Raw genomic sequence first — 116,326 nt, 5'->3', positions numbered from 1 at the left:
CACATGGATGTATTTATAGAGGATGGATGCAGGTTGTTGTTTTTAAGAGTTGCATTTGTTTTATTCATCATATTAAAGCAGAAGTAAGCGATCCGGTCGTTTTGGCTAACTTCTTGTCAGCCGATGGAGTTAGCAGTCCCCACGTCACCACATTCACGCGCATCCCTTGGCTGCACACACACAGAGAGGACCGCCCCTTTATGCCGTTCTCTCTCCTCATTGGATAAAGGTTGTAGGATACAAGGAAAGTTTACAGCAGAGCAGAGTGACTGACAGACCCGTGTTTCAGACCAAACACTCTATATAAGTGATTGCTGTCGGAAGATAGAACTATTTAAGACTTATATTAACACAAATATTCTGCTTACTTCTGCTTTAATTATTTAAAGTTGTAACTCATTAGGAAATAGTATCAGTGAATTTCATTTTCACACAGCTGGTATTTCTCACTGTGACTCAGTGCGACTAAATGTGCGGTGTATGGTGTTGGTTAACAGTCTGACCTCTGACCCCCGGCAGGTACATCAGGACGCTGTATCTGGGCGTCATGTCCCGTCGGCAGAAGGAGCACCAGCGGCGTTGGTACTGGGCCATGATGTTCGAGTACGCGGACGTCAACATGCTGCGGCTGCTGGAGACCTTCCTGGAGTCGGCGCCTCAGCTGGTCCTGCAGCTCTGCATCATGATCCAGGAGAACCGGGCCGAGACGCTGCAGTGTAGGTGGAATTGCCACGTTTACAAACACAACGCCATTGTTTCCATGTATCCCACACAGCACATACGAATCAAACAGCTGCACAAACAGTAATTAGCAATTTGCACACACACATACACACACACACACACATGTCGTGCCTAGTAATTTTGCGGCTGCAGATGGCTCTGCTTTCTGCTAGCTCAGGTCGTCGGACAAAGACGGCACCGTCAGAAAGAAGTGTTGGGGGGATGTGCGAGCCATCAGCCTCCTCCTCTCCTAGTTCATCCAGGAAATGCATCATCTATCTCTGTGGCCACCCACTGGAGTTATTCATCCCCATCGCTCTGGAGTTGTGGGACACTCTCGTCTTCTTTTAATGCAAATATGTGACTAGGGCAGGGGGTGGATGCATTGCGCACACAGCAGCTGGCCCACTAAAAATGACTTTAAATTGTCGACTCACACCATTAGGAGTCATCAAGCTTCTTCTGCTGTGTCACACACGACCACTTATTTAAGGATGTGCTTGAGTTATCACACCCACACTGACTTTAAATACATTTGTACTTTTTGTTTCACGGACCTCGAAGCCTTGATTTGGTCTTTTTGTCCTGATCGACTGACTGACTCACTCCCCATCTGTCTCTCCGTAGGCATCTCCTCCTTGGCCTCGCTCCTGTCTCTCGCCTGGGTTCTGGCCTCCTACCACAAGCTGCTCCGGGACTCTCGTGACGACCAGCGCAGCATGAGCTACCGCGGGGCGCTCCTGCACCTCTTCTGGCGCCTCTTCACCATCTCGTCTCGCGTCCTCTCGCTCGCCCTCTTCGCCTCCCTCTTCCACATCTACTTCGGCATCTTCGTGGTGGTTCACTGGTGCGCCATGGCGTTCTGGGTGGTGCACGGAGGCACCGACTTCTGCATGTCCAAGTGGGAGGAGGTGCTCTTCAACATGGTGGTGGGCATCGTCTACATTTTCTGCTGGTTTAACGTGAAGGAGGGCCGGACGCGGTACAGGATGGTGACGTACTACATCGTGGTGTTGGCGGAGAACACCATCCTCACCGGGCTGTGGTGAGTCAAAGTGAATTCTTCTTGTTTTTTAAAGGGATAGTTCAACATTTTAGCAAATTCGCCAATTGCCAAAATCCCTATAGCTATAGCAGTAGGTTCATTACCTTTAACTATTGGTGCATTGGTGCATGAGCTGCTCAGTGAACACAATGGAGGTGAATGATACAGGTCCCCTGGCCCTCAAAACTCATCAAATACACAATCCAACATCTCCAAAACGCTCCGGTGGACAAGTTGTGACCTGCACATTCACCACGCTATGAGATTTTTCAAATCACTCCGCCCAGCAGCCGTGTCTGGAATGTAGTTCCGGCTGCGTTTGCCTCAGAAACAACTCATAATGTTACATGACTATTTCATGGCGTGGTGAATGTGCAGGTCACAACTTGTCCAGCAGAGCGTTTTGGAGTTGTGGGATTGTGTATTTGATGAGTTTTGAGGGCCAGGGGAGTCCCCGGTATCTCGTGTTCACACATTAAACTCCGCACAGGAACAAAACACTTGGCCTCAGTCCCCACCCTGTACCGTTCACCTCCACTGTGTTCACTGAGCAGCTCACGTCTCTGCTCCGCGGATCTCACAACAACATGCACCGATAATTAAAGGTAATGAACCTACTGCTATGACTATAAGGATTATGGCAAATTGTCGAACCATCCCTTTAAGCATGTGACCTTGTATTAATTAACCCTTTGTGTCACCATCATCCTGCAGGTACGCCTACAGAGACCCAGCGTTGACGGACTCGTACGCCGTCCCAGCGCTGTGCGGCGTCTACCTGACCTTCGCCGGCGGCGTCCTGGTCATGCTGCTGTACTACGGCTTCCTGCACCCGGCCACGGCCCACCTGCAGCCGAGCCCCGCCTCGTCCTGCTGCGCCCAGCTGCTCTGGGGTCTGCCCCTGCCCCCGTCGGCCCCGCCCACCGCCCCGCCCACTCCGGCGCACATGACCAAGTCACAGACGGAAGAGGATGTGGCCGAGACTTGTCTCCCCGTCTTCCAGGTGAGGTCGGCGCCCATCACCGCCGCCAAGCCCGAGGGCCCGCTCATAAAGATCGACATGCCCAGGAAGCGTTACCCGGCATGGGACGCCCACTACGTAGACAGGCGCCTGCGGAGGACTATAAATATCCTGCAGTATATAACGCCGGCCGCCGTGGGCATCCGCTACCGTGATGGACCGCTACTGTATGAACTGTTGCAGTACGAGTCCTCACTCTGACAAAAAAAAACACAACACAATCACTCACACAATCGCAAACATAAGCACATGTGCCACCATTATTTTAAAAAAATGGGTAACACTTTACTTGAATAGGTATTCATAAGATTGACATAAAACTGTCATAACGATGACATACAGCTGTCATAAACATCAATGAATACTTATGACAGCTGTTGTTAAGTGTCATTCGGTAAGTTATGTCACTTTTGATGCAAAGTTGACATTATTTGAGATGTCCTTGTTATGAGAACTTGACATAATTTTTAAAGTTTGGCAATTAAGTCTGCTATGATAGGTTATGTCGTCTTTATGTCAAGTTGTCAGACCAAAAACATCTCAAACAATGTCAACTTTGGATTAAAAGTGACATAACTTACCGAATGATACTTAACAACAGCTGTCATAAGTATTCAATGATGTTTATGACAGCTGTTATGTCATGGTTATGACAGTTTTATGTCAATCTTATGAATACCTATTCAAGTAAAGTGTTACCAAAAAATGTATGTATCCATGGATGTTAGAGAAGATTTAAAAAAAAAACACAAACGCACACACAATGTCACACTTGATATAAGCACACAGACACAAAAGCAATCTATTACACTCAAATGCACACACACACACTCACAAGCACACATGCAAATGCACGCACATTTCCTTGCAGGCACCTGCGACCTGCGAGTCCCATGGCCATGACTCACCAAGCTGCTTCAGCGCGAGTCCATCTCTCTCTCTCTCTCTCTCGTTATCCCTCCGTCTCTCTATCTCCAGCTCCTCTGATTGCTCTTCATCCGGTCTCACTTCTTTAATTTTACACACCCGTGCTCCGCTGTGAAGAAAAAAAAACAAACAAATCAACGTACAACAACAACAAAAAAAAAAGAAAAATTGAGCGCAGTTTGGCCACCGCATGCCGTTTACGTTGTGTCGCTCACACTTTCACGGGTTTCAGTAGAATAAAAAGATGTGACAAAGAAAGACCAAAAGTCACTTTTAATACAAGGAGTTTGTGAACATGTTGTCGTTAGTCTAGTCAAAAGGTAGTGTATATATTTTCTATGTATAGAGGGGATGTTTTTTATGTATCGTTACGTTGTTGCCGACTGTGGACGGGCATATAGTTTCTCGGGGAGGGGGGTTGGTTGACGAGGTTAGCGGGAAGTAGCAGAGCATGACGGGAAAGATGGAGACACAGATGGTTATTAGCATCTGATGCACACTCAAACAAATAAAAAACCTGAGAAGTATGCTTATTCCTTTTCGCCAGATTGTTAGATGAGCACAAATCTCATGTCTCTACACTACCTATGGAGCTAATTAGCTAATGTTAGCATTAAAAAAAAGCGGGAGAAGTGGGTTTATGGGCAGTTCCCTGCTGTGACTGTTTCTTGGCAGGCTACACTGACTTCCTCGAGTCTTTGCCAGCCAATAAATAGTTACAGTAAATAACAAACGGTGCTGGTAGGAGGATTTTTTACACTTTGGCCAGAGCCAGGTTAGCTGTTACCCCCTGCTTTCAGTCCTCACACTAATCTGGGCTAATTGTCTTCTAATTGTAGTTAATGCTAAGCTAATGCTTAGAGGATGCTCATTCTTAGCCATACGCTGTGTTAGGAGACCATGAACAACATTAGTGCTTACGTTATCAATAGCTAAAGATAAGTACTAGCTGCACTTACTTAGATTTCATGAATATAGGCCATATCCATAGAAAAAAGGTTACCCCACAAATGAACCCAAACCCGCAGGTTTTATATAAAGTTGGCCATTACACATAATTAACACCCTTAAAAGCAAATATGTGAAACCTAAAGTACTGTTGAAGTCTTAGTGCCTACAGGAAGAGACATAAAGCAGAAGATGCCTGTCACACTGTTGCAGTACAACAGTTGTTCTCCATCATTTCCTGTTATGCTTAAAGGAGTTGTGGGAGATGTATTTTTCTTTGCTTACTCCATCAACAATTGTTAATGCTAACAAAACCAACAGATTCCTGATTAGACGACAGAAAAAAAAGAAAAGAGAGAGCAATCGTGTCCAGATTTTGAACAGAAAGAGCAAATGCAGGACTAATTATTTCTGATCTCTGTCTACTACATTTTCCCCTGCGTGATGTCTTAATCGTGTCGGTCCCACGCTAACAGGGTGCTGCCAACGGAGCTGATATAAAACACTTTTGTACTTCAGTCATCACAACACTCCCGATGACTCGTCTTCTCCTGTTCCGTGTCCAGCATCAACTCCTCCAAAAGCCACCCACGGCTGAGCTGTGATGTATGGCTCATTATTTATTTTTTTTGTTTGTTTATCCCCGTGATCCAAGCTGTTAACATTGGCAGGCGACAACAAACGAGCCAAGATGATGTGAGTGATGGGCCCCATCGACGGGAACGGTGCTCCTGAAACCGCGCACTGTTAACAACAAGGTGGCGGGTGAAAACAAGGGGTTTGGAAAAGGTGGTGAAAGAGTTTCAACCGTCCACACCTTTAGAGCAGGTAAAACCCGGCTGTGAGCCATTTTCAAATGGTGCAATTATTAACGATGAACACAAACACACACACGCTTCTTATTGCTGCTGTCCAAGAGGAGCGAGCAGGTGAAGGAAAGATTTCAAGAGCAAATTAACAGTGTTAACAAGGGGTACTTTGACATATTTCTGGAGTCTCTTCTTTAACTTTTGTCCAGATGTCCCTGTTAACGAGGGGCCAAGTTGACAGCAGGCTTAAAGCTGCTTCCTCTGTCTTTGGTGTGGAAATAATAACAACTGACGGAAACTGAATCAGTAACAAGTGAAGCGGTTGAACCATGAATTAAATATTTCCAGCATCTTAAATATGACCACATGGTGACTTTAAATGATCCGCAACATTAAGAGGTTTGTTCATTGGGTTATAAAGGAGAAAATCTAGTAGTACCCCCTTTAAGTTTAAACAATGTGAACAAGGAGCAAGCTTGCATTTTTCTTTCCCGTGGTGCTAGTCAATAAAAAATAAAAAAAAAAGGGCAAATCACTTAATTTGCTGCAAACAGGCAAGGCAGATCCAGTAGATGCGAACGCGCAACAGAAGCAGCAGCAGCGTCGGTGTTCATATGGTGCAACACACTCAAGCTATGGAGTCAATTGGCTGCTAATCCCACTTCATATGGTGCAAAATATGAAACACACATGTACTTATGGTGCAATAAGGGCAGATTGTCTCTTTGAATTATGGTGCAACTTGTGTACTGCCTTCAGTTATCAGCCAAGGCTGTGCCAAAGGCTCCGTCCAAATGGACAACTGCTCTTCCTGCAGAAGCTATGCAAGTCTCCGACGCAGGGAGATGTGCTTAGTGTACATGCTCACAACACACACACACAAACACACACATACACAGGGTTTTTTCCTCTGCAGCAGGGAGATATGCTTAGTACAAACATGCAGGCACACAGTGAAAAGTAGAGTAACAACATGGGATGTGTCCCTACCTCACCGCTTGAACACACACATAAACACACTCACATTCACACACTAACGTCCAATAATCCCTTACCCCTTTATAATTTGGGAACAATATTCATATGGTGCTATTGAGTAAAGCTGGGTGGTTTTTGTATAGTTGTGGTTACAGTGTTATGAAGAATTTAGCCAAATATGTCTAGATATCACATTATTCAGATCGGTTGAATAGCGTCATTCAATCAATCTGACTCCTCATGTAGAGTGTACATAAAAACAGCAACACCTTCTCCCTCTGTCAAACTGAGTGACACGTAAAAGCTACAATGCCTTAACCGCTCGACAAATGCAGGTGGATTCTTCTTTATTATTTTTTGATTTGATTTGATTTTTCCAGATATTTGAGTCATGGATATGTGCAAAAAAAACCAAACACACACACACATACATGCACATTTGGAAGGTGGTGCTTCTTTTTTGCTACACTCTTATCTGGACGTGCACTGTACATTAAGCATGGGTTCAGTGTGTCAGAGCACAGAAGTAAAAGGCAAACAGCATACTTTGTTAGCACGTTGTCCTAAAAAAAAATGAATATGTGCCATTTAGAGAACACAGTCAAGCATTTTGTGTTAGTTTCACAGCCCGTGCTCGTGAATTTCTTGCATGAATGTTCTAGATTTGAGGGGCACATGTGCCCCCCCCAAAAAAAAAGGCAACGGCAGACGTGTAAAGTCTTGAAGAGTCACCTATGTGTTTCCTATGTGCTTCTGGGTTGTTAAAGGGAGATTTATGTTGAACTGTCCCACTAGCTTTTCCCCTCAGCACTGACCTCTGACCTTTTCAGCCAAACCCCACGGCCCCTTTGCACCCAGAGCTTCGGCCAATCAGAGATCAGGTTTAACACAGCTAAATCAGGTCTGACACAACCAAAAAAACAAAAACAAAAAAACACAGTTCTCTCTTTAAAGGCATTCATATGTGGCATACAGACACAACTACAGCACCACAATCAAAATGCAGGTTTATTTTTGAAATAATGTTACCTTTCTTATTATCCAGTCGTGAAAAATCCACAGATCCACACTGTTGAGTCTGCACGCCACAAATGAAGAGCTTCTTTCTTCACCCAAAAAACCAGAGCCTTAGCCAGGCCCACTCTGTAAGAAATTAAAATCCAGTCAGTGTTATTGTATGGCTACACATCCACAGCTATGCAAAGTTGCAGGCAGAATAGTTCTGGGCTTGGATAACCTTTACAAAAAAAAAGAAAAAAAAAAGATCATTATTGTACTCATGTATTGCTTGTTTTTATCATTAATTTTTGCCTTTTTTGTTTGTTTACAACGACGAGAGAAAGCAGAAAACATAAAGTGTCAATGTGCAACAATGCAAACGTGACGTACCATTTGTTTACATTTTTCAAAACTTTTTTTTTCATTTGTTTATGATGATTTGTATTATTTTTATGCACTTAATTTACAGTTTTCTCTATAACATTTGTCTGTTAAGTAGGTTAAAATGTATCTGGCATGGGGGAAAAAAACAGTGTAATGCACCTTTATCTTGGAAATAAGCGTGATGGATGCAACCTCCTAACTGAGGAGTGTTCATCTGATTGTGAAAATCAAAACCAGAAAGTTTTTCTGATACTTTAATTTCTTTGGAAAACACATAAATGTTCCACTATCAGGGTCTGCAAAGCATATGAGGCCTGTGGTTCGGCTGAGTGTGTATATGTATGTGTATGTGTGTGTGTGTGTGTGTGTGTGTGAGCATGTGTGTGTGAGTGTGCAAGCTACCGTGTATGTGTCAGTAATGCTTCATATGCTTTTCTTTAGCCAAAGTTTTACTTGCTTGGTCCAGAGCTGTGAAAGTATCATGACTCATTGTGGTTTTTGTAGAACTCCAGGCCAGACGCTAAGCTGTTTCTGATCTCAGACCAGTTTCTACCAGATTTGAGTTAAACTACAACTTAACTTTCCATTAAGAAGTGAGGAGGCTCAGTTGTCTCGGCACAAAATACACAAATTCTACCATAGAGAGTGATTTTGGAAGGATGTCAGTGGTTTGACTCAGGTCTGGATACTATAAGCACAGGGCAGGGTCAAACTAAACTTTATTGTGGATGTACCTATAAGATGTACCACAAACTTTTATTTTGTCAAGGTCATGCTTTTCTACTTTGTTCTTCAGCTTGGGAAAAAAAAAAAAGTAGCTCTAGAGAATTCGATGTGCAAACGTAGCTTTTATTTTCAGTGGTTGGCATTTTGATTGTAAATACCTTTTTCTGGTAATCCTCCTCAGTTGGATCTATGTTCGATGAGTTTGCTTAGATGGCTCTTTCAAATGTACTGATAGTAAATGTTCTTTATAAATATCCAGAATGTAAGATGACAGAAGAAAAATGACTTTGACTGGAAACTGTGTTTTCGTAGGAGTCTGTGCCATCGTGTTGTCTTGAGTATAAGCACACTGATATTAGATCTGTAGGCAGGGTGAGGTTTTGGGAGGTGATTTGCCAGACAGCCAGAAGGACAAATAAGCAATTGATTGATTGATTGATCCAGTAAACATGTCCCTCAGTCATTTTTAATAGCACTGCACAGAAAAGTGACACTACAAGCCACAACAATTGATATAAAAAAAATCAATCAATCAATCAATCAAAAGATTTGATAAATAAAAACACTTTGCCCTTTTACATTTTACGTTTGTGTACACAACAACAAGGAAAAAACAAGAAAATTTAGCTATTTAGCTATTTTCCATGGCAACCAGCTAAACTAATGCTGCGTTCGAGACAACTCGGAACTCGGAAACCCCAGTTGAAAGTTCGAGACGCACTCATGGCAGACCCGACCTGGACAAACTTTACATTCAAAGTGCTTCACGTAAGGCGTAAAAACATATCAAAGGGCACAAAAACTATATAAAAGGAACCCTTTTAATGTATTTTGGCATTTAAATGCATTATAATCGATATTTGATCGTTAACGGTATGGTTCTGCACAGGTGTAGAATCAAAGTTAGAACGTCTCTGGTAGAATGCAGATTTCGAGTGGTCTCGAACGCAGCGTAAGCTAACTGTTTCAAGCTAAGAAAAAAGTGTTTAAAAGTAAAAAAAAAAAAAGTTTAAACATGACGTTTAACCAAAATAAAAGGCAATTTAAGATTCATTTATTAATTTAAATAAGAATTATGGTCTCTAAATGTGCTTTAAGCAGCTTGATAAGATGGACATTTTTGCTGTGTGAAGCTAGATGCTAATTGGCGGTTTAGCATATTAGCACCTGTTTCAAACATGGCGGAAGGAAATGCTCAATAAAGCAATTTAAAAAATAAGGAAGGAAACGCTCAAAATGTACCTCTAGTCTTTGTCCCAACGAGATATCCGGCTGTCTGGCTTTCATCTCCCCGACTTCACTGTAGAAACGATGGCTGTTGTCATCAACTGTGTTCAAGCCGCTCCGGCATCAGCTCATATAAATATATATAAAAAGAACTAAACTAAACAGACAAAAAACAGCAACAAAAAAACACCATTCAGGAATCTTCCGGTCTTTGGAGGAATTCCCAGAATTCATAGAGAATGTTTCCACCAACAACAACAACAAACGCGAGAGAAACAACACAAGTTGTTTTCTCCAGTTTGTCTGTGTATTCTGTGTCTATGATAGTGTTAAAGCATTCTGGGGGAAGCGGTGAATGATATTTTCAATGGCTCTAGGTGGCCAGCGTTAGGAAATATGTTATTTTTGTTACAATACCTCCTGAAAAATAAAGTCTATTTATCTGTGAAGAGACAAAGATTTACAATAATACAGATAGAAATTATGACAGATTTTAAATGATGTAAAACATATAAATGAAAACATGTACAGTTCATTTTGTTTTGAACATGATACAGAAATGTATATGCATCAATATTGAGTTTGATTTTATATATTTACCATTTTATTACATTGTAATGTTGTGACTGCGATTGAGAAAACAAAACAAAAAAAATATAAAGGAATATAAATTAATTTTTCCAAATGTGTGTCGCTCTTCTTTTCCATCTGAGTGAGTTTTTTTCATTCCTTTGAATAACGATGGAAAAAACTCAGATTTTTAATTATATTTATTCTTTTTGAAAATCTCATGAAACCACAGAAATCTCTATACCGGCCAGACAGGAACTGCATTGTACAAAAAGTGTTTGTTTATGTTTTCAGACCTTGAAAGCAGTAAAGATGAGGATCAAACATGTGATAAATGTTATGATGAGACCATCCTGTGTATTTTCCATTGGATTTGTCACTTGTTTTTTACTTCATGGCACAGAATAGGAAGGAATAGGAATGGAGGGATTACAAAATAAAATCGCAGCTCTTACCTGAAACAACCATGTATAATGACAAACACCAACATATTGACCATGGCCTCATTAGTTTTTGGTTGATTACATAAAGGCAACACATGTAATTTCCCGAAGAGCAATGCCACATGCAGAACCAAGAACGTTGATCCTTTCTCATTTCAGCTGAATGATGCACACACACATGAACAATATGTACATATCCCTTGATATTTTAAAGTTATTTTTGAGGCATTTCATGCTTCATTGAAAAAAAAAAAAGTGACAAGAGACTGGGGGAATGACATGCAGTAAATCATCCCTGTCAGAAATCGAACCGGCAATCACTGCTACAGACTATGCTGACACGGGATGTGCTCTAACCACTTGACCACCAAGCACATAAATAACATATCATATACGATCGGAGAAGCCTGTGATAGTCTGCTGTATGAAAAGACCAAAACCAATGATGCATTAGTCCACCTTTGAACCGTGAGATCTCCGTAGCCTCTCAGACCCAAGTCTACTGGTTCCTACTGTAGTTATTAACAACACATAACTCCAAGTACTTGACCAAAAACAGCTGGGAGTTGTAGTCTTTAGCAAATGTCACAATCCATTTGTGTAGGATAGTGTTAAGTAGCTTTTTCTTAAGGGCACGGAGGCTCACACAGACACAACACTTGTTAGTTGGATCAATTCACTGTTGGTTTTGGTGTTTCATTGGGTTTATTTTTGAGAAAAATAAAGAATATAGCCAGACTTACGCTTCTATAAATAAGACAATCAGTAACTTTCACAAATCCCTGCAAACAGCCACGTGAACTGTTAAAGTTCCCTTGAGCAGGACATCAAATCTGCGGCAAATAAAATGAAAACTGACTTCAAAAGTATTTCAAGTTTTAACCCAGCTCAGTAATTTATAAATCTCAACCCCACCTGTTGCCAATAGTAACTTTTACATTGCTTAAATTTCATGAACCAAATCCCTTTGTTGGATTCCCTTTTACCAGATCGTGAGTGCCTCTTTCAAGCCTGTGTTGTCCATCTAAATGCATCTTTGGTATAATTCATTCATGTACATGGTGATTGACAGACAATTTGCATAGAAATCACCTTTCTAAAACAGCTCCTCACATCAGTCCTCTCCATCTATTATATTACAATTTAATAGTAAAAAAGTGTCAGGTTTCAGATTTCAGCTTCTAACCATGCAAATGTAGATACAAGGACGGTTTAAGCATGATAGAGATGAATTCAGACTCAGGTATCATAGCAACAAATAAACCAGAACAGTAACATTACAAAGAAAAACCTGAAAAATAAAGATAACCAAAAGAAAACCAATTAAATCTCTGTGAGGCTTTCCTCAATATACAGATAGAAGACAATATAAATGAGCTAAGGGCTCCATCTGCTGACCAAAACAGACATTACAAGTACAAAAAAAAACTACACAGCTCACACTTAACATGAAATAAATCTCTTAAATCAGTGGCTCAACAAAAATCTCTTAAAAACCTAAAATAAAATTCCATAATATTATTTTTTACCATAACCAGTTGCATTTCCTGACAAAACACAACTGGTTTCTCATCTCATGTGCAACAGGACTTTCTTTTTTACAGCAGTAACTTTATGAAGAGTTGACGTCACATATATTATTCACCATTTTCCTACAGCTGCACAGCAGGTGTCAGTAGATCTGAAGGCTTCATAGACAGCAGGGGTTTTTGTACTGCATGTGTGTTTTCAGACATGAACATACACATGCAGTACACGCGCTTGTGAGAGAGCGAGGACAGTGGCCTCGGTGGTTAAAGTGCAACATGTCGAGTACCTATTAAAGCACACCCAGGTAACACCGGTTCATTTGTGACGACCAGTTCGGGTTTACTCCAATAAGGGGTCGTCGTCGTCGTCGTCGACCTGCAGCCTCTGGAAAGGTCGAGGGCCTGAGGGCCGGCGGTGGCTCAGCATCCTGAAAAGAACTGAAGAGACGGCAAACAAGTTAGTCTGTGGATCACATGAGATGAGACACAGTCACACAAAATGCCTTATGGAAACAGTTAAATCGATTAAATGTCATGAATATCAATAAAAAGTTAATACGGTCGACCTCATCTGACGTTTTCTTGATCGATGCAAAGTTTACGACAAATGCTGATGTAAACAGTTATCTGCTGGATAAATGTGAGTTGCGATCATGTTTTATGTCAATCCCGCTACGTAGGGAGTAAACAAGGGAAGATATGAGGAATGTGAAGCGTCATGATCTCCCAGAACTGTTTGAAGCGCTGCCGTTCACAAACCACAGGTGACAGGTCTCCTACGGTGTCTGTCGTATTTAACACACGGTGCATCTGCATCAAAACGGTGTTTACACGCCACTCCCTGTCTTCTGATGACATGCATGTCACATCAGTGGTTTCCAGGCAACGACTCCAGCAGCTCATCACACTAATCAGTTAAAGATGAAGGATGGATGTCGTTATGAGACAGATAGTTTTCGAGGTAAATTCATGCAAAACTGCTCATGCATGTTCCCGTCGGGGGCAGTTTTTCAGCAAGCAGCCTCTGCATTTACTAACTCTGTCTCATAAGGTTCTGTTATTATTTCATAGCGTGGTGAATGTGCAGGTCACAACTTGTCCACCAGAGCGTTTTGGAGTTGTTGGATTGTGTATTTGATGAGTTTGATGAGAGAAACCAAGAAATCCCATGAGCCTCCGTAGCGTAGCTCTGAGCAGCTCGCGGCTCTGCTCCGCCGTTCTAAAAAAAGCTTGCACCGACAATTAAAGGTAACAAACCTACTGCTATGACTATAGGGATTATGGCAATGGGCCAATTTGCCAAAATGTTGAACTATCCCTGTAAATTGCAAGAAAACAACTCGATACACCAATATGATCTCAAAACAACACATGACGTCATTACGCACAGCTTTTTATTCGATTTAAAGGTCTTAGAAATGCACTTGAACCGGCATTATTCACATTCATATTTTCATCGATCTTCATATTATTCGATCGACAAGTGGATGGAAACATGGTCACTTACAAATCAATTTCATAAACCGATACAATAGGATAAAAGGCCACCACATTAAACTTACCAGTGATTGTAGAGAGGACCAGCAACACGCCGACCACCAGGCCGACCATCAGGGGGACGTCCCAGCAGGTCTCGGCAGCCAGCAGACAGCGGCCGTGGTTCAGGGTGCCGTTGTTGGGCCGCGCGGGGACGGACAGCAGGTGGCACATGAGCGGGTAGATGTCCACTGACTGCATGCTGCTGATGCGATAGCCCTGACGGAAGCTGGGCCCCGTCGCCGCCAGGAAGGGGTGCATGCTGGGTAGGGAGTTGTCATAGCCGTGATCGCCCACTGAGAGAGAAGGAGGGAAGGAGAGGAAGGTGGTGTTCAATGAGTATGACCAAAGACGGTTTATAAACCAAGACCCCCAATAGTATGACAGCTGTAGGGATGTCGCAATTATAGACTAGCGGCCTTGAGTGTATTGACTCCAAGAGAAATAATCACGTGAACACAGATTATGGTCGATTATTATGCATCAAGTAAATTTCACAACTCATTTTTCACAAGCCATAGTCTTGTGAACATTTATTGATGCATAATAATTTTCATTTCAGACAGACACATGTGTGAAATTAACTTTGTTACCGTAGTCTCTGTCTCAATTACATGACTAATCTCTTGATATAGGCAACGTCAAACAAACGGCTGCGAAGTGTTTGAAATATTTAAATAATTTTAGTCATGCTACACAAAATGTTAAGTTTATTTTAATATGTAATGTTAATTATCAAATGACATAACATTTAAATATCTCACTTTCATCTTCCTACGTTGTAAATGGACCATATCTGTGAATTTTCACAGAGGTGGGCTGATGGTTAGCCACGCCCATTTAGGAGACAGGAAGTGCATACAGTTTTTATCAAGAAAAGGCCGCTCATGGGGTATCTTGGTAAATAGAGTATCTTTGGTATGACAACATATTTATTTATTTAAAGAGAGACCTACATCTTGGCAGCTGGTCTGTTTTTCTGTGCACGATGGTCCAGCCCTCATCGGCGATCAGTATGATCGGCTGGATGCGTCCGTTGTTCTTGTAGTGCAGCCTGTCAGGGATGGCCTCCTTCATGTACGCCGTCATGTGTGGGTGGCACTTGTTCAGCAAGTCGAACACAGCCTGGGGGTCTACACACCGACAGACACAGCATTTTTTCAGTTTTTTCAGTTGCAAGGCTGTTTTACCACTTTTTAAAGGGATAGTTCACCCAAAATTGAAATTTCACTCATTATCTACTCACCCTCATGTCGACTAAGGGCTGGGAGAAGTTTCAGAGTCCTCCGTGGCTTCTCTGAGTTACAGGGGGTCTCGGCGTAGCATTGCATGTCTATATAACGGTTGCAAATGGATACCAACTGTCTTCGTAACAAAAAGACACACCAAAAGACATCCAAATACCTCCATGCTGCTCGTATGTAATGTCCGTCTTGTATTGTAGCTTCCGCTACAAAACAAGCTTGAAATATAGACTTATTTAATTTTTTTCGGGGCAATTTCGCATTTCGGGGCTTCAATACAAGACGGACATTACATACGAGCAGCATGGAGGTATTTGGATGTTTTTTGGTGTGTCTTTTTGTTACGAAGACAGTTGGTATCCATTTGCAACCGTTATATGGACATACACTGCTACGCCGAGACCCCCTGTAACTCAGAGAAGCCACGGAGGACTCTGAAACTTCTCCCAGCCCTTAGTCCACATGAGGGGGAGTAGATAATGAGTAAAGAAGATGAGAAATAATGATAAATTTCAATTTTGGGTGAACTATCCCTATAACAGCTGATGCTCTTCGTTACCTTTCTTCGGGATGAGCGCTGCGACGGGAGAGAGGTCCACCTGGGTGTAGTTGTCGGGGTGGAGGCAGTCGTCCAGCCGTATGAGGCGCTCGGCCGAGCACTGGGCCATGCCGTGGTCGCTGGTCACCAGGACGTTGATGTGACCCCAGAGGCCGGTCCGGGTCAGTTCTGACATCAGCAGACCGACGTTGTCATCCACCTGAACGCAGGAAAATACCCGTTGATGACTATTTGACAAAATAACAACTAAACTAAGACAATATAGTGATCACTCTGGAGGCCAACGGTAGCAAACATGTCTGGAGGTCATGGTGTGTTATTATCATTTTTACTAAAGTGCTGGTGGTTGAGTGGTTAGAGCACATTCCCGCATATGATCGCTGGTTTGAGTCTTGGCTGAGACAATCTTTAACTCATGTCTTTCTCCCTGCTTTCCTCTATCAAATAAATGCCCCAAAAACAACCAATCCATTCTGAGTGTAACTCATGATACAAATAGACTAAAGGTCAGTGTCTTACAAGGAAATGTCTGTGTGGCATCTAAAACATTTATGACATGACGAATGGAATATTATAGGTGGAAACCCACAGGTGTGACTAGTAGCCAGCCAGGATCACAGTATAATGAATGCTGGCTCACTGCCATGTGACTAAATGGATAATGGTGTAGTGTTACATCACAGCCGTAGGTATCTGCTATAGATAGATAGATAGATAGATAGATAGATAGATAGATAGATAGATAGATAGATAGATAGATAGATAGATAGATAGATAGATAGATAGATAGATAGATAGATAGATAGATAGATAGATAGATAGATAGATAGAACTTTTTCTTATAATAGATGGATAGATAGATATTCTTTAACTGGCTTTAATTATTAATTAGTAATTAATTATTACAAACCATACCATACCAAACCAACCATAGAGACAATCATTGTGTGACAGGCTTAAATTAATTAATCAAATTACTGCACCTCTTTTAACGCTTTGCTCATGGCAGTTTCATTGTCTGGGCCGAATATGTGGCCTGACCGGTCCGGCTCCTCCCAGTAGAGAGCTGCAAACATGGCTCCTTTCTCCTGATGGATGCAGACATAATGTGCACTCAAGTTTTACAACACTGGCAGAACATAGCAGAAATGGCAATTCAATAACAATTAACAACTTTCCTACCTTTTCATTTCCCAATAACCAGTCTGTCACATTTCCTAATCGTTGCTTGAACGTCACATTAGAGTTGTAGGGCAGGAAGTGTGTCGCCGTGCGGTTGTTAATGACAACGTCAGAGCCTGGCCACATCATGGCCGCCGTCTTGTAGCCCGACTCCTGCGCCGTGATCCAGAGGGGCTGTGCTTCGCTCCACCACATCGGGTCCGTGTCGTTGCCCGTGGTGAAGTGCTTGTGGCTGTCGGGGTCGTACATGCTACTGGCCAGGATGCCATGAGACTCAGCGTACAGGCCCGTCACCTGGAAAGGAAACAGTGACATTTATTTTTTTGTTTTCATGAGAGTTTTGATTCATTATAATGCTAATATACTGATATATTGTGTATTTGAGTTGATTCTATTAGACAAAGGCACAAACATAAATATATTTAAAAAGAGGTATAAAAAAATATTTCTAAATAGGTACAGTATATGGAAGATGAGGGATAAAAATAAATTACTAAACGTACGGGATATTATATGTTGATATGGATATTTATGTAGTATATATATATATGTGTGTTTTACATATTTCTATGGATGTAGTATATATGTATATTGATATGGATATTTATGTAGTATATACGTATATACATGTTTTACATATTTCTATGGATGTAGTATAAATGTATATTGATATGGATATTTATGTAGTATTGATATGAATAGAATAGAATAGAATAGCCTTTATTTCCATAGATATATAGATATATTGATATGGATATTTATGTAGTATATACACTTGTATATTTCTATGGATGTATATGTATATTGATAAGGATATTTATGTAGTATAGTAGTAGATAGATGTATATTGATATGGATATTTAAGTAGTAGATAGATATACTGTACATATTAACCATGATGAGTAGAAAAAAAGGGGTGGGAATTTTTTTTTAAAGTGCATACTTCTTCCGACTCCTTTTTTGAACATGTGCATATCATGATTTGATGATATTTATCTATTCATTTTAGACACATTTGTTTGAAATAAAATTCATTCATTCATTCATTTTAAACACAGTCACAAGCAGCATGATTACCAGGCTGTAGTGGTTGGGAAAAGTCTTTGTGATGAACACATTGCTGAGATGCTCCACCAGGACCCCCTGGCTGTACAGGAGCTTCAGGTTCGGCATGGGGAACCTCTTCAGGTAGTCTGCCCGGAAACCATCGAACGACACCAGCAGCAGCGGCACAACACCGGGCTGAGCTGTGCTGTTTCCTGTGGCTAAGGCTGAGGCGCCACACAGGAAGCTCAGTAGTAGTCTGAACAGCATCCTGAAGAAGAAGTTGTGACAAACAAGCCGATTTATACAATTTGCATGAAACGGCATATACGGTGCATTCAAAGAACGAGAATGTTCACTCATGTATGGAGAGGTAAAGCAATTGTATTTTCACTTTTCTTGTTAGGAAGTGAAACTTGTAGCAGTTACCAGTCACCGCAACCACGGGGGGAGAGAAAAGTCCCACTGATCTGTGAATAAAAATGTCTGAGCGTTGGTTTGTTTCACTTCCTGAGCAGTCATGTCTGCTTGTTGCACTGTCTGCTATGGGCTGGCATTTTAAAACTAAAGTAAACGTGAAAAACTGGCTGGGATGTATGCTCACTGACTTACCTCACATTGTAAGAGTGAGGGGTGGGGTGAAGTCAGTAAAAGCCTCAATGTTTACTTTATAACAGTCTTCAACAGTTTGTTGTTTGATTTCTGCATACAACAGCATCAACATCCTGCATCATTAACATACCAAGGATTCTGTTGTCGTCATTCATGGCTTAGCTCTTTATGTTATTCAGGCCCATTCAAGAGCTGTTGTAGCAGCACGCCTTACACCACTTCACACCCTTCACTTGAGATGCACAGAAAGATGTGGAAGCCTTGTAAAAGTCTTGCAAAAACAGTGCTGTTAAGTTTATTGCTTTAGCTCTTTGCACTGGTGACTTTTTTTATATATCTTGTCAGCCACAAGTACAGCCCATTTTTAGCTTGGTTTGACACAGACACAGTTTAATATATGTCCTCCTTCCTAACACCTGTGATGACAAATAGTGAAACTTGTGAGTCAAATCAGATGCTGTGCGTCTGCCAACGGCTCATCTGACAAGCACTTACCCACAGTTTGACCTGAAATTAAATTCCCCCTGACTCCCTCTTCCTGTTCAATTCACTTTTGTCAACTGTAATTTTCTTATTTGCTCTCTGAATTAAGGCTGTTAAAGAGATCACAAGGATCGCAAGCTGTTACCTCGGAGATGCATGAAATTGGAGCCAATCTAAAGAAATTAGATTGACTACAAGCAGCACACAGCACTGGATATGACAGGGATACAGAGAAGCACTGAAGCCCTCCACCTCTCTCACTCCTTCTATTGGATTACATTCATTAGTGTTCAAGATGACACACATCAAAATTGTGCAAACTGAGGAAAAAGGAAATTAAATAAGACACTAAAACTAAACAGTAATAATACATCTTTATTTTAAACGTGCTCAAGAGCTTCTCACACAAAATATACACAACAGAGTTGTGTTTTCATCTTTTCGGTGGACATTACTTGCAGCTACTATTATTAATTCACACTCATTTCCTGCCAATTGGACGTCAAACAGACTGTCAATCAAGGTATTTGGTGGTCGAGTGGTTGGCATACATCACACACACTCTCTCAGCTTTCACTTTGACAGTGCACACAGGTATAAAATGCCACAACAATTAATAACCTTTAAAAAATTGCAATCACTTGTCTGATCCTAAATCAAACCTTTAAGCAAGTCCTCAGCCCAAAATAAGGAAGACAGTTCTGCACAGTGTGACCATGTCAACACATTATGTCCCACAACACGAGCAGTGACGCAATTGAATTAAAATGAAATCATCTGCACGGATCGACAAGGGAAGTCCTTATCTTTTAAAATAAAACGCCACTAATTAAGAAAATATATAATAAAACTAATGACAATGCGAAGAATATGTGATAATGAGCACGAAGATTTGACTATTGTCACTACCGGTAGAGCAGCCGGTTAGCAGACGTCCCAACAGGTTAGCTTGCCAATGTCACAGCGTTCACACGCATTTATAATATGTGCTAATGCTAACAGTGCGTTTATCCACGTTACCTGTTCGCGGGCTGACGGAGAGTTGTCCAACAAACACAAACCAGGTGAAGAACTTTTCCACCGACTTTATTTTCGCCGCAACATCATCAACGCACTTCCTCAAAATACATAAATGCTAAGTGGATGCTGTCGAGCTAGCCAAGATTATTTTCACAGGGTTCCGGTGACGTCTTTCAAAATAAAACCCAACCCTCTTTGAAACACGTATTACCGTAAATATAGCTTCATAAACAGCTTTCCATTCATGTTTCAGTTTTATGCATAAATACAAAACTAAATTCAGATGTTCAAGTCGGAGCACAGAAGTGTAAAAATGCTCATTTGTGACTTTTGAAAATATATATGCTTTTATTTTGACGTAGAAACCGTGTACCTCTGCGCTTGTTTAGGAACGCTTGACGTAATAGTCCACGGACCGGAATTCACAGTTCAAATAACCAATCACAAGACAACAGGCAATTATGGGTCGTTTACTTGAAATGCATGAAGTGGTTGAATGAAAAATTAAGTCGTGTTAAATGTAATTTTCTTATTTGAACATGGCAATGTTGTGCCTTTATAAATCACTTGAAAATATTACATCTATGAGGGAAAAAAGGTAAAATTGAATCTAGATTAGAAGTGTGTGACCAACTCAGCATTACATTGCAGCATTGTGCTGCAGTTTGCAGGGCAGGCACATTTTCCCTTTTCACAATGTTCTGAATTTAACCAGACATCACATCTTATGACCATCCCCAGTCAGAAAGTTTGTAAATGAGTCATTCAACATAAATGCCTTCAGACAATGGTCATATTGCTCCAAAATGTATAAAAACAAATACCATTGTGCTTCGCACGGACAAGGGAACCACACATTGAGTAGATAACAGCTTATTGTACACGACAACAAAAAACACTCAAGCCAATGGCCAACTAAACAGGGTGAAGCCATGGAAGAGAGTCCAGGTGAAATGAACCACATCAGGCTCCTGTCTGCCTGGAGAGGGTCGTCACACCTCCACCCGTAGTGGTTCCACAGTAAACTAGAAAGAAAAAGAGAGGAGAAAGCCACTAGATCACATTTAAAAAAAATTGCATTAAACATGAAAAGAGGTTGTTTTGTCTTGTACCAAAAGTACACATACCACAAACCTCACCTCTAACCAGTCCAACCCTAAAGCATCTGCAACCTTGGTACTGGAGGATGCAATCCTAAAGAAGAGAGGCCTAAAGGAGAAATGCAACCAAGATTCAGTGAAGAGACAAAGTAACATGAATATCGCTCTCCCCCCAAAAGAAAAACACCAATGTGTGATGCTTCTCAGCTGAACTTTAACAAGTAGGCAGACACATTCTTGAGACTGTACCAAAGAACCAAATACCTGCAGCCTAACTAACCAACATGAACAAACCAGGTCATCTTACCACAAGGGCTAAACTTCATCTTACCAGGGGACAAAGAGAGACAGGACTGCTGCTGTCGGGTTTATATAGGCTAGTGCAGCGAGCCAGACCAGGTGAAATGAATCACTGACGACCAGTCTCCACCAATCAGGCTCCTGCAGAGAGAGAGAGAGAGGCCTGTCACTTCACAAATCATCCTTACTGTTCACAGTTTTAAAGAGCATGTTGATTTTACACAACCCTGATGATACCACCAGAGTTATCTGGAGTTCTGCAAGAAGATGTGACAGAAAATATGAAAATATGATGTGAACCACTAAATGTAAAGTTGAACCTATTTTGAATAACAAATGAGTTTTTTTTAGGACTGTTTCTTCTTATATTAGATTATATAATATGGAGTTACACCATAATCTGATGATCTGATAGTGTAACTTTGAGGCCACAGGAGCAAGTTCCAGATCTTAGTACGTTGATTTTTTACAGTAGATTTCAATAAATGAAAACTGTAATTCTTTGAGAGTAACAGGTTCAAAACATATTGTCCTCCTATAGTCATTGAATAATTAGTGGAAGTTAATTTCTGTTCACGCTACAGTTGTAAGTTGTATTCTCCTTTAAGAATCCCTGTTGTATTTTCTTGGCATTCCCTTTCTACCATCTCTGTCCAAAGTCCTGTGCTTCACAGTGATAAAGAACTGCTGCACTACAGTCATCCGGCTACACACCTTGACTCTCTCCACTGTCCCGGGACGACCTCTGTTTTACTTCTTCAGCCAGCATGGATCCCTGTGAGGAGAACGTGTACGAGACCCCGGCGGTCACCTATGAGAACCAGCAGTCTGGTGGTTTATACGACATGACCGTGTACGAGGAGCCCGCATACATGACACCGGGAGAGTACGAGAACACCACACAGGCCATGGGGACGATTCCAGATCCTCCTTCTCTCCCGCCGCCACGCCGTCCCAGCCACGACGAGGAGAGGCGAGGCAGTTCATCCTCCTCCTCATCATCCTCCTCATCCTCCTCATCTTCCTCACACGCTGAGGATAAGGAGAAAGATGGAATGGAAATCTCAGACAGAGAGGATGAGGTGAAAGACGAAGAAGAGGAGAAGGAGGAGGAGGTGAGGGTCGAGGTGGAGGAGAGTAGCAAAGATCTGGGCTGGGAGAGGGGGTCTCCGCTGGAAGAGGTGGGCGACAGGAACTCATCACGCAGGTCCTCATCGTCCTCATCATCATCTTCATCAGCCTCAGAGAAGGAGGAAGCTGCGGAGAACAAGGATGGCCCACAGGTCACACTTTTTACCAAGGTAGGAAAGAAAAGGAGGTGAATTTTATTGTATTAGTTATTTATACATTTATTCTCATGGAACAACTTGTTATAATAGTAAATGTAGGCTACACGCACGTGAGGTTTGCCCACTCATACTTACAAACTGTCTTTGATCCAACTTGTAGGCCTCATAAATCTCCTATCAGCAGCTAATGTACGAATGTGCAAGGTCAGTGTGTATCTGATGATGATGATGTGTGTGTGTGTGTGTGTGTGTGTGTGTGTGTGTGTACATGTGCTAAATTTAATTAGAGTTGGACTTTACTCCCCATTGTCCATTTACACATCTCACTGTTCTGTTCACAAACACACACACGTAGGAATGACTAGACACGATGGTCTATAAATAGGAGTGTGTGTGTGTGTGTGTGTGTGTGTGTATGAGAGCACCAGTGTGTCTAGGAGGGGGTTACTCTGGTTCTAAATATAAGTTAAGTTGAACTGACAGGAATGTTTTGACTCCTGTCGCAGGACTTGTGAGTGTGTGCGGATTACATTATCTTTCTATCTGTCTATCTGTCTATCTTTCGCACATATACACTGAAATTATTACATAATCACATTCTCTTACTAAAGTACAAGGATTGTAAATCTGACACTTTGAAACTATAGCCACATAAAAGACGGCAATATAACCACAAACTGATTGCAAAAGTAACTGAGGTTTAGCCAACAGGCCAATCCCATGCTCACAGTGATTAGGGCCTAACTTATTACAGCTGAAACGTGTTTCTAATGAGACACTTACTTGTGATTAATAGTTGATATCAGCATTGGTATCAGTGAACAATGTCTATTTAGAAATGGCAGAGGGACAGCCACCCTACTCACTGTACCTTGCACGTTTAAAATAAAAACAAGAATAGGCCTATATGAACATGTGTCTTATTTGAATAGCTTATTTGAATGCACAATAACAAGCTACGTTTGGGCCCAGTTTAATATAGCCTAATAATAATAATACACATTTTTTAATATAATAGGGGTCCCTGCTCCATCTCTCTGTCAGTTTGGGGTCCTTGACCTGAAAAACATTTAAGACCCCTGATTTAGGATGGCTCTATCAGCCAGTTACTATGGCAACAGGTTGCCATCTCGAGAGAAATAGTGTAAAAGGTAGTTTAGCCTATGTTCTCTCTCATTCAAGAAGACCGTATAAATACACTGAAATGGACGATAACAGTCAAGCGCAGATCATTTGGCAGAAGGTAGAAAAACGCAGCCGTGAGAACATGTGGTAGGCTAACCTTTTTGTTTTTACCTCAGAGAGTAGAAGTTGTAGCTAGAAAAAGGAGAACATGTGAGTGTCTCCATTCCGTTCATTCCCCGGCCTGCGTCGGGAGCGCACTGTGTGTGCAGACAGGGTTGCAGTCAGACCTCCATTCATCCAAGAGGTGTGAACACAGGACGCGTCTCTCTCCTCCATGATCTCACTGAATTTACAAAATAGCCTGAACAAGACATAACCTACAGCAAAACAAGTGGATATGGATAATAAAACTCAAAATAAATCATGTTTTCATTCGATTTGAACATTCTGTGTATTTGTCCCAAAAAAAAACAAAACAAACAAAAAACAGTCCGTACGTAGGAGATTACGTTAATACGTGGGTGGGTGCGCGCGCGTGCATGCATAGATAGTGCACGTGCGCCTGCAGGTCTCTTTTTAGAACTCGACGTGTGACGTCAATGTACTTTGGAGGCATAATTATTGTCATGTAGATATTAGGATGACGTGTTTGGGTCATTTCATGTGCGGTGACGTCATAATCGGGCCACGTCACTGGCATATGATTGGCTGATTTCTTTTTGCCTTTCATGTTAGTGACGTCAGATAGATTGTATTTTGAAGTCTGAGGGCTGAACTCTTCTTTTCACTCAACCTCAGTGAAAGAGACACACGCACTCCCTCTGCGCAGGACTTTGTTGAAGAACATTTGCAGAAATTTTCAAAAAAAAGCAAAAGCGTTTGCTGCAGCTTTTTGTGAAAAAAGAATGGATTGCCCAAGATCATCAATGGAGGACGCCGTTGAAGTCGCTCCGCAGGATCTTGTTCCAGTTGTGAGCAAATATCTCAAAAGATTCACCTCAGTGCAGTGGAATCTGTTGGCTGCAGGAATGGAAGATGCAGACACAACAGCTACCATCGCTAACTTATGCGCAGAAATTGTGCAGTTAGTGGTCACAATGGTTCTCAGAATTGTGAAACCATTAATTGAGAAAGGATTCCAACAACAAATGTCTCCAGATGATATAAAAGAATCGCTGGAGAGCATTAGCACAAATTTGGGAGACTCTCTTTCTGCCAGCTTCGCTCTGGCTCTCGATGTTCCACAGGACGAATGTGAGAGCGCTGCAGAGCTAAGTGAACTAATCGAAAGAGAAGTTTCTCATAAAATCAGCTCCATCGCATCAGAAGCCCTCAGCTGCCCTGACTGGCCTTTGCAGCCCGCTGTCTTTGTCAGTGGTTCAAACATGAAGTTTCTTCACCAAATGGTGTTTCAAGCTACCAAATGTCTGAGAAAGTCTTTGGATAAGCTGAAATTCCGGTGCTTAGGAGCATGTTGGCACCCAGCACTTTCAGATGAGGCTTCCCCATGCAAAAGCAAAAGCAAAAGCACAAGTAAAAGCCCTGAGAAATCACCAGAGATAATGGAAACATCTGTACCAGAAAGGGAGGAAACACCTTCGAGTGTAAAATCCAGGATCTCTGTGCACACGACCACCAGCGCTGTGACTGACATTCTTCTCAAATGGTCCAATGAGACAGCAGACAGTGCCGAGAAATGTGGCAAAATTTCTCCCTCATCTACTCACGCTTTGGAAGCAAAGATTGTAGCGTATGATATTGTCAGAGCTATCAGAGAAGACCTGCATTATGAGAACTTTGACAACATTGGATGCTGTGAGAAAAGCAAGTCACCACAACCTCATTTTGACATGAGGCCAATTGTGGACATGGTGAAAGACTTTTTTGCCAAACCTGCAAGTGCCACCGCCAATGTCAACCCACAAAATCAGAAATCAGGCTTTGTCACATTTGCCAAAAACCAATATAGAAAAATGATGACAGAGCTGAAGACCCAAGCAAAGAGACCACACTCACGGTATCTGGTAAGGCTTACACAGAAAGCAAGAAAGTCACCAGGGCTGGCGGCCGTTGAAGACGACCAGAAGCTCTACATAGGAGAGCTTCCAGAGTCCCCTAGTTCAACTCCCAGACCATTTAGCCGGACATCAGTATTTAGCACTGCAAAGACTGGAGTTCATTTTGAGGCCATCAAACCTCAAATTGAAGAATTGTTTGACAAGCTCAAGTCAGGGAATCTTTTCGCACGTGCCAGCAAATCACAGGAAAACATAATGTTGAATGACAACATCAAGGAACTTGTTAAGGAACTGATTGGGAAAATTTACGACAACCTCATGGAAGACGACTTCTATCAATTTCCTGTGGTTGCAGTGGATGGACATCTTACCAACCGTGTCATCCCTGGAGTCACCAAGAGGGAAGATGGCGCAACAAGGCTTTCTCCTGAAGTCCGCTATGCCATGGCAGAGGACATGGTGGGAAAGCTCCTGCAGAATTTGATACTCTGCGCCGACAAAGAGCGATCAGAAAAAACAGCCCAGCAACTGTCTGGCACACTGACCGACATCCGAGAATTAATCGACAATAAGATGAGCTCATCTGAAGAAGATGGAATGACTCCAACACCAGAGCCCCGTGAAACCTGTGATGTACCGACTACTGGGTCACCAACTATAAGATCAACTACACGATCACCGGCTAGACGATCATCAACTACAAGATCTCCGGCTACACGATCACCGGCTACACGATCACCAGCGACAGAATCACTGACTGCACCATCGCCAGTTCCACGATCACTGGCTACAGAATCACCAGCTCCACGATCACCGGCTACACGATCGCCGGCTACACGATCACCAGCTCCACGATCACCGGCTACACGATCGCCGGCTACACGATCACCAGCGACAGAATCACCGGCTACACGATTGCCGGCTACACGATCACCAGCGACAGAATCACCGACTACACGATCAATGGCTACACAATCACCGCCTACATGGTCATCAACTACACGATCACCGGCTGCACGATCGCCGACTACACGATCAACGGCTACACAATCACCGCCTACATGGTCATCAACTACACGATCACCGGCTACACAATCGCCAGCGAGAGAACCACCGACTGCAGCACTTCCTCCGGCTTTCCCTTTCGCACCTGGTTCTTCTATTGGGAAGGTTGCTGCTACCTCGAATGCGCGTAAAAGCCGTCTAAATTGTCCCAGTTGGCACTCAGAACCAGCTGTAAGAACAACACCAGTGTTTAAGCCCAGTCGTCAAGTCTTTCAGTCCGCTCCAGTGCGAATCTCTGAGTATGATAGAAGACAATCGCGGTTAGCTGACACGGACTCTCCTAGATCACAGGACATGACCAACCAAGACAGGACTGCACTCCCCACCACAGGGTCAAACTTTCTTCAACGACTATTACCTAACTGTTTCCGCTCAGAGGACATGACCACTGAAACCACTACTTTACTCTATTTGAGGCTCATCACACACATCCAGGCTACAACTGAAGATTCTTCTCAGATAGAAGACATCAACACCATCATTCAGCATCTGTCTGATATGCTCCGTGACTCCTCTTCCAAAAAAATCAAGAAAAACCTGAAAAGACTCAACAATGACGTGCTCAGAGACCTCTGTAGGGAGTTTGGCTCTGTAGACCAAGTACTTGAGGCTTTATTGACATTAGGTGACACATCATTTGATGATGCTCTTGTCAGGTTTCTAAAATTCCGCCTGGATATCCTCCTTAACGCACCAAAGAGGTCCAAACTCTCCAGGTTTTTCAGTGCTCTTGCTAGGGCTTTTTAGATCAAAGATATGTTAGTCCTGCCTTTAGATCAATTTGATTTGTAAGTGATTAATAATAATTAATCTTATGTAAGGTTTTCTCCGGGTGCTCCGGTTTTTCCGACCAATTTTCAATTAAAAAAAAAAAAAGACAGCTAAACATCCTCAGTGTCTCAGCCCACCGACTGACATCCGAATGAACTGGAATACTCTCCATTACCATCGTCAATTCACCATCTTATGTAAGGTTTTCTCCGGGTGCTCCGGTTTTTCCTACCAATTTTTAATTAAAAAAAAAAAAAAAGACCGCTAAACATCCTCAGTGTCTCAGCCCACCCGTAAAGGCTGGCCAATCAGAAATTGATCTAGGGCAGTGACTGACATCCGGATGAACTGTAATACTCTCCATTACCATCTACAATTAACCCTCTTGTTGTCCTTCTGGGTCAAATTGGCCCAATCTGTTCACTTCCTCCATCCTTCCTTCTTTCCACAATCCTTTTTCCCTTCCTTCTTTCCTTACTTCTTCTTCCTTCCTCTTTTGATCCAGTTGACCTGGTCTGTTCCCCTACCTCCATCTTTCTTTCCTTCCTTTTCCCTTCCTTCTTTCCTCCCATCGTTCCCTTTGTCCTTCCTTATTTCCTTCCTTCTTTCCCTTCGTCCTTCCTGCCTTCCTTCCTTCTTTCCTTCCTTCCTTCCTTCCTTTCACCCTTCCTTCCTTGACCCAGGAGGACAACAGGGGGGTTAACCATCTCATGTAAGGTTTTCTCCGGGCCCTCCGGTTTTTCCTACCAATTTTCAATAATAATAATAATAAAAAAAAGACCTCAGACAGATTTAGTGTTTTCTACTTCTTGTTTAACAGTCAAAGGGAAAATTTAATGTTACATAGACATGTTTTGACTGCAGGTAAACGTTTTTCAAAAAAAATAACAATTTCCAATCAATTAAAAAAAAAAAGAAAGAAAAAGATTTGAATTGTGTGTGTTTTGTTTTGTTTTGCTGTCAAGTTCACAAAAATTAACTTCAGGGTGGTTATTCATAAAATGTTACTGCATGAGTGCATTTTTACTTAATTATCCAAACAATAAAAAATCAAAGTAAAAATAATTTTGGTGACAATGTAATTCTTCATGAATGGGTTACAGTTACAAAGTTTCATTTCTAGAATAGCATTTGTTGGCAACTTTTTTTCTGTGGGCAAAGTATTGTGTGAGTCCCACTTGTGTTGTCAATCACAGCCTTAAGAAGTGAGAGGCACAGGGACAGTCCTAGGTGACACAGTCTGCCCTTTCACTTCTCACTGTGTTCGTGCTTGCATTCACCACCCCGACCCCGCCCCACCCAACGGGGTTATTTTTGCCCGACACTGTCCCGCCCCACAGCTGAGGCCATGGGTACAAACTGAACCCCTCTCTCTCTCACACACTATCTCTCTCTGTCACAAACACCCACACCAACACACACCAACACACACACACGCTGTCTCCCTGGCATTCGACCTCAGCTGACACTCACAGAGGTGCAATGGGACTGAGCGGACTTCACCGAATGGACTTGGAGTAGAATCTGAAACTGAGACCTCTCTCTCTCTCACACACACATACACACATTCAAACAGACACACAGGTAGATACATTTACACAAACAAACACAAGCAAAGCGTGTCTTTCTTGACCATGACGGATACTGCAGCTGAGGAGGACAAGGACCCTGATATTGAGCTTTTTGTCAAGGTGGGGGTTTTTAGTGTGTGTGTGTTACAGTGTGTGTACATCACAATTTGACACTATACAAGTTTCTCACTTCTAAATTGCATCTCTTTACAACCATACCCTCTATAATTTTTGTCTGTAATAAAATTTTAGCCACATATGTGCTGTTTTGTCGGGGTGGCTCCTTTAAGCGTGTGCATGCCATGTTGTTGTTGTTGCATGCTGATTTTCCGTGTGTTAACCTGACACCCACGTGCAGGGACAATCTCTCTCTTTCTCTCCCCCACTGAATAATTACTGGGGCCCTTTCAGTATTGAGAGCAGCAGCTTTGAATGGTCTGAAGTTATGATACACTATGTGTGTCAGTGCATGGGGTTGTTTTTATGATCAATTTACTTAACACATGCAAAGACTGTTACCACTCTCTTTTGAGCAGCAGACAGTTTGCATGGCTTATAGCACTGCTTAAACACTGGACACATGGTGAAACACCTTTTATCTGTCCAAACATAAAAAAAATTAATTAAAAAAAACTGCCTAGCAACACAGCTAAAACACCTGCTTATTATGCAAAGCTAACTAGCTGCTAGTGGTTTCCAACTCATCAAACTGTACCTTTAAATAGGCCTATCTCAAATGCGAGCCCACTTTTTTTTCTTCTTCTTTTTGTCTATGATTTCTGTAGCTGATACACAACTACAGTGTGTAGGAACGGGAAGTTCAGATAAGCAGTGAGGCGGCTAATGGAAGGAGTGTGGATTATTCATGTTGGACTCAGTGTCTTATTACAGTGTCCTGTTGCAGCTTTGCATAAATACACACACTCAGGCACGCATACTCACACTCACTTGATTTTAATGTATTTGATTATTTTCCAATTAAAAACATGTGTACACAAACAGAGACAGTAAAAGACGCCAATTCTTCATAATGTGAGAAATGAGTGAATGGTTGTCAAAAGTGTGTCACTTGCAGTTTCTATGGAGTCGGTCAGTGTCGTTGGATAAAGGTAGGAAGTCCCCACACAAGTTTGTAACTGGAAATTAGTTTATTTTACACAACTAAAGAGAAAACCAACCTAAAAGACGAATAAAATCAAAGACTGGAAGCCCGGGGTGAGACAGAGAAGCGGGTTGATTGCTGATCGCTGTGCATACTGCAGCCAGAGCAGGTAAAATCAATCACTGGTGACCAGACTCCTGTAGTGAGGCCGGCCTGGAGAGGGCGGATGTCACAGTGTATTTGTGAAATATGCGCGTCCATAGCAACGGACACTGCAGTGCTCATCTTTAAAGACCAGCCCTGTATGTGTATCTCACCATGTGTGTATATGTGTGTGTTTGCAGGCTGGTAGTGACGGAGAGAGCATTGGAAACTGCCCGTTCTCCCAGCGCCTCTTCATGATCCTCTGGCTGAAAGGAGTTGTCTTTAATGTCACCACTGTTGACCTCAAGAGGTAATAATAGAGCCAACAAACACGATGAAAGACTAGAGAATGGAGAATGTCATTTCTCATCCTGGTTGCAGTTTTATATACATGTTTCAAATTTGAGTTAGATTCAAAATTGATGGTGCTAATCTTAAAATGGTTATTGAAGCTGATCATATGCAATTGATCAAATATGACTAAATATATTCTGAAAAGTGTTGACTTTTAGATTCATAATGAATTATGATCTGATGACAGTTCAGTCAGGCAGCTCAAAAACATTGTAAACTGATAGGGAAATACGCAAACTTGTGGCAGGAGTGGATGATCAGGAAAGGGAAGGTAACAGCACCACCACCATCACCACCTGGAGCCACAAGGACACAGGCTCATGACCGATGAGGCAGAAACAGGTGGTGCAGGTCAAATTGTTTTATTAAAGAAACTCAAAAATGGTCAGGATTGGAGCAGCTGGGGACAAGAAATAATTGAAGACAGGGGATCAGGTGCATATGCAGCAAACATATTAGAGGCATCATTCCTGGGTTACATTCGAGAGAGCCACACTACTGGTGAGCTCCTCACTACATTGGCAACTACATAGTACATAGCTGGTGAATTCAAATCCAACTCAAATTCAAATTCAAAGAACGTTTTTTGCCCCTGAGGGCTAATTAAAAAGAGCAGGTAGAACAGCAGGCTTAGATTAAAAAAGGAAAATACAAAAAAGCATAAATATTTAAATAAATTAATAAATACATAGTGAACCATTTGCTGCAAAAGAGTCTAGTATGTTCCGTGGGTATTGGCATGGGATCAAAACAAAACCTTAAAACAGGCAACTATTTGGTAAGTACACTACAAAGTTTAAGCAATGACAGTATGTCAGTGTGGTTTTTACATCTTGTTTTTATTGCCTTAGTAAAAATAATTATTTGATTCAACTTTGAGGTACATTATAAAGTGTGAGTTTCCATTAGATGTTTAACATACATGCAGCAGAAGTAAAATTTGGAAAGAAATGCCAAATGTCCAATGCTATAGTTGTGTTTTCCAATGCTGTAGTTGTGTTTTCCAATGCTGTAGTTGTGTTTTCCAATGCTGTAGTTGTGTTTTTGGCCAACAGATAGGCCTATCTTTAAGGTGTGTGTTTAATTATGTTGGGCTGAGGTTGTAAAATGGTTCCACTCTTGATTAGGAAACCGGCCGACCTTCACAACCTGGCCCCGGGGACACACCCGCCGTTCCTCACCTTCCAGGGGGAAGTCCTCACTGATGTCAACAAAATAGAGGAGTACCTGGAGGCCATGCTGGCTCCACCAAAGTAGGTCCTGCATGTGCACAAAAACACAGACAAAGGGAACAGGAAGTGAGCAACATGCCAACTCTCACACTGCATTCTTGTCGTTCAGGTATCCCAAACTTGCAGCGAAGAACCGTGAATCCAACACGGCCGGAAATGACATATTTGCCAAGTTCTCAGCTTACGTCAAGAACACAAAACCAGATAAAAATCGAGGTATGGGCTCACTCAGCCTGCTGTATCCAAAGCTATTCCCTAAATGCAGTCTAGTAAACCCTGTTGACCTTCATGACCTTTTGGTCTGGAAATGTTGATTTGTCTGTTGCAGATTTAGAGAAGGCTCTAAACAAGGCCATAGCTAAGCTGGATAAGTATCTGGTGGAGGCGCTACCTGACGAGGTTGACATGGGACACCGTGGCAAGGATGAATCTAACCGCAAGTATCTGGATGGAGATGAACTGACACTGGCGGATTGCAACCTCCTGCCCAAACTTCATGTCGTCAAGGTAACCTACTTTGGATATCACATTGGTTTTGATCCCATTGACCTCATCATCAGTTGTGTTTTCTGACAGCCTCGCTCGCTTGTTTTTTGTCAGGTGGTTGCAAAGAAATACCGAAACTACGACATCCCGTCCGAGTTTAAAGGACTGTGGCGTTACCTTGGCAACGCCTACAGCCGAGATGAGTTCACCAACACTTGCGCGGCTGACGTTGAAATCGAACTGGCGTATAAGGATGTAGCCAAGAGGCTGGGAAAGTGAATGCATCACAACCTGCAGTCATGATTGTACCTTTTTCTCTTTTTTGGAAAATACTTAAAATCATGCATCTGATACACATTACACACTCTTTACACAACATGAGCATGTGTTAAAAAATGATTCATCAATGTCTAAAGGTTTTGCTAAGAATATAGATTATTATATTAGAATATAGGCTGATGGCTCTGAGCTTATTCTAAACAAAATGGAAGGGCTGAAAAAGGGTTGGTTTTGGTGATTATGCTGCTGCTACTTCTCCTAAAATAAATATATTTATTCAGGAGAAGTATCCGATTAAAAAATTACAAATCATTTTCGAGGGAAAAATGTGTTTGTCATTTTAAACTATGCTTGGCAACAGTAGGTGGTGGAGTTTAATTAATGGGGAATTTGAGATTAAGGCAATTCATTAAATAATGAAATTACTGCTGGTTATCACAGTCTCACACTTAATCAGTTTATTGACTTAATATATAATGATATCATAGCATGTTTCTCTTTGTTGTTGAAAAATACTGCTAAGAATGTGTTTCAGCCAAAATTGTTTGTCTTTTATCGGGGGAAAGTCAACTTTTGAACTTTGTGGGGATGTGGTGCCTCCTTCCTTTTCTCAATGAGAATGAATGGCTTTAACGCTTTAATTCCCTTTTCTATTAGAGTCTCACACCACAGTTTACAGATTATTCTGATAATGTATTTCAGATTAAAACTTCATTATGAAACAGTGAAATAAATAAAAAGACAAAAACACAGATAACCCAGTTTACCCCAGCTACAGTGTTGACAGCCTATTTAGTGCAAACTGATGGTAGTGAATGTAATTTTAGTCATCAGTGCCTTAGTGGGAATCAAGCTCTCTTCTGCCTTAAGCTCTATGTCTGTACAGTAAATTATATATATTTGAATATAATATGAATTTGAATTATTGATGTCATCAAAGGACCTCTGGTGCTCCGTGGAGCCGTATGATGATAGTATAAACTGAACATGTCTGTAAATGATTATAGCTGAACTACATTCATATTCTGTCTGATTATTAGAACCATAAACGCACTGTGTATATGTCACTTATTTGAATAATAAATCTATTTTCTCAGAGACTGAGCCTAAGAGTTGTGGTTTGTCACTTGTGAATTTCTGCAGAAGGAATGGATACTGTTTTATTGATACTGAAGTACAAAGGTTTTCTCATTCATTTGTTCAAATGGAAATGTATGCACAGTCAGTGTAATGAATAGCAGTCATGCACACTCACATGTGATCGTGCATGCATAGGCCTATAACAAAGTGAGAGGTACCTGCTGTCAGTCAGCGTGCAGAAAAAAAAAGCAAAGGAAAACTTTAGATGCAAGAATCTAAAAATGAACACAGCTGCTCCTCCACTTTTTGCTTTAAGTTTTTGTTTTCTCCACACAGCAGGTTGTCGCTCTTCTCATCTGCCTCTTCACCTCTGTAATAAACATGTCACAGAACAATTGAGCAATTCTTTACTTCCTGTGGTATTTTTTTATTTAATTAAACAAATGCAGAACATAATTGTTATAAGTGAACTGGATTCTCTTAGCATCTGAGAGCCAGCAGATGGCAGTAGATACAAAGCTTTCATTGCACTGTTATGGTAACATCTAGTTAGGGATCATCCTGTTTAACGTCTTTTCTGTTTAATTACTTTTACCTGGCAAATGGTAGTTGAACATTATAGTCACACTCACCATTCAAGCTTTGAAGCCATCAAATATTAAATCTATCTTAAATTAAGTTGGTAAAAGAATTTTTTTATGCCGATTATCCAGATAAATTGATGAGCTGTAAATGGGCACTTTAACTTTATTTTAAGTTTACTACTATATGGTTCATTCAAGTGCCCTATTTAATAAAAAAGAAAGAAAGAAGATATTTTAAGTATAATCCCAGTGTTTCAAATACTACTCAATTCAAATAAATTAAACCCACTCCAATTAAAGCACACAAAGTGGAGCCAACTGTATAGTATCAAACTTTGCCAATACATCTATGACAGTGAATCAGAAAATGATAACACTGTACCTTAATTTGCGAAGATAAGTTTTTTTCTTTTTCTTTTTTAAGTTATCAAGAGTGGAAGGTTAAAAAAATACTCAGGTAAAGTATAAGTAGCCTACCTAAACCCTAACCCTAAAAAAATAAGCTATTTTAAGTAAAATCCCAGTGTTTCAAATACTACTCAGTTAAAGTAAAAAAAATTAAATCAGTACTGTAGTATAACATTTTGTTAAAGCCTTTGGAAACCTGACTATATATGGTAAAAATGCTTATATTATATCAAAGTCAAGTGCCTCATTAAGCATCCACAAAAGTCTGAGTGACAATAACTATTCATAACTATTAGAAAACCTTGTTTAAAAACAGCTCATTTTGCTATTGAGGCACTATTGATGCCACTGGTCAGGACAGTGTGGGCGTGGCAGATAACGCTATGATTGACAGCTCCATTGTCATAGCAACACGTCAATGGCGACCGTTAAAAAAAAAAAAAGTCCTCACCGGAGGACGTGCATCGATTGATTGATGCTATTTAGCAGCTAACTAGACTACCAGCTTCGTTTTGGAGCGTCATAACCGTCTTTGGTCGTAGTCTCACAGAAAAAAAGAAGCTTTTAACCATCACTCATGTCTGTGTGAGCGCCAGGAGGGGCTGACAGACACACACACAGAGACAAGGCAGGTCGCGCTGGAAAGCTAATAAATGCTAAAAGCTAATCGCCAATTTACACACACCCTCCCTCCCTCCCTCCCCTCACCCCCCCAAAAAAACGGCTGTATCGGCTGTATGTAGAGAGGAGTTGTGAGGAGTTGTGGGCACACACACAGACAGACAGACAGACAGACAAGGTAGGTCGCGCTGGAAAGCTAATAAAGGCTAAATGCTGATCGCGGATTTACACCCCCCCCCACACACACACACACACATAAAAGAAACGGCTGTATCGGCTGCATGTAGAGGAGATGTGAGGAGTTGTGGGCACTGACAGACAGACAGGGCAGGTCGCGCTGGAAAGCTAATGAATGCTAAAAGCTAATCGCCACACACACACAACTCGGGTTGACATGGCTCTGGTTGTGAGGACTTGAGAGGAGTGGAGGAGCGACCGTTAGCAGAACGGTTTTGTTCGCCGCCACTGGGGGGCTGGGTGAGAGAACTGACGTGGCGATTTATGAGTGGGTAGGATTTATTGCGTGATAAATCCCAGAGATAACTCCGCCCAATTCAAACCTACTGTACAAAACCTTAAAAGACAAATATTTTCAATTTGGATGGAAACTTTTTTCTAATTATTTTTACATGTTTAATAATACGTACATAAGACCCTAAAATACATGGTTAGGAGGCTTTGGTGGATTTGGGTTTCCAGAGGCTTTAATAAATCTATGACAGTGAATCAGAAAATGATAACACTGTACCTTAATTTGCGAAGATACGTTTTTTTTTTTTTAAGTTATCAAATAAATATAGTGGAGTGGAAGGTTGAAAGTAGCCTACCTACTAAAAAAGCTATTTTAAATCAATACTGTACTGCTGTGATTAGGGATAGTTTTCTTTTCTTTTCTTTTTTTCGTTTTCTAGCAGGTGGTGAACACGCAGACGGTCCCTTGCGCTTCGTCTCGTTCCGCTAGTGGGCAGAGCAAACACAGTGCGCTGCGCTGCGCTGTGGCTGGAGAGTCTCATCTACACCCGGTCTGCCCCCAACACAACGACACACACAACCTCCCTGCGTGGATTTTTAACTCATATTACCACCTTAAAATACCACCGAGAGCTCCGGACGGGGAAAAGGTAAGCCTTGCTCACTGTGCGCTCCCCTTTTCGCTGCCTGCCGGTGGCCGGGAGCTTTGCTTTTCTGTGCCCCACTGTTGAGGAAACAACGGCGGCTGATTGAGAGAGAAGGGGAGAGAGAGAGAGGCGCAGTGTTTTGCTGTATGTGTGTGTGTGTTCTCGGGGAGTGGGCGACTTGTCATTGCGGCGGTGTGTGTTGTGAAATGAGTGGTGGTCGGCCTCCCCTTCCCCTCTGAAACAAAGCTAATGTAGCCGCCAGCAGCAGCAGCGGAGACGGTGATACTGTAGCTCGTTACGGCGGCGGCTGCTCGTGTTAAAACAGCAGCGGGTGATAATAATAGAGCTGAATAGCTAACGAGGCTAGCTGGATGGGGGCTTTTTTTGTGTGTGTGTGTTTTGGGAATCGAGACGGTGATCGCCGCAGCGAACAGGGGTGGAGGGGGGGTCCTATTGTTATTATTTCTGGGGCAGGTTTAGCTTAGCTTATGAGACAAAGTGGCAATAACGCGGTGTATCATGATGGAGGCAGTGGACGGTGTAGGTGAAGAATAGCATCCTTTTTACACCTCGTATAAGGTCTCGAGCAGCTCCGTTAATTGGCAGTTGATGACGTAGCTGTCAATCAATTACCAGCTGCTACCAGCCCCCTCTTAAATCCATTACTTACTACTAAAGTGGCATGCAAAAGTATGGGCACACCTGGTCTACATTTCTGTTAATGTGAACAGTTCAGCAAGTGGAAGATGCAATGATCTCCAAAAGGCATAATATAAATATATATATTAGTTTTTTAGATCCCGCTTTTGAAACTATTACAGTGTGTAAAAATAAATATCTTGTCTGATACCTTGGTCAAAGTTATCTGAGAGCTCAAGTCTCCTGGGTTTCCCATTCTTCTGCAGGCTGCTGCTTTGTTTCCCCTTTTTCACTCTAAAAATTTTAGAAAACTATAAAATAATTGTTAAAAATAATAATCTGATATTGCTTAAAAATATAGCAAAAAGAGTGTTTCATGTTTAACTTTGTGCCTTGACATGAACAGAAATGTTGATCAGGGCGGGTGTCTAAACTTTTGCATGAAACTGTATTCATCGCTTTGAGGAAGAGGAAGAGGAAGGAAGATGATTGCTGTAATCATGCTCTGCCTGCCTTCTACTGGAAATGCTGGAAATACTGGTTGTACCTTGAATTTGGTGAAAGGTGATACAAAAAACACACTTGATATTAGGGAAATCAGGTCAACAAGTTATTTATTGCTCAAGTACATGATTTAAAAAAAAAATTTAGTTACAAGCAAGCCAAATCTTAAAAAAGTGAAAACATTTATATAGAGGCTCATTGTTCATGCAGGGAAAAAAGAAACACTTAACTCTCCAGTACAGTCCAGTCCGTTTTCAGTCTGCAACATGAGGAGTCTCATGTAATGAAATTATGACCTGCTGATTTGATTAAACGAGGTGTAGCTTGTGTTGTCATCATGCAGCAGGCTGCACATGTGATTGTGAGTGCTATCTCTGGAGAGCTGGACAGAACGGCTTTGTCCTTTTAGAAAAGGTTGTTGTGATACGGTTTTGGGTAGGAGTTGTGGAGAAGTGTATCTGCTGGGGAAATTACAGTATATTTGATCTTATTAAGGAAAAAAAAATGGAAATGTGTGTTATAATCTTGAACTTTAGGAGCTAAAGCTGAGTGTAGTGACCATCTAGAGGTGAGCCACCGACTGGCCCTGGCTTTATAAAGAGCTCTTTCAGTCCTCTTTTTTTTCTGGAGCCTTTGGGATTATAAATCCTGAGGAAAAGGAGCTTTGCTTCGGTGGCATGCTTCACTGGCAAGAAATCGTTGGAGGGTGTGTGTGTGTGAGAGAGAGGGAAAGAGGGTGGGGGACAGGGGTTGTGTTGGTGGGCTCGGGGTGGAGAGCCAGCAGAGGCTGAGGGAAGGAGGGATTGAGGAGAAGCGGGCCGTGGTGATGGATGCCATGCGGGGAAAGAGAAAACACTTGGCCTTTCTGTGATTAAAGGGCTCCTGTTCTCTCTCTCTCTCTCTCTCTCTCTCTCACACACACACACACACACCTGTCCTCTCGTATTCGTGGGTTCAGTCTAGTTACTGATCACTAAGCCAATAAAACGTACGTATCTCTATGTCAGCGGTCCTTCAAGGTGGTTTGGTTTCTGGTGTTACTCCATGCCGGGGTCAGTGGAGGAGAGTGTCCTTAAGCTCACACTGAGTTATGAATCAGCTTTTTGGAAACCCTTCTCCTCCACACCGGCCCTCCACACTGAGGAGCCTCTTTCCCAGCGTGCACTGCACACGAGCTGCTCTACAGTCACTCCACTGTTTGCAGCTCTTGTAGCTGCAAAGCACTCAAATATTCCTGCTGCACATTTGAGCTGCAGAGAGCTGTTCTTCAGTAGGGCAGGTCACAAAAAGGACAGTAAACCCTGTTGCAAATTTAAAAAAAAAAGTTTTCACATCCAGGGCAATGGCAAAGAAACTGTGTATATATCAATTCCTGTATTAAAATTCAAAAGGAATTTGTAGTGTTGTTGTAACTACCAGGTAACGTGAGCAAGTGAAAATCTGGTCAAACCAGAATAAAACATTTTCATTGTCAGTAACAAAGCTTGGATCGTCTTTCAGCAGATCGTCTTGGGATGATTAGGCACATTTTCAGTTTCTGAATAAGCGAAAGTGTCGGGCTGGAGGTTGTGTTGTCAGATAGGAAGTGAACACACTTTGCAGCTTCTGACGCCCTCAAAGGCTTTAAAAAGGATTTGGACCTGCATTAAGAGTGAAGACCAGATTTAAGATTAGTTTTTATGCTGGGTAGAGAGTGTCTTCAGTAGTCGGGCATGGTGCTATCACACTGTGCATGTTTGCATCTATCTGGTTGCATAACAGTGCATGGACCCTGCACTCAGACCCATAGAAAGTCTTGTTAATTTTGCATCAAGAACATTTTCATATATGTGTGTGTGTCTGTGTGTGTGTGTGTGTGTGTAAATGAACGTCCATGTTTGAGGAGGATGTGGGCATGCATTGTGCGCCCTTCTTTACATGCTGCTGGATGTGGTTTCATTGTTTGTGTTGCGTGAGAAGAATTTGTGTTGTCATATCAACAACACTTGTGTACAGTCACCACAGCAGAAAACAAAAGTAACCCGTCTCATTCGTGGTCCACGCTCGTCACTGGGCCTGTTGTCGACACTCATGGTCATGTACAGGATGGTGGACGTGTCCTCTTGTCCTCTCTCTCTCTCTCTATCCTGTTGCGTGTTGCGGCAGGTCAAACCCTGTCGGTGCAGGTCTGAGCAGGACGGCCGTGTTTTGGGAGGTTTTTAAAGACAAGCATGTGCTCGTTTTGAACTTGAAGAGAAAACCGATAGATGTAGCTCTGTGTAAAGACACAATCAGCGTTGTAAATCAGATGTGAGCGGTTCCTGTTTAGTGGCGGCTGTAGTTCCTGGATGTTCAGTCAGTCAGCGTTGTGTGGTCATGGGTATTCTCAGCAGAAGAGCTAATTTCCCGTCAATGCTGTCACTTTGAATGGAGTGATCAGAAGTTATACAGAGTAAATCCCCCCCTTCTTGCTTGCTGCTTCTGTTTTTTTAGTTTTTTGTTTTCCTCCCGTCTCCAAAAGTGCTGAGGCGATTCCTTTTGTGGAGACGGCTCAGGGTTCACTGATGGTCAGTCACCACCGTCGTCCATAAGCCGTCCAGGGACTCTGCTCTATCAGAGCGACCTGTTCCTGAACGGTCCACTGCGGACACACTTGATTGGACTTAGGTTTCCCGAGTGGAGCTGGACATTGAGGTCAAGGTTTAAGCTCAGTGGTTTTACACTTGTGTTACTCCAGAGGTTGGGGGGGAAGGAAGTGTCATCAGGCCCCATCCTCACTTTCATAACAGCAGTTGCGTAATGTGATTCTGATGCAGGGTGAATTATCGTTTTCTCTTTATCTGATCGGACTTAATTTCATTAATTATCACAGAGGGTTCATACGATCCGATCTTCAGATTTGTGCCGATGAAATGAGGTTACAGCGCAAAACTCATTTATGCAACTTTTCACTGAGTCACTGTGGGATTAAAATCCGACATGAAAGCTTCAGTCTGGTGTGTTGCAGGAGCAGAGAGAGGTAGCAAACAGGAAGCCGGCCAGATGAATGCACGTGTGCAGCCTACGTACGTACAGTATGCCTCAGGTTATATAAGAAGATGTACAGCACCAAAGTGGGTACATTGAACACAGGCCAGTGGTGCAAGGTTTGTTTACCTATTCCCCTCACTGTAAATTGAAGCAGCTGCAAAGTTGTTTTCTTCTCATGCCAGTCAAACCAGGCTGTATTGTGTTATATGTTTTAATTATCTTTTCCAAAACATCAAAATAAGACCGGAGAAATAAGAATTAAACATTAGTCAGGCTATTAAATATCTGTTTAGATATGTACTCGTGCCACAGCTGCCACAGTTGTCATAATAATGCACTGCATGTGTTTGGCAGTTTCAGGGGCGCAGAGATCAGCGGCGGTGACTGTCAGAGCGTCAACGAGTGGCGGCGGCACAGAGCTCAAAGAAACGCGGCTACGTCTCAGCACTCAGCCTCAGCCCCAGACGACTAAAATAGGTAAAATTAGACTGTGTGGTGAAAGGTACACGGCTTCCAGCTTTTCTTTTTTCATGGAGAGGGGAAAGCTAGCTGTCATGCACCCCTGAACGCCTCGTCTGCAGTGAAAACAGTGTCAAATGTGTGAAAAGGAAGCAGAATACCTCAGTCATCAAAGATATTCAATACTTCAAATACCAGAGGTAACTGTAATACAGAATCAGAGAGGGTTTTTTTGTTTTGTCCTCGAAAGAATGAAAACTATGCAGAGTAAAAAATATATTACATTTTTATCAACTGCAGATTTACATGCATGTACCTTCCCCTTTTTTAAGATTCAAGAATAGACCCATATCATATCATATATTGATTAGAGCTGCAGCAGTTGACAGAAAATTACTGGCAGCTGTTTACTAGTAGTTCTGACATTACAGTAATGCTGCTTTTCTCTGTTTTACATCACATTAAACCTGGTTGGAACGATTAAATGAAAAGATTTACACTGCAAATTGTAAGATTTATTTTCTCTTACAAAGATGATGACATGATGCTTAAGTTTGTACCAAGCAAACATGTTTTCATACATCTGGAGAATATGGTTTAGAGACCTGGGCTATGTTTTATCACACATTTAGATATTTATTTGTGGCCACTTTGCGATTTTGATTGAATTTATATGATGAGCTGTATATTAAACTGGACATCTTTGGCATCTGGATTCTTGGTTGGACAGAAGGACTCTCAAGTTTTGATGGCTGTTCCATAGACTTAATGATTGTTTTTTTTTAATTAAGAAAATAATTAGCAGATCAATAGAAAATGAAAGAAATGGTAATTGCAGTTGTAGCATTGATACTCAGTTTAAGTTATCTGAACTCATGAAGGAGGGCTGTACTTTATTAAAACTGGAGGCACCTTTGCCTCCAGTTTTAATAAAGTGTGTGTTCATCGAGTTGAATATTGCCAGGTGCTGAAATGTCGCAGTTTCTGTCTGGGAAAAGAAACAGATGCTTGTCTGCACATTAACATTTATTTTTTTTTAGACTGATTAGAGTTCAGGGAGGAGAGGGAGAACGGGTGCACCTCCTGAACGAAAGCCTAAATGCCACGTTTTTCATATGGACGTTCACATTTGCCACGGTAATCCTCAGTGGAGCCCTGACCAGACACACTGAGGTGAGCACTGAGCCACTAGAAAAAAAAAAAGAGAACGAGGTTAGAGAAGAGGAGATGTGACAACTTTTGAGGTTTTGTCAGATGAGCATGAGCAACAGGGTGCATTTTTTGAAATTCCATTGTTTTTCCCCCTGATCTTATCTTATGACTGACAGGAAAATAACCAATTCATGCAACTTTTTTTTTTCCCACCCTCACCACAAACCGTCTGTGGGAGTAGGCGTCTTATTTGTTTGTTTAACTTATTTATTGAAAGTCTCTTTTGTCTGTTGCTCTTTGCAAAAAAAAAAAAAAAATCCATGTGGCTCTGTAAACCTCAGCCTTGAAGGTGGTCCCCTTGAAGAGCTGTTTGAGCCATTAGTCACTCAATAAAGAACACATTAACATTGATCTGGGTGCCAGTCACAGTTTAGACTCAAACCTGTTGAAGTGATCTGCAGGAGGAGTCTGCGTAGTGCACGTCAGCCGGATTCACACATCAGTACGGTTTCTCTGTCGGGGGGCCCTAATGAATAATTAAGAGGCGGGGCTTGTGCGAAAAAAAGCCCATTAAGATGCAGAGTCACACCGGTCTCCATGGCAGCAGGGCCATATCATCAGGATCACGTCGTCTTCTTTAGCCAGGCAACAGGCAAACTAGCCCATGCAGTCCTGGTCCGGAGGGAGAGGATTGACTGGAATGAGGAATTTCACTTTTCAAAATAATCCCTGAACTTGATCCTCTTAGCTCCTGCGCTAAATGGAGGGTTGTCACAGCAACAGTAAGAGCAATAAATGGGCATGTGGCCATCTTGAATTTTCACATTTTTATTTTGAAACCAGCCCAGAACAGTTCATGGTCTGAAGGTGAGCTTGAATACTTGTATATCGGCCCTATAAGAGAGTGATAATGATTCAGAGGCAGAGAGTGTCTTTTATCTGTGATTTTCTATGTGTGTTTATTTACAGTGGACGGCAGAGATAGTAAGCACAGGAGTCACATAAAAAAATGAATTTTTAAGGCTGCTGGCTGCCTCCTCCAGAGAGCTCTTGCGTTACCTTGGTGTGAGAAGTCAAGCTCCATGAAAAGCCTATTTATATTCAGCAGAAAAATGGATACTTTTTCAAAGGTGATCCATAATTGATGGCGAGGCTACGTCTAAAGCATATTTCTCTACTTTCTGCGGTTATACAACAAGCTCTTAGTGTATATTTTTCCAGCGTCGTAGAAGGCGCGCTCTGTCTCTTTTTGACCTGGAGTAATGCACTGGAATTAATGTCGACCTCCGCGGGCCTGCATCACCTTTATGGAGTATCCCTTAAACTACTCTTTGAGTTATTTTCAGCCCAGCGCAGATGCAGAGGAAATGGACAGAGTCTTTACCTCGCTGTGCCATCTGGCCCCCCGTCTTAGCAATTCAGCATATGACGACAGAACAAGGGCAACAAAGGCTGTGTGATTAGGACGAGGCTGGAGAGAGATATTAAAGCCTGAGATGATTATTTTGACAATGATGCAATATCATTGTTTAGTCTAAATCCCTGCGACATTGTCATAAAACCAGTTACATCCGCAAAGGGAGAAAAATAATAAACCCAGGATCCATGATTGGTGAACGATCTCCAACGGCAAATGCAGTGGTGCAGGTGTTTGATAATGTGAACAGGTGTGTGTGTAAAGCTGGAAACTGATGGACAAAGCTCTACTTTGTTCTGTTAATGCACAGCCTTGGGTAGAAGCACACTCACCTTTCTAAAAATGTGTTTCATTTGTAGTCGATTGTAGAATATACCATTGACCTTACAGACTCAGTTAGTTATTGACACCTTATATCAAGTTCCTGTTGGGGCTTTTCTCCTACTATATTCATATATTTCTTCTGAATTCATAATGCAGATGATGACCCACCATCTGTCGGAGGGTTAGGATACATATGTATTTAACACAACATTTCTTGTCACACCTTGATTGTAAACAGATGGCCTCCATTGGACTTTTAATGCGCCTATTAAAAAGCGATCCACCGAACCAGATTTCCATATTTGTACGTAATTAGATTGGTTTTCACATGCATGAAAGAGCCTTCACCCAGAGCTTCTCACTGCTGCGCTTGAATAGCAAAGGCCACCACCAGTGCAGTGATTAAAGCATTCAATTGGTGAAAGCTGTGACACAAACTAAAAACTCTGTCATTTCGGAGCATCTCCTCATTGTTTTGCGCTGTTGTTTTTTCAGATGTGCTTTTTTTAAATTCTTCTTGTCAGATAGAATCAGCACCATTACAGTTATCACAACCATGTTATTTCCTGGTTGGGGTGCAGTAGGTTTGTTTCTCTTCCTATGTCGCTGCCACAGTGTGGTGGATCCGATAAGCTGCTGTGCTCTCCCCGGCAGAAAGAAGTCCTTTGTAGCGGATCCGGGACGACAGTGATTCCTCCCAGGACGGTGGGAAAGACGATTCAATTGCCTCTGTCTTCACCGCCTCCCTGGACCCTGCTGGTTGTTTTATCTGCCACCTCTTCCAACAATGAAAAAACAAACCATTCAGCAGGTTGTTACGTTATCATCTCAAGTTGCGAAGGATCGTATATTCTGCAACCTTAGCTGGCTGTCAACACACACAGCTTCACAGGGCTGCTGCTGCTGCTGCTCAGAGCCAGAGGGCTTCCTGCCAGACAAATTACAGCCCTGAATTAGAAACCAGAAGGTAACTGAGAGATGTATGTACTGGTGTGTGTGTGTGTGTGTGTGTGTGTGTGTGTGTGTGGGGGATCATAGGACACAAGCCTGTTAATCGAAAGCCTCCTAACAAAGGGGAATGATCAGTTTCTGCCTTAAAAAAAGATTGATAGACACAAGAAATCAGGCCAGACGAGAGAGAGCCAGCTCCGATGGGGCGTGTGTGTGTCTGTGTGTGTGTATTCAGAAACGGTTCAGTCAATGTAGTGTGTGGGTTTTGGCTCGCGCTTCTCCCAGTGATGTACCACGGGGTAGTCTGAGCCGCGTTCCTCTCTGATAAACAGCCCCCAAAGCCTCCCGTCCTCGTCTGCGCCCAAACCAGAGAGCGCTGCCAGCCTCTTCCTGCCCTCCTCCTCTTCTTCTTCTTCCTCCTCCTCCTCCTCCTCCTCTTCCTCCTCCTCCAACAACGACGGAGTCTCGAGCTACGAGAGAGACATCCGATTTTTATCAGCACTGCAGATTGCACAGCGCCACAGCCAGGGGCTCGTCTCAAACGTTCACAGTGCGGTGCGGAGATTTTGTTTCCCAGAAAGGCTTGTTTTGCACGCACCACGAAGCAAATTTAAGAATGAAATGTCGTTTTAAAAATAAGACTGGCATTTGCGTTTTCCCAGTTTTCAGACAATACAGTAGATTTCCCATATAGAAAACAGACACCAGCCTTCGTCTTAAATGACTGAACAATTATGTTGTGTCATAACCTGCTGTGAGATTTCAGCCCTGCTGGAAGCTGCTTGCAGCTGTGTCTGACCTATTTATGAAGCCGATGGATAGATGGAAGGTGAAAAGAGGCTTTTGTGTAACGGCCTTTTGTGTTCCTTGAGGAGGGTGCTGATGTATTTTGTGCCAGCAGTTCAGCCGTGCTCGTATAACCGTCTTTGTTCTGCTTTAGCACAATCATTCATATATGGACAAGTGAGAGGATTTTAAAAGATGTGTAATTAGTTTTGTCAAGTGTTTCATCCATTTCTGTAGACAGGCCCCATGTCTAGAGATGTGATGTTCGTTTAACAAGCAGATAGAGATATCTGGATGTAATTTATCAACTGGCATCACCGATCAAAATCTGGTCTTCTCATTACTGTACTTGGCTTTGCTCTACCGTGAAGACTCCTGATGCACAATCCAGTGAAAACCTGGAAATGCATCAAGGCCTTTTTGAGAGAAAGAAACGAGTGGAGAGCTTTTGCTTTTGTGATTTTTGAAGCACTGACTGTCGTGCCACTGTGGCCGTTACGTGTTGTATATCAGCAGGAAATTCAGTTGCTATTTGAGGGAATTTGATTTTCATTTACATTTAACCCCAGGAGCCTTTGAAGACCCGTGTGCAGATTACAGAGCAACCTCCAGGAGATCTGTCAATATCCGCATCCTGACTGGCTTCCTCTGGTTCAATAGCCAAGTATAACTAACAGAAGTGCTTCCTCTGGCCATAGTGAGGTCAGGCCACCATCATGTTTTCATAGTGTGTGGCCTCCAATTGTAGTATGCAAAGAAATGAGTTCACAGTTCCTCATCTGTGTTGCACCTTTGTGGATCTACTGTATGTGGGCCAGATCACAAATGTTTGGTGTTTGGTAACTCTCCAAAACGTCAGAGAAAGAATAAGTTCAAGTCTTCAGCTTCTCACTTCTGACACCACAACAGTTCGGCTGACAACTAAAACAAACACACGGATGAATCGCATCTCTCAGCCAGGAGGGAGACAGACGTTTCATTATCTTCTCATTGATCAGGGATCAAATAATAAAGTTAGTGCACCTTGTGGATGATTTGTAGGTGTTAATATTAACTTGCATTATGACTCACTCTGCAGCAGCTACCTCTACACACTGACACAGATGGAGTAAGGCTTTTAGTCTTTCGACAGCTGTTGGATTTCAGCCCTAGTCATGAATTTCTCATGCGTTTATTCCCGGGTGTATAATCCACCCAAGATGCATAAAGTGAATGTTTAAATATGGTCGAAGAGAAGCCGCCAAAATCGAGTATGTTGGTGGTCGGTTCCAACCCATGCATCATACGACTGTGTATGTGTCTGTTTGGCTTTGTGTCTTTTTGTGAGTGGACATTTACAACCTTCATTAAATGGCTGTTATGAGAGGAAACGAGTGGATAGAGGGATGGGGAATAATGTGCAACAGTGATGTTGGTGTTCACAGTCAGTGCTGTCTGAAGTGTTGATGATGAACTTGAATCACATTGTAGCTCGATAAGTATAGAATATCTTTACATTTTTGCTCTTTATTGGGCAAACCTTTTCCCTTTTCTGACACCATGCAGACAAACTAATTGACAGCTAACCGGCTAATTAAAGTAATTGCTGTTGTAACTTTGTTTCTGTTTGATACAAAAGCTCCTGCTGTGAGCAGGTAATTGAAATCTTGTGCCTGACCTTTAGCCTCCCACAGATGTTTTTCCTTTTGTCAGACTACATGAATAAACCTGTGACCTTTATATCTCCTGTCGTACAGAATGTGCTAATGCTGAACCACACACAGTCCGAGAGGGGGAGATCCTCTTCATTTATGCAGCAGAAAGGCCTGTTGGGAGTTAGATTTTAAAAAGGAAAGAAAATGCAGAGACAGAAAGTGGCAGTGTGTGTTCAAAGTGTCTGTGCGCTTGCTTGTCAGTGAGGAAGATGGATTGCAGCCAGGTGATGTGAATGTTTATGATTGCATAAATACACACAGCCCCATCAATCATAAACATCTCGTGAAGCTCCTCTTTCAAGAATTATCTTTTATTTTTGCCTAAAGCCTGTATCACTATCTCGTCATATAATCAATACCACTCTCCCCGGTGCAACTTAATCCTTATTTTTGAAGGAGATTTAAGTTGGACAAGGCACCTCTCCAGCAGCGTTTGTGTTATTTTTCCTCTTTAAAAGAATAAAAGCTTCATAAATCCAGACGCATGAAGAGGCGAGACGTTTTCCCCTGCATGCTCAGCCTGTCACAGTCCACAGTGAGCCTCCTCTCCCATCCAGTCAAATGGTTGTCACCAGTCTGTGCGCATACCGTAGGAGCCTCCACACACAATGACCTCCAGTTGGGATACAGTGTGCCTCTGTGCTGTGTGGTGTGCTGCGGTTATAAACCACCCGCCGCGCTGAAAGTGAGGCCTGAGCTCTGTTCTGTGCTCATTCCCAAACACCTCCTGTCGGGGCATGAAGTCGTTTCTTTGACCCTTTGAAAATCCATCCGTGCCCCTCAGAATAACATTATTTCATACAGCAGGGCACAGGACTCTGCCTCTGACAGATAACTGTAACTGTTCGCTGGTTTATTTATCGATTAGTTGAATATTTTTGGGACTCTGTGTGTCAGACAAATCAAATGACATGGCAGTGTTATTTTTAGCTCTCAAAACCTTTCACTGTTTTCACCGTATTGGCGCTGACACTGCTGACTCGCTCCTCTTATCAGGGTTGAAACTGTGCTGTGTACATGTGGGTCTAAGTTGGGAGTGGGAACTCCCTTGTTATCTTTGTTTATCGGACAAACCAAATGACTACTCGTTTATCTCTCTTTCTCCCCTCTGTTTGTCTTGTGTTGTGTGCAGCAGGATGCAGCAGGTCAGACTCGGCCCCGTGAGATGCCGCTGAGCGATGAGGATGGGTCAGAGAAGGAAGTTGCGCTGGTGAGGCAAAGCAACCGCCGCAGATACGCCGACTGACACAGCCATGCCCCGCCTGCCTTCCTGATTCTCCTTCCCGACCTTTTTGCACCTTCCCTTGATTCAACCGGAGTCACAGCAGCCCCGACAGCTCCTCCGTCCAGTCAGCATGGCCACGCCCTTCCTGTGGAAGCTGTCCTCCCAGAAGCTGGGCTTCTTCCTGGTCAGCTTCGGCTTCATCTGGGGAATGATGCTGCTGCATTTCACCATCCAGCAGCGAGCCAGCCACGAGAACAGCGCTGTGCTGCGGCAGCAGATCCTGGACCTCAGCAAGCGTTACATCAAAGCACTGGCCGAGGAGAACCAGAGTGTTATGGATGGGCCCTACGTGGGCACCATGACTGCTTATGGTGAGTAGCTGCCTCATGCAACCACACAGCATTACCAGAGAAAGGAAGCGCTGCTTTTGTCCTCTTGTGGCCGTTTGCCTTTCAGCAAGACCAAGCTGCATTATGCACTTATGCACACTGAAAAGCTACCCAGCAGAACCAATCTCCTCCTTCAAATGGAGAAAATTTAGTGTTGATTGCTGAGTGACTGAAATAGCTGAGAGCAAAGTATTTTCATCCCGTATCTTCAGATGGTTTTTTCCAGCCTGACCTGGATCTGTGATGTGTTTCTCCAGAGACGTCTTTTTGTTCCTGTGACACACTGAGGCTGAAAGAGTCACACACAATGTGGACTGTGCGAGTTTCTATCCCAGAATGAGCAGATTTGATGTTTTAACTGATGTTGCATGAGCCATAATTTCTTTCTACCACACAGGAATACAGCCAAAGAGGCACATAATTATGACGCAGGGCCATTTTACGTTTTTTAAATTGGATGTAGTGGTTCCACCTGTGTACTTCTTGAGAGGGCACAACATTGCCTATACCGGAGAAGTCTGATCCAGCTGCATTGGAGCATTAAAGTGTAATAGCACTGGTCCAGAAGAGCCTTCAATAAGTTTAATTCATGCCATTAATGGACCTGTATGGCTCGAAAGGAGGCTTCATTAGAAACCTGAGATTGGAATTGATTGTTCTCTAATGCCCAGAGAAACAACAGGATACAGTAAAGCTCCTGGAGATTAAATCAGCTCCCAGATGATGTAAAGAAGCAGCAGGAGTCTGCGACAAAAGCCGTGCAGAACTTTTCACAGAGTTTCACAGAGATGAAGTTTGCAGGTCAGAGCGGTGAACTGCTCAGGTTTTATGTACATGCATGCAAACATGTGGAAAATATCAACCCCACTATGTAAAGCAGCTCCATATCCAAACAAACAGTAGGTTGCACTTTTTCCATTTACTGTCACAGTAATTGTCAGAGCTGTTTATGGAAAAGCAAACCTCAACATCTTTGGGGGTTTTGCAATTGCTACATAGCCAGCGTTAGCATCAACAGCTGTTTACTCCTCAGTGTTCAGTGTAAAAACTTCATACTTTCTCTTAAAGGGATAGTTCAACATTTTGGCAAATTGCCCATTGCCATAATCCCTATAGTTTTAGGAGTCGGTTCGTTACCGTTATTCATCTAGAATCTTAGAAAAGAAAAAAACTCAGTCAAGTCATTGCCTGCCCCGAACAAGCAACATATTACAGCCTCTTTTATTGCTAACACAGCTGCTAATGCTAATGTTGGCTGTTCAGCAATAGTGAAACTGGACAAATAGCCGATTAAATCATGTAATTAATAACAGCAACGGTTAAAGGAATAATAATGTTAGTGTAAGGATTTGTTTGGGTAAATGTGATCCAAGCCAAGAGACTTTCATGTAGCATCAGCCAGAGATTTGTGGGGAAACAATGTCCTGTCCACCTTGGTTTGTTTCCCTCATATGATGGATTGATTTTCACGGTGCTGCTGGAGCTGCAGCCGTCTGCCGACCGCCGTCCAATATCACATCAGAATCCATTTCATGTCCTTGATTAGATAGGGAGGCAGCAAGATACCGTTTGCTTCCTGTGTTGACTCATCGGTGGATGATTTTCCTTGATGTGATTTGTAATGAGGAAGGAGAAGGAGGGGGCTCCTCCACTGCTGCTCATAAATGACCTATAAAATCTTAATGCAGGAGAATTTAATGTTTGGTGCACCAAGCTTATGCGCGGACTGACTGTGAGAAAGACACCTGTTGAATAGGATGAAACCAGCAGAGCAGCTGCTGCTCTGCCTGTTTATGCACAGCCGGGATTGGAAACCTTTTGGTTGTTTTGAGGATTTCAGTGGTGCACATTTGACTAAATGCAGGTCTTTATGTTTTACATTATGTAGAGCAGTGACTTGAACATCTGGAGCCCGTCAAATGTGTGAAACTAGTCCGTAGATGTGTTTACAGATGGTATTCCTCTTTAGCTTGAGCCTGATCTCTTCTTTAAATATGAAACTTCTCAGAAGTATTTGATTTCCCACATCTCTACACACGTCCTCCGAACTAAACGTTCATCCTATTGATGAATATTTTAAATCAGACTCTCAGCTCTGTTACACTCAACCTCCACCTACATCGTCGTCGTGTTTGCTGTCTGAGCTGAAACAGGAATGGGGAGCTTGACGCCGCCGCTATAACAATATCGTTCTGCAGCTAATGCTAGCTCAAAGCCTGAGTGTAGACCAGAGATGCATTGACATATTGATCGACAGCTGTGAGCCCTACCCCAGACTTGAGCCTTCTCTGATTGGTTAGGAGGGTGAAGCTCACTCAAAGGCTTTAGAGGAATATCTCTGTGCCACTGCTCGGCAGCTGAATGAGTCTGGCTCACAGAGGCTCTTGACAGCACCTCTCCGCATTAAGATGTTTTGAAGCTGAAAAACATTGTGTAGTACATGTCGTACAAGTGCCTCAACTTGTCCTGCAACTTCACTCATTCTTTTTGTCTTGTTCAGAGATTAGTACATGCTGACACTGTGTTTTTTTCTTGTCATTCAGTAATTTGATTCATACTGGTTGGGCCAGTTGGGCTAGATATGAATATAGCGCTCTGCAGGATCCAGTTAGTAGATTCCACATCTGTCCACCTGAAACCTGCTCTGAGGAGCTGTCGTCATCCGTTTCTCCCTACACAGCGGAGCGAGACGTGATCCTTTCCGTCCTACACGTCCGGGCGGGAACTGATCCGTGCAGCCAGGTGTAACAATCCACCTGAGACTGTATCCTCTTACAGCTCAGCAGCCATTGTGGATTTCCTCCTCCACGTATCACACTTGTACGCTCTGCTGCGAGCGACTCTGCAGGGCCGGTATCATCCACACCACAGTCAGGAGGATCCCCCTGCCTGCAGACAGGACTGGGTGTGGTCCCGGCTTCTATTGCTGCTCTAATCCTCTCCGTCCTCGCCGGCGTTGGAAGGTCATTGTGTGCTCCTTCTGCTTCTGTCTTCTCTCTGTGATATTACAGTGGACAGACATGGAGAGCGCTGCCAGGCTAGGTTTAGACTGGCTTTATGGATGGTAGTAAACAATGGGGCTCAGTGATAAACGCCTCAGGCTTTTGTTCCAGGGTTATCACTTCTTTTTAAAACGCACATCGGCTTAATGAAAAATCACAGGTCGCCGTGCACCCGGATAATTACCTTTTTATATGACACTGTTCTTAAAAGCAAAGTGAAGTTCAAAGTGTTTACTGCTGCAGGATTTGTTTTGCATCTGCATCACCTTGTTAAGAAATATTGGGACAGGCAGAAATGTGTCCCTGGGTGTACTGTGACTCATCTGGTTACCCGGCAGCAGTGTTGGTGTACGGGAGGACGAGTATTATTCACAGCAGCATTTTTTTTTTAACACACTGGCTAATAAAGGTCTCACACTATTAAACTTTCCTTTCAGACTCACACTTTGGTTGAATGTGTAAATGCAAACTTCCTTCTCGATTTCCTAATTTGCACTTTCGCCAACTGTGTTCCTGCTGATATCACACTCTGAACCAACTGGCCCTTTTTTTTTTTTAAGGGCAAAACATAGATAGATAGATATCTTCGCTCGTGTGGATTTACAATAAGATGAGATTTAATTGTCCTCAAACTGCCTCTGTGGATCTTTGAGGCTCTTTATGTACATAGACATCACCTTGCCTCAAACCAAATAGAGGCAGCACAACTTTACAGTGAACTGTCCAATAAAAACACGTTGCCTAACTTTATGTCAGCAATAAATGATACATTTTAACTTAGAGGCGGAAGCTTATCTTTTAAAAGGAGCTTTGTCTTGGCAATTTCCAAACTGTTGCAGGATAAAATAACCTCAGCTTACCACGAACAGTCTTTCCTCAAGGGCAAAAAGCCTTGACTGTAAGATACCGTCAGTAAATACAACTAATATCTTCACCCTCATGTTGATTTTCAGTCATTGTTGAAAGACAAACCAGATGGGCAGCAAAAAAATAGCTTTAAAAACCAGATTAGAAACATTGGCAAATCAGAGCCACGGGTAAAATGACTCATATTCAAACATAACTTTGATAAATTGACCCAATATCTAAACAAAATATGACTTCTCTTGCCTTTCTTGCTGCTGCCTGGTTGAAGTGAAAGTGCATGCTGGGAATATCCTGAGGCTCTCTGTTCACACCTGGCTTTAAAAGGCCACATGCATCTCAATTGACCACTTGCAATCAGATCCCACTCCCTGGCTTTATATGCAAATAAACAGGTATGTGTTGTTGTTTGTAGCCACTCTGACAGATGGGTCCGTTGTCAGAGTGCTTTCATGTGCGCGAGTGGGAGATCTGGAGAGAGAGGAGGAGGAGAAAAAAAACAGAGCAAGCTGAACACGGGCAAGGGAGGGGTTGAGGAAAACAATGCTCTGCTCACAGCTCTACGTTGAAACACAATTACATCCATTTGAAATGAGAAGATGCTTTGAACATGAGTCAAGATTTCAGATCGATGAGAGTCTGTTCTCTTATTGTCTGTAGGAAAGACGCTGTTCTTAAAGATTATGCTAAATCTCATCATCATAAAGCAAGGCAGATCATCTTTTTCAAACAAGACTGGTAGATTTAGCCCGAAAATATGCCGTTTTGCAGATTGATCGGCATTTTTTCTAATGCACATGTAAGAAATGGGAGCTCCGATACCCAACAGGCCTCCTGAATCTCTGAAGTGGAGTCACAGGGCCCTGGCTTGTGTTCCTGAGGTGAACAGAGGGGAGCATTAGGCCTGGACTCACCCCTTCTCTCCCAATTATGTTCATCTCGATAGCTTGGCAGGGCCGCGGCTCCAGAGCTTTCTGTTTGGCTTCCTCCTGGCCCCGACTCCGCTGCTTTCTGTGCATCGGGGCTCCTCCCAGTCCAAATCAGACAAATGCCCTGGCATTTCTCTCTCCCCCCGCACAGATCAGGCTGGTGCTGCTCTGGCAGGCCTGCTCGTTGCAGCCTTGCCAATCTCTCTGACGTGATGAAAACTGGCGTGTCAAATGCATCGTGCCGAGGGTAAATGTGGCGCTTGTATGTGATAGACAAGCTGCAATTATCGCCATCTGAGCAAAAGCGAGCGTGATGCTCTGCAGAATCAGGGTTCTGCACATTTCACATCCATAAATAATATTGTATGGATTTGAAGAGTCCCGTGTTGTAGACAAAAAGCATGTGCTGAAAACGTAAAAAAACACGTTGTCGTGTTGTAAATACAAGGCGCAGCAGCTTGGAACAACTTCACATTTCCCTATAAATGTCATTGCAGTAGCTGCCGGATACTGTATCAGACAAACACGACAATAAACAAGGCCAAGAAATGCCAGGCATTAACCCATCCCTCCTGCCTATTCTACCACTAGCTGTGTCCTATGCAGATGAGTGCTCATGCAATGCCCATGGAAATGCAAAGGCACAAATTAAACAGCAAGGTCATTTCCAAAGACGCAGTGGCTCCGGTTTTACATTTAAATAAGCTTCAAGCGAGCCGCCCGAAGTCCGGTGACTTGCCCTCGAGGGAGATAGAGCCTCCCTGGTCGTACATTTTAAACATAGTTGAGTAAGGTTCCCCAGACTAGCAGCAGCAGCTTAATTTCCATGCATGTATTCACTGGAAGGAGAAGTGATAATGACACACAGGACTGAACGTCTTCTCCTGCCAACGATAAGCAATCAAATCTGAATGGAAATCAATCAGGGCAAAACGTACTGCATGTGTCTCTGCCGCCTCACAAGTAACTTTGGTAGCTAGGATACAACCTGACTTACATTCGCCTTTGTGAATTTGAGTGAACTTGAATGAGTTTTACTCTTTAAGTATTGGCCAGTTGGATTTTCTGAACAGTGAACACTTGAAATCGAGTGTTTTAAAGTTGCACCTCTTGGAGAATTCAAAACGTATAATTTCTTTTCTTTTCTTTTTTTCAAAATAAAACTTTGGGCAATGTCAAGAAATAGTCAAGAAATAGCCGAGAATAACAAGTAATTGCATCATAATGTCAAGAAAAAGCGTAGAAACAACGGTCAGTTTCATAGTAATTATGTCATGTTTTTCATAAAGGTAAAAGATTACACATGCTTTTCATGCTTTGAATTTTTTGGGAAAGGCAATTGACCGATATTTCTACGCAATCAATCATTATTTCTTGGCTATTTCTTGACATTATGACGTCATTAGCGGCCTGTAAATTAAAGGGTCACCCAAAGATTTCAGTGCTCTAAATACAATTGTTATTAGCTGCAATATTAGCACTGAATGTGTGAGAGCATTATCTGGCGCCTTATTGATCTGTCCACATTCTGATTGACAGACTTGAAGAAGACTCTGGCGGTGCTGCTGGACAACATCATGCTGAGGCTGGGCAAGCTGGAGTCCAAGGTGGAGAACATCTACAACGGTACGGGGGGCAACCTCACCAACGGCACCAGCACGGCCACGCCCAGCGCCACCAACGCAGAGAAGGTGAACGTGGCAGGTAGGTGTCAACGTTTTGTTTTCTGTGGTGGGTTTGAATGCACGGAGACAGAAATCTTGAGTAGCCGGGGGAAGAAAAAAATTGCTGTCTGTCTTCGAAGACATTAAGTGGACAAGAGAGAGTCTTTCTTAGGAACTGTGACTCATGTATGGGCAGATTTTCTACATTTTCCTTTTCCACTGTTACACCGCTCAGAGTATGAAAGTCTGCTGTTTACATATAAGCCTACTAGTTGAGACCAGTTAAAGAAATGTGGATACGCAGATTGAGGCTTTTTTTTTTTTTTTTCAAAATTCCCACAGTGAGAAAACATTCCCAAGGCATACAACAAATTAAACTCTCCCAGCATTGCACAGTGCACACCAGGCACTTTATGGGACCAGACCGCATCCTTGGACATCATTCAAATAAGGCCCCTGTTCACGCTGCATGACCCTTTTATTAGTTTTCATTGATTTTCCTGCCAGCTTTCAGATGATGAATTCAGCCCAGTTGAGAGAGCGAGGTGTTGGTTTTTCCGGGACCCTGGTGGGACGTGCTCTCGGTCTGTTTGCGCAGCATTAAACAGTCGGTATGTGGAGCCTGTGCTCGGAAGCAATATATGCAGAAATGGATTAAGCTGATCGAGTCGTGCAAAGTCACATTTGAATGGATCTAATCCTAATGTCAGCTGCTGTAGTGCCATATTGAAGCAAATGCTGTCACTGCCTTTGTAGCGTTTTCTCTTTTAAAGCCTTGGCTTGAATGACAATAAGATAGCTACGAATATTTTCTTGTTTTCCAATCAATATCAATATCTTTGGGTTTTGGACTGCTTATAGAGATTCATAGTTAGTTGAGCTGTTATTGTCTGCATTTAAAATACTAGATATTGTCGATTAAGGCTTCACCAGAATGAAACAACATTAGAAAAATGAAATAAAACAGACCGGCAGCCTAGTTTCTGCAGGTACAAGAGCTGGCTCTCACACAGTAAATGTCCTCTCTCGGTACCCAGACCCACGACGTGTCAATAAACCTGCAGCTCCCTGTTCGCTTTAAACATCCTGCTGCACCTTGAGAGGCCACATTTGGATGCTGAATGCAGGTCAAGCTGACAAAGCGGCACCCACATCTCTCTCTTGGCAATGAACTAAAGGCCCCGGCACTCCAGAGTCTCCATCGGAGCATGTCTCCTGTCGTGGAGTGGGTGGCAGGCAGCGCCGTCGCCAGCTCTGCTAGTGCTCCTCCTTGACTGGAAGGCAATTACAGAGATAAGAATCTGGACAGTGAGGGGAACACGCCTGCCTTTCAGAGGGGCTGCTATCAAGATGGAGCTGAGCAGCAGCCCTGGGACTGCAGTTGTTTCCACCTCGATTGTATAAATTTTCTAAGCCAAGGACTCTCGCATGGCAGAGACCAAGTCTGGGTCTTGTTAGTATTCAGAGTTTATTCCCGGATTTCAGTCTGTCTGTCTTTGGAGTCGAGGATGGCTGCATCATCAAGAGTTTTTTTATCCAGAATTGGCACAAAATTTCAGGACGCCAGCAAAAGAAATGTTTCATACACTTCTGTTTCGCAAATATCAGCAATAAACCTCTCGATCTTGTCTTTCAACTGAGCCCTTCAAATCTACTTTGAACCTGTGTTGAAGAGGCTGTTCTGCTCCCAAACCTATATTTATATAATCATGCACACATTATTTAAGTTAAGGGTATTTTGAATGAAGAATGCACTAAACATGCATAAGCGTTACGTTGATGTGTGATCAATGTAGCAGCTACAATAACATCAGCTTCTCTTCTGTTGTGAACCAACAGCTGCACACAGACTGTGGATCCCAGCTCTTCTTACTCGAGACTGGTCATCTCACAAAAATGTGGCCCGCTCTCATTGCTTCAGTTTCTAACAGTCACGCTCCGTCGTGCGCGCTGCGAGAGCTCTGTTAGTGTTTTGAAGGAATGACAAACGTGTCAACACGACACCCTTTTTTTTTTTTTGCACTGATGTCGCTTTTGCACTGTCAACAAAACAAGTCAATCTTGTTCCTCCTTAGCTGGAGGCAGAGGAGACTATCAGTCTGCAGCAACCCCCTTGTCTTTGCCATTTCTCACTGATGTGGCTAATCAACCTCCGCAGCGGCGTTTCATCTGTGTGCACACAAATGTAATCTCCTCCCGCACACACCACCACCACCCAGACGGACAGACACATCTAATGAATGGTCAGGGGGTTACTCAGCCATCTAACCAGCTCTCACCTCCTCCTCTTTCTCCCATCTTGTTTCCTTTATCAGATACTTGCCGCTGTATAAAGCTTTAATCTCAGCGGCGCTGACCGATTAGTAGCTTCCTGCCTCTGTGGCACTTCTTGCTTTTTTTCTTTTTTCCCAGTGAGCAGAGACATGTGCGTCTTCACCTTTTGTCTCTTTCAGGTATCGATCCAGTCACGTCTCTTGTTTGTTATTCACAGTGAAAGATGATATCCAAGGCCTCGGTGTCGACAGAGAACGAGGACGAGTGTAGGGTTTCCACCGGGGGGATTGCAGGCGCCCCGCTGACCTCGTGACTCCACTGCTCCCTGCGCCTTTTCATCTTTAGACGTTTAGCCTGCGCTCGTATTTGTGCACAGCAACAGAGACGAGGTGAATTTCATTCCCTGCAGAATTTTAAAACATCTAATCTGCGTACACAGTCACCGTTTGGATAATGAGAAAAAGCTCAGGGGCCTCTCTTGGATTTAGAGCCGAGCCTGTGGTCTTCATTACGCTCTGGAAGGGCTGTTTACTTCCCCCAGAGTACAGATCAATACTAATAAAGTAGTAACAGACACACAAACTTGCTCCATGCTAATATGTTGCTGAGAGATGCTGTTTGCCTGCGCACACGTTCAAACACGAGCATGAATCCCGACCCCCCTCCTCCTCTTCCCCCTGCAGTCTAATGTAAATTACACAGCAGTATAATTGAAAGCAGAATTACAATTATAACTTTTGTCGTCAAACTGATTTACTTTATACAATGTAGTATTAGTTTCACCTTGTTCACCTTGTTGTTTCCACAAACTAGTGGAAAGAATAACAATCTGTTTTTATTTTTCTGGCAGACCACAGAAATGTAATGAGTTTCCTGTGGCTGCTTCACAATAAAAGCCACGGCCAGCTCATTTGAACATTTTTAATTTGAAGCAGCAGCGCTGAAAGTTTGGTTAATATCTTCAATAGAGTTAATAACAGCAGCACTGAGGTTGTTTTTTAATGAGAGAAAACTCAAGCAGGACAACACACATTCATTGTTTCCTGTGAAAACCACAGCGACTGACGGCTGATGTATGAAATGGCTACTGCAGAAAAACCACTTGTCTCAAAAATGGAGGACGTCAGGTGGGCCAACAGTTCAGACACCGCATAACATCCTGCGTGTCAAACAGCTTTCTATGTCTCACAGTCTCACCCCACATTTCCTGTCGCTCCAACCTCAACAGCCAAAACAGCTCCTTTTTTATGATTCTGACTCGGACTTAAAATCTACAATGATACAACAACAACAACGGCAAAAAAAAAAAAAAAAAATCCAGCATCTTGTTTGACGCACACTGAAATGTGAGCCTGTTATTAGGCCAAGCAGACCTGGGTTTCGATGCCTTTGATGTGGAGCTCTGCAGAGGAAGCGTTTCTCGCCTCCACATCTTTGTCCTCTTGTGTCTGCAGGGCGGGAGAGCTTCGATTCCCGTCCAGGACTTTCCCTCCCTGCGCGGTGACAGACAACAGGCACAGACAGGCCCCCCTTTCTACTCTTGCATACTTTCACTTCCACGCGTATAAGAATCCTTTGCGGCAAGGCAAGAAGAACACAAGCGTGAATTTGTTCCCGTGCCGCTGCATGTCCCTAGAGATCCCTTACATATGGAGCGCATCAGATCTTCTTATAGCGGTGTTATAAACAAACAGAGAGACAGTTTTGCTTCTCTGCCTCCGTGCACAGAGCCTGCGGCTGCTTCCTGAGGTGTTGGGATCATCACACTGCCAGATTGAACCATATGATCCACATTACAAGAGAAAAGGGTAGAAATAGACTTACATAATGGGGTAGTTTAGGTTATTTGATGCACCGACACAGAAGCTGAGTGATATCCTGCTGTGGATGGAAAATAAACCAAACTATCCCTTTAAACCAGCCGCTCCAGTGCAGCCAGTGTGGACTGGAAATCCACTGTTAGGAACCTCAGGGTGCCATTGCTCCTGTGGTTGGAGCCATTTCAGTGCTCTCAGAAGACCTGTTGGATGTTTAATCATATTTACTGTAGCTAAATAGCCGAAACATCCTCTGACCCATTGTTGCAGGGCACCAAAAAACTCACAAAAGCGACACATTACCACAGAACGGAGAGTAGGAAGCAGCGTTTTTCCAGTGTGCAGTCGTTGTTATAGATAACTCCGGTCATGGCTGGAGGTAATGTGAAACTGCCTGTGAAGGAAATTGTGTTTTACTGTAAATGAAATTTGCACAAACTTCATTTTAAAACCCATGATAATGGTTTATCTTTAGGTACTGACTGTGTTTAAACATTTTAAAACCCCCCCTTTTCCAGGCAGCTCGTATTACTATGAAGCTGAAGTTTTATTTTTAAACGTAAGCGCTGACGTATGTATGCAAACTAGAGGTGTGATAATTACGTAGTTGGTTGGTTAGGAACAGTTTAAAGATCATTTAAATCATTCAAGCTTCTTAAATGTGAGTTTTCTTTTCCATCTGATAATAAACAGAATATTTTTGGGTTTTGGACAAGACCAAACATATCCAGATGTCACCTTTGACACTGAAATTGTTCAAGGTCCTTTTCACAATTTTACAGACAAAACCTTTTAAACCAAAATGAGAAGAATTATCAGTTTAATATGAGAGTATTTAACAGATAATAGTTTTGGTGTTTTTAGTTTAATTCTTCAAATTTAATGTGTGTATTTGTGAAGTGGAGTGGATAAAGCTTGCAGCTGCCTGCTCATTAAGTCACCCATCACTGCCCTGGATATTTAAAATAATATATCAAAATGCGTGTTGGCAGGAAAGTCGTTCTTCTAACTACAGCTGTGCCTCCCACAATGTGAAGTGTCAACTTGTCAGACTTTGAGAAATCATCTGTAAACAGCTGTAATGCATGAAGACGTCTCGGAGAGGGATGGTTAAATACAGACTCTCGTTACCCACTGTTATTTTAAAGGCAGTCATTTTGCAAGGTGTCTGTTTTGTCAGTCATCGGACCGAACTTGGTGTCTGAAATATAGATCATCGTCTCTTCTGCTGCTGCTGTTGCTGCTGCAGCGTTTCTTCACCGAAACTGCAACAGAACTGTAATTAACTGTAAATCAATTTGAATCAATCACATCACAAAGTGCGACGAGGCCATTCCAGGGAAATTACAAACACAAAGCGTGATATCCCCCTGCATGCATCCAACACGCCAGGGCCCCCACATCTTCACAAACACACACACACACTCTCTGTCTTCCTCTCTTTCCTCGCCTCTCTGGCTCGTCCCTCTTGAGGTTGAGGCTGATTGAGGGGCAGCGGTGGGATGGAAGGAACATATGGGGCTTAACACACCATCGGCTGGGACACGTGCACCCCATTTATTCACCGTCTCTTTGTCTTTTCCCTTCGCTCCTTATTCAATCCTCTGCCAGGGGGCCCCTTCATTATGAAATTTCAGAAACACTGTGCTATTTTCGGACGTGGACTGACGACTGTGAAGCTTTTACACGAGTGTTATGGTCGGAGACGTCAGAGCTGGAATGTGGAGTGATGCTAAAAGCGAAGCAAATAAAATATACACCATTCTCTCACCACTTCTCATTGTCTCCTTGCTCTCTGCATACTGTATGACTCTGCTTCTCTTTGTATGCTGCACTTTCTCTCTCTCTCTCTCTCTCTCTCTGCATCCTCTTTCCCTCCATTGTCTCCTCTTTTTGCTGTGCCTGTATTGTTCTCATGCTGGTTAAAGCCACAGCCCTGGCCCTGCAGGAATACAATCTGCACTGCCTCCTTCTTCCAAATATCAGCCATTTCCTTGGGCACATTTCCTCCATAACAATCCACAGTCATGCAGATCATTTTATTTCTTTTTCTCCAGGCAAGAGTGTCAGGATCCAAATCAGTGGCTGGAAGCAGCAGATGCAGGAGCTCTTGATGCAGAGAAATGCAACGTGTATAATCTCACACAGTTGTTCGTCGGCTCACAGGCAGCTACAAACCGATTAAACTGATTTTTTATTTCAGTTGTGCATTATGCAGCCGTGTGGCTCTGAAGCTGCTTCTCTAACGACAACATAGAATATTTTCTGCTCCACTGCAGCGCCTGCGAGTTAAACCGAAGCAGGCCGAGCGTGGCCTCCCTGCGCTGTTTACAGGAAATGCACATGTGTAGCAGGTGACCGAGAACGCGTCCAAGCGTGAAGAGTTTCCGATGAGAGGGAAACATTCGGATGAAACCTGTGTGGCCGTGTTTAGCTTCAGAGACGCTTTCAGTTCACTTTCCCCCCGCATCACAACAACAAGAGTCTTTTTCAAGACTCTCCCAAGTCCGGCTGGGTCCCCCGGCTCCAACCCACAGCTTTCCACCATTTGTTCAAATCAGCAGTGGAACATTAGTCATAGCTCTGCAATGATGGGAGCTAATCAAGGTTTTGCTGGCTGGCCTTGTGTCCTTGCGCTGCTCTTGGTGCAAAAATCCAAATCTTCCCCCCTCGGATATTTTTGGGAGAGAACAGTGGGCCGATCAGATTGCCCGAGCACAAAAGAGGGATTGATTACAGCCAGACGCTGTGCTGCTCTCTGCAGCGGGGAGAGGCAGAGAGAGAGGCGACTTGAAGTGATCTGTAGAGCTGGATTACATGGAGGAAATTTGGATTTGCTTTTTTTTGTGTGTGTTTTTTTTTTTGTAGCCTCCAGGCCTTTGATGTGAAACACTTGTGGGGACCGGAGGCAGCACACGAGGCATGTGTTTTGACCAGCTCCAAACACGTGCCCGACACACTGAGAAGCCCCTTTCACTGTATGTGTGTGTATGTGTCGCCACCACCACTGCAAAGTGCAAACCTTCCAGGTGCTGAAAGGTTTGGGTGCAGTTTCATCTGATGTGGACTGGACAGTAAATCCTCACACACAATTTGACCAATGTGGCGTTATCTCCTCAGATGCGGTGTCATACAATTCCCTCCTTGTTATATGAGCTGTTCTCCCCTATCGATACTGCTCTCAGATGAGCAGATAAAAGTATCAAGGAAGTGACTCATGATTTGAGAGAGGAAGCGAAACCAAAACACACACAGCGGACCTCGTCTCCAGAGAGCTGCAGCAAGACAGCGGCCATCTATAAGTTAAATCGAGGTTTCTGAGGTTTGATCCCCAGTGGATGAGCAGCAGATGGCTCATATTCCTTAAAATGTTGACTCAAGTTGTCCACAGAGAGGCTCAGCTCTTTCAGAGAAGAGCAGCTTGCTCGCATGTGATGGGCTTTATTTCAGCTGAGACTGATCCATTTCATCGTTTGCCTGGAATCGATTTGGGACTTTCCTAATTACCACACCTATTTATATCATTAGCTCTTTGAACATTTTGGATTGTAATCTGATCACACAGTTTCTCATCTTGTTTTTTTTGTGCTGTGATTATTGTGTTTTTTGTTGCTCTGTCTGCTGGCGTTGATTTGAAACGTCTCCTGAAACATCCAGGTTATCCCAAAGAGAGCCGGACTGAGTTGAACCTGCTTTGAGACAAACACCTGCACAGCTGTTGATCCTGTGTGTGTGTTTGTGTGGCGGTTCACCTTGTGTCTAATTGATGAGCAGCAGCCGTGATGGACACAAAGCTTTCCCCAAACCCACACACTGATACCTCCTGCTTCTTCTTCTTCGCAAAGTGCATCTAAAATTAGCATTTCTAAGCTGGAGGATCAGAGGACACGGAGAAGAGGAAAGCTGCACTTTCACCCCCATTTAAAAAAAATGTTTTTTTCTCTCCCTTCAACTGAATCTCCATGGTGACACTTCATTTACACGTCATTTATTTCAAATCACATCCATCCACGGCTGCTGCAGTGTCTTCTTTGTGTTTGTTGAGAGCCGGTAGCCTAATGGCCGCAAAACACTTACAGATCTCCGTTTTTGTCTGCCAATAGATGTAGTCAGTGTCACACTTGTTTTGGTTTCCACTGACCATATTGTGCCACTAACTCGCAGTTTTCCCCCCGTTATTTTATGGGAAGGCTCTCTCTCTGTGTCGTGGTGGTGTGCCTGAAAATGAAATGAATTAAAGTGAGAGAGAATGGGAGGAAAAAGAGTGAGAGACAGAGAAAAGTACACTAAGAGAGAGAATAACACAAACCAGCTGCCCTCAATCCAATTCTGGAGTTGTCAAATGTCAGATTACCTCATGGACTTGGACAAACAGAGAGAGAGAGGGGGGGGGAAGTAACCCTGTGTGTAATAGCACTTGTTGTTCAGAGATGATGCCACTTAAGGCCCATCAGATGGCCGGCGCAGGCCTTGCTGCCGCTGACCTCAGAGCTGCGAGAGGCCGTTGGACGTCTTACGCAAGTTTCAATGATCTCATCTGTTTTCTGCTGCGCGAGTTCTCTGTCGGTTCCTGAGTGCGTCTTTCAGCTCATTAGTGGTACCGTTCATGCTCGATTTATATTATCATACCTTGAGGTGGTGTGATGGTTTTTTTTTTAAACTTTTTTTTATTAATCTGTTGCACATGAGCCTCTTTGTTGTGTGTTTCTGCTGGGATGTCAAAGTCTGGCTCTGTGAACTATTGTGAGAGAGTACAATTTGTTATTCTCTCTTATTGTTGTGCAACGTTCGCCGTTCTCTGTCTTGGTTTGTGTTGTTTCCTGGCTCGGCGCTCGGTGTATCACCTCACATCGCTTCAGCGCATCAGTCACACTTCACATCACCCCGTTCAGTGTCACACTGGGTTTGATGCTGCTGCTGCTGCTGCTGTGTTTGCATGGGAGTTTTTTCTGTTATAGTCAAGGCTTCACTAATAATCCTTGACAACCTGCCAGAGAGTGTTGTTTTAACCATGTGTGGGTCATCCTAGACACATAGCAGCGAGCAGTCGGTGCGTTGGAGGTGAACGGTAAGGGCCCAGCTCTGCTTGAAGCAGCACCACCTCTCCTGTGTTTGATTATGAAGGCAGCTATATTTAGTTTCTCCTTGGCAGCGGCTTCTTCTGCTTGATTAACACCGGGAGAAGTTTTGCCTGGTGGCTTTGTTGCCGGCTGAGTGACTGACGGAGTGAATGACGGGCTGTCCATCGGGCTGTTTGCTTGTTGGTCGGTTGTTTGGTGGACTGACTGCACGAGTGGGTGTCTGAAGGACGAGGAGACAGCAACCGGCTCTTGAACGCTGTACAAGAAGACAGCCACTCAACCAAAGGACAAATCACAAGTGAGGTTTTTTTTGGCAACACTTTCAATAAATCTGCAGAAAGAAACAAAGGACACAAAGAACTTGAGGAGGAGTACAAACACAAACCACAAACTTCAAGAAAAAGAAAATATGTTTTGGCAAAAAAGCTTCAAACTCTCCCAAATCCCAGAGCACACATAGATCTACAGCCTTGAGCCAAGCACTTCATGATTTTTGTGCAGATTTGATTTAATTTTTTAAACAACACAGACCAGAGATAATGACGATGTCTGATTTCATGTCACACTGATAAAATAAAGTGTGCTCCTCCTTGTGTGATAAGAGCTGAGAGGAATTTTGGCACAAATTGCAGCAATCAGAGCTAAGAGTTGTCGAGAGTTTTAATTACCTCCATGAATCGTGTATCTCAGCCACCGCTGCAGCTCCAGCCGCTCACGGTGTTGATAAGTGGGACAAATAAAGAAGACAAAAACAACAACACCTCTCCGTTTTTTTTTTCTACAACGCCATTGTGCACCTACGTCTTTCCAGCGCCTCCTCGTCTGGGGAGTCACGCTTCGTAGTTTTAAAACCTCTGCCTCAGCCCGTATGCAGGGATAATAAATGCCTGAAATGACTCTGTTTGTACAAGAGCGTGGTGCAGCATGCGGCCTGTTTACATCTCAGAGGTGCAGTAGGTCTGGGCTCAATGCCTCTTCAGACTAAATCCTCCCAGTTGCCGCTCGCTCGGCTGCTACAGCACGGAAACAACAAGAAGCTTGTTTTTGTGAATCGTGTGAATCTTGTGACCGGCTGACTCCATCAGAAACAACTCAACAGCCTCCCACCTCTCTGCTCTTTTTATTTATTTATTTATTTATTTTTTTACAGCACATCATTAATAATCACGTCCCAGGAGGCTGTGTTTTATACAAATAGAGAAGTAGCACCTCCATCGTTCTGCTTGACGGTCTTACTTGGCTTATTGCAGCTGTGGAGAGACTTAATTTCCCACTGTAGCTCTTCAGCTAATGTTCAGGTCCACCCAGGGATGACTTCAATTCATTTCCGTTCATTGTGGTTGATGGAGACTGTGTTTGATACTGGGCATCTGTTTGTTTGATCAGAATCAAAGCAGTGGAAGTATGTCATGTCTTTTTTTTCCTTTATTGCACTGAATACAGCAACAGTGGGTGTTTAAATATTAACAGACAGCTGGTTTTACATCATGCACCTATTGTTATACACATACAGAAAGGTGAGGGATAACTGCTACTTAGCAAAAACATCTATAGAAGATCACATGCACATGCAGCTAAAGCTATTTGTTTACTGCATATTGACAGGAAGGCAGCATGTGATATGTAAATAATATGCATGTTTTCATTTTGTTTTTCAATATCAGAATATGGTAAAGCGGCTGTTTGCAGCTTCCTTTCCAAGAGTGATACTTTTAAGAGACAGTTTTCTCACAAAATAACGTCAATTAACCACAGGAGATAACGTTTTTCATCACTTCTCTTTCTATCTCTCAGTCCGTCTTGATACACACCTCCGAGCTAGAAATATGTTTTTCACAGAGAGAGTTTACCACTAGAATACTATTCTGTGTAAATAAACTGAATCAGTGTGGAACATGATGGAGGACGAGTCTCTTGCTCCACCCTCCACCCACACACCCCAACCCGGCTGATACAGTGCAGTAGCCACTGATTAGTTCCATACACACAAACACACACACACACACCCCTCCATAAATGCACACCCTGCTCCTAAAACACCACCCACAAGCTCATTACATCAGCGTGGTGTTTGCCTCTGAGCTTTTATCTATTCGCTGCACAGCCCACTGTTATGCATTATTTATATTCTGGATTTAAAGGTCAGTGGTGATGACGTTAACATCTCTGAGTGGGGTATCGAGAAGGTGATTATATGGAGGGGGAAAGCCTGCGTGCAAGCTACAAATGTTAATCCCGCACTGATATTGGTTTCCTGTCGTATTGAAAGCAATGCAGAAATGAAATCAGAGTAACTCCCTCCTCCACTGCAGATACGTGATTTATTTTATTTCATTTTTTACTGTATATACTTCCTAAAAAATGTCTCAAACACTCCCTGATCTGTGTTTACATAACTCTGGGCTCTGTCCATTGTAATGGAGTCCAGCCAAAGGTGAAGCTTTTGGCTGACACTCTCCCCTGACCACAGAGTAATGGGCAGTCTCCAGCTGTCAATTCAAAAGCTTACAACGATGATGCATGACCCACAGTGCTCAGATCGTACCACTGACTAGAGAACAGTTTACATAGCATCAGTCAACACTGGAGCTATGTGAAGCTGTGGTTTGAGTTCAGTGCTAGCATCAGCATGCTAAGGTGTAGGGGTGTGCCAAAAAATTGATTCACATAAGAATCGCAATTCTCATTTAATACGATTCAGAATCGATATAAAATGTCCCAAAATCGATTTTAAAAAATAAAAAAATGAAACAAATCTGCTGGCTGTCGGCATCCATTTCCTTAGAATTTAAAAGGCAGCTTGTTTAACTTTTTTTTAAATAAAGAAGCACTTTCAATTTTGTTACTTAAGCAATATGTGATATTGCTTTTATGCAACAGTTTCAGCAATTCCATCTAAGCATGGATAAATGTTTAAAACTCAATAAATGTGAAAAAGACACTTTAGTCATTCTGTCTTGCAAAGCAGACTGGAGTAGATCATGAGGATCCTTTGCACACCGACAGACTGAAGCAGAAATTATTATGAATCAAATAGTTTTGAATCGAAAATCGATTTTGAATCGAATCGTAGCCCCAAAAATCTGAATCGAATCTAATCGTGAGATAGTAAAGGATTCCCACCCCTACTAAGGTGGCCACAATGATACATGCAACATGGTGATAGCTGTTGTAGCAGAGTTTATGGTTTTGAGCGTCTTCGTTCAGCATGTGAACATTTGCTTATTGGCGAAGCAGCAAGTGCTGAAGGTTGGTTTGTTAATGTCAGACTAAAGGTCAGGCAGTGTGTTGACATCATCTCAGGCTTGAATGAAAAACACATGAGATAATTCCCCCTCTGTGAGCCATCAAGGAAGTACCATCTTTGCTTTACAAACATGTCATGTGATCTATTTGCCTACTGTCTGTGTCTGCCTACTGTCTGTCTGTCTGTCTGTGTATATACAGTTGACAAGGATGTACAGAGTGTGCTGTTTTACTTGGGAACAGTTGGAACTCGACCATTTTGACTCATTTTAGGTCAGAAAGTAACATTTCCACACTATTATGAGCTTTTATAAGCTTATTAAAAAGCTTTTCCAGAGTGACATTAACTCATAAATGCCAACGCAGAGAGGTACAGAGTGGTCAAACAATAACTTTCTGCTCTGTGCCGTGAGGATCTAATGCCGTCCAGGTGAAGCTACAGACGGTGAAAGACTTTCTGGCGCTGATTATCCTGACCTTATTGATTTTCTCTCCCTCTCTGTCTCCTTCTCCAGACCTTCTAAACGGAGCCCAGGAGAAGTGCGAGCTGCCGCCTTTGGACGGTTTCCCTCACTGCGAGGGCAAGGTCAAGGTGACTCATACACACAGACACACATGCAGCTTCTCCGTCTCACTTTCTGTGTTTGTCATTCACAGTTTTGCATCACTGTGAATAGGTTGTTTGAAATAAAGAAAAGAGAAGCATGGCACTGGCAGGTAGCGTGAGCATGGACGATAGCTCTGCCCACAGAAATTGGGAAACAAAACCAGACAAAGACGACACGACACCCACACGGCCACATTATTTTATTGACGAATAATCAAAAAAAACAACACCATTGTGCTCATTATCACCACAGTGTTTGAGCAGCACTCTGCAGTTATGCAAACATATCGGTGCGGATGTGACTTGCAAGAGTTTAAAAGGCGGCGGCGGTGGTGTGGGCTGATGGTTTGTAAAGATACATGAGTTTTATCAGGAGTCAGGATGCACCTGTTAAACTGAAACTGCAAGAAAATTCAGGTGATAGGAATACGTTTAACCAAATGACTCTCGTCCTGCAGCGTTTCAGTTCACAGTGGAGCCATTAGCCGATGGACGAGTGCACAGAACGAGACAGGAAAACTATGAGAAGAGGAGAGAGAGGTAGTTTAAGATGCGAAAAAAATCCCATCAATTATTAAGGCGAAACTGTGCAACCTTTGAAAGATGAACTACAACGTTCCTCTTCCTACAAATTAAAAGTTGAATTCATAGGCAATAAAACATGCTCTTGCTCACATCAGTGCACCCCGGGGCTTTTTCTGATGTGGCTCGGCTTGGTTTGGTCTGGTAGATATTAAAGAAACACAGACGGCGATTAGTCAGTTGGTTCAACTCAACTTCTCTTTTGCCGCTGCAACATTATTGATTTTGGCTCTGATGGACAAAGTGGCACCTGTCCAACATAAGTGATAAGGCTTTATTTATAGAGGAACTATGCACGTCCAGTCACTTTTCCTCTGTTTTGCTAACCCTCTTCTCGGCCACTTGCATTTGTTTACAATGAAAGTAATTTAGTTTATTATTATTATTAGTTTAAGTAATTTATTAAACCATCACAATTACTCCAACGCTGTTTAATTAAGGTAAAAAAATCTTGCATAGTTCCTCTTTAAATGTATCAACAGCAAAAATGTTTAGGATTCTGTTTTGCTTTTGCTTTTATTTTTCAATATCTAATAGAAAAATACATAATTAATCATCAGAATATGTGGCAGAGTGTCTGATTGGGATAATTTGTTGTGGCTTATTTGTTGGCAAACATTTACCTATTCACACATGTAACGTATGACAGCAGTTCAGGTTTAGTTTTACTTTTCAGGAACAATGGGGATTGCACACTGACACAGGTGCATGCTCACAAAGACCATAAACACACAGATATACCCACAATTGCAGTCCAATTTCTCAGTTTGCCTGTGTGTGTTTGTGTGTGTTTGTGTGTGTGTGTGTCTCCCTGGAGATGATACAGTCCTATCATACACACCATCTGCTCGGCCAGTCCCAGTCCTCCACCAAATACTGTCAGCTTTTCCAACTGGGTGCCAGGATGCCAAAGCCTGATCCGTACACACACACACACACACACACACACACACACACACAACCACACAACCACACACAGAGAGTATGAGAGCCTGTTTTTCCTTGCACCATTCAAAAAGCATCCCGATTCACTAAAGTGGTATTGCACAGCAGTTTCACCAGCAGCAAGCATCTGACAAATTCATTTTCTCAGGTTATAGACTTCTTATTTTGTCATTTAAACATAAATACCACAATCTCTACATGCCTCCACTATCCAGGGGAGCGTCATCCAGGCCCATCTGCCACGGCTTTAATCGTCATCTCTTTTATGTTTCCCTGTGTGTTACCCATGTAGGTTACTGTCAGTCAGCACGCACGTTGCACTGGAGCGCTGTGAACAAAAGCAGGATAGCTGTCAGTCCACATCCCGGCTCGGAAGCCCTTTCACTCTGCGTGTCACTCACAACGCAGAAAATTAAATCAAAAGAGACAGAATAACACTCCCTCCTTCAAGGTCCAAAAATTTATTGAGGATACATATTCTTCCATCCTAGTCAAGAGCGCCATTTTTTTTTATATCGGCACGTACACACGAGAGCTGCAGCACAACAGCCTCGCTCTCTCCATCCTGTTGGCAGTGGAGAATGATTTTCACATGGATTTGATGAAAGGAAAAAAAAAAACTGTCTCTACTTTATTTTCAAACCTCAGATTTTCCGTTTGATTGAAGCCAGTTATTTTTTTTCTGTTCTTTAAGTCACTATCTTGCACCTCTAATTTGTCACCCTGGACTTTTTCCCATGTGGATGGTGAAAAGTAGCTGGTGCCAGGGATTTTTGCAAATGTGCATTGTGTATTCTCTCAGCACCACAACCTGCCCACACAGCTCGGCGGATGGTACATTGCATCATCAACCTGACTTCTCCTCTATCCAACAAGGAGAAAAAAAAAGTCTGGAGTGTGAGCCTACTGCTAATAAAACACAATGGGCTCACATATTTTCCTAATGTTAAATTTTTCAGTATGTGGGCGCCTGTTTTTAATCTCACCTTCTCTTCCTCTTCCTCAGTGGATGAAGGAGATGTGGCGCTCAGACTCCTGCTATTCCAACTATGGTGTGGATGGATCCACCTGCTCCTTCTTCATCTACCTCAGTGAGGTGAGTCCTGAGTGTTTATGATGACCAAATGGAAGCTTTCACTTTTCTTTTGCTGATATTAGTATCAAATTTTGCAAGAGAGGAAAAAGGTGTAAGAAAAAATGAAGTCACCAGTCAAGTTTCCATTCAAATGCAGTGTAAGATTGAACAGATTTGTGGAGCCTCTGTGACATTTAACTTCACCACACGTCATCATTCAGTTGTCACAGCTTTTCCAGCGCTGGCACTGGAACAGGTTAAGGAACTGCACTTAGTGTAGAATAGTTAAATCCTGTTTTGCAGGCGACAGGAAGTCTCCACAGTTTACAGATCATCAGGTGAACAAATGCAAAGTTCAGATCACAGTGACGCATTGTTCAGCACGGGGGAAGGTTTTCCCAACCAATGGAAATTAAGCAAACGGCATCTGGTTCACAGTGTAGCAAATGTAAAATTGTTCAGAGCTGCTGCTTCTATAAATGAAGGTTTTAAATAAAATTTGTAGGGAAACATGGAAAAGTCGATACTGAACATGAAAGATGGACGATCTAAAATTGTGTCCTTATCTTATCAAGTCAGTGTATTTGTGAGTCTTTCAATACGTTCTCACTTCTCATAATGGTTTGCTAGTTTATAAAAAGCTGAATGGTCTCCTAAAACAGCTTTTAGCAAACATAACTCAAACAGGATCTAAACGTGTGTTTAATGAGGACTATTTTCTGGTTAGGAATAACCAACATTATTAGTATTTACCGAATATAAACCACTGTAATGTTAATTGAAATGTAATGGGAACATTTTGCATTCAGCATTTTACTCATTTTACTCATTTAGCTCCCATTATTCAAGCTCACACTGAAGAGATGATATTAAGATGCAGTTGCAGCAACAACAGCGGCAGATCCAACCTTGAAAAATGGATGTTTCACAGGCACGGTGCCCCTTGACGAAATTTCTGTAACTTGAGAATGATCACATAAGAATGAAGCGCTAAAAATAAGAGCAAAGGAGAGAAGTAGAGGGAGTTTCATTTTTTATGAGAGCAAATTAGAGCTGGTTGAAGGGGATGGTGTGGGAGTAGGGGGGAGGGGATTCAGATGAGGTTGGTGTGAGGTTCTTCCTGAAGAGATGACTTTTAAGCCTACAAGGCAAGACTTGGAATGACTTTCTGCTACCCTGCCTCAGTCTCTACATATCCTCCGCCAGGTCATACATTATTGACGAGCACGAACATATAGAGGCCCGTGTTTCTTCAAGGGACGCTTTGAGACTCTCAATTTTGCATGATTTGTCTTTGCCAGATATTAATTTCTTGGCATAAATTCTAATTAAAGGGATAGTCCACCCAAAATTCAAATTTCACTCATTATCTACTAGGGATGGGAATCGAAAACCGGTTCCTCTTCGGAACCGGTTCCAACTTGGATCAATTCTTGGAATCGTGTGCGTGTCTGCTTTAACGATTCCCTTATCGATTCCGTTTGGTTCAGAAACTCGCGCATTAATTGATTAATGACGTTACGTAACGTTCCGTTAAAATCAATCTTCATTATAAATGAGGGTGCTTAGTGTTTATATCCACATATCACCGTTTGTTCTCACAAAATAAAGTTAGTGGCGTGTCTGTGTGGAGCGGAGCTGCTGACAGATGCAGCTGACAGTGACGTTTCCTCATCACTAACCTGTGAGCCAGAGCCACCCTCCGGTCCTCCCTCCCTCACGTCGTGAGGACAGGACAACGTCTCCTGAACAGGCTACATGTCTATTCTTTCTGTTTTTCTCTCTTCATTCTAATCACTTCCTTTCAGGTTTTGCTCGTAGCCACGTGAAACGGTAGCTGCGCCCTGTGTCTTTTCTCTGGCGCGCTCTCTCTCTTTCGCTCGCTCACTCGCTCCGCATAAAAACGAACGTTATGAAAACAATAACCTACAGATGCATAAAAACTATGTAATGGAAACATTGTTAAATTCCTCCTGTGAGCACAGCTGGCCCACAGCCACAGTGGTCTAGTGTTAACCTGTCCAGGCAGGTCGGTCCTGTCAACTTTTTTAATGTCAGAGCCATTAATGCAGTGTTTTCAACCTTGGGTTGGGGTCGCCTGGAATTCAAATGGGATCGCCTTAAATGTCTAGTAATTGATTAAAAATAAATAAATAAACTAATTATTTTTCACAATCTTAAACAACTATATTCTTGATATATTCACTTTCTTGAATAAATCAAGATAAAATAAAATGCAGCATATACAAATATCTGAGCTTGCTCATCTTGAATGAGGGTCACCAGAAATTTGTGATGTCAAAAGGGGTCATGAGCCAAAAAAGGTTGGGAACCACTGCATTAATGCAAACAAACCCATTTCTCTTTTATTCTCTCACCCAATGAGAATCGATAAGAGAATCGATAAGGAATCGAATCGATAAGCAATATCGTTAATGGAATCGGAATCGCTAAATTCTTATCAATACCCATCCCTATTATCTACTCACCCTCATGTCGACTAAGGGCTGCGAGAAGTTTCAGAGTCCTCCGTGGCTTCTCTGAGTTACAGCGGGGCTCCGTGCAGCACTGCATGTCCATATGACGGTTGTGAATGGAGCTCACTTTTCTTTGTCCAAAAAGACACACCAAAAAACATCCAATCCGCTTGTATTGAAGCCCCAACATGGGAAATTGTTCCGAAAAAAATTAAACAAGTATATGTTTTCAGCTTGTTTGTAGCGGAAGCTCCCAGTGTTGCTCTGCCGGAATCTAGCGCAATTTGCGGAGCCGTGAACTGGGTGTCAATGCAAATCGTGCAATATTTGGACGGACCAGGAAGAGCAGTGCTGGGAGCTTCTGCTACAAACAATCTTAAAACATATACTTATTAAATTTTTTTCGGAACAATTTCTCATGTTGGGGCTTCAATACAAGAGGGACATTACAGACGAGCCGTGTGGAGGTTTTTGGATGTTTTTTGGTGTGTCTTTTTTGGACAAAGAAAAGTGAGGCCCGTTCGCTACCGTCATATAGACATGCAGTGCTGCACAGACGCGCCCCCCCCCCCCCGTAACTCAGGGAAGGCACGGAGGACTCTGAAACTTCTCCTAACCCTTAGTCGACATGAGGGTGAGTAGATAATGAGTGAAATTTGAATTTTGGGTGAACTATCCCTTTAAAATCTGATCAAGTTTGTGGGTTTTTTATATTTGCCTTTCAGATTCTCTGTGAAATTCAGTCCCATAATGGGTCTTGCTCTTGCACATTTCCCCTCGCCATCTGAATACAGATGAAGTGCTGACGACGAGTTGCTGCTTTCAGATCAGGTTTACACACTTTAAAACACTCGTCGTCGTCTCGGGTCCAGACAACACATCTGCTTCCCATAAGATGCAGCTGTGTAGATGCGTAGATCATAGCAATGATTACTGTTCTGTTTGATTGAGATTAAACAGTGTGTATCTCGTTCTCCCTCCCATCTGCTGCAATATCCTTTTCTTGATTTATTATTTTTTTTGTCGAGAGCTCTTCCATGTCTTTTAAAAATGTTAGCTAATGGCCGAACTTCTTTATTTTCAGAAAAGTAATATCTCAGCTTTGGAAAGGTCAGTAGCCTGTCATGAATATTGTATATGGGCTGAAAGCATTGTAGTCAACTAAGAAGGAGCACAAAAAGCCCGGCCAGCTGTGTATGGAAATAGAAGAGAGATGGGCAGCAGCAAAATCCATTAGAAGGAAAAAAAAAACAAAAAACGTCTTCTTTCTTTTCTCTCTGTTCATGGAAACAAACAGAATTATGTTGCTATAAAGAACAGTTGAACGTCCTTCGTGCTCCTCCATGTTCCTCTGGTTTTAAACTATTTATAAATCTTCTACTGTGATATTTTGTAGAACATGATTTCCCCACTTGAAAGGTTAATAAAAAGCAAAACAAATGAAGCATTTCCTGGAATTATTAGTCTCAGGAACTTTTTTTTTTTTTTTCATGAAATAAAACGGTTCCTGTGGTTCGTTGTTGCTGATCAAATCTAAACTTACATCCCCACAGACGGGTGGAAGAATACAGGTTGACTTGAGGCGAATCTACTCTTAATTACTCATTAAGAAAATCTGAATCAGGCTTAATGAGGTGGAAACATTGGACCTAAACTATTGTGACCAAAATCTGTTGTGCTAATGCAAACTGTACTGTTTTGACAAAGTGAGTCGTTTATTTTTCATAATAAGGTTCAACACTTGATTTTCATCTGAGGGCGTCTTTCACATTCAAATCACTCTGTGTCTCAATCCCCGTTAATACAACGGCCTCTCTGGGCTCCTCTCTTGCGAGATCTTGCGGTTGCCCTGGCAACGTGCATGTATTTCCATGTCGAAACAGCTGTGATGGGTCTCTCTCAATCCATCGTGGCTCGCTCATCTGATGATGATGATAAGAGCGCAGACACTGGAGGCTCAAGCGAACACGCTTCTCCATGTATAATTCATACTCGCGGACCAGCGCGTTAACCTTGCAGAGGAGGGCAAACCGGAGAGGGCAGCATGTCATGATGGATGTCAGCAGCATAAGGTCAAGGCTCAACTAGCGTGGTGTGTGTGTCTGTGTGTGTCTGTGTGTGTGTTACTGTTTGAGAAGGAGAATAAACAAACCTACCTTGTCTCTAGAGGCTTTTTCTTTCTTTCCCCACAAACCTGTTTTTAGTTTCTTGTTGCCGAGATATGCAAAACACACACACACACACACACACACACACACACACACATACATTACACCCACACATATACATTACACCCACACCCACACAGACACGAAACCGTTTCTGTGGTCAAACGCCAATCATGCAGGAAATGCTGTGAAAGCAATGTAGAAGGTGAGAGAGCTTGGCACACTGCATTTACATCAAATATAATTCAAGTGAGATTAGTGAGCCGCAGCAGAGTCAAACATGTGTCTGTTTTACACCAAACAAATGACCCACCTACTAAATATATACCTTGTGTATAAGTGTTTTTTTATTTATAATGGCCCAGTTTTTGCCTCTCAGGTGTACGGTGGTGAAATAAAGCTGGCAGGCAGTGAAAACACTTGTGTCTGTCGCATTGTAAAAATACTGCAGGAAGTGAAAAGTTTGCACACAGAGAAGCAACACCCAATTAAATATGAAAAGTAAAACCCAGAATACTGATATTAATTTGCAGCAGTGATGGTCGTTGATTTTTCAGAAACCGCTCAATCACATGATTGATCTTCTTGCTAAACGTCAGGCTATACAGCTCCGTACATGCTCACAATATCACTACACCCTGACATTCGTTTTTGACTCCCATCCTGCTCGCTGAAGCACCAAACATGTCTCATTCTACGGAAGAAAATAGTCCCCGACAAATACTATTTGTCCTTCTTTTTATGTAGTGTGATCTAAATAAATAGACAAAAGTACAGTGCCTTTTATTTTGACAAAATACAGACTAATGCTGGCCTTGTCCCTGCAACAGCATTCCTTCTTTTCCACTAAAGTGATTTCTATACATATGCAATGCACATCAAAACAGCTCAGTGTCGTCTTATTTAGATGCTTTTAAGTAAATCAGACGAGCTGCAGCTGCTCATTTACATACTGTATGACAAAAATGAAAAAGTTTAGATGAAACTTTTCAGCCTTTGCAGTGAGTAAACGTCCAGCCAGCACTTTTTCTGGCGTTTACTGTAACAGCCCTTTAACTTTTGACCTCAAAGCACAACAGCAGACTAATATGTGTTTGTGTATCATTTGCCTTTGTGTTTCCAAGTGCGTGCCTCTCTGACGTGTTGTGTCATGGTGGTTAAGAGTTTGTTTTTGATTTGCTAAACAGGTGGAGAACTGGTGTCCTCGTCTGCCCTGGAGGACGAAGACCTTGACCGAAGAGATCGACAGGCGGGGACAGGTGAGAAACAGCCGCAGCAATCGAGGAGTCGACAAAAACACACTCTGTTATTAAGTAACTGCCGCTCTAAAAATATATATATATCTGAGTCCCATTAGTTTAAACCTAACAAGCACCATTACCAGAAAACCTGGTATTTGGTTGACAGATTACATTAGAAGTGTCACGGCTACTGTCCAAGTTGCTTGAATATTTTCATGTCAATGAGGCGTGTATGTGTGGGTGACAACTCCAGACTTTGTAACAGGGATTTTTTTTCCATTAGCATAAATGTTTAAAACCGAGTCCCCCTCGACAGTAAGTCCCACTCCATCATCATAATGTGGAGACAGCACCGAAGAAAATGACACTATGAAAACCATTTAATGGAATATTTAATTTTTTTTTTTACAAGTATATTTTTTAAGTGTTTGAGAAGGACTAGATGTTCAGAAACAGCAGGGAGGCTTGTGTGTGTGCGTGATTGTACTTGAAAAGGAAGAAGCAAATGAACAAGCAGGCCGAGGCCGATCAGCAGTGTCAACAGTGTAACAGAGTCGAGCCGATCCCGGCGGTGTAGTAGACCAAAAGCCGGAGTGACGGGACCTCGAGACAAATCTGGAATAATGATCTTCTATCCCTGCCAAATGCGTCAGCTCGCTCAGATCCCACTTAGAGCGCCTCTCCCCGCCACTGTATCAGAGCTCCTCGTTCGAAAAGCACACGCCCCCTTCCCTCTGCTACGGAGATGAATCAATATTAAGCACTTTTCACACACACACACACACATACACACACACACACACACCCTTCTCTCTCTGGATGCATCAACAGCACGTAGCCCTCCGTGGTGGTGGGGCGATGCCATTTGACAGGCTTTTTGGAGATTTTAATTTGGGCCCAGATTTTAATAGGTTGAGGCTGCAGCAGTGATTTCCTGTCGTGATGAGGGATGCTAATGCCGTGCAACAGACTTATTTCGCCCACCTTAGCAGCTGGTAATGGCTCTGTGGCTTCTCCTGTGCTCACTCCGTCTTTCTCTCACTTGCTTCTCTTCAGACTGTCTTATCTATGCATTCTCAGAGATGGGCTCTAATGTAAAGTATTAGTATTTCCACTCATATTCTTTCTTATATTCTCGAGGTTTTCTGCGAGTGCGGTCGACCGTAGCTTCGGTTTCATTTTCATATATTCTGTATCATATTCCAGTTAGTCATCGATGTTGGGATGCAGGAAGGAAACAGAACAATATGTTCTTAGGCGCTTCACAACATGATTTGGTTTCCATTACATCTCATTGATTGAAAATTCTGATGAAATGTACTGTAATCTCCTCCTCTCCTCTCCTCTCCTCTCCTCTCCTCTCCTCTCCTCTCCTCTCCTCTCCTGTAAACCCTTCAAATAAACAACCTCTTCAAGGTGTGACTCATGTATTCACTCTTTTCAGACGGTACAGTCAGAGCACACACTTACTTGTAACATGAAGGGCCTGACGAGCTGAATGCCTCTGTATTTGTTGTTCCTCTCGGCATGAATAACAGCACTGTGCCTCTCTGAATGTGCCGTGTTTTTACTCTCCAGCTCTATACTACGTTGCCTTCAATATGAAAGATCCCAAGTGTACAATAAAACCCATTTCTGTGTGTGCTCAATGTATAATAATTTCCACTATAGATAGTTTGTATAGTAGTAGTCATCTGAATAGAGCCATTTGAAAACCAGCAACAATGACTGTAGAGATGTTTCTTGGACAAATAGGTCACACAGATGGTGATAAACACAGAGCAACATGTATTATACATTCAACAATCATTTATTCTTTCGTTCATCTGTAACCCGTTCCTGCTTTCCTTCCTCTATGCTTCTCTGAGCTGGTGAATGATCAGGTTTTTGCAGAGTGGATAAAGGTTTTTATCCTGAAACGCACTGTGTTTCGTTTGGGTCTTTGTGTGTGTCTTCCCTCCAAGTAAACAGCCCTTAAATTACGATTACTACAGTAAATAAATATTTCAAAGATCGCCCAAGGATTACGTCATTGCAGCAGCTCGATATGAAACACCAGTGTTGAAGATAATAGAGGAACAAACTGAATGAACCTTTGACTGTAACACTGATTTCCGATGTGTGTGTGTGTGTGTGCAGGCCGAGGCGCGGACCAGTTTTGAGGAGCTTTACCGAGTGATGTCACAACGGGAGGAGTTCCGCTGGATGATGCTGAGGATCAAGCGCATGGCTGAGCCGTGGGTCGGCGCCGTCCGCTCGCTGGTGGCCAAGCAGAACCTGGCCAAGCGGCGGAGGAAGAAGGTGGGTGAAGCAGCACCGGCTCCAGACTGGATTCATTTGGGGGGTTTTTCTGCAAAATTACTGTTCATGTCCATGCACATTAAACCAGTGCATTTATAGTTATTGTTTTTTTTTCTCCAAATAATTAATAACATGTAGTTGTATGAAAGTGTTTTATGTTTCTGTCATTTACCACTAAACCAAAGTTTAAAGTTTTATTCGTCACATGCCAAGGAGCAGAGTATAGTCAGCAAAGCAGCAAAGCGTATTGTTGTTGGACTTGGCAGCAACTGATAAAAATGATCAGACTTTGGCTCGATGGTGACAGAATAACAATATGTATAATGTGAAATGTCCAGATTGATTCTTTAAGCAGCTACACACTCCCTAGAGAAACTATTCAAGGGAAGCGTTCCTTCCCTCGAATATATATTTTTATCTTCCTCACAGTGAGTGCAGTTGTAACCCTTGGACACACACCTCTCAGGTGTGTTGCGCTGACTCACACTCACACACACTAAGGTTCACTCGTAGATAATACCACTTATGCTCAGTGGAAGAAATAGTGGTGGGTGAGGCCTGACATGGATATTCCATTGTGTCCCAAGCTGGTGGCAGCTCCCAGCGCTGAATAATGTACTCGCTTGCCACTGGCCCTGTTAATAATTCACACATCACATTCCCATGATACTTTGGTGCTGATGCAAAGCAGCATCCCCTTTAGCAAGGCAGACAGTGCAAGAAACGAGCACCCTCATCCATCTATACATCTATGGTATATTAATTCCTTTCTCCTCTGTTCCTCAGTTGAATGTTTTTCTCCTGGTACTTCCAAAGCAAATTCTTTATTTCAGCTGCTAATCTCCTCTGGATGTTAATCCTCACGTATTAATCTTTGACTTTTGTGCGCTGTGGGACTGGGGTTGGCTGTCAACAATGAAAAAAGGATTGGTCACTTCAAACAAAGCCTGCCATCAACTTCCTGCTCTGCTGTGGAACGCTATGTTCCCTCACACAACCCGAAAAACCGTCCACCATCCGGCGTTTGCATGTTTTTTTTGTTTTGATGCTCATATTCTAGCTTCGTCGTGTGTAGAAAGAAAGAGGAACTGCTTTCTGACAACCACCCCCCACCAGGATAAATGTGTTTTAATGCTCCTTTTTTTCTTTTTTGCTGGTGCTGATGAAATACAAAACCAGTGGGGTTTTTCTTAATGTTTGTTTTGTCTATTTTCTTTTTCTACAAAGTAAAGCTGTCAAGATCATCAGCACTGTCTTTTAGCGCCTTACTCCCTACATATTAGATTACACATTTACCAGTGTTTGCAAGATGTATTTTCCGACAGAGAGAGAGAGTATCAGTCAGTCAGTTGTAATTTACATACTTTTTTCCCTCTCTATCAGATCCTGGTTCACTTGGGCCTGCTCACCAAGGAGTCGGGCTTCAAGATAGCAGAAAACGCCTTTAGCGGGGGCCCACTGGGTGAGCTGGTCCAGTGGAGCGACCTCATCACCACGCTGTACCTGCTGGGCCACGACGTTCGCATCTCAGCCTCCCTGGCTGAGCTTAAAGAGTGAGTACCACCACACACCCTGAGGATTAGGATATACTTTAGCTCGCAACAGGTTATCACTGCCTTTTTATTCAGCCCCGAGTACAGTCTACAGGTATTGCCAGTATTCAGCACTCATATCTTTTACCAGTAAGAAAGGGAAGCCCGCATTGTGCCTGGAAGGCAAGATTCAGGGCAAACGATGGTGAATTAAGCTGCACCACAGGGCTTGTGAGTGGCAGTAAGAGAAGAGTGTCCAGAGACTTTCTGAAGGATGGGAATAGGTGGAAACAGCCAGTAAAATAAAAGATTAACTTATCTTTTTAGTGTCTTTGTTTTTTTTTTATAATCCAAACACAGCCCGAGCCAATCTCAATAATGATTGTTGTGTATCCAGATGTTCTTTTGCCGAAGGTCAGATACAGCACAGTGCTTGATTCCAGGCTGCTGTTTTACATCATTCCTTGCAGCACTGTTTTTGTACCATTCAAATGTGAAAAGGGCCGGCAGTCAAAACACCTTCTGTTTATCACCTTTTCTTTTATCGTGGAAAAGCAACAACATTTCGGCATTTGTTTAAGGTGATTTGACTGAGCAAACAACTGTAGCTGCTGCTGCTGTGGTGTTTGTTAGATTTTTGTTGATGGTTCTTCTAGGTACAGAAATAGCTCTCCATGTGCAACATCAGGACTTTTGCTATCTATTAAGGCATAAAAATGAAGTAAAGCAGGCAGAAGATACATGTTAACCTCCAAATATTAATTACTGAGCCTCGTCAAGTCCGTGTGTGTGTGTGAATATTTGCGAATTTTAAATCCAAAACTTTCTCCTCAGGATCATGCGCAAGGTGATGGGGAACAAGTCCAGCTGCCCAACTCAGGGTGATAAGGTGGTTGAACTCATCTACATCGACATCGTGGGCCTCACCCAGTTCAAGAAGACGCTGGGGCCTTCCTGGGTCCACTACCAGTAAGTACATCACCTTCACAGTCAATAATCTGCTTGAGAAACTTTCAATCTGACTTTTAAACTTGAGAAATAAACTATTAAGGTTTTTCTCAGCTTAGTTTGACCCCTAAAAGTTTCAGTTAGTAAAACCTGTCAAGGATATGATTTATTTCGGGACAAAACCTCCTGCTCTGTCTGACTTTGTGTTGTGTACTTTCACTTCCTTCTTATCATCACATCAGCCGCTCAGTGAATTCAATCACTTACTTGCATAGTTTTTTTTTTTTAACCCTGTGCTACAGCTGGCAGCTGTGGTTTAACGGTTTCCCTCACGTAGGCACTGAGTTGCGGCTTGTTTGGCACTCGGTGGGACAATGAGTCTATTTTCTTCTCGTACATAAACCACAATTCCCCAGAAGGCTGGAGCAGCGTCTGTTGTTTGTGATGTCTTCACCAGCCGAGTCTATTCACTCTCCGATTGCCCCTCTGAGGACTGTGGATGAGGCCTTCCCGGTTTGTTTTCAAAAAGCTCTCATCGGCTCCGTCTGACAGGAAAGGAGGAGGAACAATAAGTCTGGGGCACTAATGGCTCTGCCGGTTCCTCCTGCTTGTCACCAGGTTTTGTTTGTGAGCGGCCCAACACCTTAAACTGCATCCGCTCTTTTTATACCCTGAGGAAATTGATTCAGCCGCTGGCATAATGTAAAGTCTTGCTGCTTTCCTGAATTATTACTGGCACTATTATTGAACACTTATGTCAGAGCACTTGATGTCACCGCGCCGATTTTCAGGAGCTTTGTGAAAGAGGTCGGAGCTGTTTTTCCTCTTCTTACTCTTTCACTAACTCACATAACCTAGAGTGTCTTTTACTTTACCGTCTCCTATTAGGAGTGAATTACATTTCCTGCCTTTGTAGCCTGAGAATCCCTCTGCGTGTAGCCTTCTCAATCTCCTCCTGACTTTATTTGTCATTCAGGAAGGTGGGTAATACCCTGTGGATGCAAACTGCCACATTTGTTTGTGTATCACACCCCAAATTCTTGCAAACAATAAGCGATGTCATTATTGTTTCATTTACTCGGGTTGATATTTCGTGTTTGGGGAGAAACAAACCAAGTCTGTCAGGCCTTTGTGATTAATGTGTTTGTTTATTGCCACAGTCTTCAGGCTATCTGTCTTGCTTTACTGTATCGCTGTGTCTAATGCCACAGTGGAAGAATGGCAATACTCTGAGCTGCCGTTGTCTGCATGCATGGAAAGTAGCGCCACTGTTGCCTTGTTGTTCTGTTTCATTTAATCCTTTCATCCAGTAACTTAATCAGACGTTGCACTTTCATCTGCATCAGCAGGGCTGCAGAAAATGTGTCAGTGTGTACTGGTTCAGCCCTTTGGCGCTGGGGATAATAACAGAGAAATGAAACTGGAGGTTAGTCATCGGCTACACGATGACCCACCCACAAAGTTGGATTTCATCACTTTGCCTCTTCGTCCAGATTAGCTGTCAGCTCTTCCATTTCTTCAGTTTAGGCTGACACTCACTGTCTGCGTGTTCAGTGTGTTTGTGTGTGTGTGTGTGTGTGTGTGTATGGGTGTGAACTTTAGTTTATTCACAGTGTCAGTGTTATTGCAGTGTCTGTGGTGCTGCCAAGACAACAACAACAATGTCCTTTGGCAGTTGTGTGAGTTGTGTGAATCATGTAAAAAGCTGTATTTTTAGTTTAGTTTGTCAGGATTGTGGTACCCAACCATCCTCCCCCTCCTCCTCTTTACTTATTGTCACTAAACCTCTCATCTTTCTTTTATACAATGGCACAGAACGGAGTTTACCATTAAGAAAAAAGAGGATGGAGTAGATGCAAGCAGCAAGCCTGGAGCTAGCATGAGCAGAGCTGGTTTAAAGTTGTGCTTAAACTATCCTATTCTGTTGCAGGAGAGCAGCGTAATGTTCCCTACAATAAATAGTCAAATGAATCAGAAGAAGCGTGATATGAGCTTATCAGATGTTGGGGGTTTATGCCTTGAATGGTCAACATAATTCAGGTTACTATCTACAAAAAACGTTGTGGCTTCCAGAGAATATTCACGGTTCACGAGAAGCTGATCTAATCGAAAGGTATACGAAAGTGAGGCGTCATTAGCCAGACGACCGCTCCGGGATGATAATAATAACGTGACTTTTTTTTCCCAGTTTCAGTGTTTTATAACCAAATCTTAATGTTGGACAGTAATTCAGCCTAATGCTGTTATAGGACAGGTCGTTAACTCATATGGCCGTTATCATCCAGGTGCTGTGTTGGAGCCTCGGGGCTGTGCAGACATGTAATAGACCCTCACATAGATTCATACCAGGCAAAATATCTCCATCTGTTTTCTAATGACTCTCAGGGGACTACTTTATTTATCGCCGATCTCATGTGGGACATAATTGGGCCAGGAGAGAAACCTGTCGTTTGCAATAGCCATTGTTCTACATTATCCATTTAGGATCACTTCAGATGGATTACATTACGCTGTTACTCTGAGAGCAGCATCCCCACTCAGCACAACTCCATTGCATTACTGCAGCAAGTGTTACTAAGTGCGTACTTGTTGAGCTGAACAACCTCGACTCCTGCTGCCACGTTATCACGCCCACTGTCGACTCAGCGGTCTCACTGCAGCCATCCTTACATCATGTTACCACTCCAGCTACCCCCCACCCATCTGTTGAGGTTGTACTGCGTCTACCTGGGGACGGACGACAGGGTTGTTTTTCCCAGGAGCGTGTGGAGAGATGGCATGTGGGTTGTTGTTGTTGTTGTTGTTCTGGTTTCAGTGTAAAGTTTCCTCATGGAGAGTGTGCTTCCTAGCTCTCCACTCTCCCAGGGCCTTTCACAGTTCACGCAGCCAGCTGCACAGCATCTGCCTGGGCGGAGAGCCTTTCTCTGAGAGGGAGAGGAGGGTTTTTTTTTAGGTGCAGATGTACTACGTGTGTGTGTGTATCTGAGGCGCTCGTGTCTGTTTGCACCTTGTATCTTCTTATCACTGTGTTTAACTCTTTCACTGCCAAAGACGAGTTATCTCGTCTTAGCGAATCCAAGCGTAGTCTGCCAAAGACGAGATAACTCGTCTTAGCGTTTTTTTAATGGCAACGCCATGCTGAATGTCTTGCCCTACTCCTCTGTGAAGATCAGACTTGTATCATCAAAATAAAGTGCAGAAAAACACATTTGGATTGAGAGATGTAAACATATAGCGTATCCCCCCCCCCCCTCACGGAGCGGTGCGGGTGTCTGACTGCAGCGGCGCCGCTCCGTGACACTCTGGCCGCCGGTGAGAGCTTAGGGGGCGGCGGCGGGGCTCATGGCGGCTCGGCAGCTCGTTGAAGCTCCGTGCAGCTCCGTGATACAAAGCACAAACGTTAGTAACAACAACCCCGTCGATCGCTCGTCGTTAGTCGTCAAGAGCGTTTGGAAAGTCGCCAGATTTTGCGAGAAATCACTCAGATAGCAGCTTGAAAACCCCGCGATCTACAGTAGTGTGGATGAGGAACGGACGGCGCCGGCGAACGTGACGAGAGGTAAACGTGGTGGGAGTGTCTGTACTCTGTTGTGAGCGCACATGTCTGTGGCTGTGAGTTCAGGGGGCGTCAGCCAGAGCTGTAGGCTGTGTGTGTGTGTAGATGTGTGTGAGACAGAGAGAGTGAGTGAGACCGCTGCCTGCTGACCAGAGGAAGCTGGATCTGATCTAAAGCGCCGTGTTTCGGCTACAAAAACCTGTCGAACTGATCCGCGCGCGCGCGCACACACACACACACACACACAGACACGCACGCACGCACACACACACACACACACACACACACACACACACACACACACACACACACACACACACACACACACACACACACACACACGTATGCACACGCACACGTCACGTACGCACACACACTAAAAAAAAGAAAATAAAAAGTTGTAACTCAAAGAAAAGAAGGAAAAAAGGCTGCAGTAGTGTGTGTCAGTAGCTAAATATTTTGTCTTTTGTCATCAAAAGTCATTTGTCAGTGTTGATTTAGTTGTTGTTTACAAGAGAACAACTGTACAGATGTTGAGGCATCACTAAAGCAAAATATAAAGGAGCCAATTACTGGTTCACCTGAAAATGACAGCCGACACAAAAACCTCTTTTTCTCAAGATTTTGGTGCCAAAATGGCATTTTGGGCTAAACTAACCTATATTCAACCGCCAATTTCACAAGACTGGAACAAGATAGAAACAAACAGGTTTTTTTTGCTGGAAACTAGAGACCCTCTTCTTTCCTTTGATGGGTTGAATGTGTATGTAGTAACAGTACATAATATTATGGTGGGTCTACGGAAATCACTCAAAAAGCTGGAAAATGCCTGGCAAGCTGGAGGAAGCTGCTGTGAGAATGGCTGGCAGTCAAAGAGTTAATGCTGATTATTCTGCCTTTATCTAAAACACTTTACTTTTATTTACCCACAAGAAAATTCAGTTCTTCTGCAAAATACTAGGGGTGGGAATCTTTTACTATCTCATGATTCGATTCGTTTCTGATTTTTGGGGCTACGATTCGATTCAAAATCGATTTTCGATTCAAAACGATTTGATTCATAATGATTTCTGCTTCAGTCTGTCGGTGTGCAAAGGATCCTCATGATCTACTCCAGTCTGCTTTGCAAGACAGAATGACTAAAGTGTCTTTTTCACATTTATTGAGTTTAAACATTTATCCATGCTTAGATGGAAACTGTTGCACAAAAGCAATATCACATTGCTTAAGTAACAAAATTAAAAGTGCCTCTTTATTTAAAATATAGTGCAGTTAAACATGCTGCCTTTTAAATTCTAAGGAAATGGATTTTCCTTAGAATTTGCTTCATTGTTTTATTCTTTAAAATCGATTTTGGGACATTTCATATCGATTCTGAATTGTATTAAATGAGAATTACGATTCTTATGTGAATCAAATTTTTTTGGCACACCCCTACAAAATACCCAACAAAACAGGCTGAGGCTCCATCTTTCAGGGTTTTGTTGTCGAAGAGACGTAATAAAAGAATAAGCCTGATAGATTTAGCAGTTTGTGGTATCAGATAGATATTAGGTTTCTTTTTACTGGCCTTTTGTTTTCCTAATCAAAAAATGAAGATAGCCAAGGACAGAGCAGGGCAGACATAATCAAAGCAGCAGCTGGGAAACAGAAGAGCGCAACAATGAGTGACTCGGTGATTGCAGCACGGGGAATTAAAGGTCAGTTCGTTCGTGGTGTGTGTGTGGTTCTCAGAATATACACCCACCGTCCCCTCTCCAGGTTGTGGTTTAATTAATCCAGTGCTGTGACCTTTGAATCAGACACGATCGTCATTCACAGTCTCACACCTCCACAGGGCAGCTTTTCTCTACCGCTCTGTCTGACGGTCGAGTCTCCAGGCATTATTAAAAACATTAGTGTAATTTACTGAATCCCAAATCTGAGGTCTTATATGTTAATATTACAAAATGAATACATCAGAATGAATTATTCGCATGTATTATTTGATAAACAGTCAAATTCTGGCTTCCAGTGTGTTCATCATCGTCTTCTCCCTGTGTATCCTCATCGGACCAATCATTTTACAGCATCTCAAGCTAGAGAAGATAAAACTAAAGCTCTGAAATTTTATGTAATTTGGCTGCCGTGCTTAGGATATGTGGAAAAAAGGAAGAAGGGGATGAGATGAGACCCCATAATATTTATGATTCTGAGCGGTTAGATGCCGTTCAGTATTTTTAAACTGACTCATTGATATTACCAAACATCGTAACAATTCTATAGCTTTAGGTTGTAACTAATAGTTTTTATAAGTTCAGCTATTTTTTTTCTGCAATTTTGGCTGCATGTCGGACGGGTCTAAACGCTGGGATATCCTTGGGCCTCGTCAGTCAGAGGCAAGATCAAACCAGCAGCACATTCAAAATGCTTTGCCGTTAAAGCATGGAACAAAAACATGGCGCCAGTTTATCCATAACTTACTCAGCAGTGCAAGAAACAGAATTTCCAGCTTCTGTGTTTCTGGCCAAAAACGCACCATGGGAGTCATAGTTAATGTCAGTCTGAGCATAGAGAGGCTTGTGCCCTCTTGTTGTTATCAGACAGCCAGATATTTTCTCACACAGTTGATAATGTTTTATCCTGGCCGATCTAACCGGGGGAGTTTCATGCTGATCGAAGTCGCAGGAGCGCTCCAGCTGTGAGTCACGTAACTCTGACTGTGGGAAAAAAATGAATTTGAGTTTTATTTCCACAACCAGGGGCATTTGATGTAGCAGCTCCCACCTAGAAACCTTATACCACATATGAGAAAAACAAACTTTGGCCATTTGCCACTCATATTACAAAGGAAAACAAACAGTTGCTGTATGTGAGCTGTGCCGTAGATGGTTCCTCAATCAACCTTTTTTTTTTTTTTTTTTTACACAGTAAGAAAAGAAGCAGGGAATAACAGCCGCCTATTATTCTCTTTCCAGATCCCCAGATTTCCAGATGTGGTGGAAAATGACCAAACCTCACTTGGACAAATAAATAAAAATAACACATTTTCTGCTTCATTAAAGGACCTGTGAATATCACGTTCGGCTGCAAGATCCAAAAACTCAAATAAAATATTTATTTGTTGCCTATTAATTCTTTGAAGTCTTATTTCAACAGTGCTGTGGCTTTAAATGTAATCATCATGTGTGTGAACTGTTCCCCTGAAACATATCCCTTTGATCCATCTCTGGTCGGCAGAAATGTTTAAAACTCGTCTCTTTTGTGTCGCTGTAGGTGCATGCTGCGGGTCCTGGACTCGTTTGGGACGGAGCCAGAGTTCAATCACGCCCACTACGCCCAGTCCAAGGGCCACAAGACGCCGTGGGGGAAGTGGAACCTCAACCCGCAGCAGTTCAACACCATGTTCCGTAAGTGACAAGGACGTCAACACACACACACACACACACGTGCCTCAAGACATCTATCGCTAATAAAGGACGAGCTAAGGATTGAGTTTTGCACGGTTTAGAAAACAGTTGGCCACCGTTTTCTTATTTTTTTTTTGTAGCAAAAACATCTTTTATCCTCTGTCTAAGTTTTTCAAGAAGTTTGAGCTGTGCTGTTTTTGCTTTCCTCACCTCTCTACATCCTCACCTCTCTCTCTGTGGTTTACTTAAGTTCAAGTTGCCAGACAGACACAGCTACTCGCAGTATCCGTCTCTGGTTTATTTGTTATCTACGCCTGCCGTGCCAGTCAGATTCTCTCCCTTGAATGGAGATGTTTTGGTTGGAGAGAGAGAGAGCGAGAGCATAAAAGACTGTAAAAAAACCCAGCGCGGTGCAAGCTAATGGAATATCATCAAGGAGATTAAAGGAGAAGTAAGAGGTCAGATGCTCGGCTCTCCGTTCTGCTGCGATTGTGAATGTGAATGTAGGACGTCGGGGGGTTTTATCGCTCTCTGTGTGTGCACGACTCCTACTGTGTGAGATCACTCTGTAACTGGAGTCAAGCACGTTGGCAGCGGTGGATGAGTGGCGGCGGTGCAGCAGAAGGGAGAAAGAGAGGGAGAGAGAGAGAAGGGGGAGCCAGCCATCCCCCCCAGGGGTATTGACCTTTTCCCCATGGCTAAGAGAAAGTGAAATGTTACTCCTATGGTCCCAGTTTGAGAGGTGAGGCCGGGAGCTCTGCAGAATACCGCCGCACCTGAATAGGCTCTTTGTGCGGTGAATAGGGTACGTCTTTCTCATAACACACAGGGGCTTTCGCACAAAATCTAGTTAAGAGTCGCTAGGTTAGATGATATCGCTGCTGAAACAAGCGCACAGAGGTCTGGCCGAGTGTTAAAACCATACAATGGCATCACTCCAGGCACGAGAGACCAGACAGTCTTGAGTTTTCTCCCCTCCCCTCCCCTCCCCTCCCTCTCTCTCTCTGCATTGTGCTGCTGCCCAACAGCTTCTCCCGAGGCTAAAGAATTAGTGCACGGTGCAACGCAAACACTACAGTACATTAATAAAATCCCAGCGTGTTGACTGTTGTAGCTATCTGAGCTTTCCTTTCTCTCAGTGCTTAAAATAATATTTGTTATAGCTGAAGTGTGGAAGTGTGTGTATCTCTGAGCAGGTGTTACTGTCGGCTCGGGTGGAGATTAGTGTTTGAGAACGTTTCAGTGATGGTGTCAGGATGTTAACGCCTGCATTTAGAGAGAACCATGTTCCTGTCACTGCTCATCTGGTTCTGCAAGCATGAGCTGAAGAATCAAAATGTAGTGTCTTTATATTATTGGAAAATACAGTGTATGATCATTTTCTAGTTCCTAGTAGTAAAAAAAACCGATTGAGACTTCATCTTGACTCGTGCAAAGTGTATATAAAGTGTCATATTTGTATTCTGGAGTCTAAAACTCGTATTTAAACTCACCTATTGGATGTAGACATAACAGACACATCAGGTGCCAGTAGGTGATATTTTTGTTCCGAATTTGTTTTTGGTCCATTTGTTCCGATTAGGCCGTGCTCCATAAATCACTGGTTGGGGGAATTGGGAGTTTATGGCCTCTGGCCAATAAGACAAGACAAGGCCAAATTGACCTCATTAATCTATTTCAGAGTCGAGATTGCAACGAGTGTTTTTCTGGTGAACAATTTGTGTTTGAAAGCACACGTCCTTTATACTCAGGAAAGCCTGGAAATATAATGTCGTTAACCTTTCCTGTAGGTCAGAGCGACATGCAGAGACTCGAGTCCTCCAAGTCAAATTTATTTTGTGTACACTTCATTACGACAAAGCGAAGGACTTTTTTCTAAACCTGAAGTGAGCTACACTGACTACAGATACAACCAAATTTATCTCATCATTTTGGAAACACCAAACTTTCTTTCTTATCTACTTTCTAACTAACTCTACAGGGGGTTAAGAAGTCAGAAGGTTGATTTGTAAAAATTAAAGTCTGCAGCCTGTTTAGAAAAAGTTGCTTCTTTTCCCAGCCTGTCAGGGTCATCAGTTAAAACACAGTAGCAGTCGCTTCCATATGTAAATTTCTTTTTTTCTTTTTCTTTGGCGTGTCCCCTGCGGCTGGATGTTAATCCCCCATGGAAGTGATGATTAATACTGATCAGAGGTCGCACATAGCAGTAGATAATATTTATCTTTGAAGCCCTGCCAACAGTGTAATTGACTCTGAGATCTGCTCTGCTGATAGCGCCTGGAAAGCTTTGATTGATAATGTTGCTGCTAGTGCACCCAAACACTTAAGGCTTTTAGTTTTTCATCTGTGTGGGATCGATGGACTTCCATTGTGATCTTTGACTTTGTTTCTCCAGCACGACTTGGGCGCACGCAGTCCAAACACCCAGTTAATAAACACTGTTTATACCTTGATGTCCATATCAAGGCAAATTATATGAAAAACATTTGTTCCCAGAGATGCTGCAAACATTAGCTTGAATTCAAGATTTCTACAATAGTACAATAAATACAAAGCTATAGCAGGCAAGGTTTACGTAGATGAAATATCATAGTTGACCTTTGACCTTGCTATTTCCCTGCAACCAGTCTTAATGAGTAAAAACAAACACTCAGCAGGACTGAAGGTCGCACTGTTACAATCCACACACCTCATCAATCATCAGTCCTGCAGCAGATGGTAGCAGTCATAGTCCAATAACTAAAGAGATAAAAATAGCGATTGATTAGAGTGAATTACTCAGATTAAATGCACTTATTTTTCTTCATTTTGGCGTTGGCGGGCGTCCAGCGTTCACATTTCACTTCTCCCGATGCGCAGATCTGAAATGCCCATCAGTGGAAATCTGGAAAGTTTTCTTGTGTGGAAGTGTTTCAGGTGTATCTGGTGTATTTTCACCCTTCAGGCTCATTCAGACAAGTCGTACGAGTCTTTGATGTGGAGTTTTCAAAGCACTGGAGATTTTGCCGCTGACGTTGCATCTTTGCAGAAGTTAGTTTCTTGTAAAATGAATCTGCTTTCTCAAGTGTTGGCCCAGCTTTGATCACATCGTCCTTTAGTTTTGGACTTCAGATTACATTTGTTGGGTGCATTTTCTTGTGCACGTACCAGAGGGTGATGATGTAGTTGCAGTGTGTTTCTACCGCTGACTCGGTGAGACCTAACTGCTGCTTTAAAGAGAAGAAGACGACGACGACTAAGCCTCTTCTCACCCTGTCACAGGAGTTTGTCCTGCCTTTAGGAGAAGTGCAGACTCTTCCTCAGCAAACAGAAGTGAGCCCAGGCTTCCTGTTCCTCACAGAGCAAATTTGCCCACGCACTCATAATTTTGGGAAGAGCAACAAAGCATCTGCCTCTGCAGCGTCATCGTCGTCCTCCCCGGCTGTTTGTCAGCTAATAGTGAATGAAGCTGTGGCAAGTTGAGTGACATTTTGAGTGGCTGCTCTAGTGGGAAGGGAGGCATCTGTTGCCAAATACATGAGGGCCGAACACTAATTAACAGCTTGTCCTGTTTACACAGTTAGTTTGGTAGATGAGTGTCAGCGCCTCCTCCTCCTCCTCCTCCTCCCCCCAGCGCCCCGGGCCATCTTTGACTCTTTGCCGTCAGACACACACATCTCAATTATTTGTAATCATCAGACGTCTTGTTTTGACATGTTTGTATTAAAGAGTAATAGCTTTCTCTAATTTGATTGGACCACATCGTGTTTGAATTGGCCGCTTTGTAACAGTATCAGTGCCGCGCCGTGCCGCGTCAAAGAGGAGTGTGTGTCGGTCTGAGGATGTAATGAATAGTATCAAATAATGCAAAACATACAACAGTTCATTACACATGTTTTTGACATTATTCCCTCAGTTTTTTTTTTTATTGAACATTTTCAAAATTATAACAGTCCAGTACAGTGCATACAGATTATAGATACAGTATGTAGCAAATCCAGAGTATATTCACAGCAATGATCTCAAAGGTCCTAGTTAGGTCTTACATTTCAGGCAGTTGCATTCTGAGTTCCCAGGTACTTTAACACTTTGTCAAACTTTGCTGTAAAAAGGTCATTCTGACCGTTGATACGAAATCTTAGTCTTTCCAGAGAAATATAGTCTGATATCAAAGACTTCCACAGATGTATTGAAGGAGGTTCATCTCCTACCCATTTGGTCATAACAGCCTTTCGGCCCAACATAAGCAAAAAGTGTACTCAGTTTTTTTTTTTAAACATTAGTGAATTTTTCTAATGTGTGTTCAAAGCAGTGTTATTGTGCTATTTATATACTGCTCTTATTAATGTTATTGTTTAATCACCCAGGATTACATAGACTCTCCAGGTATTTTGGCAACGGCCCACACTGACACCTCAGCCTCATAACATCCACTCTCACACTCCTGTGCTCTCCTACACACACACACAGGACAAAATGAGATAACACACAGCAGCTACTGAAAGGGCCCTGTGTGAGCTGTAAAGCTGGGAAATGTGAAGCTGGAGCAGGATTTGAATACAGTAGGTTGTGAAATGCACACATTTTACAACGTTGAGCGATGTCGTCATGTGCATTGTGACGATAATGTAATGCTCTCATGCTCTGCACAATAAAGAATAATCGGAGTGCAGTGTCTGTCCAAAAACATTATATTAGTCCATTGGAAGTTATATAACACATAAATCATTGAACAGATGTATTATAATTATGAAATGAATAACAATCATTGCAGAGGTTTATAGAAAACTTCTCTCCGTGCCCTTTTCTGTTGTTTGGAGAAAAATGCGACAGCTCGTTTTTGTTCAATAATTGCTCCGTCTGGTGCCGGGCTCGTTCAGTCTGCACAACGCATTCGTTGCTCTTGGTTTCTTTTCTCTTTTATTTGTGTGCATATATGTGAATGCAAACAATATGCGAGTTGCCTGGAGGGAGGGGAGGGAGTGAGCAAACTTCATCTCTTTGTCAAGTGGGGGAAAATGTCGCATTTCAGCCAACTCCCAGACAAACACACTTCAACTTTGTTTGTGAAAGGATTGCGACACAGTGTGTGCCATACATACCGGTACCTGTCATCGTGTATTAACTTAAATGTCACAGTGCTGCTTCCTGCCTTGTTCCCTGTGAGGATATTTGCAATAGCTAATGCTGGTTTTGTTTAAAATGTGCACGCAGACACCTGAGTTTGCAGCCGTCGTGGCGAAATCCTGCTCTGAAACCATCTCAGTCAAATTTATATTTAATCTACCGGAGCGGATCTCATCTCCTCCGACTGACTGACCTTAATTTGCTTCTGTAGTATGAGCGTCGTGGTAAAAAAAAGGAGGTCTGACCACAGCGGCTCCCGCGGGGGCACGAGCACAGACCACAACTGTGCACTGAACCCCCTCCCTCCCTCTCCGTCTGTGCCGGTCACACCGAGGTCTGCTTCTTCTCCAACTCCTCATTTTGAATTATATTATTAAGCCTTATTAATTTTTGATTGCGTCTTCTCAGTCCTCTCCGTATCCTTGTTCGCACATTTGTTTTACAAGGCAGATGGCGGCGAGGGAAAGCACTGCCAGCTTTGGGCACAGCACTTGACCTGCTCATCTCGCGGTTCCCATAGTAACTAGTCATCGCTGGGCAGTGAGGAACCGAGGGGAAACAAAAACCCAGAGTGCTTGTCGAGTTGTGTTGTGCAACTGTGATGAATCTGTGCTACGCTGTGGTTTAAACTAGGCTTTATTGAACCTTGTCCTTGCACTTTGCCTCATTCAACACATTCAGTACTTAGTATTTACCTCAAGGTCTCCCTCTGCACCGAAGCTTTAGCGTTGTCCCTCGTTTGTCAGTCGCTTCGGATAAAAGCGACTTACAAGTGAGTGAATGTAACGTAATGTAAGATTTATTTCAGACCTTTTTGTTTCCGCCTCGGTGACTAAGTGGTTGCTAACTACCCCTGAACTCATTTGTCGTTTTAGTCCCTGAGAAAAGATCACCTACTTTTTTCTTTCTCCTCGTCTCTTTCGGCCTTGTCCTGCTGTAAACTACATTAAAATGCATCATATTAAGGCCCTTGAGATGCACACGGATACATAAAGCATGTGTGTGTGTATATATATTTATTTCTGTACACTTTGATGTGTGTGTTAACAGCTCACACCCCGGACAACAGCTTCCTGGGCTTCGTGGTGGAGCAGCACCTCAACGCCAGCGACATCCGGCACATAGACGACATCAAGAGACAGAACCAGTCGCTCGTCTACGGCAAGGTCGACAACTTCTGGAAGGTACAGTGATCCTGAACGCACTCACACACCGTACAGCTTTTTTCTAGTCATAAACAGCGGTATCCATCCAGTCAGACTGAAACCCTTCTAGAGCACATAGATACAGACATGAAGATGAAAGTGACAGACTCCACGAGGCATGCCAGAGAAGGATAACCCATTTTTAGACCTCTGAGAGCACTGCACTGAAACTCTTTGAACAACCTTGGGTGAAAACTTTCACACAAAACTTAATAATAGTCTGGTTTAGTAGCTCAAATTCAGCTTATCGCTTTCTCCGCTGAGTTTCTAATATATTCAAATGCATGCTCGCACTGCGGCACGGAGACCAGGGGATTACTGTATCCGAGACAAAAACGACTTAGAGACTTGGAGAGATTTGCACATTGTTTGGCACGCCGTGGATGGTTGGATTACTGCCCGCGCCTTGATGAGCTTTCAGCCGACACCATGTATGTTTCATAGCGGGCTGCTCCAGATCCAGCTGCCTCTCTCTTTTAGATGTCTGACGGAGTAACTGAGCGCAGTGATAATATAAAGGCTGCATATGGGAATTGTTTTCATGTCACATGCCTGTAGAGTGAGCGCTTTCTAACACGAGCATGTGGAGGATTGGCTCGCGATCTAATTACTGTAACGTCCCATCATCAGCCAATCATGGTTTGTTTTTCTGCTGTTCTGTTTTATCTCAACCAACTCATTGGCTTTATGTCCAGAGATAACAGCTTGATGAGATTATTTGATAGATTATGTGGTTACCTTCTAAAGCATGTTATTCAACAGTATTGATTATGTAAACCTTTAATTATCTACTACTTAAAATGGAAGAAGCTGCTTTATCCTTTAACTTTTAGAAGACTCTTTCAACCACTCATGCATTACTTTTTAGTTTAGACTCCCTGCTAACTTACTAACTAGCACCAACATGCACTTTTTAACAATTTTTTTAGAATAATCCAGAGTGTGCAACGTGTGATAGGATTGATGTATGGTTGCAGAGCAGAGGGAGGCTGCTATGGTTACCTGTGTGAATCTAGCTCCTGCGGGAAAGAAAACAGGCTTGTGCATGAACAAATAAACATTCATCCAAACATAGTGTTGAAGTGCCCTTCATCCAGACACTTCACTCCCATCTTGCACCAGCAGAACTGCCCACTGAGCTTGTAGCTGGCAGCTCTGAGCGTGAACTCAGCGACACAGGGCGAGCCAGAACCAGGAAGTAGTGCAGTGTTGGAATAAATGCTCATTGAAACTCAAGCTGGAAAACATTGACAGAGAGCATATCTAATCTAAAACCCTATTCATTAAACACGTTTTCAGTTTGAATTTGAAAGCTGCGTTGTGCGGCTGTGAATCGTGTCTCGGCCTGGATGTGGCTGCTGTGATGCAGCGGCTTCTTAAGTCAGAGCCGTACTGTACTGTACGTGCGCGGTGGTGGTGGTGTGGCGGCGCTCAGTGTATCTTTGAAGGGGCCGACCGGGAAGCCCATCAACTCACAGCAAGCGGCATTAGCTGCTAATCAGACTCCCAGGCGTGTTCATTACCTCCTGCTTTTAATTAAAGGGCCATTTTGGGGCAGAGTGATAACGAGCTGCCTGCCTCACGCCGTCCTCCCTCCTCCTCCTCCCCCTCCTCTTAAATCACGCTGTCCTTCGATCTCTTTCTCTGCTCTAGAGACGTTTCATTTAAAAAAATGATATACCCACTATTTGAAATAGAAAGCTTACCCACTGTGAGAAAATCGTTTCTCGCATGAAGGTTAAATTCACAATGGAATTACGTTCAGGTTATGAGATGAATTATCTGAGGACTCACCAACTAACACTTGTGGAAGGTGCAGTCAGTCCTTATTAATATGCAGCAACGTTTCTTTTTAGCACTGATAACAGTGAAAAAAATGAAGTCATGTACGAAATCCTCCATCTGCTTCAAGCCACCATAATTATTATTATATATCCAATTTTAAGTCTTGATCGTTCATCCAGTTTCTCTTTTAGCTGGAGTTAAAAGTAGACTAGATCAAACAAGATATAAAGGGTCAATTAACAATAAATAATTCAAATTGAAATAATAGAGAATGAATAAATGCTGCCGCTCTGCTTCTCCTTTCATATCCTCTGTAAACATTTCCTTCAAACAGCCCCCTTCAGACTGGTGCGAGGTTTATACAACAGCCCAGCGGCAGTTTTCAAAATTTCACATGTAGGACTTTATGCCCCCCCCCGATGGGCATCATAAAACAAATTAAAGATGAACCTTTGGTGAGATAAGAGAAGATGGAAAACATCATGGTCCTTACAGATGTGAAGTGGAAACAATATTTTCCACATGAGATACTGAAACTGGAAACACATGAGGGAAAGCAGATGCATTCGATCCCCCCGAGGCAGCAGTGTTACAGTCAAGTGACGTCTCTCCATCGCTGCCTTTCATTCTGACAGGTTAATGTGGTTCAGCCAATTAATAGTCTCCGTGTGAAATTCAGCCTAATGAAAGACTCTATCTGTCTGATCAATATGCAAATGAGCTCAGGTCACAGTTGTCCTACAGGTGTATGACGTGAACCAGAGTGTGAAGCAGAGCACTGAGTTAGTAACAGAGTTTCTACATGATAAAAGTAATTAATTACCAGGAACAGTAACTATTGTATTATTATTATTATTTTTTTTACTCAAATATGTCAAATTACTTAGACTTCTCTCCCTAACCCCCGTTCATCTGCAGTTTAACCAAGTTGCTCAGTATTCCTCCACACAGATATGTTCCTTTCTCATTCACAAACAAAGAAAAACACGCACTCTCCAAAAAACTTTCAGGAACAAAATGAAGAGGTGCACGGCCAAAAGTTGCACTTAAAGAAAAAGAAGAAAGGCACACTGAGGCAGACGTTGTCGAAACTGGTCTGTGTGTGTTAAGCGCCGACGCAGTTTGCAATAAAAAACAATGAGAAGGACACGAGTGCTGCTGGCCTTTCTTCTTTTTCTTTTTCTTTTTCTTTTCCTTTCTCATTCACACACATTCTTCTGTACATTTTTATAAACACCTGTGCAACTGAAAGTGAAACGGTAAAAAAAACAAAGCATGCTGCTCTCCAGATGCTTTGCAGCGTGTTTCACATTTTCATAATGACAACAAGAACATTTCATAAGGTTTTTGTTTGTTTGTTTCTTCTTCCTTTCTTCTTAAGCGTTGGTTGTGTAGCTGTTTATGGTCATGTGGCCAAATTCCAAGCTATATTCATTCATCTTTAAAACAAAACAAAACAAAACAAAGTAATTAAATGTGTGAATTTGGACTTGAACCATCACAGGAGACACTGTGGTGAAGTCCGACTGGTTCACATGTTGCTGCAGCAGACAGACAGACAGACGGACAGAGAGAGAGACATCCTGGGGATTAAAGAAAGCACTTTTTTTGTCGTACTGTAGAGGAGGCAGCGCTGATGGTGAGAGACCCAAAATAAAAATGGCCTGACCACCTCTGAGCGAGCTGTTTCCATAGCAACCCAGTCGGAGGAGTAGGAACGCAGAGCTTTGTCGGCTACCTGTCTTTTTCTCTCTCTATTGGTATTAAATAACTGGACGATCTCAACGTTTTTTTTTGTCCTTTTCCATCAGCGGTAAAAGACTTTAATCGAAGGAAACATTGCGGCTTTTTACCTTACACTCACTTCACAGACAGCTACATGTAGAGAAATCAGTCGACTCCCCTGTTTTGTTTTGTTTTTTTCCCAGTGCGAGTTCAGAGCGTAAGAAAAAGCGTTTGATGAGGCTGAAGGGAGCGCGGAGGAAGGTGAGAAACGAGTAGGACGTGCAGGGAGGGGAGAGCTGGAGGCCGTTGGAGGCAGATCAGAGGATGTGTTGAAGAAAGACAGATCACGCCACTTTGACACAAACACACACACACACACACACACATAGAGAGAGAGAGCTGGCTGGCATATGCAGAGCAGGAAGGGCAACAGTCCCACACTCTCACCCTCACGACCTCATCAGTGTGTTTCATCCCCATCTCATGATGGATAACCCAGCTTAGTTGAACATTAAAGGGATAGTTCAACCAAAATTCAAATTTCACTCATTATCTACTCACCCTCATGTCGACTAAAAGCTGTGAGAATTTTCAGAGTCCTCCGTGCCTTCTCTGAGTTACGGGGGGGTCCGTGCAGCACTATTTGTCCATATAATGGTTGTGAATGGTGCTCACTTTTCTTCGTCCAAAAAGACACACCAAAAAACATCCAAATACCTCCATAGTGCTCGTCTGTAATGTCCCTCTTGTATTGAAGCCCCGACATGAGAAATTGTTCCGAAAAAAATTAAATAAGTCTATATTTTAAGCTTGTTTGTAGCGGAAGCTCCCAGTGTCTCAGTTCACTGCTTTGCCTGTGTCAGTGCAAATCTCACGGGATCTGCACTGACCGGCGGAACAGTTTCTCATGTCGGGGCTTCAATACAAGAGGGGCATTACAGACGAGCACTATGGAGGTATTTGGATGTTTTTTGGTGTGTCTTTTTGGACGAAGAAAAGTGAGCACCATTCACAACCATTATATGGACAAATACTGCTGCGCGGACCCCCCCGTAACTCAGAGAAGGCACGGAGGACTCTGAAACTTCTTCCAGCCCTTAGTCGACATGAGGGTGAGTAGATAATGCGTGAACTATCCCTTTAAACCTTCTCTCTCTGGTTCCCCTGCGCTCGTCTGATCTGATGAAGCATTTAACCCGGTGTAGAAACTCACATTTGACATTTTGCAGATGGAGCTGGGTCGGAGTGGGGGGGAAATGTTATTGTGGTTATTAAATCAACTTCTTCTGTCACAGATGTTTTATTGAATTAGACCCAAGACATTTCCAGAAGATTTGGCTTGTCCCCGCCTCACCTCGTACTGTAGCTCAGATCTAGTAGTGTAAAATGTTCAACTGTCCAATTATGTGTGGCTCATTACAGCTAGAAAAGGCTGAATGTTCTTCAGAGAAAATGAAAAACATTACAACTCTAAAGAGAAGCACAAGATGTCCTGCTTGAGCTCAATAAGCTGCTTGTTTAGACGCCGCCCTTTTCTGGCTCTGACCCACCGCTGACCGTGACCTCGCCTTCTCTCAAAATGATGCATTGTGCTTTTGATTTCATGAAATGAGAGAGAGGCAGATAAGGGTTTTTTCAAACATTAACCCAGTTACGGCCTCTGTGAATGATCATGGATTTGTGTTTGTGTATAAATGATTCATCCAGATTTATGAAGGGAAGGTAAGAGAGGAAATGGGAGGGCGTTCGCCTCGCTGGAGAGCCGTAATGAGATCATCACAGCCACAGACATGAATTAGAGAAGCTGCAGCAGGGCAGAGCCGACACTGCAGCCACTACAGGCTTTATTTAACTTATATAGATAATGAAGCATCACAAATACACCTGTTTGTTCACTGGATGCTTCACTAAGTCGCAGTTTAAATGTATGGAAGAAGGCGTGAGCAGCTTCTGCTTGCAGCCAGTGAAGCGTGTGATGTTACAGGTGTTTCACTGCTGCAGGACAGAGCGGAGTATCACACATGTCTTTATTTATTTTCCTGGTTTACTTCTCCTGCACTCAGCCTGTTTCCCTCGGATGATTATGCATTTCACATGTGGGCAGCAGGGACCGAACCTGTCAGCAGTCGCGTCGCACCTCCTCCTCCTCCGACTATCTCACCGTCACATCCACCACGCTTCTGGCCGGTGACCAAGCTGCAGTGGGTTATGGACTGTTATGTCTAATGGTGCGCGGCAGGGCAGCGGAGTAAATAACACCTCCTGACTGCAGTCTGAGCACTTCTGGATACTATTTTACCACCCGTGCTCCCCTGGGGGTTTCAAAGTGTCTGTCAAAGTGTCTGTCTATTGGGTTTTTACAGTTGCATGTACTGTACCAAGAAGCTAATTTATGTGTCATAGTCCAGGTGAAGGTTTATCTGTAGTGGTGGCAGGATAATAAGAAGCATATTAATTGAAGTTAAGACAACTATCATTTCATCATATGGACATTGATTAATTCCCAATATGGCGGTGATGAACAAAGCTCTGATAGATGATTCATATCGCTAAAGTGCCCTTGTGCAAATCACCACATTTTGAAATGAACCAATAGCGTTATCGCTGATGATGACTGACTCACCATTATGGTGTCATTGCAAAGACGTGTGCATAATGGACTCTGCATGTACAGTAGGAGGACAAAGAAGTCAACCCTGTGCATGGTGACCTGTTATTAAAGCCACCAGCACTGAGAATAAGACAAAATATTGCAATTTGCTTGGAGACATTTTGTTTGTCGACATTATTTTCATATTTTATGACCAGTAAATGCTGCAAAGTGGCTCTTTTTCTCAGCTGTGTGTGTGGCTTACTGTATGAAATGTAAATGATTTCTCCTCAGGAAGGAAGGAAGGATGAGGTGTATTTTTGTCCTGACTGACAAGCTTCCAGTTCGGGGCCCTGGAGTCTGTCAGATGGAAATAATTTCAGATGGGTAGACGATCTGAGAAGTGTTTGATGTTGAACGCAGTTTAAGGGTCGAGTAAGTCAAACTGAGTGCACCTGTCTACATGCTAATGAGGCAAAAGCTGCTCTCGCGTCTTGAAGTTACTGAAGTCGACTCAGAAACTATTTTATTTTATTTTATGACTTTTTTTTCCAATTTAAGACCTGGAAACCATCACTGTTAAGTAAACGCTGAAGCTACAGGCAGCGGTAATGCGCTATTCAATTCATATGAAAGAAAGAAATACAAAGACAAGAGCGTTTCTCATGCACAGTGTCTCAGGTGGAAGGAGAAGTTGATCGTTTTCTTCTGAAATGTGCAGTAAAGCGAGATGAATCTGCTCCGTCCCTGGTGCCTCGGCGCGGCTACCTGTCAGGATAAAGTGCTGAAACATCGGAATCTGCTCTCAGCCCTGAAGCGCCGTCCCTGTAGGAACATATAGAGAGGAGACGTTACAGAGAAAAGAGGAAATCTGCTGTACACTCGCATATATGAAGGTGATTGATTCCCACTTCCATAGAGAATTCAAAAGGAAGAAGTGGCCTTGTACAAACAACTCACCTTTCCTCTCTATATTATGCATACTGTGCCTTTATTGACACATTATCTTTGGAGGAAGAAAATAAATTAATAATGATTAGAAAAGAACTGAATATGCATTGTGGAAAAGGGAATACAGAGAGAAAGCAACTGGCACCGATCGGATCTGTAAACGGGGGGGAAAACGCAGGATTTCGGATACTGTCAGATCGGTTTCAGGCCCCGTTATATGTAGAAACAAATCAGATGCAAAACGGATTTCCGTCAATGTGTCTGCAGTCTAAAAATACAGATTGGATATTCCCTGGCAATGCGAGTTGTACGTCATCAATAATGCGTCGAAGCAGGTGTAAATGCAGTTTTCTCTACAACTTCTAATGTGACAGTGGCTCATTTGCTATTATACAAACACTATCCCGTTCAGCAGCATGGTTTGTGAGTTAGCTGTGTATGTGTCTTGGCCTTTCCTCCCTTAATTTCTCCACTGTGTCTCTCACAGTAAGCTCTCCTCCCCTGATGCTCATCTCTCAGCTTCCTCCCTCCTCCTCCTCCTCCAGCAGAGAGCAGCTACAGCTTCTCCCGTTTCCTCTCACAACCAGGGTTTACAAATTCCCTCTGATTTACAAGGTCATAAAAAACTGGGCTCCTGCTCCGCCTCCTCCTCCTTCGCTCCTGCTTCAATCAACCTCTCCGGCTAAAGCAGTTATTTTATAACTCCCCCAAGTATGTGCTCCTGTGCTGCAAGGCTGCCGCGATCCATCTCCCTCCCGTTTTCACGCAGCGTGTTGTACATGCATCCACTTAGACCGCACAGATGAATAAAGACGTAGACGTTGTGCGAGGACACAAAAGGGGGGGGAAGATGTCTTATAATGTTATCGGTCTTCTTCGCGCCTGTTCACGCTGCACACAGTCATAACTTCTTTGTGCTTCACAGTGTGCTGACAGCTGAGACAGGGTTATGAATAGAAGTTGACACAATGTCGTTACGAGACGGAAAAGCAGAGAGAAACCACGATTCGTCAAAAAACTAACCACAGGTCTCTTAACACGCTCCACATCTGTACAGTTTCCTTCGTCTTCCAGCCTGTTTCTGTGTTTTTGCTGTTTTTGTTGAGCGTCGTCTTCCTTTATTCAGTCTGTGTGAGCCGAGTCCTGCCTCACTCCACAGAGCATCTGGCGAGCGATGTCCTCTGACCGTGAAGCTTTGTGTGGCGACTGCCTCGGAGGGTCAGGGCAGCCCACTGTATGCCACACACACACACACACACACACACACACACACACACACACATACACATGCGCTGAAGCGTTTACAATAAACACACATCCTTCTGCCTTCAGGAACGTGATGATGTCTTTCTTCACTTGTTCTTTGTTTTTCTCTCTCTCTGGAGCCAGTCACAGCTGCATCGTGTATTTACACTCCTGTGCAGTCTTCAGCTCTGATACATTCAGTCCATTCACAGATAAAAGATGTGAATTATTATAGTCTCTCTCTGTGGATTGAGCACTGTCACAGTATTAATGTAAAACATGGACCTGATATATAATCTCAGGGCTCCAAACTGCCCCTAAATGGAGGCACTTTGCCCCTAAAATTTGAGACAGTGCAAGTAAATGTATCATCTACTTGCTCATGTGAAACCAGTAAATGTGTGTGAGGATCATGAATGAAAAGAAAATGTGAATATTTGACTTGCAAGTCGTTTTACAGCGCGCACCCCTACATTTTCTACTTGTGCTCCTAAAGGAGCCCTATAAAAACCAAAACATGAAGATCTCACCTCTCGTACAATATCACTTTATAAATTCAGTTTTATGCTTTGTTGAATGTCAACAAACCGTTACCATCTAAGTGCAGCCTTTAATGGGACCTGAGGTGACATGAACTGATTTAGAAATGCAACAAAGATCTATTGGAAATGTCACAAATCATTGGAGTTACAGTATTTTTTTTCAGCTCTGAAGGGTAAAACATGTAGAAATAGCAGTGTGTTTCCTCCTTAGATACCTGCCAGTAACCTTCATTTATAAATCCCCCCTCGTACATAAATCCTAGCTCAGCTCTCCTGAGTGAAAAGATTACAGGGTAGTGATTTCGCCTTCTAATTAGGACTTGATCACGCACTCTCACACACTCACACACACACACACACACACACACACACACACACACACACACACACACACACACACACACACACACACACACACACACAGGCTGCTTTAGTTACAGTAGGTTGGCCTCAGGCATCTGATAGCCGGGCCTCCAGGGACCCCGACGAGCGGCTACCTGAAATTTAAGCCTCTAAAGGAAACACTGAGGTAGACACACACACACACACACACACACTGACTCTCACAAACACACACACTACCAGAGTGAGAGCATGGACGTGCCCCTGAGGCAGAGCTGCTGGTGTGTAGGAGGTACGGGTAAACTTTACTGTGGTAATAATGAGGTTTTGCCGCCACATGAGGGTTGAATCTATCGGTAATCAATACATTTCTAGTGAGCATGACTTTGTGCTCACACTAAGTGCGCCTCTGAGGCATCCCATCATTATGGAGGAAATGACCAGCTCCCATGTTCTGTACTCTGCCTCCCAGACGGCCGCGGCTTTGAGAGCACTCAGCCCCTCTGTTCTCCGCTCCCACGTGGCTCCGTCTGTAGCAGGTGGAGAACAAAGTGAGAGCGACGGTTCAACAGGAGGAGACGACACGGGGGAATATTTTGTGTGCAGATTTTGGTCTCGGTTACGAAACTGTCATGTCCTCGTTTTTGGAAATCAAAGACCTGCTGTGACAGTCTCAGTGAGGGGACGATCAAAAGCCTTTTATTATTATGGAAGTAGTGTTTCTATCCAATCTGATTAACATGAATTATTATTTTTTCTAAAATAAAGAAGAAGCTCAGTGAGCAGCTTGACAGGACAAAAAAAAGATGCTCACCATCTCAGGTCACTGTCACTATTTCACTGTTTCTTTTACATCTTTTCTAATTCTATTTAACACATTAAATAATGCAATGAGAGGAAAAATAAACACATCTATTTGTTTAGGCAAATAAGTTTTCTACAAGATCCACTCATGGTTTTCCTCCATGATCCTTCGTTTGAAGCACAGTTGACTTAATTGATAAGGCAAGAAGTGGTAAATTCACCATAATTGATGCAGCAGAGCTCCACATGTCCTGACTGTTCTGTAAAGCACAAGACATCAAACAGGAGTCGTAATCGCGTTGTGTGATGTGTAAAATTAGTGTCGTGTCCCTCTAAATCTCTTTCACTTTTGACTTTGTGCAGCGTCCCCTGTGTGATGAAAGTGCTCTGGTTCATGACTGGTGGTTGTATAAAGGAAGCAGGTTTCACTGGAATCCTCTGAATAGTTTATAGTGCGTTTGATCTGGGGCATCACAGATCAGGTGGACTTTAACAACAATAGCAGGCTGTTGTGTGCACCGATGCTCTTCACACAGGGATATTTTTAGCCGAGCCTGTCGCTGTGGCCAGATGGTCGGACAGGTAGCATGAACAAAAGTTCACCAGGCTGCATAACAAAGTAATGATACTGATCCGCTCGCTAAAAAAAAATTTAATTATGCAGGAGAGTGTTTTGTTTTTTTCAGGATTACACCAGCTTAACCTGAAAAAAGTCAAATGTTTTTAATACATTGATTTTAAAATTGCAGTTTGTCACAGAGAGAGCAAAAAAACTGAATGTGCCTGTTTTCTTCTTCTTTTTCTCGTTGTTTCTTCCAGGACAAGAAGAAATACCTGGACATCATCCACAGCTACATGGAGGTGCACGGCACCGTGCACGGCACCAGCACCGTGCACCTGCCCAGCTACGTCAAGAACCACGGGATACTGAGCGGCCGGGACCTGCAGTTCCTCCTCCGAGAGACCAAGGTCAGTCTTCCCCCACACACACACACACACACACAAAGACACGGCTGTGAATCGTCTCATGAACAAAAAAAAGAGTGACCCTGCAGCGAGATAATAAGTGTGAGAGGATGTTGTTATTAGAAGAGTGTGGAAGCCAGAAACCAACGCCTACGCTCGTCTCTTTGACTTTTTTTTTTTTTTATATGAAGACCGAGAAAGTGCGGTGGAAACTCCAGCTAACCTGCAGAGAACTGAGGACACACTGTGGGTTTATTTCACAAACTCTGACCTCTTTTTTCTTTCTTCAATGTGCCGCAGCCTTAAAAGCTGCTCTGAACATTCCTGTAGCTGCAGTCAGTGTGTGAGGCGTTCGTTTTGAATGGCCGTCTATGTATGAAGCGAAACAACAGGATTGCTCAGACATTCAGGTTTATATTTAATGGAAACACCTGAAAGCACGTTTCAGTGCATCAGTATATCTGATATGATCTTATTCAGATGTCTTGCTGCGACTAGAGGCCGTCTCCTCTCTCCTCAAAGAGCCTTCAGTGGAGTGGCTGTATTTTCTCTTCCTCTCACTACTCCAGCCTCTCTCTCTCTGTCAAAGACGAGGCCTCGGCTTCTGAGCCCAGCAACGGCGGTGACGTATGAACACGTGTCGGCAACAGAACACACTTCATGTGTTCACACAGTGTGCGCCGAGCTGTTGAACACAGCTGTGCTTTGTTTCGTGGCAGCAGCAGCAGTCGTCGTAGTCGTAGTAGTAGTGGAGTTGGCACAAACTGCAGACAGACGGGTCAGGGAAGCTCCGATTGATCCCTCTAGTAACCAATCACCTTCAATGCATTGATACTGAAGCACTAGGCTGTGTAGTGTAGTGTGTTAGTGTGTAGTGTGTAGTCCTGCCTCCCGTCTTGCTCAGTGTACCAGCACGTGCCAAGACACCAAATCAAAACAACGTGTCTGCCAGTGTCTCCGGCTGAGGCGTCACACATCCCTGGAAATGCCAGAAGTGATCGGTATCAGCTGATCGGTGTTAGTATTTCAACACGCTGCTCTGACGTCACTGCAGTTCAGCCGGGTGCACACTCAGTGAAGCATGTGTGCAGTTTTTTTAACAGTGGAAGATTCCTCATAGTCTTCTAAACACTGGCTGTACTGATAAGCTATTGGCAAATTATCATCACTTTGTCTTAGCACTTCGATACACTGCATTCATTCTTTTGTAGCTGTAATAGTTCACATGCCATAAACAGTACATGCCAGCTGACTAAATAAGCTGACAATAGTTCCATTAGGTTGGATGAAAAAACTTAAAGGGATAGTTCACCCAAAATTCAAATTTCACTCATTATCTACTCACCCTCATGTCGACTAAGGGCTGGGAGAAGTTTCACAGTCCTCCATGCCTTCTCTGAGTTACAGCGGGGCTCCGTGCAGCACTGCATGTCCATACAGTATGACGGTTGCAATCGGGGCTCAATTTTCTTCGTCCAAAAAGACACACCAAAAAACATCCAAATACCTCCATAGTGCTCGTCTGTAATGTCCCTCTTGTATTAAAGCCCAAACATGAGAAATTGTTCCGGAAAAAATTAAATAAGTCTATATTTTAAGCTTGTTTTTAGCGGAAGCTCCCAGTGTGCGATTTGCACTGACACCAGCAGAGCAGTGAACTGAGACTGGGAGCTTCCGCTAAAAACAAGCTTAAAATATAGACTTATTTAATTTTTTTTCAGAACAATTTCTCATGTCGGGGCTTCAATACAAGAGGGACATTACAGACGAGCAGTGTGGAGGTATTTGGATGTTTTTTGGTGTGTCTTTTTGGATGAAGAAAATTGAAATTTGAATTTTGGGTGAACTATCCCTTTAAACGTCCTAAAAGCTCTGTGATAAATGTTTAGTTTGTATCTTGATCTTTAGTTTTGGGAAGTCGCTCCTCCTCGGTGGAGGAATCCGTAGCTCCACGGGCCAAGTCTCAGTCATGAAGCCGTGATTGGACGATCACAGCTGGCAGTGAATTAAATTAAATTACAGTACTTTTCTTTCAGCTGCATGCAGAGGAAACAATGATTCTTATTGTTTTGGAGCTTCCTCGCTGCAACGGAGACATGGAATTAAAATGACACGGTGATCATCAGACACCTGACAGCGCCGGCGTCTGTCTGCTGAAGGTGAAAACTGTCATTATAAGTGCTGGCAGTGAAAGATGGAGTCTGTCTGTGTGCTCTGGCTCCAGAGTCTTTTTCAAAAGGAGCGAAGAGGATGGAGGAGGATGGAGCTTCGATTTGTGGATCCTCTGAAACCAGATGCTTTCCCATCAGAGCAGGGAGGAGAGAGAGAGAGAGAGACATCAGACAGGAGCTGGGGCGGAGGAAGAAATCCATACATCATGATTCAGGCAGCTGTAGAAAAAGAAAAAGGATAACGATCTTAAACCTCCTTTTGTATCAAAAAAAGATCCTGAGCGTTGCTTCGGCCGCCGCGAGGCTTCAGTACCTCACCGGCAAATCCAGCTCTGTTCTGTCCAAAAACTAAAAACCAAGAACCCAGAGACAGAGAGAGAAAATCAAAGGTGTATTCAGCGATGAAGCAGATCATTACAGCGGCTCAGAGCCTAAAAGGAAGCAGCACTCACTCACTCAGACAGAGCCGAGTGTAAACTTCCACATCTTGTCAATGTCATCATTACACGTGGTTGTGCACGGAGACAGCGGCCCCATTAAAACCCACAAAAGCCCAAACACTTGACTTGAAGCTGTGTGGTTGTTGAAGAGCTCACTGGACAGACAGGGAGGTGGCGCTGCTTAAACAACACGTTTTGTTACCTACACTTGTCCAGAGCTAATTGGCCTCGTGGGCTTCAAACTGTCGACGGCGTGCTGTAAAAACACAGGAGTGAAAACTAGTAACATGTTGCTGCCGACGTCTGACATGAGTTTTCCTCTGGAGGAGAAGTCTCTGACATCAGGCGGGGGGAAAGTAACTTTGACTTTTCTTTGAGGAGAATGTGAATCTCAAGTTCAAGTTCACTTTTATTTATATAGCACAGTTAAAAAGACCTGTGACAGTCGTCCAAAGTGCTTCACAGAGCAGAGACAGAAACAAAAAACAACGCATGTACAAGAAACAAGAAGACATGCATACCGTCACACATTCTCACACACAAATGTATGTACATGTACATATACATACGTACATATACGAACATATGCGCATTACAGCTACAGTAGTCATAAACAGCAGTGCACTATAGATATTTTAAACAAAACTAGCCAGGATTAGAAGTCCTTGTGGAACTGAAGGCCAAGGAGAAAAGGTGTGTTTTTAAAGCGCACTTAAAATCTCGACCTGGATCTGTATTTTAAACTCGGCTCCTGTCGTCCTGCACAGCTGAGAACCTGATCTATATTTACACCACAGACACAAGCGCTGATCAATAAGCAGCAGCAGCAGCAGCAGCAGCAGCAGCAGCAGCAGCAGCAGCAGCGTCTCCTCTTATGAGCTGCTTGTCCTTGACGCCGGTGGCTCTCGGCCTCGCACATGAATATGTGAAATACCTTTTTAATGTGGACTGATCAGGAGCTTTCACCTAAAGGACCATGATTCCTATTGATTCCTGCTTTAAATCCATCAGAAACTCGGTGGTGGGCAGCGGTCGTTAATTTCTCCCTCTGAGTCCTTCAGTGTCTCCTCTCTTCTCCTCTCCCCCTCCTCCCTCTATAAATAGTGGTCAACTGTTTCTCAGTAGAGGGACACACACAGAGGAAGACGTGTGCTCTGCTGCCACCTGCTGGCAGACGGCTGTTGTAAAAGAGACGAATTCACAGCCACACACACACTCTTCATGGTACATCACTGTGTGTGTGTGTGTGTGTGTGTGTGTGTGTGTGTGTGTGTGTTAAAGACACATTGTTCAGCCTGTTCTGGTCTGCTGCTATGGAGACACACATACACACACACATGCACACAGACTGACCATTGTCGCCGACTAACTCTCTTCCACTCCCTCGACTAAATTAGACACAGATTGTGTGTCGCCTCCCTCCTCGATCGTGTTATTAGAGTCTCCTCCACTTCTTTATATGTTCACTAGTTAAATGAAATCACATGGGTTTGACTCTGTTGAAGTGCACGTTACAGACTTTTAAATCTCTCTGAACATGTTTCTGTAATTTAACTGTCGTCCTCTCTCCATGCAACTTCACTAGTTTGAGTTATTTTACTTGTTTTTCCAAATAATTAGTCTCCTGTCTGACTAAGTTAAATGTTAATATGTTCTCCTGCACTGGTTAATGACTCTTATTTGTTCTCAGTGCAAGAACTGCAAAGAAGCATGTTTTAAAGGGATTATTTAATGGATGAGAAAAGCTGCAGGATCATTTACCTTTTCAGAGTCAGAGGTTTTGGTAGCAGGTGGACATGTGTTTAAAAAAGTTGTTTTAATTGAACCAAGTCAGCATCTTTCAGCTTGTTTTCATGTACTGTAGTTAGTTGTTATTCTAACGGCCGGAGGCCTGTGGGAGGACGAGGAGTCACAGCAGGGTCTTCACACCCTCCCTGTGTAATATAGAAGAAGTGCTGCCTCTGCTGTGTGAGCTGTTAATAACACGGGGAGGGGGCTTTTGTTTCAACTGCTGCTGTCAGCAAACACACTAAACTTTTCACCCTCCAATGTCGCCTGTGTCACCAGACGGCTCCTTCCTGCTGGACTCAGATCAGTGAAATGAGTCTGACGCTTTTGGCAGCCGGTGATGAGGGGGTCAGAGTGAAGGCCACTCAAGTTTAAATGTGTCTTTTTATTTAAAAAGCAGCATGTGACGGCTGGTTGATGAGCTCATGGTGGATGTTTTGTCTCTGCTGCAGCTGTTCGTGGGTCTGTCCTTCCCCTACGAGGGCCCCGCCCCCCTGGAGGCCATCGCCAACGGCTGCGCCTTCCTCAACCCCAAGTTCAACCCTCCCAAGAGCAGCAAGAACACGGACTTCTTCAAGGGCAAACCCACTCTGAGAGAGGTGAGAGAGGCTCGAGTTTCACTCTGCAGTGTTTTATTCTTCTCCTGCTCATGTTGAGACTTTTAAACCACATGTTTCTTTGTTTCTTGTTTGACGTTGACAGCTGACGTCGCAGCACCCGTACGCCGAGGTGTACATCGGTCAGCCCCACGTGTGGACGGTGGACATCGAGAACTCTGCGGAAGTGGAGAGAGCCATCCGCTCCATCCTCAGCCAGAAGGTAAAAACACAGGACACGACTCAGACACACATACAGGAGCATTTAGACACTTTCATTGATCACCAATTTTAATTTTTAATAGGATTTAAAATTATTGGATTTAAAATAATGCCCAAATTTTGGGAATTTTTCCCCCTCAAGAACAATAATCTGTAAAATGAATGTTAAACACAGTTATAGGTTTAATAGTAGATTCAGAGCTCATCTGTAAAAATTTAAATTTTACCCTGTGCTGTATCCACAGGTTACAGTAAATTTTAACCGAGTGATCTGGACAATACTGACATTAACTTCTGATTTAAGAAGTTAATGTCAGTATTAATTGTCCAAATCACTTGTTAAAATGTACTGTTAACCATGTGGATTCAGAGGGTGGAGCTGTTTTATATTTATATAAAACATAGTTTTATATTTTCTTTTATTTGCTCTTGCTTTTAACTCTTTATTCTGTTTTATGCTTCTCTCTTTTTTTTTTTTTTTAAATGATTTGTCTTTATGTAAATCACATTGAGTGCCTTGTATGAAATGCGCTATATAAATAAGATGCCTTGCATATAGTTTAATTTCACTCTTTAGATGTTTTTCTTGGCATTCTCAAGACTTAATAATGTAATGCACATTAAAACAATACTTATCTTAGAAAAAAAACATACACAAGACTCAACTGTTAATAGTTTGACTTAGTAACTTGTGGTCGTTTCTCTGATTCCCTTGTTTTTTGTGTCATGTGCATTTGTAATTTTGATGCAGTGCCACTTTTCTGGAGGTTGTGACCTCATTGAGCACCAATTGGGTTCAATGCACAGCTCCACAACTTCCTGAACTTAATGCTGCTCCTTTATTTCCTGTCTTACATTAATGACATAGCAGTTTGTCTGATAATGTAAGACAGGAAACAAAAGGAGCAGCATTAAGTTCAGGAAGTAGTGGAGCTGTGCATTGAACCCAATTGGTGCTCAATGAGGTCACAACCTCCAGAAAGTGGCACTGCACAGGTGTCTGCACTCTGTCCTTTAAATTGTAATTCACCGAGGGAGCCATAGCCTTTACATCTTTGACTTCAGAGCCAGTGTTGTTGGTAAGTAAGACACAAGACCTTCACACAAACATCTTTATTTACTTGGCAAACTCAACTCAGCTCATCCATCTTGGTTGGCAACTGTCACTCTGAAACAACACAAAAAACACATAAGCCTGTGAATATTCTCATTTGTCTAGGTCATAGTTATCTCAAGGAAATTTAAATCGAATGCAACTGGACTTGGTTATTTGTCTAGGAAGATGTTTCACCTCTCATCCAAGAGGTGAAACGTCTTCCTAGACAAATAACCAAGTCCAGTTGCAATTGATTTAAATTTCCTTGAGAAAAACACATAAGTAAAACTTGTTACATTCAGTCTTGTTCAACAAACACTCACCTTGACTTTCTATGTTCTTTCGTCTAGATGCTGCCTGGGACAAAAGAAGACAAAGACTCAATGTTACTTTTAGCCTTGATCCCATTTCTTACAATGGAGTCTGCCATGTGTTTCACTTGGTAAGTCAGACATCTTGTAGACCAGGTATTTCCACAAAAGGGCCGCTGCAGGTCTCAACTGATACCAACTAGCATCCACATGGCCCTTTGTGGAAATGCCTGACTTACCAAGTGAAGCACATGGCAGACTCCATTGTTGGCCCTAAGCACAAACAAGAAATGGGATCAAGGCTAAAAAAAAAAGTGAAGTTGTTTGAAGATGAAATAAACAATACCTGAAGTGCTCTGTCGTGTTGGCTAAGTCGCATACCCTTCACAATCCCTGACGCTTCCGCTGACGCTTCAGTGCAGAATGACTATCTGTAGGACTCTGCAGCTGATCGTCAGGATGGGAGTGCAGACACCTGTGCTCGGCCAATGGCCTTCCTGGGGGACGTCACCTCGTTAAGCACCAGATTGAAGTCACCTGTGTGAACAAGCACAACATATTAAATTCAGTAGGAAAAAAACAATAAATGACAGTATTAAACAAGATTAATACATCAAATCTAGTAAGGAATGATAAAACAGGATAAAATTAAACATTAAAGCTAACAAAACTCATAAATAAAATATAGAATAAAATAAAAAAAACTAACAGGAGCTGCTCTGCTCACCTGACCTGCTGCTGTGTCCACTCCCAACAACTGGTCCAGTCTGTGGAGACTCGTGCTTTTTGATCCATGGAGAGCTGCTGCACCAGGCTCCAGCTTGGCTCGCACTCCTCCTGATACACACACACACACAGACACACACAAAGGGAAAAAGCAGCAAGTGAGTTTGTGCAGCAGCAACAAAGATTTCAGTTGTTCTGAGGGTTTGAAGTTTTCCCTTTGAAAATCAGAGTGTGGAGGTCGACAATGCTCCAAAGACTGCAGCTAATGTTACACCAGACTGAGCTGTGTGTGTGTGTGTGTGTGTGTGTGTGTGTGTGTGTGTGTGTGTGTGTGTGTGTGTGTGTGTGTGTGTGTGTGTGTGTGTGTGTGTGTGTGTGTGTGTGTGTGTGTGTGTGTGTGTGTGTGTGTGACGTACACACACACACAGAAACAAGCTCAATCTGGCTGTGTTCAGTGTTTTGTTGGTTGTGTGACCAAGTGTGTTTTGTGTTTTGTGTCTGATCAGATTGAGCCCTACCTGCCTTACGAGTTCACCTGCGAGGGGATGCTGCAGAGAGTCAACGCCTTCATCGAGAACCAGGTACCGCCCGCCTCATCATCATAGTTGTCATGGTGACGAGTCAGACTGTTAACAACAGAGATGAGATGAAATTAGATTACAGTGGTGCTCCAGGAGACATGATGACGTCACTGTGGAGCAGGTTGAACACGTGTCTGCAGAGATCAGTAACTCAATAACACATTGATGATCTGTCTGAATCGACTCTCTGCAAAGCTTCTTGAATAAAATGTCACATTTTTATTTGAATTTTCCACAAACAGCTTCACTTTGTAGTTTTTATACCATGCACGTATCACAGCTTTGACCAGACACAAACAACATCGCATAAACATGTCAAACACCAGTAATGAAGATTACAACATCAAAACTTCACAACATGTGAACATGTTTCCATGGTTTCGGTAGTCGCGGTAAATGCATAGATTTTTTTTTTTCCTCAATGAAAATCTGTAAAACGTATGGATATCACACAAATTGACATCCGTGTTAAAAAGCTAACGTTAATAGATCCATGTGTTTACCCACCGCAACTATGACAATGACTGAAAACCATGGAAACGTAAACGTAAACGTACAATAACCCTAACCCGTTCTGAAACTTGTGGATATTAAAATTCAGTCTTTACAAGATAAGTTAAGTGTTTCAGTGACTCTTTTCTCCTAATGTTTTGAGGTTTAAACTTTGTTGGTAACAGAACAATTATTTATTCCAAGTTGCCTTTATTAATTAAACGATTTAATCTCAAAGGTTTCCCCAGAATGATTTTAAACTCCCTCCGTCACGTCTGATGTTTGACTGACCTGAAGAGTTGAGCTGTTCTCTGTGTGTTGTTAACCCTCTGTCGTTGTGGTGGTCAGGACTTCTGCCACGGTCAGGTGATGTGGCCTCCTCTCAGCGCTCTGCAGGTGAAGCTGGCCGAGCCCGGCCGCTCCTGTAAGCAGGTGTGTCAGGAGGAGCAGCTCATCTGTGAACCCTCGTTCTTCCAGCACCTCAACAAGGACAGAGACCTGGCCAGGTGGGACACACACACACACACACACACACACACACACACACACACACACACACACACACACACACACACACACACACACACACACACACACACACACACACACACACACACACACACACACACACACACACACACACACACACACACACACACACACACACACACACACACACACAATAAATCACATGTATTTACAGTACAGGAGCTGTTATTTTGGAGTTTGTGAGCTGCAGTTTCCCTGTGCTGCCACCAGAGGGCTCCGTTTACCTGATAAAATGGGTGGAGGCTCATCATCATCCAGCTGAGTGTGTGTGTTGATGTCGTCCCTCAGGTTCGGCGTGGACTGCCAGACGGTGGAGTCGAGCGCCGACACGGTGGTCCCGGCCTACAGCGACACCCGCCGCCACTGCATCTTCCAGTCCGACCTGCTGCTGTTCAGCTGCGCCGGCGCCCACCAGTCGCTGCATCGCATCTGCCCCTGCCGCGACTACATGAAGGGCCAGGTGGCGCTGTGTAAGGACTGTCTATAGCAGCCACACGCAGAACGGCGGCAGCGACGAGGACACACAAACACCTGGACGAGGCTGAGGGCGTCTGGATAAGAGAAGTCAGAGCAGCTTATTAAAAAAAAAAAGACAGACGGACGGACGGACACTCACCAGACTGTTGGTTCTTCATATTTATTGTTTCCCTCGGCTGCTGCAGCAGGACGGAGCGGTGGACTGCACATCTGGCTTCCTGTCTGAGTGACCAGCAGGTTGACCAGCGGAGACTCAAGCCCCGCCCCTTCTTGATTGATCAATTGATTGATTGATTGATTGATTGACAGCTCGCCCTCGCCCCCCCCCTTCCCCCTGTTCAAATCTGAAACTGTTTATTCTTTAGGTAGATTTACACTGGACTGGCACAACTGAAGGCCCAAACCCCCCTCTACCACATACACATACACATACACACACATATACATACAAATACATATACAGCTCTGGAAAAAGATAAGAGACCACTTAAAAGCATCTCTACATGTATGACAGTCATTCTTTTCTTTTCTTTTCTTTTTGAAATACCAACACAAACACAACTCATTCTAGATTATAAAAACCACTGCTGGGATTAAACATTGACATTATCCCACAAAAACTGATTTATAAACTCTTCCTGAGTTAAAATATTCTTGCTGTGTTGTCAAGGAATAAATATGAACATGTTTTCTTTGCATTATTATTATTATTA

The 116,326-nt window shown here is 43.0% G+C and overlaps 4 protein-coding genes across 7 annotated transcripts in view; 3 read left to right on the top strand and 1 right to left on the bottom strand.

Moving 5' to 3' along the window:
• LOC146990667 (XK-related protein 6-like) overlaps nt 1-3,038 on the top strand; it is a 6,239-nt gene extending 3,201 nt beyond the window's left edge. The window contains exons 2-4 of the mRNA XM_085796946.1: nt 520-716; nt 1,351-1,768; nt 2,483-3,038. Coding sequence (XP_085653072.1) covers nt 520-716; nt 1,351-1,768; nt 2,483-2,990 — 1,123 coding nt within the window. The 3' untranslated portion in view covers nt 2,991-3,038. The remainder of the gene's footprint in view (nt 1-519; nt 717-1,350; nt 1,769-2,482) is intronic.
• Nucleotides 3,039-12,405: 9,367 nt separating this feature from the next.
• Nucleotides 12,406-20,153, bottom strand: enpp4 (ectonucleotide pyrophosphatase/phosphodiesterase 4). The gene is made up of 8 exons (XM_085796937.1): nt 20,010-20,153; nt 17,928-18,165; nt 16,851-17,144; nt 16,652-16,756; nt 15,669-15,867; nt 14,822-14,998; nt 13,892-14,161; nt 12,406-12,767 (listed from the first exon to the last, which is right to left on the bottom strand). Exons 2-8 carry the CDS (start codon nt 18,162-18,164, stop codon nt 12,670-12,672), a joined length of 1,380 nt encoding a protein of 459 aa, XP_085653063.1. The 5' UTR covers nt 18,165; nt 20,010-20,153; the 3' UTR covers nt 12,406-12,669.
• A 1,958-nt stretch (nt 20,154-22,111) lies between these two features.
• On the top strand, nt 22,112-33,945 carry LOC146990665 (chloride intracellular channel protein 5-like). Of its 2 annotated transcripts, none has more exons than XM_085796962.1 (6): nt 22,112-22,710; nt 30,695-30,804; nt 31,976-32,101; nt 32,190-32,296; nt 32,409-32,587; nt 32,681-33,941. In XM_085796962.1, exons 1-6 carry the CDS (start codon nt 22,177-22,179, stop codon nt 32,843-32,845), a joined length of 1,221 nt encoding a protein of 406 aa, XP_085653088.1. In that variant the 5' UTR covers nt 22,112-22,176; the 3' UTR covers nt 32,846-33,941. The 2 variants fall into 2 exon arrangements, with proteins under 2 accessions (XP_085653088.1, XP_085653080.1); XM_085796954.1 differs by lacking the exon at nt 22,112-22,710 and adding an exon at nt 29,083-29,368 and having other exon boundaries at nt 32,681-33,945.
• A 2,559-nt stretch (nt 33,946-36,504) lies between these two features.
• Nucleotides 36,505-116,070, top strand: mgat5 (alpha-1,6-mannosylglycoprotein 6-beta-N-acetylglucosaminyltransferase). Of its 3 annotated transcripts, none has more exons than XM_085796906.1 (18): nt 36,505-36,659; nt 41,163-41,285; nt 48,727-49,187; nt 55,540-55,704; nt 68,598-68,674; nt 71,223-71,312; nt 77,124-77,195; nt 79,317-79,478; nt 80,862-81,031; nt 81,845-81,979; nt 88,770-88,903; nt 95,060-95,193; nt 106,018-106,167; nt 111,016-111,162; nt 111,266-111,382; nt 114,021-114,095; nt 114,936-115,093; nt 115,425-116,070. In XM_085796906.1, exons 3-18 carry the CDS (start codon nt 48,947-48,949, stop codon nt 115,621-115,623), a joined length of 2,226 nt encoding a protein of 741 aa, XP_085653032.1. In that variant the 5' UTR covers nt 36,505-36,659; nt 41,163-41,285; nt 48,727-48,946; the 3' UTR covers nt 115,624-116,070. The 3 variants fall into 3 exon arrangements, with proteins under 3 accessions (XP_085653032.1, XP_085653025.1, XP_085653041.1); XM_085796899.1 differs by having other exon boundaries at nt 48,724-49,187; XM_085796915.1 differs by lacking the exon at nt 41,163-41,285 and having other exon boundaries at nt 36,528-36,659; nt 48,724-49,187.
• Nucleotides 116,071-116,326: the final 256 nt, after the last annotated feature.

This window comes from Trachurus japonicus, chromosome 2 (genome assembly GCF_045865225.1).
Source record: "Trachurus japonicus isolate A0001 chromosome 2, Traja_1.0".
Classification (NCBI taxonomy): Eukaryota; Metazoa; Chordata; class Actinopteri; order Carangiformes; family Carangidae; genus Trachurus; species Trachurus japonicus.
The sequence above is the reverse complement of the archived record's forward strand: the minus strand, read 5'-3'. Positions and strand labels throughout refer to the sequence as shown.

Coding starts and splice junctions, on each gene's coding strand:
- enpp4 (XM_085796937.1), bottom strand. CDS start 18,164: ATGCTGTTCAGACTACTACTGAGCTTCCTGTGTGGCGCCTCAGCCTTA. Junction 17,145..17,927: donor TTCCCAACCACTACAGCCTG/GTAATCATGCTG, acceptor TTTCCTTTCCAG/GTGACGGGCCTGTACGCTGA. Junction 15,868..16,651: donor TGAGCAAAGCGTTAAAAGAG/GTGCAGTAATTT, acceptor TCCTGCGTTCAG/GTGGATGACAACGTCGGTCT.
- mgat5 (XM_085796906.1), top strand. CDS start 48,947: ATGGCCACGCCCTTCCTGTGGAAGCTGTCCTCCCAGAAGCTGGGCTTC. Junction 49,188..55,539: donor GGGCACCATGACTGCTTATG/GTGAGTAGCTGC, acceptor TCTGATTGACAG/ACTTGAAGAAGACTCTGGCG. Junction 81,032..81,844: donor TCCCTGGCTGAGCTTAAAGA/GTGAGTACCACC, acceptor CTTTCTCCTCAG/GATCATGCGCAAGGTGATGG.
- LOC146990665 (XM_085796962.1), top strand. CDS start 22,177: ATGGATCCCTGTGAGGAGAACGTGTACGAGACCCCGGCGGTCACCTAT. Junction 30,805..31,975: donor ACCACTGTTGACCTCAAGAG/GTAATAATAGAG, acceptor ACTCTTGATTAG/GAAACCGGCCGACCTTCACA. Junction 32,297..32,408: donor AAAACCAGATAAAAATCGAG/GTATGGGCTCAC, acceptor TGTCTGTTGCAG/ATTTAGAGAAGGCTCTAAAC.